General features: G+C 35.1%; 1 protein-coding gene and 1 long non-coding RNA gene across 2 annotated transcripts in view; both read right to left on the bottom strand.

The window, feature by feature from the left end:
- Window positions 1-13,830: 13,830 nt before the first annotated feature.
- On the bottom strand, window positions 13,831-83,106 carry LOC126970765 (mucin-1). Its single transcript, XM_050816838.1, has 14 exons — window positions 83,025-83,106; window positions 40,597-40,648; window positions 33,969-34,243; window positions 32,895-33,054; window positions 30,582-30,746; window positions 29,281-29,459; window positions 27,854-27,989; window positions 24,468-25,119; window positions 22,923-23,753; window positions 20,808-22,622; window positions 20,258-20,333; window positions 18,735-18,970; window positions 16,668-17,432; window positions 13,831-15,135 (listed from the first exon to the last, which is right to left on the bottom strand). Exons 2-14 carry the CDS (start codon window positions 40,627-40,629, stop codon window positions 14,924-14,926), a joined length of 5,535 nt encoding a protein of 1,844 aa, XP_050672795.1. The 5' UTR covers window positions 40,630-40,648; window positions 83,025-83,106; the 3' UTR covers window positions 13,831-14,923.
- Window positions 83,107-143,988: 60,882 nt separating this feature from the next.
- Window positions 143,989-144,179, bottom strand: part of LOC126971053 (uncharacterized) — a 6,888-nt gene continuing 6,697 nt past the window's right edge. The window contains exon 4 of the long non-coding RNA XR_007730804.1: window positions 143,989-144,179. This exon is cut by the window's right edge and continues 59 nt beyond it. This is a non-coding gene — a long non-coding RNA (uncharacterized LOC126971053).

The raw sequence follows: 144,179 nt of genomic DNA on the forward strand, positions 1-144,179 counted from the left end.
GGATGTGACACGACTATTGAAGGATATTCTTATTCTAAAGACAGAACTACGTAATGATTCAATCTCTAAACTAGAGATGGATAATTTGAAGACGAGTATTGTTACAGAAGTATGTTCTCGCATCGGGCCGTCTTCCGACACGCGAAATGTACCTGTACGATCGCGCAATAAGGTCGAGAATGCCGGAACGAAGCTACTGAACACTGATAAGACCCGTGCAATACTTACCTCACCCCTGCCGAGGCGCAAGCGCTTGGACTCACTGGACACGGTTGTATCGCCACCGTCTTATCGCGATATTGCAAATCGAACATCAATGCAACGTATAAATGTCGACCCTATGCGTACGGGCTGCAAAGCTGTGAATGAACAGGATGACGACGGATTCACAGTTTTTGTGAATAACAGAAAAAAGCGGCAGCTACGTAACAACAACAGATGTGGCACTGCAACGGATCCTAGCAAATTAAAAGTAGCACAGTTACCCGAAGCTATCTATTTGTCGAGATTGGAGACTACGTGTACTGTTGAGGACGTCAAGGAGCACATAGAATCGAAGGGAGCACAAGCTATTGACGTTCTGATGTTACCACAGAGGAAAGAATTGGATTTTAGGTCCTTCAAGATTATTGTTGCGAAACAGAATCTGGACACATTTTTAAGCACGGAGTTCTGGCCTGCAGACTAGGTTTTTAGAAAGTTTAGGGAACGTTTCTAACGTAATTAAAACTAATTAATATGAATAATACACCCATCACGATAAAAATGATTACGTTTAATTGTAAAAATGTCAAGACGTCGATGCAACACATACGGGATTTGTGTGGAGAAGCGGATCTAGTCGCCCTACAGGAGACCTGGCTCTTGCCACATGACCTTGGAATGTTGGATACCATTGATAAAGATTTTAGTTGCATGGCTAGGTCCTCGGTAGACCTCTCTGCGGGGGTCCTGAGGAGCCGGCCCTACGGCGGACTCGCGCTGCTCTGGAGAAAGTCCAAGTTTCCTCATGTTTCTATTGTGACACAGTCATTTATTGGCGCACAGTCATTTATGGTATTTAGTGTGTACTTACCAACTGATAAGCAAGACAACGTTCCCGAATTTACAGATTGTTTGGCGCAGATGAGTGCCATCATTGAGGAAAATGACATTCCACTAGTTTATATTTTAGGTGATTATAATGCCCACCCTAGTGCCAAGTTTGGATATCAATTATTGACTTTTTGTGATGAGCAAGAACTTTTATGTGCGGACATTGACGTGTTAGGTATATACTCAGACACACATACATTTGTCAGTGACGCGCACGGTTCTCGTAGGTGGTTGGACCATTGCGTGACGACTCAGGCGGCGCGTGACACTATTGTGTCTGTCAGTGTTATGTACGGTGTGTACACATCAGACCACCTACCACTGTGCGTGGAGTGTAAGATTGATTCCTTGTTTTAGTATAAAATCAGTCGAGAGCCGGGCACTGCCCGCTAATAATTATAAGATACGTTGGGGGAATAGAAATGTTAGTCAAATAGATAGTTATTACGAATATTGTAAGTGTGAACTTGAGAGGGTGAGTATGAATGAATGTGTAAATTGTATAAATGAGTGTAGTAGTTGTGTAAGTAGCAATAGCGACGACTGTTTTAAAAGTATTGACGAATATTACGATAAGATTATTAACGCTTTACAAGTAGGTGCTGTAAAATGTTCAGATGTGCGCCCTATAAATAAAAATCGGAAGCTTGTAACCGGATGGAACCTCCATGTCAAGGAAAGTCATCAAGCGGCTCGGCTTGCTTATGAATGCTGGTTAGTGACTGGCAGGCCGTCCACGGGCGACATATATGAAAGGATGGTAGATAGTAGAAAGGTAATTAAAAATAAAGTGAAATGGTGTGTTCGTAGTGAGTAAATGATTAAGATGGATATTTTGGCTATGTATAGAAGAGAAAAAAAATTCCCAATATTTTGGAATGCAACAAAAAAGTTGCAACACAAACATAGTCTACCTGTATCTGTGGATGGCTTGCAGAAGCCCAGAGAAATAGCAGAACTATTCGCCTCGAAGTTCAAAATTCACTCGATGCCAGCACAAAGCCCGGAGATGGTAACTTTCCCTGTTGTTCCTGCGAAACCTGTAGTACAGTTCACAGTCGACGATGTAGCCAAGGCAATTCGAGGAATGAAGCGGGGCAAGTCTCCAGGCCATGACGATCTTAGTATAGAGCACATTCTATATGCTGGTGAGGTCCTGTGGTCTAAGCTATGTTTGCTTTACAATTTATGTGTGAAGCATGCATACCTACCTAATCCTCTCATGAAAACAGTTGTTGTGCCAATCGTCAAGTGCAAAACAGGAGATTTGGGCTCGTCTAACAACTATAGGCCTATTTCTCTGGGCACCGTAGTGGGCAAGTTGTTTGAGCGACTGTTGCAGCCCGAACTACTGCAGAAAGTGTGTATAGATGAGGCACAGTTTGGATTCCGTCCCGGCGTCTCAACAGACTCAGCCATCGTCAGCCTCAAGCACACAGTTGACTATTATGTGAGCCGTAACACGTCTGTTTATGCTTGCTTTCTGGATCTGAGCCGCGCTTTTGATCTAGTGAATTATGAAATCCTCTGGAGCAAATTGCGCGCCTCAGGTGTTCCTGAATCAGTGGTAGAGGTGATGAGATACTGGTACGGGGGACAAACGAATTATGTGAGGTGGGGCGACACGACCTCTGATGCCTATAGGTCAGAATGCGGGGTTCGTCAGGGTGGACTAACCTCTCCGGACCTTTTTAACGTGTACGTTAACGACCTGATAGGCGGGCTGAGGAGCACTGGAGTCGGCTGCCATATCGATGGTGTTTGCTTTAACAACCTGAGCTATGCGGACGATATGGTGCTCCTTAGCCCGTCGATCAAAGGACTCAGAAAGTTATTGTCAGTCTGTGAGAGTTAAGCCAACTCTCACGGACTGAAGCACAATGTCACGAAGACGAAAACGCTTGTTTTCAAAGCGGAAAAGGGTTCGGAGAGAGTTCCCGAAGTGTATTTGAATGGAACAGAGGTTCGGGTTGCTGAGCAGTTCAAATACCTTGGACACATTGTCACTGACGATCGCAAGGACGATCTCGACATGGAGCGGGAAAGGCGGTCATTGTCGGTTCGGTGCAACATGCTCGCGCGCAGATTTGCTAAGTGCAGTGATGAAGTGAAGGGCACCCTCTTCAGGGCATACTGCCAGTGTTTCTATACCTGCCAGTTATGGTACCGATACAAGAGGGCGTCCTTCAGCACCATAAGGGTGCAATATAATGATGCATATCGCATTCTTATGAAGTTACCGCGGTACTGCAGCGCGTCGGGCATGTTTGCCGAGGCGGGAATGCCCGATTTCTTTGCTGTCATCAGAGCTCGTATATCTTCCTTCTGGGAAAGATTGCGTAGCTCGTGTAACAGCATCCTCCAGGTGGTGGGCCAGGACCTGCGTAGTCCAATGATAGCCCATTGGCTCTCGACACATCGGGCAGCAAATAGAAAATAGCTTTGGAAACAAAGCTGTTTTCTTTTTGCTTTTATCTGACTGAGATAAATAATTAATGAAAATAAATTTGTAATTGTATTGTATTGTATACTATTTTATTTGTACGACTCAATATTGTGTATGGGATTTTATGCCTGCAATAAAGAATTAAAAAAAAAATGAATTGTGTATTTACGACGAAATTCATATGGATATAAACTCTCCTCTTAAGATTTTGACTTAAGTTGACACAGTGCTGTATTTGCTTGAGGTGCTGAATAGCAGGAAAAAACGAAATGCTGGGACAGCGGTTCTTGTAAAGCAATAGCTTCGATAAAGTACGGACAAAAATTCGTTAGTGCAATAAGTAATGATTAATAGAGCAGCTAGGAGAAGAAGAAGGTGTTACGCTATTATTTACAGCCGTATTATTTTCTGCTGATGTACCTTCTAGGTGCTACCTATACGAAGACGATGTAATAATGTCGAATGATTCATCTGAAATCAGAGTATAACAATCACCACACAATATTTACTAAAAATAAAAAATAAATTAATACCTAAATTAAGACCTACATATTAACCATTATCATAAATAGTTAGACACGTCAATAATGGTGGAGTAAATCATGCTAAATTATCAACCAAAAGTTCAGAAAGAACTGGAAGTTCAATAAGGTCGGCCTAGGTTGGAAATGGAGAGTCTGAAACAAAAGAAAATCTGACTTACGACACCATTATTTTTATAGAGTCCCATGTATACTATCGTATTGCTAGTTACGATAAGAGATAAAGCAACGTAAATTATGTTAAGTTATAAATACGATTGTAAACACTCTTATGCGAACAAAGTAAAAAAGTGTAAGTATTAGATACTATAAATAACTTTTTATAGTGAACGAAGTAAAAAATTGTTTGAGTTACATACGATATAATTTTAGAAGATAAAGACAACGTACATAATCGGTAGTGATACTAACCATAGTCTTACTTGATTTGTTTGATAAGTATTACTAAAAACGGTATTTTTATTATCTATGAGTAAAAATCATAAAAAAATGAGATATGAACTGAATATTGGGAATGCCCGTTAGCAGATACAAAACTAAATACTTATTGCCGTGTGTTGCATTCGTTAAGGCAGTACCAGTCTTACCTTTGATCATGCCGGTCCCAGTACATACTTGTCTTAAATTAACCATTAACAGGGCCGGTCCGAGTAACTATTGTAACAAATATATAGTAGGGGTCCGCTTATTTACCACTATATTTATATATAATATATAAGCATTAATTATTGTAACAGTTAACAAGTGTATAGTCTTGTTTAAAATGTTAAATATATCCTTTTCATCATAAATATATCTTGTATAATATCTTATTTAAAATATAATTACCATAAAGACCCACTACATATTATGTATCTCTAAGTGCAACACTTTTCATGGTCTTTCAAGAAATAGTTCGGTTCGCGAGTGTTAATTATATATTTTTATAAATTCAAAGCAGTTACAAGTTAGTAAACAGTCGTGATTATAACAGAATTTATTCAACAGCATTTGTTAGGAGCTTATAAGGTCAGATCAACCCATCACCAACACCAAGAATGTATAAATTATTTTATAAGGGCCAAAAAAATTGGCAAATAGGAGATACGAAGTCCACCTTACTTAAAGAAGAATAACAGATATGGTCAGATTAGTTAACATTTATATAAGCACCTGATCACCTGAAAGGAAATCTGCAAACTATGTCCAGATTTCAAGCGAACCGACACTATCTCACCAATTTACATTATATTTACAAGTTGTTGAGAATGAAAACCAGTCCAGTGTTATTGTTTGAAATGCAGTGATCCTCTTCAGTTTTATGTACAACGTCACAAACATTCAAGGCATTTCAGACCGATCCACAAGCAATATCATAGGGTTTTTATGCTCGGGAATATTTTATAATATTCGACTTTCTCAATGCTAAATGCTCAATGTAAAACCAATCAATAATTATCACATCATATTAAATAAAAATTTGTGATTAGAGGATGTTCAAGTTCAACGTATTAACCGGTAAGTGATACATACATTCGATACGCAGCGCTTCACCTCATCCGCACACTCCTCCCGCGTAAAGTATAGCCAGAGTAAATACAATCAGTTACGCCGCATGGAAAAACAACATATGATAGATAATTAAAACATAAAAGCCTTATTCTTTATTATTTGATTTTGAAATTTACACAGTTTATAGTACTCATTAAATGCATTAAGAAAATACAAAAAAGTAAAAATGGCAGTTTTGTGGGATACGATTATTTACGTAGGAGGCAGGAGCCACCGATATTTGCCAATAAGAAACACATATGTTCTATTATATTCCGCATTATCCAAAGTGGTAGTACAAAATTATGTATTAATTTAAATGCTACTAAATAATGTTAAAAACACTTTATTAATTTAAACCCTTACGTATAATTAATTACGTAGGAATCTTATCAAAAATATCCTCTGTCTACATAAAACAGGTGAACCTAAATCGTTATGGTTAAAATTAAGAGTCGTACTTAAAATTTCGTATGGTTATAGTGCGGTTCAATTTTCAATACCATTTTGAAGGGCGACACCTAGGATCAGCTTATGAAACCTCATCCAAAAATTTCACGTACTATACAGTGTGTACAAGGTGCTTGTATGAATAGGTAATTTAGCAAGTCCATCACTTGCGACCAGATGTCTCTGTAACACAAATTTACATACTTTTCAGATTTCTAAATAATAAAATATCAAATAATTAAATACATAGATATACAATAATAAATTATTTAATTAATCAGCATTACTTGCATTATGTATACTTTGTCCATATTTAAAATAAATTATTATTGATTTCGCAAAATAGTAACAGATACTTACTTATGTGCATAAATAGGTATTTGGAAAGTAATAGTAGGTTTTATTAAAATTTTCGGCGGCAGATATCAGGTCAAATAACTATTCGGAACACTCCCTGTGATAAATTCGCTTGAAGACAAACAATTCATTAATTTAACCACGGCTATTAAGAGGGGACCCGGGTCAAGCGTAATTTGAAAAATAGGTATTTGAAGAAACTATTGCTATCGCGTCGCGCCCTTAATAACAATCTATGTGTGCGTGAATAGCCCGTGTTTTGTGTGAGTAATGTGTATGATGGGGTGCGCGCACGCGCACAAATCCCGTTACATTTATCAACTTACTCTGTGCTGAGTGCTCGACTGCTCGCTCATAATTAGTTTTTGACCCTGGCTATTGAAACACGGATTTTTAACGTTGCTATACTTTGACTCTGCTCGCACTCGACTTGTGAATCGGATTTTGAGTAATTATTTTCACTACCTACTGAAAAATTTATGTACCAATATATATTTTGAATCTTTATTGTCTTCAAAAATATTCATTTAAACTAAATGCTGTAAAAAGCCATGTTGATCTATATTAAATGCACAATCTATACTTATTATTATACACGCAACCACAAGTATATATGCACAATGTATATTACTGATTACTGCTGTATTGCTTAAATTCGCTTCGTAAATAAGCCTCGCTAAGAGATAGACATATACCTACCATCGTGGACGTTGGACTGCAAAGTAAAAAGTTACTGATACTGGTGATGTTAAGAATGTAACTAGGTCGGCTAGAATTAGAGCCTGATAAGTGATATGTCTCCTGTATAAGTTAAATTTATAGATAAAAAGCTGAAGAGCTTCAACACACTACAATTGATCAGAGTGATGATGAATTGTAGGCTTTAGAGAGGCGCAAGCGTATTATTGCATCAAATTTTGGAAAAGCTACGAAATAAAACCTCAATTATTGCGGAATTATTAAAGTCATTGTTATACTCCCAAATCTGTACTACTGCACTATGTATGGAACTATTGTATGTTCGTAGTAAATCTGGACTGGACATTTCTTAATCCATCCAATAAATAAGCACCAACTTTGAGGTATAGGATGTGAGGTGGTATTTCTGGTGGCTCAAGAGTGTGAAGAAACTCCATAGGATAATGCACAGCGTCATCGACCTCCAATACAGTGTCTAAAGATTCATATTTTATTTGAACTAACTAAAAAATTATTAATACTGTTGGCTGAGTCCGTTCTTTGAGAAGGAATAGCTCTTTCTCTCAGCCATACGGCGCAATTTACTCCAGATTGAACAATGTTGGGGTAGATTCTGCCCGTTAAGCTAGTCAGATCTCTCACAACGTGACCAAGATTACTGGAAATGTTTATTTTACATCCCTGCTCTAAAATGTTTCCATCACCAATGTCTAGCAACAAATTGGAGAACTCCTCTACCTTTGAATCATTTTGAAGAAAGACACCCATATTTACTTTTAAGGACAAAATATTAACTTTAGAACTGATGACTTAAGGCAAGCCTTCACTTCATCTGCACGTGTCCCTCGTGAGACAACAGGCAACGTCTGTCTGAAGTCACCAGCCAATAGTACCGTGACTCCGCCCATAAGTCGGTTACAATTCCATATATCTTGGAGAGTCCTATTTAGAGCTACAATGCCTTTCTTATGGGCCATAGTACACTCATCCCATACAATAATTTTGGCTTCTCGAAGCACGTGTTCAGGTTCAAAGGTAATTTGAAAGCAGAATGAGCCGTCTTGACTCCATCAAGCAATCTCTCTTCTAAATGACTAAGAATAACAATTTTTTTATTTAATAATTTTTCTATAGAAAGGCGTAGGCGTCGAAGGTACTTTAATTATATGGGTACCTATACAAAAATACCTCTATGGCTGAACTTCATAAGACTTTCATCCAACATTTCAAGCTCAGCCCCCTAAAGAGAGTTTTGGTAAAATATTTTCTTAGCTGAAACTTCACCCTAAAACGACCTACCAAACTTCAATTTAACAATAATTAAAACATTCTCATACAAAATTTTATCCCCTATCTAACCACCCTTAAGGGGAGATTTTCCAAAGTAACGTATAGGTAAAGATTTTCTCTTACTTCAAAAACATAGAATGTTAATACAATTCAAATTCAAAATTCAAATATTTTATTTAAAATAGGATGTGACATCACTTATTGAAGCAAAAAAAATTACCACCAAATGAATGCCTCAGGCCTGAGAAGAATGGGCGCAACAAACTCAGCGGGATTTTTTTTCATCAAAAAATATGTTAACAAAGTAATATTGTACATTTAAACTTACCATTTAATAGCCTGAGGGCGGTCGCTCCATTCCCAATCTGTGGTATAATTAAGAAAGTCATTTATGTTATAGTTACCTTTACCACACAAACGTTTTTAACAATTCTTTTGAATAGCGCAATACTTTTGTTTTGCAAATTTTCTGGGAACTTGTTGTAAAAGCATATACAAAAGACTAACTAGCTCGACTTAGCCGAGTCGTAGCATTATAAGCTTATGCCTGTTCCTGGTGTTAACATTATGGTTATGACAGTTTCTAGCAAATTCAGTAATGTGCATATGAACATACATTACATTATCAAGAATTTATTGAGAGGCAACAGTCAAGATGTTAATTTTTTTGAATTTTGCTCTCAATGGTTCTTTAGGACCATTGTAATTTGGAATCCAGAGTAATGCCAAGAAATATAGCAGATTCGACCGGTTTTATCACGTCTCCGTTTAATAAAATACTTGCATCAACATTTTTGACATTTGGTACGGTAAATTTTATATATTTCGTTTTCTTGCTATTTAACAAAAGGTTATTAGCGCTAAACCAGTACGACGACGTAACCTGAAATCGTGAATATCGTTCACTTCGTCAAACATAGTTTGGTTTCTTTTCACTTTGGAAATCAGTGAAGGGTCGTCCACAAACAATACTACCTTATGTTTTTTCTCTATAAGATTAGGAAGATCATTTTTAAAGATAAGGAAGAGGAACAGTCCGAGAATAGACCCTTGTAGTACCCCCATACTGTACCAGGAGATCTCTTACCATTCACATCGACCTTCTGAATTCTATTGTTTTGATATGAATTCAGAAGATCGAGCGCAGTTCCTTTTATGCCATAGTGACATAGCTTCCTTACCAGCGTTGAATGTTGAACAGAATCAAAAGCCTTAGATAAATCACAGAAGATGCCAAGTGCATTCTGCGTTTCCACCCAGGCATCAAAAATATTCTTAATAAGCTCAACACCTGCATCCGTTGCTGAACGTCCCATAGTAAAGCCAAATTGTTACAAATGAAGTAACTCATGAGAGTTACAGTAAGTAAGCATTTGGCTTGAAATTATTTTTTCTATAATAATAGTAAAAACTAAGGGTTGGCAAAACCGACACAGGACGATAGTTATTCGGGTCAGAAGAGCATCCCGACTTAAATATTGGTGTAATTTTACTTTGTTTCAGAAGGTCAGGAAACACGCCATTATTAATACAATTACTAAGACTATTGCAAGATAAGGTGCTATGACATTAATTATTAAACTTATAATTTAACAGAAATTCCCCATATATATAGCAGTATTTTTCATGTCTAGAGATTTAATAGTTTTAATTATTTCTAGAGGACTTACAAAACTAAAATTGAAACTTTGTTGACAATCTCTAACATGTCCCAGAAGAAGTGACTCAGCAACACTGGTGGAGGAGACAAGAGTGTTTGTGATAGAAACTGAAATCTCAGAAAAGAGAAAATTCTTAAAAGCAGTAATAACTTCCTTCTGCGATTGAATTATTGTATTGTTTATTGATAGATTGTATACAATGTTACGGTCTTTCAATCTTCCAGATTCCCAGTTAATAACATTCCAAAAAAATGCTATTAAATTCGAGTACACTGTAAATGAAAATCTTATTAATAATAATAAATCAATTTATTTCAGGCTACAAGGCCAATAAAATAAATACCTTATAATCTAACATACATATTTATATAACTTCAATCTGCGTCACATTTTCGCGGCGATGTGAGGCGCGGCCCGCGGGTTCATCGGGCGGTCGGCGACGTCCGCGACACTTGCGGAACACGACCCCCTTCGGCCACAGCTTCACGTCCAGGAAGGTCGATATATGTTTTGTCGGGACGCGAACAACAAAAGAGATATTGAACGGGTTTTATGGGTGAGAGATTTGGGCATTCACCTTGACTCCTCGTTAACCTTTATTCATCACTATAGATGTGTGACTGCAAAAGCCTATCGCCTGCTTGGTTTTGTTCTTAGAGGTAGTAAAGATTTTAAACATATTACCACCCTGATTCTTCTATTTAATGCATTTGTTCGTTCTATGCTTGAATTCGGCCCAGTTATTTGGAATCCCAATTACAAAGTCCATATTCAAGAAATAGAGCAAATTCAAACAAAATTCTTAAAGCATTTAAAATTTAGGTGTTCCGCTATCGATCAATGTGTTCCTAACTTAATCTCTCTGGGAAAACGTCGTGAGGTAAAGGATCAAACATTTCAGCTAAAATTACTTCATAATATTATTGACTCTCCATTTCTTCTTAATTGCCTTAATTTCCGATGTCCAAGACAATCTTCGCGAATTAAATCTTTATTTAATTTACATACTACACGCACTAACTATGCTCAAAATGCCTTCATTCATCGTTCTTGTTTAGTATACAACAAAGAATACTGTTCAATTGATTACTTTTCAGGGTGGTTACATAAGTTGACTGAACAAATTAAAAAATGGTTTAGTTTTAATTTATTCTCATTTTATAAAATAATATTGCATCTCTTTTTTAACTTAAAATGTATGCTATTATTATTATAACTAAAACTATCAATAATTTTCTGTAATTATTTTATTATTTTCAATTCAATATATTTAATTAATATTTATTATTTTCAATACAAACAGGTACTTTTAAATAAAACACTTTTAAAGGATTAAAACGCGTGTAATTTTCATAATCCTTTAAAAGTGTTTTATTTAAATGTGTAACTCTCGCGTTAATCAAAGAAAATACAAATAGGTACTTTTAAATTGTAATTAATTCGCTCGCATTTTTCTTTCCTTAATAAAAAAAGACGTGTGGCACTCGGAGACTGCCGCGGTAAAGCTATTGCATAGCATTTTTTACCAACTTATGCAATTATAATTATTTATTTATTCTTCTTTGATAATAATTCAAGTTTTTTCTTGGATACTAATACAAGTTACACTTTTTGAGCGAGATGACCGATAAGAAAACATTTTTTTTCTTTTATTGAACAAATGAGAAGTTACTTAACATCGTTTAAAATATTTTTATTATCATACAATACATGTAGGTTATTCAGGAATTTTTATCATTGAAACTATAGGTTTATGGTAACTGAAATAAGAAACATAAGTTTGAGACTTGATACCCTCTAAATATCTAGAAAATACCGCGTCAACCGTGGTCTCATATTTTGTTGTAGATTCTTGTAGCAGTTAGTTATTATTAATTACATTAATAAACATTCTACCTACATAGGTTTTTCGTATTTATGCATCAGTTACTGGGTGGTCTGGTCTGGCTTGGCTAGATTTCCTAGGTCTATGTGTCGAATTTAAATAGACATCTATCAGTGAATTTTACTTCATATTTAAACAGACTTAGGACTGTCTACAGTGTCTTCGCTCAAAATAGTCCCATTTAGCAGCAACACGTCGTCGTTCCGCCATAATTATAAATAAAAGCTTTTTCTACAGTTATTTGAATATCTTGAAGTTTTTGTACACTGTGATCACTAATTACTAACACTAATAAACTAGAAATAAGAATTAAATTTAATAACCAAAATGTACCTGAAAACCAAAAATCAAAAATATTTCCGAACCAATAATGTTCGACTCGACTTTTCACGGCACCGCTAAGCAAAAATTATGAAAATTAAGACTAATTGAGATATGAGGAATACTGAACACAGAAAAAAAACATTCGAATTAATTTCAGAATGTATCTACTAGAGCAAGAGCCCGTGGACCCCAGACCTACGTCATTTTATAAAAGCTGAAAGTTTGTCAGCGCACGCTCCCGAAACAGGTAAAAACGACGGTCCATTATGGAGTTTGCAGTGGCATTGTCAGGTAAACGGTACTAAAGGTGTGTAAAATACCGATCTAAATACATCGAAGAATAAAGTGCGATTTTTCGGTATTACCTTCAGAATATTATTAAAAATCACGTTATTCATTGTCAGACACTTACCATCGTGGAAACCCCTTGCCAGACACTCTTTTACTCCATCTAAGTTGAATTTAAAAATAAATACTGTTAGCTTATGCGACATCTAGTGTCACTTTTATAAACTATTTCGTATGTCCAAATCGAACGTTGAATCTATCGAATGTATTACAACATAACAGTTGCCTGATAGATGGCGCTGATCACGGAACACTGGTGGATGTTAGGTTTTATTTTCGTTACGGAATTTCTTGATTCGGGCGCCGCGCTCAAAGCCCGCGATAAAAGCTATGCAATAGCTTAATAAATAGTGTTCAATTATGCGACATCTAGAGTCACTTTCATAAACTATTTCGTATGTCCAAATCGAACGTTGAATCTATCGAGTATAACACAACATAACGGTTTCCAATAGATGGCGCTGATCACTGAAGAATGGGGGGTGTTAAGTTTTTTTTTCGTTACGGAATTTCTAGATTCGGTCTCCACACTCAAGGCCCGCGATAGAAGCTATGCAATAGCTTAAAAACATACATATAAACATCCATGGCTCGGAAACAAACGTCCATATTCATCATAATAAAAATGATTGCACCTGCCGGGAGTCGAACCAATATGACGGTCACCACATAGGTATTCATTTAATCTTTTACCCTAGAAATTTATATCTTTGAAACCATTAGCTTTCCCTCCGTTATCCTTCTAGAGCTACCTCCCTTAACGCCATAAGCCATATAGAACGACATTACTAAATTAATGCCATAAATCAACGCGATACCTAGACAATGCTTTAATTATTGCTATATACTGGCTAGAGTAAGAAATACGCAGAGCTTATGTACCCAAAAATTATTGTGTATTGAACTCCTAATCAACAGTTTGATGTCAATATCAGTTTAGTCCATATTTAAATTATTAACGATTATTCGCTTTTGTAATTTTATAAACAAGCTGTATGCAATTGTCGTCAATTGCATACAACTTCTCCTAATCATTCATAGATGGCGCTATTCGTATGGAATTATATAATATAGAAAAATTTGTTTATCATTAAGTTGGTGAACGATAACCGATTTTTTGGTATTATAACGCCGTTAACCGTCTTATTTAGCTTATTAGTGTATAAAACTTTAAACTATAATATGGGAAATAAAACACAAAACCACATTCATAGAATGTTTATTTATCTGACTCAATACGCGTTCTTATTTAAATCGTAACATTAAAAGTATTTTATGATCATTCTGTGAATTGTATACATTTTTATATAAAATAATATTATTAATATCGAAACCACATCTTGAGCCAGCTAACGTTATCAGGACTTCACGACTCTGCTTTCAATAGTAGAGATGTCATAGTAATATTATATTGTATTAAAACTACACAGCGCCTCTTGCGGTTGTTCATTGAACTAATTCTTAAATAATGTTATGGCTCAAACGAATTTGTGAAAGGTCCGATATAAAATCCAAGTTAAACGATACACACAAAACACAGAATGATTATAAATTATTGAGTAGAAGTAATTCTATCTGTTAATTACATTATAATGGCCACAGAATCTGACAATATTTACAAGAATGTATCGAAGATAATTACATAGTTTATACAGATATATCTTTCTGGTTATTTTGACTAGGGTTGCTAATTCCTTTTTATATATTTATAATTCAACTATTTCACAATCTTATGGCACATTAACCAAGGTAATGTTTACAAAAGGTTCATTGTTATTTGATATCGTTATATTATATTGTCCATAAATCGGTTTATTATAGATACACTATCGACTATACATTATTTTTTAAACTTATTGTTAAATATAAAATGCGTGAAAATACTTATTTAATACAAAGGGCAGTGTAGGGATATGTTTTGTTCAGAGATAACGTAGGTATAGCTCTATATAATTCGATTTAGTAAATTCAGAATTTGATTGGTCTTGGTGCTACGAATACGCTTACCAATTACTAAGTCTCTAAAAGTATTTCCGAATAAGTAAAATATTACATTAAACATGAAATATAACTATTATTATGTAAAACCAATTATTAGTTAAACAATAGTTATTTCATCATTATCTCTGATCATAACAATGACTCTGCTATTACAAGAATCAAGTTCAAAATATAAAATGGTAGACACATAACGTGCAATATATATATTTCTTGTTATAGTAGTAATAAACTTAAAATTCCTTGTTACAATAATTAATCCATAAGAGTATCACAATTCGACATAAACAAATGATATTTAGCATGGGTTGGTTACATTGCCGGTTTTTCTACTGGATCGGAAATGGACAGCAAATGCTGCTAATATTACGATAAGTACCGCTGAACCAAGGACACCGAAGTACAAATTGGATGTCGCATTGTATGTTACTTCAGCAGACTCATCCAGTGTTTTGCTGAGATCTCTCACTTTTCTAGTCCTTGGTTGCGTTCGTGAAGATTCGAAGCCACCTAAAATCAAATTGAATGTATTTATTTTGTGTTAGAAATATTGTATGTGGTGGCACCCCTAGGAATTCAGTATCTCGTCTGCTTACCAGCTTTTTACGTTTAGGGAAACATAATAAAATAATAGGTAAGAGTACCTACCACTATATTAGTTATTTTATATTATTTATATAATGATATATATATTAAAACCTATATGACTAAGCTTTACATAAGAACACTAGTATATTAGTTTCACCCTGTAATGTTAGTGTAAAATTGAAATTATATAAAATATCTCCCATCTGACCACCTCTTGCGTCTTTACTATTCTTATTACTCATTTTCAAACACATTCTGACATAGTTGCGGCTCTATCTCACCAATAACTCAAATAATTTGTGCTTTAAATGTTTCATTGTTTCGAGGATTATCCTTGTGTGTGCTTGATGGGCTTTAACATGGGTCATGATCCCACACTAGTCAAATCACAGTACATACTTGAAGGCCAATTCACGTAACCTAATCTGGTAATAACATGGCCAGAAAATTTATATGCAGTAATTGCTGTATGACACGTAGCCCCATTAGATGAAAACATATTTCCTCAGATTCAATATTTTCCAATTTTGGCCATGAAAAAGTTGTGATCATGTCGCGATATCTGGTACCGTTAAAGGTCATGGCTCCTCCTTCACCATTTTCGAAAAAATACGGTCCAATCACACCACCGGACCTAAAGGCACTCCTTGTGGATACGTTGGCCTCTCTTGGATAAGGCAAGCATTTGCCTCTTCCCAAATATGGCAGTTTCGTTTATTAACGTAACCACCGATCTCGAAATGTGCTTCGTGCGAAGAGATGTTTTTTTTTAATCGTCATTTTGTTACAGAATCCAATTGGTATAGTCCCGTCGCTTGGAATGATCTTGTGGCCACAGTTTTTGAGTCAATTGAACTTAGTAGTCCTTCAACGCTAAATCTTCCTGCATAATACACCATGAAGTTGACGCAGAAAGTCCCAATTGTTGGGGAACGTTGGGAAATTGACGTGTTGAGGTCAGCTGCAACACTATCACCAACGACCGGCACAAGCATCCGGACGATTTTCGAACTTGTACTTCTTCAGTTTCTTGAAAATATTACACGCACGCACAATATTACCTACTAAATTGTTGCTCAGTTGGATGATTGTGTCGACCATAAACAAAGCGTGATTTGTGAAATACATTCCTCACAGAACAACCATTTCGATAAAATATTCAATAATTATTATTATTATTCAATAATCTCAACACGTTGTACAAATGGCGAACCTAGTCAAAATAACGTATTATTATATAATAAGAGTGCGTTTCAATATTTGATGTGAAAACTCAATTTGAAACACTCTTTTTTACTTACGCATAAGGGAAATTATATCAGAGTGAATATTTCCAGTGCGCGCGCACACCCTAACGTTAGTTGATAAAAAAAAAACATTTGTATCATACTTAAATCAAATCAAATCAAAATAACTTTATTCAAAAAACAGTTATTAAAATAAATTCAACTTACCGCTGTCGGAGTCCGTATCATCATAATAGTCGAAAGTTTTTTGGGCTAGTTTACTCTTCTTAGATAACACTTCGTTTTCAGATGGGAAGGGTGGGAGGTAAGTAGATGGCGGATTTGTACTGCTAGGTGCAAATGGTTGAGGACATTTGGGATCCTTTGATCCTGGGTAACAAGAGCTTGGTGTAGACTCGGTCGGACTAGGAGACGATGGGCAACGGGGATCAGAACTACCAGGGTAACACCTAGGAGGTTCTAAAGTCGTGGGCTTGGGACAACGAGGGTCGGAGTTGCCTGGGAAACATCTAGGTGGTGCTTGTGTTGTTGGTTTTGGACAACGGGGGTCCGAGCTACCTGGATAGCACCTTGGTTGTTCTTGCGTTGTCGGTTTTGGACAGCGAGGGTCGGAGCTACCAGGATAACATCTTGGTGGGGAAGGTGTTGTTGGCTGAGGACAGCGAGAATCAGAGCTGCCTGGGAAACATCTAGGTTGTTCTTGAGTGGTTGGCTTTGGACAACGAGCGTCAGAGCTACCAGGATAACATCTTGGTGGTTCGGGAGTTGTCGATGCTTCAGTTGTAGGAGGTAAATAGGTGGCAGGAGTCAATGTTGACGGTCTTGGTGGCTGTGGACAGTCTGGATTAGGAGATCCAGGATAGCAAACTGGCTTTTGAGTTGTTGACTTAGGACAGCGCGGATCGGAACTACCTGGGTAACATCTTGGCGGGGCAGGTGTTGTTAGTTTGGGACAACGAGGATCAGAGCTACCTGGGAAGCATCTTGGTTGTTCTGGCGTTGTAGGTTTTGGACAGCGAGGGTCAGAGTTACCAGGATAACATCTTGGTGGGGAAGGTGTTGTTGGCTGAGGACAACGAAGATCGGAGCTGCCAGGGAAACATCTTGGTGGGGAAGGTGTTGTTGGCTGGGGACAAAGAGGATCAGTGCTACCTGGGTAGCATCTTGGTTGTTCCGGTGTTGTCAGTTTTGGGCAGCGAGGATCAGAGCTACCTGGGAAGCATCTTGGTTGTTCTGGCGTTGTAGGTTTTGGACAGCGAGGGTCAGAGCTACCAGGATAACATCTTGGTGGGGAAGGTGTTGTTGGCTGAGGACAACGAAGATCGGAGCTGCCAGGGAAACATCTTGGTGGGGAAGGTGTTGTTGGCTGGGGACAAAGAGGATCAGTGCTACCTGGGTAGCATCTTGGTTGTTCTGGTGTTGTCGGTTTTGGGCAGCGAGGATCGTTGCTACCAGGATAACATCTTGGTGGGAAAGGTGTTGTTGGCTGAGGACAACGAGAGTCAGAGCTGCCTGGGAAACATCTTGGCGGCGTAGGTGTTGTTGGTTTAGGACAACGAGGATCAGAGCTACCTGGATAGCATTTTGGTTGTTCTGGCGTTGTCGGTTTTGGACAGCGAGGGTCAGAGCTACCAGGATAACATCTTGGTGGGGAAGGTGTTGTTGGCTGGGGACAACGAAGATCGGAGCTGCCAGGATAACATCTTGGTGGTTCGGGTGTCGATGCTTCGGTTGTAGGAGGTAAATAGGTGGCAGGTGTCAATGTTGACGGTCTTTGTGGCTGTGGACAGTCTGGATTGGGAGATCCAGGATAGCAAACTGGCTTTTGAGTTGTTGGCTTAGGACAGCGTGGATCGGAACTACCTGGGTAGCATCTTGGTTGTTCTGGCGTTGTCGGTTTTGGACAGCGAGGGTCAGAGTTGCCTGGGAAACATTTTGGTGGGGCAGGTGTAGTTGGTTGAGGACAGCGAGGATCAGAGCTACCTGGGTAGCATCTTGGTTGTTCTGGCGTTGTCGGTTTTGGGCAGCGAGGATCATTGCTACCGGGATAACATCTTGGCGGGGAAGGTGTTGTTGGCTGGGGACAACGAGGATCGGAGCTGCCAGGATAACATCTTGGTGGTTCGGGTGTCGATGCTTCGGTTGTAGGAGGTAAATAGGTGGCAGGTGTCAATGTTGACGGTCTTTGTGGCTGTGGACAGTCTGGATTGGGAGATCCAGGATAGCAAACTGGCTTTTGAGTTGTTGGCTTAGGACAGCGTGGATCGGAACTACCTGGGTAGCATCTTGGTTGTTCTGGCGTTGTCGGTTTTGGACAGCGAGGGTCAGAGCTGCCTGGGAAACATTTTGGTGGGGCAGGTGTAGTTGGTTGAGGACAGCGAGGATCAGAGCTACCTGGGTAGCATCTTGGTTGTTCTGGCGTTGTCGGTTTTGGGCAGCGAGGATCTTTGCTACCGGGATAACATCTTGGCGGGGAAGGTGTTGTTGGCTGGGGACAACGAGGATCGGAGCTGCCAGGATAACATCTTGGTGGTGCGGGAGTAGTCGATGCTTCGGTTGTAGGAGGTAAGTAGGTGGCAGGTGTCAATGTTGACGGCCTCGGTGGCTGTGGACAGCCTGGATTGGGAGATCCAGGATAGCAAACTGGCTTTTGAGTTGTTGGCTTAGGACAGCGCGGATCGGAACTACCTGGGAAACATCTTGGTGGGGCAGGTGTAGTTGGTTGAGGACAGCGAGGATCAGAGCTACCTGGGAAGCATCTTGGTTGTTCTGGGGTTGTCGGCTTTGGGCAGCGAAGATCATTGCTACCGGGATAACATCTTGGTGGGGAAGGTGTTGTTGGCTGGGGACAGCGAGGATCAGAGCTACCTGGGTAGCATCTTGGTTGTTCTAGCGTTGTCGGTTTTGGGCAGCGAGGATCATTGCTACCGGGATAACATCTTGGCGGGGAAGGTGTTGTTGGCTGGGGACAACGAGGATCGGAGCTGCCAGGATAACATCTTGGTGGTGCGGGAGTAGTCGATGCTTCGGTTGTAGGAGGTAAGTAGGTGGCAGGTGTCAATGTTGACGGCCTCGGTGGCTGTGGACAGCCTGGATTGGGAGATCCAGGATAGCAAACTGGCTTTTGAGTTGTTGGCTTAGGACAGCGCGGATCGGAACTACCTGGGAAACATCTTGGTGGGGCAGGTGTAGTTGGTTGAGGACAGCGAGGATCAGAGCTACCTGGGAAGCATCTTGGTTGTTCTGGGGTTGTCGGCTTTGGGCAGCGAAGATCATTGCTACCGGGATAACATCTTGGTGGGGAAGGTGTTGTTGGCTGGGGACAACGAGGATCAGAGCTGCCTGGGTAGCATCTTGGTTGTTCTAGCGTTGTGGGTTTTGGGCAGCGAGGATCATTGCTACCGGGATAACATCTTGGTGGGGGAGGTGTTGTTGGCTGAGGACAACGAGGGTCAGAGCTGCCTGGGAAACATCTTGGCGGGGCAGGTGTTGTTGGTTTAGGACAACGAGGATCAGAGCTACCTGGGTAGCATCTTGGTTGTTCTGTTGTTGTCGGTTTTGGGCAACGAGGATCATTGCTACCGGGATAACATCTTGGTGGGGAAGGTGTTGTTGGCTGAGGACAACGAGGGTCAGAGCTGCCTGGGAAACATCTTGGCGGGGCAGGTGTTGTTGGTTTAGGACAACGAGGATCAGAGCTACCTGGGTAGCATCTTGGTTGTTCTGTCGTTGTCGGTTTTGGGCAGCGAGGATCATTGCTACCGGGATAACATCTTGGCGGAGAAAGTGTTGTTGACTGAGGACAACGAGGGTCAGAGCTGCCTGGGAAACATCTTGGTGGTGCGGGAGTTGTCGATGCTTCAGTTGTAGGAGGTAAGTATGTGGCAGGTGTCAATGTTGACGGCCTCGGTGGCTGTGGACAGTCTGGATTGGGAGATCCAGGATAGCAAACTGGCTTTGGAGTTGTTGACTGAGGACAACGAGGGTCAGAGCTGCCTGGGAAACATCTTGGCGGGGCAGGTGTTGTTGGTTTAGGACAACGAGGATCAGAGCTACCTGGGTAGCATCTTGGTTGTTCTGTCGTTGTCGGTTTTGGGCAGCGAGGATCATTGCTACCGGGATAACATCTTGGCGGAGAAGGTGTTGTTGACTTAGGACAACGAGGATCAGAGCTACCTGGGTAGCATTTTGGTTGTTCTAGCGTTGTCGGTTTAGGACAGCGAGGGTCAGAGCTACCAGGATAACATCTTGGTGGGGAAGGTGTTGTTGGCTGGGGACAACGAGGATCGGCGCTGCCAGGATAACATCTTGGTGGTGCGGGAGTTGTCAATGCTTCAGTTGTAGGAGGTAAATAGGTGGCAGGAGTCAATGTTGACGGTCTCGGTGGCTGTGGACAGTCTGGATTAGGAGATCCAGGATAGCACACTGGCTTTTGAGTTGTTGGCTTAGGACAGCGTGGATCGGAACTACCTGGGTAGCATCTTGGTTGTTCTGGCGTTGTCGGTTTTGGACAGCGAGGGTCAGAGCTGCCTGGGAAACATTTTGGTGGGGCAGGTGTAGTTGGTTGAGGACAGCGAGGATCAGAGCTACCAGGGTAACATCTTGGTGGGGAAGGTGTTGTTGGTTGGGGACATCGAGGGTCAGTGCTGCCGGGGAAACATCTGGGTTGTTCTGGAGTGGTCGGCTTTGGACATCGTGAGTCGGAACTACCTGGGAAACATCTTAGCGGGGCAGGTGTTGTTGGTTTGGGACAACGAGGATCAGAGCTACCTGAGTAGCATCTTGGTTCTTCTGGCGTTGTCGGTTTTGGACAGCGAGGGTCAGAGCTACCAGGATAACATCTTGGTGGGGAAGGTGTTGTTGGCTTAGGACAACGAGGATCAGAGCTGCCTGGGAAACATCTAGGTTGTTCTTGAGTGGTTGGCTTTGGACAACGAGCGTCAGAGCTACCAGGATAACATTTTGTTGGTTCGGGAGTTGTCGATGCTTCGATTACAGGAGGTAAGTAGGTGGCAGGTGTCAATGTTGTCGGCCTCGGTGGCTGTGGACAGTCTCGATTAGGAGATCCAGGATAGCAAACTGGCTTTTGAGTTGTTGGCTTAGGACAGCGCGGATCGGAACTACCTGGGTAACATCTTGGCGGGGTAGGTGTTGTTGGTTTAGGACAACGAGGATCAGAGCTACCTGGGTAGCATCTTGGTTGTTCTGTCGTTGTCGGTTTTGGGCAGCGAGGATCATTGCTACCGGGATAACATCTTGGCGGAGAAGGTGTTGTTGACTGAGGACAACGAGGGTCAGAGCTGCCTGGGAAACATCTTGGCGGGGAAGGTGTTGTTGGCTTAGGACAACGAGGATCAGAGCTACCTGGGTAGCATTTTGGTTGTTCTGGCGTTGTCGGTTTTGGACAGCGAGGGTCAGAGCTACCAGGATAACACCTTGGTGGGGAAGGTGTTGTTGGCTGGGGACAGCGAGGATCAGAGCTGCCTGGGTAGCATCTTGGTTGTTCTGGCGTTGTCGGTTTTGGACAGCGAGGGTCAGAGCTACCAGGATAACATCTTGGTGGGTAAGGTGTTGTTGGCTGGGGACAGCGAGGTTCAGAGCTGCCTGGGAAACATCTAGGTTGTTCTTGAGTGGTTGGCTTTGGACAACGAGCGTCAGAGCTACCAGGATAACATCTTGGTGGTTCGGGAGTTGTCGATGCTTCAGTTGTAGGAGGTAAATAGGTGGCAGGAGTCAATGTTGACGGTCTCGGTGGCTGTGGACAGTCTCGATTAGGAGATCCAGGATAGCAAACTGGCTTTTGAGTTGTTGGCTTAGGACAGCGCGGATCGGAACTACCTGGGTAACATCTTGGCGGGGCAGGTGTTGTTGGTTTGGGACAACGAGGATCAGAGCTACCTGGGTAGCATCTTGGTTGTTCTTGCGTTGTCGGTTTTGGACAGCGAGGGTCAGAGCTACCAGGATAACATCTTGGTGGGGAAGGTGTTGTTGGTTGAGGACAACGAGGATCGGAGCTGCCAGGGAAACATCTTGGTGGGGCAGGTGTAGTTAGTTGGGGACAACGAGGGGCGGTGCTGCCGGGGAAACATCTGGATTGTTCTGGAGTGTTCGGCTTTGGACACCGTGGATCGGAACTACCTGGGAAACATCTTGGCGGGGCAGGTGTTGTTGGTTTGGGACAACGAGAATCAGAGCTACCTGGGTAGCATCTTGGTTGTTCTGGCGTTGTCGGTTTTGGACAGCGAAGGTCAGAGCTACCAGGATAACATCTTGGTGGGGTAGGTGTTGTTGGCTGAGGACAGCGAGAATCGGAGCTGCCAGGGAAACATCTTGGTGGGGCAGGTGTAGTTGGTTGGGGACAACGAGGGTCAGTGCTGCCGGGGAAACATCTGGATTGTTCTAGAGTGGTCGGCTTTGGACACCGTGTATCGGAACTACCTGGGAAACATCTTGGTGGGGCAGGTGTTGTTGGTTTAGGACAACGAGGATCTGAGCTACCTGGGTAGCATCTTGGTTGTTCTGGCGTTGTCGGTTTTGGACAGCGAGGGTCAGAGCTACCAGGATAACATCTTGGTGGGGAAGGTGTTGTTGGCTGGGGACAGCGAGGATCAGAGCTGCCTGGGAAACATCTAGGTTGTTCTTGAGTGGTTGGCGGACAACGAGCGTCAGAGCTACCAGGATAACATCTTGGTGGTTCGGGAGTTGTCGATGCTTCAATTGTAGGAGGTAAATAGGTGGCAGGAGTCAATGTTGACGGTCTCGGTGGCTGTGGACAGTCTCGATTAGGAGATCCAGGATAGCAAACTGGCTTTTGAGTTGTTGGCTTAGGACAGCGCGGATCGGAACTACCTGGGTAACATCTTGGCGGGGCAGGTGTTGTTGGTTTGGGACAACGAGGATCAGAGCTACCTGGGAAGCATCTTGGTTGTTCTTGCGTTGTCGGTTTTGGACAGCGAGGGTCAGAGCTACCAGGATAACATCTTGGTGGGGAAGGTGTTGTTGGTTGAGGACAACGAGGATCGGAGCTGCCAGGGAAACATCTTGGTGGGGCAGGTGTAGTTAGTTGGGGACAACGAGGGTCGGTGCTGCCGGGGAAACATCTGGATTGTTCTGGAGTGGTCGGCTTTGGACACCGTGGATCGGAACTACCTGGGAAACATCTTGGCGGGGCAGGTGTTGTTGGTTTGGGACAACGAGGATCAGAGCTACCTGGGTAGCATCTTGGTTGTTCTGGCGTTGTCGGTTTTGGACAGCGAAGGTCAGAGCTACCAGGATAACATCTTGGTGGGGAAGGTGTTGTTGGCTGAGGACAGCGAGGATCAGAGCTGCCTGGGAAACATCTAGGTTGTTCTTGAGTGGTTGGCTTAGGACAACGAGCGTCAGAGCTACCAGGATAACATCTTGGTGGTTCGGGTGTTGTCGATGCTTCAGTTGTAGGAGGTAAATAGGTGGCAGGAGTTAATGTTGACGGTCTTGGTGGCTGTGGACAGTCCGGATTAGGAGATCCAGGATAGCAAACTGGGTTTTGAGTTGTAGTCTTAGGACAGCGCGGATCGGAACTTCCTGGGTAACATATTGGCGGGGCAGGTGTTGTTGGTTTGGGACAGCGAGGATCAGAGCTACCTGGGTAGCATCTTGGTTGTTCTGGCGTTGTCGGTTTTGGACAGCGAGGGTCAGAGCTACCAGGATAACATCTGGGTGGGGAAGGTGTTGTTGGTTGAGGACAACGAGGATCGGAGCTGCCAGGGAAACATCTTGGTGGGGCAGGTGTAGTTGGTTGGGGACAACGAGGGTCAGTGCTGCCGGGGAAGCATCTGGGTTGTTCTGTAGTGGTCGGCTTTGGACACCGTGGATCGGAACTACCTGGGAAACATCTTGGTGGGGAAGGTGTTGTTGGCTGAGGACAACGAGGATCAGAGCTACCTGGGTAGCATCTTGGTTGTTCTGGCGTTGTCGGTTTTGGACAGCGAGGGTCAGAACTACCAGGATAACATCTTGGAGGGGAAGGTGTTGTTGGCTGGGGACAACGAGGGTCCGAGCTGCCTGGGAAACATCTTGGTGGAGCAGGTGTAGTTGGTTGAGGACAGCGAGGATCAGAGCTGCCGGGGAAACATCTGGGTTGTTCTTGAGTGGTTGGCTTTGGACAACGAGCGTCAGAGCTACCAGGATAACATCTTGGTGATTCGGGAGTTGTCGATTCTTCGGTTGTTGGAGGTAAATAGGTAGCTGGAGTTAATGTTGACGGTCGCGGTTGCTGTGGACATTCTGGATTAAGAGATCCAGGATAGCAAACTGGCTTTGGACTTGTTGGCTGGAGACAACGAGGATCGGAGCTGCCAGGGTAACATCTTGGTGGGACAGGTGTAGTTGGTTGGGGACAACGAGGGTTAGTGCTGCCGGGGAAACATCTGGGTTTTTCTGGAGTGGTTGGCTTTGGACACCGTGGATCGGAACTACCTGGGAAACATTTTGGTGGGGTAAGTGTTGATGGTTGGGAGCAACGGGGATCGTTTGATCCGGGAATACAAATAAATTGTGGGGAAGCAGTTTGACACTGTGGTTCTGGAGAGCCTGGATAGCATTTTACTTGAGGTTTGAATGTAGTTGTTATTTCTGTTACACTTCCTCCACATCTGACATCACAGTTGTTGGTACAAAGCTGAAAGAAATGTTTTATTTTATTTCATAGCTCATTATTATTTTTAATATTTACTATTTAATAACGAAATACTTGAATATATGTATATATTTGATTCTTTCCTTTCAGATGTAACTAGCCTATTTCATAACTTAATACATTTCGACGCAACTTTCGATTCATGTCATATTTAAATGCGCCTTATTTGCAGGCTATTAAATATCAAATAAAAAGCCCGCTGAGTTTGTTGCGCCCGTTCTTCTCAGGTCTAAAGTATACCTTTTGGAATGTTTTTCAATAAGTGGTTTTGTATCCTGTTTTGAATAAAAATTTTGAATTTGGAATTGTGAATGTCTTAAAGTTAAAGTTAATCATCAGCGTGGTAGACATGTACTGTAATCTAGAGCGTACTGTAGGCTGAGATCTATAGAGTGTACTTATACTTTGCTCATACTTATGTAGAGAGTTAAGTCGAAGTCCGTATTTATAAACATCACTCTGAGTGCGAGCTTATCTTAAGCTTAAGTCCACCATAACGACGATTTAGGAAACATTCATATAAGCCGAACAAAAAGAAGATCATCAATTTCTTTCGTCACCACAATCACTGTTGTTCAATGTTATGAGAAACAAAATATCCGTTTACTGCATGCTGCCATCGGCCATAGCTGTCACGCATCTAAAAATGCGTTCCGCTTCTCTAACCGAATAACTAATCAAGTCCGCATTTCGCCTATATCATTCATTGATTTCCACTTATTTCAATATAGTTATATTAAATTATCAGATAAGTTTTGGATACTGTTATAATTTAGTATACTTTCTATTGTTAAAGATTGTTTAATAATAATCGACAATTTACTGTGTATAATGACACGCGCGCTTGACCTTTCTATTGGGCTGTCTTGGTTTAAGCTCAACATAATCTCAGCTATCAAATGACTATAATTACCAAATCAAAGGTTGCGATATGCTTGAACTCAGCTAAGTTATACATGAGTAAAGTCTGAGTACGCTGTATAGATTACATTAAAAGAAAAAAATATTTACTTCAGTTAATTTTAAAGTCATATCTCTATATTACGTATGTGTATTGCAAATAAATCGGGAGGCCAAAATTTATATCTTATATTGTTTTCTTTAAATTACTTGAGTGTTACAGATTTATTTAAATAAAAATGTGAAGAGAAGTGAGATAAATATATAATAAATACGTAGCTTGGGCAAAAATCTAATTTAAAAATAATACAGATTGACACATTGAAATGTTGATTCAGGATCGATTGAACGATCGATAAAGTCAGGATTATAAATAATCTTAAAATTAGTGTTTCGATATTGAGTGGGGTAAATGTACAGTGACATTAAATGAACGGACGGACAGAGCGTCTTAATAGTTAAGTATCATAAAAAATAAATTACAAAATAAAATACATAATTCATAATAAATCAATGGTCCATAACATCATTTCGAATAAACTGAAAGTAATGTATTAGCCGCACTAGTTTATTTACTGCACAAAACAGTAGCGTAACTCAGCCGTCTCCTTGAAATTTATATCTACGTCTGGGCCGAGCGCTAGAGTTGGTACATATAAAAAGATAGACACGCAGACGACGCAGCTAGTCTTGGGGGCGTTCGGCGTGACCCTCAATCGTATTGTCGTCTCAAGATTGCTTAGCGGCCGTGGACGTCGTGTGTATCCGAGCCTTGCTCGGATTTTTAAGAATGTACAAACTTGAATTTAAAAAAAAAACTAATAGGACATCTGGATTCGAACCGGGTCTTCTGCTTTCCGGATCACCCAATGTCCAATATGAGCTACTATAGTCTTGTATATAGTGTCGAAATTTACCTTTGCATTCTAAAGTTATTGTAGCTGTTTCTCATTAAAACGGATAAAACTACATTTTTTTAAATTGAAACCTAGCTAGATCGATTTATCGCCCCCGAAACCCCCTATATACTAAATTTTATGAAAATCGTTGGAGCCGATTCCGAGATTCCAATTATATATATATATGTATAAGAATTGCTCATTTAAAGATATAAGATATGTATCTGAAATCACCATGGCAACCATTGTTTCTTGGGCGCCGGTGAACTGGGTCCAAACAAAAAAGTGGGATACGTGAAAGGGATAGTAGATATCGTAGTGTATCTCGCTTACTCTCAATACAAATCTAATTTATGTGTCTCTTTCACATTATTATTGTTATTTTAGTGACGCATCCATTGTTCATCTTCTATCTACGTAACACCGCTTCCATATTTATGTTCTCCTGGTGTCTATGTAGTAATACGTCGTGCGCATGACGTCAGGATATATTAAGGTATCATAAGAGAATCTCTTCTTCAACTATGATTCATCATCTATGATTACCTGGTACCAAAACACTGTATAATATTGTCTTACGAATTTTCGATCAGGACACGTGTCATGACGCGAGTTTTACATTTTATACCCATCCCAAGAAAAATGCTCAACGCTCCTAAAGAAGTTTCCTCTTCAAAAATATACTAAGACACTTTTTGGATGGGTGAAGTTGAAATTAATAACTTAATTGTTTTCAAGCATTATGAAATTTCAAATTGTAATACAAAAATTTCTACGTTTTCTATTCTTTAAGCAGTTTCTACAACTGCCAATTTTTTTAATAAAGTAAAATAGCCTCTAGCCGTGTATTCATTTAATGTCGTCACTGTGTGACGGTGGCGCCACTCTGTTTATATAAATATATAAATAAAACAAACCTCAACGTTGCACGTCAAGTAAACTTGATCTGTTTCTGGGAAACGGAAAGCGCTAACTTTATTATATGTAATGAGGGTTGCTCCACTCTTTCCTGTATTCGTTGATCTTTGCCAGAAATCAATTAGCTTCTTCTTTCTGAAAACAAATGAAGCAATAAGTCACAAATTATACTTGTTAATATTTATATAAAGTCCTCATTCAATTGTAGATTTATAATAATCTATTTTGTATATGTATATATATAAATTACGTGACACGTTGTTTGTCCGCGATGGACTCCTAAACTAATGAACGGATTTAAATGGGGATTACTTCATGGACTGCAGTTAGCTCCAACTTGAGAGATAGGATACTTTCTGTTTCGATTTGGGACCCATAATTATTTTTATTTTCAATATTTATTTTGTATGGACATATTTTCTGTGAGAGAATTTATTGACGCACGGTTTGACAGTTCTGCTGTGAAACAATTTCATTATTACAACAGGGAGTATTTTATACGAAATATTTCTTGATATTTTAAAATATTATTGGCAAATTCCTATAAACAGTAATTTTTTATTATCTACAGAACAACGTCTGTCATGTCAACTAGTATGTATGTATGTATCTTGCGCACCGCGGTTAGATCGTCGTGGAGGTGGCTACTAAATGAACGTTGAAAGTAAGTGTAAGAGCATACAGTTATGAGTTTTGATATTTCGATTTTCTTTGCATATTTCTCTGGTAAATGGGAACATTTTCCCTAATAAACAAAAATCAGAATCGTTAACCGATCCTTATAAACATTGGTCTCCAGAAAAATATTTGAACACTATGAAGAATGTTTAAATAAAACACTAATATACAAATGAATTGAGTTTTCTTTAGTGTTAATTCCGCCAATATTTTGTCTTTAAATAATTCGACACGTGTTTCGCCTCTACACGAGGCATCCTCAGGACGTGTTGTGTGTGTCTTTTCAGATTTAGGCGAGACATTTTTTTTAGATTTGTATAATTATGGATTTCCGCAAAGTAACGCGTACTTCAATAAATTTTCTTAAAACACTTTTTAAAAGATTAAAACCAGTGTAATTGTAACTGTGTTTTTACATTAGATTTTGCGTAAAAGGTAAATTTCTATAAATATTCTCTATGTTCTTATTTTAAATGGCGCTTAACTTCATAATGACACCGCAGTCCCCCTGAAAAGGTCACGAAACGTCGGGTTAGCTAAAATAATAATAAATAAATGTAACTTTTAAATTAAAACAAATGTAAAAACATAGTTATAATCACACGCGTTTTAATATTTTAAAAGGTGTTATATTCAAATGTGTAACACTCGCGTTAGACAAACAAACTACCACAGATAATGAATTTTTCTGTATCCCTAGCTGGTAGGACAATGGCGACGAGTTCGTTTATCAGTTCTGATTACTTACTGAGGACATCCTTGTTTGTCAGTCAACTGAAGTTTGCTGGTCTTTGGACTGTCATAATCTTCATTATCGTAGGCCCAACAATCGTGTACTTTCAGACTGAATTGATTTCTGACATCTTTCAAATAAATAAGTATGGTTAAATACTCTCCAATCTTTATTGAGTTCTCTAGTGGATAAGTCTGGAAAAATTGAGGTATGATTAACAATAAACCATTTAAATTGGCATTATGTGTGTGTGTGTATAATGAACCATTAACAATATTTATTACATAATATAATAAGTGTTTATTATATTACAAATAGGTTAGAATATTCTTTGAGAAATATTAACAAGAAAATAAAGAAATTCACCTGCTGGGAGGAGATACGCCCTGACCATTACAAATTATAATGTGGTCAAACTCAAAATCAAATAAATTTTCAATATTTTAGGCTTAAACTATGCTCTTTAGAATCGTTATTTAAATTATTTAAGCTTTTCGCACGACACGCCACAAATTAGAAATCATCCCCACCATCTGGATGTGTGGCGGTCCTCCACAGTGCAGTTTTCAAGGAACTTCCGTCCACATACGTACAACAAAGCTGTGGAATGAACTTCCTAGTGCAGTGTTTCCGGGACGATACGATACTTCCATCAAGTCTGTCAACCTAGCCCAGGTCCTCTGGTGTTACAGGAGAGTGTGGTCTGCAGTGATCACTTAACAGGTTACTCATACGCGCGTTCCTCCTTCTCTTCCATAAAAAAGCAGAAGTGTAGAAACCTCTTCAGGTCCTCGCATCGTTCTGGAAGATCATAATCTGCAGGCTCTTAGATTCCAGAATTGCGAGAAAGACAGTTTCTTCGTATGATATAATATGACAGATATACTGCAAGCATTTTGTTTATTTATCAACTAGCACTGTCAATACAAAATAACTGAGATAACTTACAGAGGGTTGTGTTCACAATAGTATTTACCAGGCCGTTAGTGCGTTGTTGGGGCACGTTTGGCCAATGTTCACTTGAAATTCATTTATAAAATTAATAAATATATGAATATTAATAAACTACCATATTTATTCAAACAAAACAAATCTTATAACAATATTTACAATACTATGAAAGCATTAAATTAATACTATCATTAAGGGGAAGCGTACCAAGAATACTGGCAGCATTTATGCAATTAAGATCTAAATAAGTTTAACTTCTTACATGCGTTTATGAGAACATATATTATTATATATTCATATTGGTTATTAATGAAAGTAGCTTAGGTGACGTTACGTCGGAAGTAACAAATAATAAAGTAACATACGTTGGGGAAGACTCCCTTCTGGATGTCCATCCAGCACTCGACGCCACCAGCCGGTCCTTCCACAGCCACTACGTCCAGCATATCAACCATGAACGGTTTCAGTTTGAGCACATGGGACTGTTCTGATTTTCCGCCTGCTTCCAGGGCTGTACCGGCGCATGAAACCTGGAAAAACAAAATTAATTACTTTATAAAACTGTAATTTTGGTTTCTTTTGCCCATTTATGCAGAGATACATTTGGAACTCGTAGGATGGCTTCGATGAATCGCGATTAGATTGAATATAAGATAAGAAATGTTCTTTTTTATGAAAATAAGGGACGAGACGAGCAGGATGTTCAGCTGAAGATAATTCATACGCCCTACCCATTACAATGTAGTGCCGCTCATGATTCTTGAGAAACCCAAAAATTCTGAGCGGCACTACAATTGCGCTCGTCACCTTGAGACATAAGATATTAAGTATTATCCCATTTGCCCAGTAATTTCACTCGCTGCGGCGCCCTTCAGACCAAAACACAGTAATCTTTATACATTACTGCTTCACGGCAGAAAAAGGTGCCGTTGTGGTACCCATAATCTAGCCGGCATCCTGTGCAAAGCCTCCCACCGGTTGGAATGTTGGTTTTGTAAATCACACAATAATAAGCGAGGTTCTTATCTGGGTGAATTATTAGACGTGCTACCACTTGGTTCTAACTTCTAAATTCATTTCATAATTCAAAATTTTGTGACGTCAGTTGTTAGGTGTATAATAGTTGGAGGTAATTTATAAAAACTTACGAGAGGGGCATAAGAGACGATGTCCTACCGACATTGTGTATCTAGCTCTACCGAACTCAATTGCGATCCAGTGAACTACCAGATCAGATCTATAGCCAAGGTTCTCACTGAGAGACGCCTCAATTCTTCTTCTTGTAATAAAATGTCAATGTCAATTTCTATCGTGAATTTTCGAATCGAGCTGTTTAATAATGTGATATTACATGTCGTCGATGTTAATACAATAAATAATGACAACAATTATTTAATTCTAAATAACATTATTTTCTGTTCTTTATTTATTTAGTTAGTCATAAGGTTATTATAAGCTTAAGCGTAGGTATAACTTATAGTTTATAGCGGGTTGTTCTCCGCAACTCGATGTATTAAGTGCGCTTATTTTGCGTGATGGGTTGACGGTGTTACTCCTGCCCACCCAACTCTACCAGGAAGCCCAGAAGACGTGCCCCTACATTCTGTGTGTAATACTGTATTATGGGTTCCTTCCTAATGGTGTATATACGTGTTTGTTTAGGTCCTCTGAGAATACCCGAGAGCCAATACCTGTCCTGGTCTTGGATCCATCTGAAAATCTGAAAATTCTTAACTCTTTCGGGTTCAGTTCTTCCTAGGCTTCCTCGCACAACGAACACGAACTGCGTGACAGCTCATTATCATTCAATTCAAAGTGCTCAGTATTTCAAGGAGTTTTCACTTGAAATATCTTGAGATTATACAGAATGCTCTCATGTAATTGAATCCACCATTTCTATTAGGGCCAAGAGAAGGTTTGCCAGACGTACCGAGAACATGACGTGTTGGATCTGTTTATATCCTCATGTTCCAGCATCATTACCCGACCAACTACTTCTATAACGTTACTTGTAATAATGGCTGGCGTGTAAGGTATGATCAAAGCTTCAAGGTCCCTAAGCCACGATTTCACCGATGACATTTCAAACTGAGTTTAATAAAACTCAGTTTTGCGTGAATGAGTTAAAATAGCAGTCTTGAACACCAAGCGATTTCACCAATACCTTTTGAGCGTGTTGACATAAGATGAGTTTACATGTCATAAACAATATAATGTATCAAATACCTGTTAAAACTGTCATCGATAAGTAAGAACAAAATCTAAATTATTAAATGTCAATGTTTCCATTTCGATAATGACACTGAAAGGTCTTGAACGCGTTCAAATATGTTGAACGTCCAAAGTTCAGCGGTCAGCATTTAACTTCGTTTAGTTTGTGTTGGTGAAATGTGTGTCTAATCGCGTTCTACTTCAATGGTGAAATCGGCCCAAGTCATATCGGTTCAGGAGAACTGTGACCGGTAACTGATTCCACAAAGTGGCAGTGCGAGTCATCAGTAGAAGTTTCTTCCTTTGAGACGTCATCATGATGTTGTGGAATTTCACATTTTGTCGTTATTTGTGGAGGAATCTAGCTGCTGGTATCGACTGGTTTTTTGATGCGTCTCATCAGATGATGGCATTTTATTTAAAATTGGCAGTCCACTCTTTTCATAAATAATTCCCAAATATCTTACCTTTCTGGCAAAGTCGTTCGGTCCCTGAACAAATTCATCACCCTGGAATATGAGGACATTGTCTATGGTTCCACACGCATTGCACAAAGGTCTGGAGCCGCAGCCGTTCAGCGGAACTCGGAATGAGTAACGCGACTGGCTGCCTCCAACTGATATGTACCTGCGAACAATACATTTAGATCAGTCACCTGATATTCTTAAACATAAATTATTAAGCCTTCATCTCGAACCAACGTAGGTCAAAGAGCTCCTTTAACGAGAATGTGCTTGGAGTTTCATTATAATAATAGTGGAATAAGGATATTTAATACAAGTAGGGACTGTTTTAAATATGAACTAACTTACTAACATAGGATTTATTCAAATCAAATCAAAATATTTTATTGCAAGTCACATTTTACAGTAGGGTGGTACATTAATGGGTAGATAATATATGACGCCCTGCAAGGGCACAGCAATGCTATACATAAAATAAATAAGACTTATATATACATTTTATACATCCTTATACTATATTGTAACTAATTCTCACACTTAGTGTAATTAAAAAATTCGGGTAAATCGTAGAAGCATTTTGAAACTAAAAAAATTTTAAGATGTCTTTTAAATAGAGAAGGCTTCTGTTTATGTTTAATATCGTTTGGGATGTGATTATAAATTTTTATTGCCATGTGGTGAGGGCTCGATGACACTAATGACATACTTGTTTGGGGAATTTTTAATTTGTTTAAATTTCTATTCGCTTGTTATTTGGTTGTGTTGAGTATAAGTCCGAATGTTTTTTAACAAATTTACATGCTTCTAGGATGTAAATTGAAGTAAGAGTTAAAATTTTGTGTTTAATAAATATGATGTACATGAATCTATCTGCTATTTAATTTGTACCTATGGTTTATCTATTGTATTTTGTCCACATATTATTGTTTTCTTGTAGATATTTTAATTATATGAATTAGTTTAATCATTGTTCATTTTTACACGCGTCATTAGTTTAACATTTATCTGTTAGTTATATTTAGGTATACTTAATAATTTTATTAAATAAATGGACCCGCCCCCCCTCTGGATACTCACTTGCATCTGGGATCATTCAAGAATCCCTTGCTGTACACAACTCCGTCGAAGACATCTGCAAACTCGACTGTAACATCGATGTATTCTGCCGAACATTGCACGTTTATATCAGGCGACAGAGGAGAGTCTGCCGCTCTCGACCCTCGAATGAAGTTCACTCCGCTCTCATCACTGGATTCGAAAGAGTAGAAGGGAGATAACTCATCTCCGGCCAATTGAAGGTTTAGTTCAGCCGCTGTGAGTGTGTTTCCTGAAACAGCTGTAGCGAGCGACAGCTGAAAACAAATAATGATTTTCATTAATATTATGGTCAGTATAATATATCTTAATATATAATTAAATCGTAATTCTTTAAGTCCGTGTATGTTAATCAACTCGATTTGAACAAGCTCGCCGCGACGTTCGGTTCTCCAAATAAATTGAAAGATTACCGCTGAAGTTAGCCATAATTTTTATGATTTGATTTAATCGAAATATTCCAGTTTGTTTTACAACTGTAAGTATTAGTAATCAGTCAAAGATTCTTTATCATGATTGTCAGAAGCAATGCAGAAGATATTGAAGAATACTCATCACTTGAATGAATAAACAAAATACATAAAAAAACCGACTCCACAATGTAGGTCCTTAATTGTTATTTTTAATTGTCTTGTTATTATAATATACATGGGGCACACTAAAAGTTTTGCACTTCTAGCTAATCGGAACTATTTGAATTTCGAATGTTGTATTTTTTGAAACGTTGCAACGTTCTTAGTAATAAAAAAAAACAATTGCCGTGAAATCATTTGTCGATTGTTGTTTATCATCAAAGTTCTACATACGCAACGAAAATGGAATTAAGTCGGAATGATTTTAGAGCGTTGATTTCTTATGATTTTAAAAGTTCTCTCTCTCCGTAAGACTGTGCCGCTCGTCTTCAAAATGCTTTTGGGAGAGAAGCACCTTGCTTACGCACCGATGGTTTGCTGAATTTGAGGGAGGTCGGGTTTCTTTACATTACAAATTTCGTGAAGGGCGGCCTTCAACTGCCGTCAACGAAAATAATGTGGCTACTGTTAAGCGGCTAATTGAAGAAAACCCGCGGATTACCTATAAGACAATTCTAGGACTATTGGGGATTGGTATGAAACAAATTCAGAAAATTTTACACGAAGAATTGAAAGTTCAGAAACTTTTTTGTCGTTGGATCCCTCATGAATTGACAGCGGAGCAGAAGCGGTCTCGCGTGAATTAACACATCAGAATGCATGCAATGTTTTGTATAAATTTAAATATATATACACAAGTCTGGAAAACTAAGTATTACACTTTAAAATTGTAATAATTTTTAAGCACACAAGTTATACTTGCGAATACAAAAGGACTCGAAAAAGAGTTTAACTACATCAGAACTTCATAGTCGGTAACCTACTTTACAATAATTTGAAAACAAAAACAAAAAAGAAAGAAATTAAATGGTAAAATGGTTTGAATAACAACATACATAACACATATTGAGAATTATGTTTATTTGTATATTTTCAAGAATCAAAAAGTCCCACTCAATACTTCTTCTCATATCTCATATCAATTTTTCTCATACAAATTTAATTTATAACCAACATTTATGAACAACGCGGGACTCGAACACGCGACCTCTCGGTTCCGTCCGAGCGTTCTTTCCAACTGAGCCAACCGTTCGAGTGAAGACTCATTTTGGTTACAAATTTATTTAGTACTAGCTGACCCGACAGACGTTGTTCTGTATATAATAAATAAAGTAATGTTTTTATATGAATTTGTCAATAATATATCATAACATAAAAAATTACTTCGTAAAATATGCACCCTGCTGTCGTAATGAAATTGTTTCACAGTAGAACTGTCAAATCGTGCGTCAATAAAGTTTTTCTCATAGAAATTTTGTATGGACACATCAAAGGAAAAACAAATTTGTTGCATTTTCCTATTTATTCACCTTTTAAACCTTCTCTCGACTTCCACAAATAATTCAAGACCAAAATTAGCCAAATCGGTCCAGCCGTTCTAGAGTTTTAGCGAGATTAACGAACAGCAATTCATTTTTATATATATAGATAATTGATGTCATTGCGGGTTATCACTTATTATTAAAATGTGAGAAGTGCTCAGTCACAAATGAATTAATTCTTACAAAATATTGTCTGAGCAGTTTACGTTTCAATTGAGATGAATCGCCAGGTGTACGACCATATCGATATCATTGTTAGACTAAAACAATGTCTAAACATTTTCTCACGGAAATTTTTGTTTCAAATAATACTTGGGAACTTTGGCTCTGTGTTGTCATTACTTATGATTTTTGTGATTTATAGTTTTAACAGTTGAAATGGTATTTAAAAAGCCATTGTAAAATTTGCGATACTGGTAAATATTATAATAAATACACAATAGCTTATTTAAAAATACGATTTTCACGCAGCTGTACTAACGGACAACTACAACAAGGGCCATAAGGTGTCAATTACGGATTATTACTTGCGGTGGTGTCGTGGGAAGGGTCGTTCCCTTTCCTAAAGTTTGGGAAAGTTTAAACGCGCACTGCTTGTGATTCCTGGACCGTGTCGTCGTGAATCCTGCTTTTTTTTGTTAAATTTTATTTTTTTTTTCACTGAGGTTGTTGCACAGCTTGCATATATTTATTTTGAGATAATTTGTAAAACGATTAATCTGTTCATGCTGTTTCAAAAGAGGGGCAAAGATTTTCTTGCCTTCTGAAGGCTTCTTCTCCTCAAGGCTGTTAAAGACTAAATAACAATTATGTATGTAATACAGATAGTAATTTAATATAATGTAATTCATTTAAATTGTGAATCACTTTCAACTTATGACATAATTGTGATTTTTTTTTTAATATAGGTACTTCTTTGCTTTTTAATTATGAATGTTATTGGCGTCTATAATTGAAATAGCACTCAGCTTGTATTATTGTGAATATTATTTTGTTAGTATTAGTGTATCCTATGGGACATTCAATAAGTAAAGGCTAAACGCTTCCGAAGTGGACCAAAATGTCTTACTTTGACATTATAATGACTCTCATAAAAAATCAATATCTATCTAATATAATCTCTATCCATACAGCCTAGCAGTCGGTCCCAGGGTCGAGCCTCCTTCCGGTACGCCCCGCGCCTGTACGATACAACTTTTACATCCACACCCCGCCCTGCTTCGCTGGAAAAGATTTCGAGCTACCAGCGTACAGGAGGTTTTTATTCCGTAGGAGTCGAGCCCGTCATATGGCCCGTTTCAGAGCCTAAATACGTAAATGTTTTTCGACTGTTGTATCTCAATATACCTTGAAAATGTCTCGTATGTTCAAAAGCACATTAACGAATTTGGTAGAAACTGTGTCAATCATAATGTTAACACGAGGAACAAATATAAACTACACGGTTAAGTTCAGTTAATAAGTCTTTTATTGGCCGATGATATGATTTTACAACATAATCCCAGATAATGTACAATTCAATTGTATTACAACATTCAAAAGAATTGATAAAAAAGTTTGGTAAAGATTATCTATACATATAAATCAAATTGGAGTGTCTGTTTGTAATATTGAAGTAACCGTTTATTACTACACTAGCTGACCCGACAGACGTTGTTCTGTGCATAATAAGAAAAATACTGTTTTTTATGTATTTGTCAATAATCTGTATATATGAGAGATTTCCACGTATATAGTCACTCATCACGATATCTCTGGAACCATTAGAGCTAAAGACTTGAAATTTGGTAGGACTATTCTTTTCACTGAGTAGAGGTCAGCTAAGAACGGGGTTTCCAAAATTCCATCCGCAAGCGTTTTTTTTTTATTATGAACAGAACAACGTCTGTCGGGTCATCTAGTATTTCATAACACCAAGAATTATTTTGTAAAATATGGTCCCTGTCAATGACTTTCTATATTATGTATAGAACGTCATTGCTCCCTGTTGTTAACTATAATGTAGGTAATTGTTTCAAAGCAGAAATGTCAAATCGTGCGTCAATAAGTTCTCCCATAGAAAATATGTCCATACAAAACAAATATTGAAAATAAAAATAGTTATGCGTCTCAAATCGAAATAAAAACTATCCTATCTCTCACGTGGGACTAAACTGCATTCCATGAAGTAATCCCCATTAAAATCCGTTCATTAGTTTAGGAGGCCATCGCGGACAAACAACGTGTCACGTAATCTTTATATATATAATTCTTGTATGCGTGTGTATGTCACTGAACTCCTCCTAGACGGCTGGAGCGATTTTATTGAAACTTTATGTCTTCAGGTGGATTCGAGAATGGTTTAGATTCACAATTGAACTACCTCCTGAACGGCTGGACCGATTTTGATGAGATTTTTGTGTGTTCCAGTGAATTTGAGATTGATGTGTGTCTTCGGGTGGATTCAAGAATGGTTTACATTCACAATTGAACTACCTCCAAAACGGCTAGACCGATTTTGATGATATTTTTGTGTGTTCCAGTGTATTTGAGATTGGTTTAGATTCTCAATTCCGTCCATATAGTGTATTTTAGTGGACTCCTCCTAACGGCTGGACCGATTTTTCATATTTAAGACGTGTGTCCGAAATTTCCGACAGGACAACGTCTGTTGGGTCCACTAGTTTATATATATAATAGCTGACCCAGCAAACGTTGTATTGCCGATATTAAAATCGCGATACAAAAGTAACTGTTGATCGTAGATGGGTGAAAATTTGAACTTGTATGTATTTTTAATGCTGACTCATAATCAAACAAATTTAAAACAAAATGTCAAAAAAATTAAAAAAACAAAATTCGTGTGGACCACCCCCAACATTCATGAGAATCGGTCAAGCCGTTTCGGAGGAGTTCGGTCCCGCACACCGTGACACGAGAATTTTATATATTAGATGTATATGAATATAATATATACGGTACATACACCAATATAACATATTTTACTATTTTTGTCTGTCTGTCTGTTTGTTCCGGCTAATCTCTGGAATGGCTGGCCTGATTTTGACGAGACTTTTATTGGCAGTTAGCTAATGTAATAAGGAGTAACTCAGACTACGTCTTTTTAGAATAATTATTTAATTTTAGAAAAATAAAGTGATGATGCCATGTACAAGAAACGGTCTAACTCTAAAAATAATTTATATGGCAAAACAACGTTTGCCGGGTCAGCTAGTAATATAATGATTTTCTTATTGTTACTACATACTGGGAATGGAGTAAAAATCCTCAGACTATTTAAGTATAAATGTTTATTGTACGATATAACATGATATTTTATTGTAACAAAATATACAAAATAAGCCCGCTGAGTTTCTTGCGCCCGTTCTTCTCAGGTCTTTTTTTTTTTATGAAAATAAGGGACAAGACGAGCAGGACGTTCAGCTGATGGTAATTGATGCGCCCTGCCCATTACAATGCAGTGCCGCTTAGGATTCTTGAAACCCCCAAAAATTCTGAGCGGCACTACAACTGCGCCTGTCACCTTGAGACAAGATATTAAGTCTCATTTGCCTAGTAATTTCACTAGCTACGGCGCACTTCAGACCGAAACACAGTAATGCTTACACATTACTGCTTCACGGCAGAAATAGGCGCCGTTGTGGTACTCATAATCTAGCCGGCATCCTGTGCAAAGGAGCCTCCCACTGGTAAAAAAAGGTCTGTGGCATACTATTTTGACTGGTTGCTAGTTTTTTGAAGTTCAATAAGTGATTTTAAATCGTATTTCAAAAAAATATTTGAATTTGAATTTTGGAGTTCGACTTTCAGTCGACGTTTCTCTCTTGAATTAAAAAACTCAATTGACATTAACGCTTCGGTTTTCCAGAGAACTGCCCTCTTGAAGTGTTTAAATTATAAATATTATGTTGACAGTAATCATATTTCATACATAATGACGCGCATTCTCACATCACCAAAGAGTTATTCGTCAGTTATAGTATATTAAATTTATGAACATCTTATATGGCGTTCGAACGTGTATTCTTAAACAATATAGTTACACCATATTCCAATTGAATGACCTTTGACACAGATATTGTGATGAAACCTGTACGAATACAGCTATGCCCTTTTACGGTATATTAATGAGCTTCATTTAAAGCTTATAACGACATTCTAGTCTAGAGTTGGAATCTAGGATGATAATTGATATCAATTTAAAATTTTTTTTTAAATAATTAATTGTTGATTATATTATCAAAATTATACATTGAAGATTTTAAAAGGATGGTGTTAATACAACAATAAGATATCGTCAAAAGTTAAATTCAATAATGTGTCTGCACCCCTTTTTATTTATAATATCAATGCCTTAACTTAATTCATCATACCATATCTAATATTATGTAGTTTCGTTAAGTACAAAAAACTGCTTCCATTCCGTTCCGCGGTGATATAAATTAAAATTTATACTAATGATTATTTATTTCTATAGTAAATTGATATGTTATAACTTGGAACTGTTTAAAGTTTTAATACATTTAGATTTTGTTGAATAAACCGGTTTAGAACGTTTACCGCATGTTATTCTAATATGTTATGTTATTATCACTCTCTATGGTAAATAAATATATTTGTAATGCCTTATGGCTTATAAAATAAATCAGATATTACCTGCACGAGTGCAATCAGTGTCGCAAAGCGCATGACAGCCGCTTCATGGAACCTGAAACAAGAAGTAGTAAATACATTATCGGCTTTGTCAAAGTTACCAATACAATAAATACTATGTATGTTGTTAATAATGATGACAACTGTGATTTAATAATAGCAATGTGCAAACTTCACTTACATACTAATACTTATGTGTTTGATAATACATTAATGTGAAATACGTAATATTAATCATATTATGCCATGAGAGAATTTTCTAGAAACTGTAATAATCATTATGTTAGCACTAGGATCCAACATAAGCTTGATATGCCTACTACTTGGTTAAGTCGAGTTATTAAGTCATTTGTTGGGTGATGCTTGTAAAATCTTCTAAACAAATATGTTAGTAAATACAAGAGAATTGTTATAAAAGCTAACGTGGTAAAGGCTAGACCAATATATAAATAAAATTTATAATCATGACACTATGGGAATGGAGCGAAAAATATTGTAATGAAAATCTATTTACAAAAAGAAGACCACCGAATTTCTTACGCTCATCTCAATACTAAGTCCTATATATTTGAAAGGGTGGTTTGACGTTTAATAATAGACTAAAAAACTTCTTTGAAAAGAAATAATTAAATTGCAATTTGAGTACCTAGTGTACTATATTGCTGTATCTCGAACCACGAGAAACGAACAAAAATGTTGTTATATTAAAAAAAATACTAATACTATAAAATAAATTATGTAATGGAATATAGAATCTTGAAACTAGGAATCTTTAAACTAATAAGAATCTTGTGTTAAACTATTACATTGCTTTTTGTGATCAAAATGGATTATAACGTTGTTATAGTTGTAAGATTTACTAACAAATAAATAAATATTTATGGTGTTAACGTTATTTACTAGAAGTTACAAGGTATTAATGAAAAGTTAATTTGTGATAATTCTGCTGTTTTCCAGTAACATAGTTAACTAGTGACTAATATATTTTTGATTATTAAAAACTTTGAGTCAACAGAATGGTCTGTATAATATTATAATATGTCTGTTCATACGAAACTAAATTATAAATCTGTTTTGTCCTGTTTTACTTTGACCCAACACTGGCATGTGTTTAGGAAATAAAGATAAATAAAATAATACTCTGAGATCCGATATTTTCTTTAAATATATAATTCTTAATTGTACAGGAATTAGTTTGTCTTTATAATGTATCAATCTTTTAAATGTCTACTCACGAACATATAATTATTATGTTTGCAACATATTCGTGAGGTCAAACTGTTGATCTTCCAATAGTTTCCGTGTCTCACACTCGCTACAAACTTAGCTAAAACACTCTTCCTTTTTGTTTATTTTTTTGCAACTCATATGCCAGTGGTTGGGAACCATGCCTTCTAAGCTAGGTCGTGGGTTCGAATCCCGGTAGGCGCAAACATAATATATAATATGATGAATATTTTTGTTTCTGAGTCATAGATGTTTATTTGTATTTTTAAGTAAGTATATTGTTTTTTTTTATGGAATAGAAGGACAAACGAGCGTACGGGTCACCTGTTGTTAAGTGATCACCGCCGCCCACAATCTCTTGCAACACCAGAGGAATCACAGGAGCATTGCCGGCCTTTAAGGAAGGTGTACGCGCTTTTTTTGAAGGTACCCATGTCGTATCGTCCCTGAAACACCGCACAAGGAAGCTCATTCCACAGCTTTGTAGTACGTGGAAGAAAGCTCCTTGAAAACCGCACTGTGGAGGACCACCACACATCCAGATGGTGAGGATGATATCCTAACTTGTGGCGTGTCGTGTGAAGGTGGAATTGGGCGGCAGGAATCAGGTTAAACAGCTCTTCGGAACACTCCCCGTGATAAATGCGGTAGAAGACACACAATGAAGCGACCTCTCTACGCAACGCCAAGTGATCCAGCCGTTCACAGAGCACTGAGCATTGTATTAAATATATCGTTGTCTTGTACTCATAGTACGGGCTATGCCTAGTTTGGAGCAAGATAATTTGTGTAAAAGTTGTCAATATTAAAAAAATAAAAGTGTGCGTCTCAGGACACCCGACAGAAGTGATAACTTAAAAAACATAAGTTGAACTATTTAATATAGAAATTGTTTTTTGACGTTGACGTGCCACACATTGTTCTGAGTCTGGCCCGAGTACGCCCACTTAGGCGTAGTATTAGTTGCCGTACTTTGCGACTACGCCTGCGGTATCTAGTTGGAGTGCAGCAGAGACCAATCCTTAATCTTAGGTGACATATATACGGTTGTATACCGTTTGGAACTAGAAAGTTAAAAGCGATGTCTTAAACCATAAACATATTAATTAGTATACAAGCCGTTATGTTTCCAAAGGTCGTGATGCAATCGACTCATCCATTAAGTCATATATTTACAAAAGTTCAAGGGACCATTAAGTTTTCTTATTCAGACCGCACTCAAAATAATATGTTTATATTATTCGGTAATTTTAGTTTATAATAATTCATAAACTTGAGTGCGTAATAAGTCTTTCGTCATATTCTTGGATGAAGTAATGCTAAACGGCTTATTTGGTGGCTATTATAAGTTAAATTTATTAGCAATTTCTGTAATGTCGAATGGCCTTAAGTATGTGTTGCAAATATTATATATAGGTAAGTATTTAAGATAATCCTTTTTTTGTTTCAAGTACTTCAATACAAACTATGGTACCTTAGTCAACTCTAAACCTTATTGTATATTGTGCCAAAACTAACGGTGCGCTTGGACAGACGACTTCATGCTCCACTAACTTTAACTAAGAAGTTTGAGGCTTTCATCAAACCAAGCGATAAATATTACGAAACTCCAAAATACCATGATCAAAATATCTCTTTTAAAAAGAAATAGAGTTACTCCTTTAAAACGCCTTATCCGCATCATTTACATCATATTATGTCGCTCTATACAGCGTGCACTTCAATGGTCATACTAAATGAATACAGGTGTACAACTACTTAAACGTAATCAAGAAATTACAATTTCAAAAGTAAATAATACACAATTCACCAAAATAAATCAATTTATAATAACATCTTTTCGAACCACCCTGTAAGTAATCTAGTAGCCGCGGGCTAACGTAGGCAACGTAAGGGTGATTAAAATGTTGTTTCTTAAATATATAATTTGTTTTGTTTGAAAATTTGAAAATTTTAATTATTTTCTTTAATTGTTGATATTGTTTTATGTTTACTGTTGAGTAGCTCTGTCTGTGTGTGTTCATTAAACATCGTCATTGTAAGGCCACACTTTATATTGAGACAGCTCTATTAGTAAATACACCGTAAGTTCACGATTATATTTTAGTACGCCATTAGTCTCATCTGCTCAACTGTTTTGGTGTATGAGATTATGAGATACAACCCGCTGACAGACAGTAGGACGGCTAAACAAACAGACAGACAGCCCTGTGCTTCCACGGGGCATAAAAATGTAGAAGTCCCAGGCCCGCCGGTAAGAGGCGAGTAAGGTCGTATACCTGTGGAAGGCTCCTTTTCACAGGATGCCGGCTAGATTATGAGTACCACGACTAACACAAACACACACACACAACTGAATGTAATAGTCCTGTTGTTATGTATCAATTAATATAGTGTGACGACTGTCTTAATGAGAAATAAAGTTCTTTTTTTTAAATTTAAAACAAAGTGCGACACGAACCGAAAAAATCTATTTGGAATTTTTTCGTTTTGAACAGAAAAACAGACAAACTAACAAAAATTCTATAAAGTACTTTTTTGAAGTTGGCATAGTTTTTAAAATATACAGCAAATATCCTTAAAAAAAATCATTGTACAGATTACATTTGTTACGATTTTATTATATAATTTATACGCTCTTGTGATTCCTCTGGTGTTGCAAGAGTATACGGGCGGCGGTGATCACTTAACACCAGGTGACCCGTACGATCGTTTGTCCTCCTATTTCATAAAAAAAAATAACTAGCTGTCCCAGCAAACGTTGTATTGACAGTTAAAGTTATAAAAAAATTGTATAATTATAATTTTTGGAGTATAAAAGATAGATGACGACCGATTCTCAGACCTACAAAATATATCGTTCATATAATTTATCGTAGGTACTACAATTATTATTATATTCGATTGCCATCATACAACCCTATTGCGGATCTGTGGATAGAACAGAATAATATAAAAATCACGATTAAAAAAACAAGGGTTGATCGTAGACGGATGAAAATTTGTTGTTATAAGTATTCTAGTGCTTAATTATAACAAAATAAAATTAAAAAAATTGTCAAAAAAATTAAAATAAATATTTAAGTACGGGTCACCTTTTTAGTAGGGGTATAAAAAATAAATGTTGGCCTATTCTCAAAGCTACTCGATATTGTATTAATTGACTTCCGTAAGTTAACCATTGGGTATTAAGAAGTCTTATTTATTACACAATAATATCGCTCATAAAATTTACGAAATGCAGGTGTCAAAAAACTTGGCTGACATTGACATAGCCAAAAACAGTAATACCTTAGTAATATAGTGTCCAATGAAAACGAAAATGCAGTAGTAATGGCGTTGTATAAAGTGTGCCACGGCCGAAGTGTCATCACACCAGTAATACTCTTCATTTGACTACACTTTCTTATTATGTTTGTCCACGAATATAAACAATTATTTTGTCTTATATTTGATAAAGGGACGGTACGCCATCTTGATAAGGGCACAGTGTTAGTGACGTCATATCGACAGACACTTCATAATTAACATTCAAAACTACCGCTTGCAAATGTAGTGAATAACTTTGCCGCATTATATCGCATTAGTCTCGATGTAACAAAAAGAATGTTTGTGCACGCAACAAGTTATTCTTTTTTAGCGTAATTAAACAAAAATTCTGATTTTTTTAACTCCTCCTTATTAAAGAAAAATCATTAGTATACACAAATAAAATTTGAAAACAAACATTTTATGAACGATGCGGGACTCGAACCCACGACTTCTGGCGTTCCGTACCAGTTCTCTACTAACTGAGCCAACCGTTCGAGTGACGTATCGTCATAAAATCTTGTATACTTTGTTTAAGTCTTAGGTTGTGGCTTCAAACAATATTAGAATAAGGAAGGTATAAAATACAACCAATGAAATTATGTGAGGTGAGTAGATCAACTAGTGAGGAGTATATATATACATATAACTGTCTGCTGTGACACAGAGAACATTAAGATTGTACATATGATATACAAGATAAAGTGTTTGGGCAAATATAAAAGAAATAATCAAAACAAAATTAGACGAAAACACAGTCATAAAATATATTAATGAGGTTTTTAAATGTCTTTATGATAGTGATCAATTGAGATAATATCATTCTCAGCAACATATAAAAAAAAACATTTTTTTTATATGTTTAAAATTTAATTTCCACAAAAATCATGGTCACTCCGAGACACATTGCAGACCGGTTCAGCAGGTCCCGGGGTATCCTCCCAATAACAGAAGCTGAGCCTTATATAATACAAGATTCACCGGCGAACTTTTAACCTTACATCTGGCAGTGACCAAATTACCATAAACTTCTAATGACATAACTATCAATTCCACAAATATTGAGAATTCTGAATTAATTCACACCCTAGTTATAGTTATAGTTTAAATATGTAAAGATATACATTACATTCGAGTTTTTTTTTTGAATTTTTATGATTATTATGTCAGAATACAGACGCACCCTGACGTTAGCTGGTCAACTATACCGTTTTGTATTATACTTCAGCTATCAAGCCTCTTGTAACTTAAATGTCTACTGAACTACAACCAATGAACGAGAATTAAATAGATTTCAATATATATAAAATAAATTATTCTTTCTGTTAATGTTAATTCTTTGAATTTATTAATGGGGATTACTTCATGGAGTGTAGTTTAGTCCAACTTACGAGATAGGATAGTTTTTATTTCGATTTGGGACCCAAAATTATTTTTTATTTCCAATGTATGTTTTGTATAGACATAATATTTTCTATGCGAGAATTTATTGACGAACGGTTTGACAGTTCTGCTGTTAAATTTCATTATAACAACAGGGAGTTTCTTATATATACTTCTCACGGGCTCTACTTTTTCCGAAGATTACCAAAATTTACTGAATTTACCACGACTCATTAAGTAAAATTAATATTTATAATGACGTGGAAATAATAAAGCGCTTAATTTAATCTTATTTGAACAAAATTTATTTGACTTTGACTTAATGAGGGATGTTAGATCCCTCATTAAGTCAACATCAAAATTGGCTAGAGAAATAATCGAAATACTGTACAACGCAAGATCGTATTATTACAATATTACACATATTATTTATACAAAATACTTTAATATATTTAAAGGTAACGTGTCTGATATAATGAACAATTACGGTGTCCAAAATATTGATTAATAATAAGTAACACTAATACTAAATCAATTTTAATGTTAAAATAACTAATATCAATGACATTGAGTTAATTTTCATAAAGTCATGAAACACGTACAACTTGATATAACTATTTATTATATTATACGGTTATTACGGTAATATACGGTGACTGTAAGCATAGATTTGATCTACAGGGCGGGGTATAGAAAACTTTGGATAATTTAGCTCTTGAATCCTCGTAACGGATCATGCAATACGACTTAGGAGGTACTATTATATATAATATACAGCAGAAATACTGTAACTTAAAAGGCATAGTCGTCGCTACAATTCTCTTATATTAACCCACTTATCACGAGATACATTACATCATTAACATATTAAAAACAAAATAATATAGTAAGGGTCGGTTATGCAACATACGTACTTTAAGTTCAAGTATCTTCAACCATAGATACCTCACGTAGGCAGATTAGAAGAGAAAAATAATTGCTTTCATAACTAGTGGTCGTAGACAAGTTTTTTTTTTAAGTGGAGGACAAACGAGTGTACCTATACCTGGTGGGAAGTGAAGAAGTCAAAGTCAAATTAACTTTATTCAATTAGGCTCAAACGAAGGGCTTCTGAATCGTCACTATAATTATTCTCTTAAATTACTAAATTTACTATATGTTCGTAAAAAGTTGAGCTCGTGAGAAGAATATATAAAAAATTCAACGGCCACTCTTTTCAATCAAATAGAGTATTTGACAATGGCTGTAATATACTTAACAATTAGTTTGTAAGGTGCTGCATCCAATATATTATGAGTCGTGTTTAAAAGTAATAAGGAATTAAATGTATCAATATAAATAATCGTATATTGGATGCATCAACCTTTAGAGCTTCAACTCATTGTTCAGTTGTCACAGACATAAGCTTATAATGCCTACTACTCGGCTAAGTCGAGTTAGTAAGTCTTTTGTGGGGCGATGTATATGCTTTTACAACAGGATCCCAGAAAACATTCAAAACAAAAGTATTACGTTATTCAAAAGGATTGTTAAAAACTTTTGTTTGGTAAAGGTTACTATAACATAAATTACCTTCTTAATGATACCACAGATTGGGAATGGAGCGACCGCCCTCAGGCTATTAAATAATAAGTTTATTTGTACAATGTTACTTTGTAAATGTAACTTTAATTGTAAAACAAATTTTTGATGAAAAAAAAAAGCCCGCTGTGTTTGTTGCGCCCATTCTTCTCAGGCCTGAGGCATTCATTTTGGAATGGGTGGTAGTTTTTTGACTAATATTTGAATTTGAAATTGTTTAAGGATGCTTCGTGAACATGATGGTCGTGATTACTGTCACGTCGGTCGTGATAACAGTTTGACCTGGCACCAAGAAAGAAAATAAGAAGAGAAATAAGTAATCTAGTAGCCGCTGTAGGCACTGTCACCTAATGCGTGGTGTCTTATGTGACCACGTAAGGGTGATTAAAATTATGTTTCCCAAATATACATACAATTTGTTTGTTTAAAAATTTCAAAACTTCCATTACTTCCTTTAAGTTTTAGATTTTATTTACGATTTAAGTTAGATAGCTTTACCCGTGTGTTCATTAAATGTCGTCATTATAGCGAGTTGTAAGTTCAATTCATGTAAGTTAATAATTCAGAAGTAAACATTTTGTTAACAAAATATTTGAGTTTCATAAACCCAAAACTATATATTACATCAATTCTCACGTGAGTAACCCTGAATCATTTCAATTGCCAGCGAAGCACCGCAATGAAAAGGTTAATACAAATGTTTCAACAATTCACATGTTCTCAAATGAATTGATGTATGTTTGTGATTTAAATTAGAATAATACTTATTTTTACGTGTCTGATTTATTATCTGTGCAACATTGATCGTGTGAATGTTAATTGTAACGTGCAATAGATATTGTTCAATGCTTCAAACTGGGTTAATATTTGGATATGCGTATGTTCTTTGAAAAAGTATTATTTTTGTGTGAAGTGAATACCGGAGGTCGATTTATATTACATAAATATTCGGTGTTAAAGTACCTAGGTACCTAGGTTTCACAAGAGCTTTACCGATCTCATAAAGCATCGAAAAAACGTCACGGCACGGTCTCTGTAACCATATGCATGTAAAAAGACACTAATGCTTGTACAGTACTGTTTAACAATACAAGCTTCCCACTGGTAACGAACAAAAAAGTTACTTAAAATTTACGTGAGTAGAGTCGCGGGCTCACTCTCCTAGTAATTATAACCAAGGTAATATTAAGTGGAAAAATTAACTCATCATTTAATATAGCGGAAACAGGTTTGTGTTTATTCGACATACATTTTAATTTGTTTCATATTGTGCTTCTAACTTCGAAGTGTTTTTAACCAATAATAATAAATTAGCTGTTACGAAACATCAAGGAAGTTATTTTATAATAACATTAGGTCAAATTAACTGTTATAACCATAGTTCTGATAGCCACGTTACGCGTAACCAATTTTTATTTGTCAATGTGTGCTTTAGTTAGTGGTTACATTTAAAATAGTAAGGCTGACATCTATAGAGCCTATTTAGACTTAGGTCATAATTTACTAACGTAAAACTTAGCTGAGTATGATAAAACGCGAACTTTTTGCATTGGGATGTCTGAGTTCAGCATAATATATAAAATACTATAAAAACAAAATCAAATATTATACTAAGCTTACACTCAACTTAGTTTTACGTAAGTAAAGTCTGAGCAAAGTTTAAGTAGACTCTATAGGTCTCAGCCTTAGAAGCTAATTTTAACGTGGCTGACTTTTTACGACTTGTCAATCTGTTACAGGAACTATTCGCTTGTCTATCTTACTGTACTCTCGAACGCTTTGTTCGTGTATACACTAGTATATTGTAAGTTTATGTCTAAACCAATAATAAAGTTCCCGGGAAATCAATTTATTTGGTGCGGACATATTAGTGTTAATAATGTAATGACCAATGTAACTGATGGACAAAGGCCAAACATACAATGATTTATTCGTCAAGGTATGTTATATTCATTAAATAGTTATATTATGGAGATGGTAATTTTATGAATATATAGCATATATAATACAGATAAGGAGGACAACCACGTACGGGGCGGGGACCTGATGATTACTGATCGCCTTAAAAACAATATTCATAAAAATTAAAAAAATAACCCAAATAATATACTAAAATATCTTCTTAATCTTACTGTATTATCCTATAATAAAAAAACCAAGTCAACCCAAATGTATTAAATCCTCCTCCTAAAGGAATCCTTCAACTTAGTTAACGTCCGCTCAAATACTTACCAATATTATGTATAATTCATTGAATATGTTATTTGTATAAACACTCGTTGAACTGTTAAAAATTGTTTTAAGAAATTTTATTGAAGTAGGCGTTACTTTGCGGAAATCCATAATTATCCAAATGATTTGAGTTCTCTTTAGTGTTAATTCCGCCAATATTTGTCTTTAAACAATTATAGACAAGAGACTAAGTCTCGTGCCAGATATTGGCGACTCAACATGTCCTGTGGATGCCTCGTGTAGAGGCGAAACACTTGTCAAATTGTTTACAGACAAATATTGGCGGAAATAACACTAAAGAAAACTCAAATCATTTGGATAAAAATTATTTTCATAAGTTTAATTGTTTTATTAACTTTTATGTACCTACTGAAGTAACAGTAAAAAACAAGGAGGTAACTAGTATTAAAATACAGGCCCGGCCTAGATTATTAATGCTAGTGACAACTAAAATAATATAAATTATTTTTATTAATTATTATAAGCACTATTTATATAAAAGTTTAATTAGTTTCGTTTAAAATGTTAATTACTTAATGTCAAACATTCTGAATGTATCTCCTTCGCAGCTGGATGTATTGTGTAATATTTTTTTCAGTTTTTTGAATTAAATTTGTATTTTTTATTGATAGATAAGATTAATTAATTAATTATTAATGTAAGATCAATAGTGTGTCTAATATTACTTAAATAAATAAATAAAAAAAAACTACTCACCGCCGCCCATTAGCAATAGCAGAGTATTACACGAGTGTTTTGATGGCCCTTTGAGAAGGTTAGACGCGTTTTGTAGGAAAGTACAATGTTATATTAATGTTCTAATAATAAAAAATTAAGACTTTATCATTTGATAGTTATAAGGCCCACCCAAAACAGTACCTTTTTGCAGGACTCTTGAAAATAAAGTCTGAACTCAACATTCACAATCTAGGTTTCTACTGAAGCAAAAAATACAAATTTTAAGAAACAAATTCAGTATAACACTCCAAATATCTGCTTTTTGGCACAATTTTACCTGAACTTTGGCCGTTCATAATGTGCTCATTAATTGTAAAAGTAAAGATAACATCGCGCACGTAATGTAGATCGTGGGGGAGTTTGAAGGATATCGTAGTCAGTGACATTACCGGGCTAATGACAATTAACATAATGTCTCAATGTGACGAGCGCAAACACGATGTCGCTCACAATTATGACTTCATTAGGCAGGATTCCCTAGCTGCACTGTAATGTAATGGGCAGGACGTTTCACTTACTATGAGGTCACTCTTGCTTATCTTGTCGCTATTTCTCATAAAAAGCAAAACAATTTCGCAATGTCCATTACAGCTTCATAAATCCTGCACACATTAACGAAATCACGAAAATGACATGAAACATACAGATATTGTGTAGTGTCGTGCGAGTTGCGACACCAGGCCTACAGCCGCGGCGGTCGCTAACATCTTTGACATTTGACATGACGTTATTATTTCATTGAAAATGATTTTCAACTCGCAAACTCGATGATTTTAGATTCAGAATTACACGAGATGCTACATTATTATTCCGTAATTGTTTGCGAATACAACAGTTGCGCAATTTGTGATTGCAATATTCTGCGTACGTAATTATTTTGCTAATTTATTAAGTATATTAAACAGTATAATAAATATAATACTGTTTATTATTTTATTTTAAATATATTAACAGCAAATAAAATAAGTTTTATAATATATATAGGTTCAAATTATATTCTAGAAGTCAGTCTTTGTCCTTTCGAATTAAAAAAAATAGGCGAAAACAGAACAATATATTTTGTCAAAAAATTAAGAAAGGATAAAAAACCTATCAATGTTGGTGTATTTTTTATTCAATTGTCTTTATCCTAATAACGTACTCAAACTTATGCGTTTTAAATATATTCGATTTTCAACCAATTTCAAACAAAATACCAAAATGGCGCAAAGACCATTTCAAGGCCACCGTTCAAAGAGTAAGCATAAAACAATAGATGTGGCAATATCTCAAAATGCCCAAGAGATCAGAAACGACATGGCTAAACAATGGAGCTTAGTTTCTCATACGTAATGTATTAATTAATGGAATCATTAATTGTTTGGCTGGGTTTTAAATCCACTGAAATATTTTTTGTTTCATCTACTGGTAAATGAAACAAAATTGATACCCTAGTCTGACTTTACACTTTAATTTGTCCTCAGAAATAATAATATATAATAATAAATAAAGATTATCCTCACAAAACAAATATACTAACTTTATAATTCTTATATTAAACGTTTTTAATAATAAAATATGTAAAATTTTATAAAAGAATTATCATCAAAGATCATATTTATAATGTAATAGATATATCAAAGTTAACATTTATATAAAAATATGTTTAAAAATTGATGAGCTCAAATTTAGTCTTAATTCAAATTAAGTTGACTTAAGAAAAATATATTTAGATGTTAACCTTGACATATAGCATATTAAATAGTTTTGAGAAACACTTAACAGGATGCAATGTCAGTGGCTTCAATTTGGCATTTAAGTATAAACAATGATATATATTAGTTTAAAATTAGTTAATTTAGTTATTTATATTTTGATAAACATGTTAGCATTCCTATCCGTTGGACAGTGCGGTTTTCTGACAAAGGTTATTCGAAAAATAGGGGTTTCCTACAACTTGTATTAACTGAAATGCTAAGTAAATTAATGTTGAATTTAAATATGTTTTTATGTCACTTATCGAGTGACGAGCGCTAGGTTCTCTCAACGATGGTTACATTATAGTTATGCTCCGCTGATCGAGATTTTTTTCTAAAAAGTCGTGTTTAAATAGCGATTTTGCAAACGAAAATACCACATTAAATTTTCGTCGGTGGATTTCTCATTATCATTTGTATGTCACATTAGAAAGGTTGCTCTCGGTGGGACATATCTGAACCTAAGAATTCAGAATATCGAGGAGGAATTAGTAATGTAATCCCGGTGGTCGGCAGGCAACTCAGGCAGAGCCAAGCTTCGTAAGATGAGCAACGACGAGCATAATGAAAGCATTTGCAGCATATAGCAGTGCTATATTTGGTGTTAAAAATGCACAAATGTAAATATTTTCCTTCAGAAAATTTAAATTAGCGGTTATTAAGCGGAAATCCATAATAATCCAAACGTTTTGAGCCTTCTTGAGTGTAAAATCCGTTCAGATTCGTGTTCAATCAATTCGACACGTGTGTCGCCTCTATACGAGGCAACCGCAGGAGATATTGACTTTCCAAATTCGAGACTCAATCTGCCAGAGTCTCATATCTCCCGAGGACGCCTGGTGTAGAAGCGCAACACGTGTCGAATTGATTGAACTCGAATCTAAACGGAATTTACACTCAAGAAGACAACATTTGGATTATAATATTATGTTCTTGAGCCGAGCTCAGACGTTAGTTATCACAAATAAAATAACTATCGCCTTATTATTTAACGATAAACAAATGACACTTATGAATGTCACAAATTATACTTTCTACATATACCACCACTTACTAACAGGTTCAGCTTTAAGAGTAAATTGACAAGAAACTCATTGCCACTATTTTAAACCAGCGTTTTCAGGTTCATCGTTTCATAAATTATTTTAATGACAATCAGTTTAATGATACAACAAAAATACTCACACATAATATAATAAACAATGACTTGCAGTGGTAAGTTGAAAAAAAAATGTTAATGGATATAAACACAAGAGTTATTGAGTACAGCAGATGTATCAAACTATACATGCTGTACAAATAAAGGTATTGCGTATATGCGAGCATTTAATTAGCGATTATAAAAATATATATAAATCTATAACTTTATTATTGACTTTAATAAATAACTTTAATTTTAAAACCATGAAGCAGTTTACGATGACAGGATCAAAAAATCATGTTCTCGAGGTGAAAGCTGACGACAGGTTAACCCAGACACCACAAGAAGCGCCCGATGATGACCTTAATATGAACCCAAAAAATTCGCACGATATTGCTTGTAAATTGTATATTTGTCCCTATAAAGTGCATGCCATTAATCAAAGCTAGCCAACTGAATATTTGTCATCAAAAATAATATAAAACAAAAACCTTCTACGACTTCTAAAATATCTAATAGAACAAGTTTACGAAGGCAACAATATTATTATACAGATCGCAACAGGATAAATTAATTAACATTTAGAAGAAGTTAAAAAAATAAAGGTTTCAGATGATAGTCAAACGGATAATAACAAGTTTTGTAAAGAACATTTATATTAGTTTATTGCTTACCTGTATTATTATACTATAGTGAAGTGTTTATATTAAGTTTTATACAGCGTAGTGCTCCAATGACGACATTAAATGAGCACACAGAACACACAAAACTATTCAACCGTAATCATAAAAATAAATCCAAAACGTAATACGGAACTCATCTAAATAAATCAATTCTCAAAAATATCATTTTGAACAATTCTGTAATCTACTACTTCGTGGTTATCACGTCACCACTCAAGGGTGATTAAAATGTTGTTTCCTAAATATATAATTTGTTTTGTTTGAAAATTTGAAAATTTTAATTATTTACTTTAATTGTTGGATTTATTTACTTATGACCTGTGTGTTTATTAACTCGCCGTTGTAAGGGGACACTGTAAATGTGCTGCTAATCTCCAAACAGTGATCTACGAGTACTCAAGCAGATAATTTGTATAGCTTAGTCTGGTCAAGTGAAACCTGCAGCGAGGACAGCTTTCTGTGACGTGTTTTCTCTTTAGACGTTTTTGATAGCTGCGCGTGGTAAGAATTGCCGCAAAAATCCTTTGGATGATATTTCTTATTATTAAATATCCTCTTTTATAGTCGTTCATTAAGGTGTTGCTTGGATTTCGGAGTTTGTACAAAACCTGAGCTATTGTTCTTCATATTTCTTTCTGTAACCTTTCTAATATGTTTGAATTTCTTGCAACGCCCCAAAGCTGAATGCCAAGTTGGTTTTAAGACTAATGGACTTCTATTTTTTTTCTTTTTTCTTCTTCTTCCCTAGGCAGCTGTGATGCCTAAACTCTTTGGTAGTAATCGAGGAATCATTGAAACATTCCTTTTTTTAAGGAAAGCTTGTCATTAATACATAGAAACGCTAGAGTAGAGTGTATTATTCCACGTAAAGTTATGCGAGGAAGCGTAATATGTAATTATAGGAAATCATAATATGAAATGACAAAAATAATAAATGTTTTTACGGCAATGTCAAATGAAGTGTTGAGCACCCATGTTATGAGGAAATTCATAATATCAAATACACCACTTCTTCCGGAAAGACAAACAGTGCAGGGGTCACCTGATGGTATATGATCTCTTCCGCAACACTTTAAAAAATCACACAAATTACAAATTTCTTTATTTACTACAAAATTATTACAAAAGTGCTTATAATCTACTTAGGAATTCTCTGGAAACCTGGCTATTTCCGAATGGCTGCTACTTACTTTATACAAAAAAATAAATATAAATAATTAAACATACATTTAGTGATATTAATATAACAGGATATAGGATAGCAACGGGAAGTAGGGAAACGTCTTTGAACACGGGTTGGCTACGCTTTGGTTACAGTGGTCAGACCGAACAAACAGAATTACCCTTTCGGTAGTGAGATTATAAATAAGATTTCATCAAATGAAGAAGTAGCATCGCTAACTAGAGCTAATCTGACATCTCTAACTCATCTCAGTTAGGTAATTCAAGTTATGTTATGTTAGTTATTGTGTCATGGACATCGAATGTAAAGTTCGTAAGCAAATTGTGATTATTATGTTAAAGCTAACTGCGACGGTACACAAATTATTTCTGCTTTATTGAGCAAAAATATTAAGTGAACACGCGCCAGGCACTTTATTTTGTGGGTATGAAATGGAGTAAACAACATCTGGAAGAAAATAGGTATTGGTATCAAAACTAGGACTAGATTGAAACGAGCACTGGTTTTCCCTATCTTCCTGTTCTTCCCGTATTGAGTAAAAACGTGGACAATCTTGGGCCGAGAAAGGCAAAGTATTGATGCATTCGAGATGTGGTATTGGAGGCGAATATTAATAATACCTTGGACGGGGAAACACACCAAGGCATTGATCCTGAACCAGCTCCGAATACAAAGTTCTCTACCTTATGCAGACAATGCATTCCTTCATATTTTGGCCACACAATGCGCAGTGCCGACAAAAGTTTGGAATACTAATAATGGTTGGAAATTCCGAAGGCTAAAGATCTCACAGTCATTCTACAACATTCGCTGGACAGAAACCGGTGGAGGCAGATCATCCGCCCAGATGCAACGATCCTTTGACATGAGGGACCGACCCCAGAGAGAAAGAGAGAGAGAGAGATTGAACTGAGCCGTCACTTTCAACTGACTTCACTAATATGTACATGTTCCATTTCGATATAACTCAGATAATTTATATATTATATATATTATTACTTTTTTGAATATTGAACAAAAAATAGTTGCATTTCGTATTAGTCGTAACTCTGTTTTATGGCTACATTAAATAATACACCAATTTTACAAAACGGGAAATGGCTCATCGGCTGGATAGTGACAATTGTCCATTGAAAGCCGAAAGAACAAAGTTTCCTGCAAAACGTGCGTTTATGGAAGGCGATGGCAGGACCATACGTCATGATCCTGAACGGTCGCTACTTGTGGTGGTAGGATTATCCTGTTCATGTTGTGATATGATGTGATGATCCATCACTGTAAATGTTAATTTAAAATAGTGGAAATAAGTTTCATGCCATTTCTTTTCATTTAAGCTCAACCTTTTCCTAGTAAATAGTTAAAATAGAAAAAATTACATAAGTCATAAGATATTTGTTCGTAGATGCGATGTCGCCATCCTGTCTCTGCGTGAATCAATGTTAGTAGCGAATTTGTTCTACTTACTCGTGGCTGCGCACTCTTTGTACTGAGCGTTTGACGTTTGACGTGTAATAGTATCGTGTATAAAATAAATTTAGTTGTTATTAATATCATGTATAATATAAGTTTTTGATTGACTTAAGTTAATCGTTTGTCAACAAGCTTGAGGGATTATAAATAAACGAGTTATTATTGTCTATGTTTCCAGTTAGCTATGCCAATAAATCTATATAACTTTACTTAGATATTATTATTGCTATTATCTGCCTACACATGAAGCCAAAATATATTATCAGAACTTCAAAATTAATGATTCCATTGTCACCTTTAATTTGTCAATGTTACGTAACCCGATCCGAATGACATAACCTGTGTCTTCTTGTATCAATGGACGTGCGATTTTGTAATAAATCTATTGTAACTAAAAGTTAATTTATGTGCGGGGTTTTTTTGTGATTAATATGAGGCAGATGGTTGATATATAGAAAGGTTTTATACCATTCTTTAACTGGGAGATTGATGACCTGTCGCATAGGCTAGGAGATAGATACTGTTTCTTATAGACCCTCTACCTGGTAGAATATTAAAACATAAACCTTCTTTTTTCTATAATTTTTTTTTTACTGTTACATCTTATTTCTACATATTTTATTTAATTGCGGAAAATAGCCAGAACTGATGAACGGAAAAACAATGCGACAAACCCGCTCGTAAACCAGAAAATTCTTAGGATTCGGAGATGTTTCTAACTTTGTCTTCTGACTGACAAAATGTTGGTCCACAATTTTATATTACTTTATTGTTGTTATATCTACTTTTAACTTTGAACATCTCTTTTGAAGTCAAAACGACGCCAGAATAATTTGATATTCGATAGCTGAAAAATTTGATAAAATAAAAACCTCTTTTTGAAATCTGACTTGAACTCATATTATTTTATTAAAACGTTACTCCTGGTGTCTTTTAGATTAACAAATCAGTCTCTCCAACTTAAATAAAATCCGAATGAATATCGTCTGTATACAACATTTGAAACACAGTTAATAATCAAAGAGCATCAATGAAACTCATTCACTAGAATGCAACCAGTGTTATAACGTAGGTATTACATAAATACGACACTCAATAATATTGCCACTTGCCAGACAGTCCAACAATAAGTATTCAAGATGCGCTTTCTCTTGTGATCAACTGATCGGAGCTTTGATTGTAGACATTCGTGATGACACGACGAATGATTTCCGGAATAATTGTTGCTTCGGGGTCGATTCTAGGGTATTAGACAATAATAATAGGTATGATCAGCTTGTGTTGACGTAGTATTATTATACAAGAGCCATTCTGATTTCAAAATATGATTTATATGAAGATTCCCGCTAGAACTTTTTCACGTATCATCAAAAAAGACCCTGAAGCTAGTTGCTTATAGTCGATAAATCAATCGCTACAGTAAAGATGGTGACTCGATCAAAATGCTTGCTGTCCCAATACGCAAGTGAAAAGTCCAGAAATATATTTTAAGTCATAATAACTATTCACAGTTCATAGCAACTCGTAGCTTCAAAGAAGCTTCATAAGTGGTTGGAAAAATGAAACGTTGTCATCATTCTGCGTCAGTCTGTGGGGGGTGTCGTATGAAGTAGTTAAGACTTCTGTATGAAGATACTGTTTTAGATCACCTTGTTACTAGCACCAACTACCCGAGTTAAGCTGGAAGTAAACGTTCTGGACTGAATACATACCCAGATCTGTACCCCTTGGTCTACAAATAACAGTAAGTTTTAGAAGTTACTGTTGTTGTGATATTGAGTTGTATAACAAGTCTCAAGAACAAGCAGTGGCTTAGTTTCTCATAGAGACAGTGCGAAAATCAATAGATTCATTTAAGTCAAAGGACTACATTTGAATAGAATTCTTTGTGGATAATTGCTGAGACTTTAGTTAACAAATACATATAATTTTTATTGGAATTACATTATTTCATAGAAAATAAATGCATTTTTATTTATAAGTGTAATATTGCCTATTACACATTTCATGTGAAGATTATTTAATTACTATCAAAATGTAAAACAAATATTGATTTTAACTGGTGATTATCAAAAATATTTATAAACATAATACATAGAGTAAATTCTATTGATTCGAATAAAAGGTGATGGAAGAGGAGATAACTCTTTAAACTCGAAGGCAACACGCGCCATGTTTCCTCCTTTAAACAATAGTAAAACCGTAATTATAACATTTCAAACCATAAGATTTTATCAAGCTTTTAAAGGTTCAAGTGCAGCTTTTGTTCACTTGTTAAGAGGATGTATGAATTAAAAACTAATTGAGGTCAATTATTTAATTGTAATTAATACATCATAATTTAATTGAATTGACTCATGATCAATCAGTTTTTACAACGACCTCTCGGCCTTCATTTTATGAGTAATGTTATCTGTTAATTATTGAAATAAAAATTTATTTCTTTCGATGTTAGAATTTATTTAAATACATTTAACCTAACTCCGAATTAAATCAAGAATAACATTTAATGAATTTTGTTCTGCTGATTATAAGGTTAATAAAATGAAATATGTAAATGGACAAATTTAAATGATTTATTTAAATTATGGAGGAGACAATGTTAAAAGGTAAAATATTATTATAATAAGAATGCATGAGTAAAACATTTTCATTTTAATATATGAGATTTCCTTAAAACTACAATATCAGTAGTGACTTTACGAACACAATTAAACGTTAATATTTGTTAAAATTATAAATTTAAAATATAGCATTGACCTTGCAGGGGATTTATTTTATTCGCGCATCTTAAATATTTTCGTCTGACTCTTTTGGGTCACGGCTATATTTTAATATTGCCCGCCCTCACTTTGATTCAGGACGTCATTATTTTTATGAGGACAGAGGAGCGCACGGGTTTATATACGTATATTACGTACTTTTTATATTACAGGAGGTAAATGCTAAAAAGCTCACCCTATGGAATGTAATAGAAAGTCAGAATACCAGCTGGCCATATTCTCAATACCAGAGTCCCTAACTTGACTTAGGGGCTTAGTCCAAAAAAATTAGTACTTAGTTCCAAAAAAAATTGAAAATAATTTCGCAATTTGCGTGACGTCCGGTAGTAACGTGAACAACTTGTATGAGCACTCCCCGTGATATATACAGTTGGAGATGCACATAGACTCCACATCTCTGATCCACATCTCTGAGCATTGCAAAATAATGAAGGCAATCGGAGATGACTTGATCTTCAATGATTCGAGCTGCTCTTCTTTGAATGCAAATGGAAAAGGTTGATATCATTTGTATCTTTTTATTCAATATTAGCGGACTATTATTATTAGCGGACTTTTTTTTAAATTTACATTTCTTTTAAGCAGCACGGCCGGCGTAAGCCTACAAAAAACCCAAATCAATTTGCAAAAACTGTGAAATCGTTATAAATAGATTATAAACAGACATAATAGGCAGTGAAATTATTTTTAATTATTTTTAATTGTTACAAACATACTAGCTTTAAAACATTTGAATAGATAATAATCTTGTATGGAATGGAATTCCAGAGGTCACGATGTTCATGATGTAGTGGACAATAATTTATAATAACTTTGACAAGATTAAAAACATTTTTTACCGCAAATTCATTTGATAATAAATTTGTAGATGTTGGAAAAACTTGTTGGTATTTTAGAATTACTTATTGTTGATTGATATTATAACTTAAATAACTTATTATTATACTTGTCACCGAAGCACTTGCTAAGTTATGATGCTATAATTCATCACATCGTTACAACAGTTTTTAGTTGAGGATCCGGGTTCTAAAAATGTCGTTAGTTTCAATGTTTTTTTTCTTATTGTATAAAGCTATGCCAAATTAAATCTCCAATTTAGTCTAAAATTATTACCAAAAATTTTTACGTTTAAGCTAACGACTTTAATCTTGTGACTTTTTTTATCGAAGAGAAGGACAAAGAGCATAGGACAGGTGATGTTAAGTGATCACCTCTCTTCACATCATTCTAATGGGTTATACATAACTAAACAAGCACCTTTTTACAATCGGCGTAACGGCCAGGCCTAAGTGCTGAGAATGCTTAGCCGAGGACGAAACGGTCACTCACGTAATCCTGGAATGTGCGGGGGTGGCCGACCAACCGCCAAAATCCTTAACCAATACGAGGTCGCTCCAGGAAGTCTGCGAACACCCCAGGAATGTTCTGAACTTCTGGAAGGAGCTGGGCTGGTTGGAGTACTGCACGCAAAATGGAGCCATACTAATGGTTTAATTGAAAAATTGAAACAGGAGCATATACCATACCATACCATACCTCTCTTCACATTCTCCAGCAACACCAAAAGATTCACTAAAGCATTGTCGGCCTTTAATAAAGGCTTACGTGCTTCTTTTTTTCATAAAAATATGATTATAATGTAATATCGTACAATTAAGGATATACAACGCCCCACAAAAGACTTACGAACTCGACTTAGCCGAGTAGTAGTCATTATAAGTTTATGTTTGTTCCTGGTGTTAACATTATCGTTAAGACAGTTTGTATCAAATTCACTTATGTGCCGGCGTACATATATTACATCACTATATTAAGAATATAAGAATCAGGCTAAAAGCTATTCGGACCACTCCCCGTGAAAATGCAGTAGAAAACAAATCATATTGAAGGGACGTCTACTACGACGAAAGGACTCTACGCAACGCCAAGTGATTGGGTATTTACAGAAAGTCAGATAAACTTACAGTCAGAATTTTCGTAGATATTTTATATGATGTATTATGACGATATGTGCACAACCTGGAATAAATGCGGTCATTCGCGACAGGAATAAGAAAAACCAGCCCGTTGGGACGTATTAGTTATATATACACATATATATATATTTTAGAAAGAATTAAATTTTATACATAATATAATATAAGTATGATATAACAATTAATATATGCAAAAACAATTAGAGAGATTTAATAGATATGATAATTTGGTGGGTACTGGCAGTGGAAAATAATTTGAATCGTAAATTAGACTCATAATTTCTTGTATAGCTCATACTTAGAGAGAAATTGCTCTCTTAATTAATAACTGCAGAATACCGTTTGAATTAAAGACGCTAGTAAGTTGGAAATATTAGTAGAATGAGTTACACAATAATATTATATTCCTTTTCCGTACTTATGTTATAAAGAGGTAAAGTTTGTGAGACTGTAGGGGGTCTCGGGATTTACTGAAGCGATTTTGAAAATTTCACATTATTTGTGAGTGTCGTGAGCTATATGTTAATCTGAAAAAATAAACTTCGACGTATTGGTGATAGTCGGACTTGCAAAATACCTATGTCTGAAAAAAAACGGTTGAACGTAAATGTGTCTCCTTAACGACGAACGCTGCCTTAACAATGAGAGATATATTATGATTGTTTTATATATGGGTATATGACAGTATTAGAATATCAATTAATATGGTTACACTGGTAAATACGAACGAAGTCGCGAATAACAACTATTATTTAAGTACAATACAGAGAGTCCCTTGTCTTCTATTTTAAAGGTTGCTTCATACTTTGTATAATATGAACTCTAGCTGGTTTCAATTTTCGGTCAAAATTGTTAATAATGAAACAAATTTATAAATGAATTTTCTCGAATTTTTTTGCCCGGCAAACCACTTTACAATTCGATATTCATACAATATTCTTAGATGTAGTATATATATAAAAATCTTGTATAATTCTACTCTTCCAAAGAAATACCTTTATAATATATTTACAATTTTAATGATATCAAAATAGAATAAAAGTGTTTGTGTACTAACTAATGTCTTCTTTGGGTTAATATTACAAAAATCCTATTAATCGTGTTATTTTATGTTTGTAGAAAAAACAACAATGTAATACAGAATTTTCTAACAAATAAAAGGTTCTTGAAAAATGTTCTCAAAAGTGAAAATTTTAAGAATTTTTTTACTGAAGATAAGTAGTGGTGTAGATTGTTCTATTAATAAAATATAATCCCTTTCCGGCTCAAAATCGGAAGTCAAGACCGGAATAGGCCAGTGATAAATCAGGTTTGTAAGGTCGTGTACAATATTGAATAACAGCAAGTACGTAAGAGTCACGTCGAATGTAAACAAAGAGATTAGTCTCGCACGTGAAAAGCGAAAGTGACAACTTGTAACAACGTATTGACGGAAATATATTTGTGGACATATATTACTACATATTAGTATAATAGTAACAATTATTTATTATTACACTAGTAGATGCTGAAAATAAGTAAATAAAAAGCTGCAAGTAAGCAAATAAATAAAAAAGTTGCAACTAGAAATGTAATAAGTAATTATTAGTAGTGGTAAGTAATGTTTCGTCAATGGTAGAATGTAGGCGATGCCTACGAGGGTGCACTTTGTAAGAATGAGGCCGAGCTGAGGGACATGTTGTAACTAAAAAATAATTAATTGACGTTGGAATATTCAGTGTAAAACTTTTAATATTAATAATCTAATATATAAAATTCTCGTGTCACGGTGTGCGGGACCGAACTCCTCCGTAACGTTACTTGGTTGAGTGCATATTGAGTAGGTCTGAGAATCGGACAACATCTATTTTTCATCCCCCTAAATGTTAAGGGTGGTCCACACGAATTTTTTTTTAATGTTTTTTTAAATTGGTTTGTTTATTAGTCAGCATTAAAAATACATACAACTTCAAATTCTCACCCATCTACGATCAACAGTTACTTTTGTATCGCGATTTTAATATCGGCAATATAACGTTTGCTGGGTCAGCTAGTAATAATATAATAAGGTAAATATTACTCTAAATAACACAATTGTTGTTTCCAAATATGCAAATATGGGTTCTTTTAATTTTTTCGTCACAAATTTTTATTGATTATTAATTATTTTAATCTTGAAATACGACTCGTACACCCCGATCTCCCGCCCTCGCCCAATGACCAAGGTCACTGGCATGCATTGACGCCTTAAACCTGACTTAAATTTTCGGCATAATAATTTAAAAATTTATTACTTAACCACTTCTAACATTCATAAAGTAACATATCAACCTTGAAACTTACGTTAAGAAAACACATAGCTCATGTCAGGGGTCATCAATAATATGCTAAGATCTTCTCAAGTCTCGAGCGGCAAATAAAAGTCAAGGCCGTTAGGGCAGAGGTTGCAAACCTTACCAAATTAATATCACTTAACTTATAATATTGCATTTGATTTATCATGCAATCAATTATAAACTACAACTGATGTTATGATAGTATTAGTTTGCCATTCTTTGTTCATTATTAAACAATATGAATAGTTCCTTGCTTAATGACATTGAATCTAAGGACCGAATCGTGATTAAAAATTAAAGCTTATATCTATAAAAAAAATATAAGGTATAGAAGCTGAGTATATCAACACCCTGGAAATTAAATGCCTGTTCCTCTGTGAGGTACTCGTGAATTAAATATTATGTTATCGTAGTGTCAAGGATCAAGTCGTATCGTATACAGATTGATACGACTCAGATGGTCAATATCAATAAAATACATTAACAGAATAATTTTAAAATATGGATTTTAAAATTATTCTGTTAATGTATTTTATTTATGGTAATGAAATATTGTTTTACAGAAATACAGACACTAAGTAAATGTTACAGCTTAAACCTCAAAATGAAGATTATTTCGTCTCTCAATGAAACTAACATCATTATGCAGATTTTTCAATACTATTTAGCGGAGCCAAAAATTCCATTAAGAAATATATTTTTTAAATAAACAGGCTACAATTTACTACAACTTCTCATTCAATTTATAAATACTTACAGTATGTTAACGTAAATCCAAATCAATTTATACGCATCGCAAGTCAAGGGTCAAGTCGTAACGTAATTAGATTGTTCCGGCTGTCACGGAGAGTCGTTCTCAATAAAAATAACATTATCATTATAATTATCTCGACGTTGTAATGAAGCCTCGCCGGCGTCTTTTAACAATTTGAATGAGCTTGTGAAATAAAGCTGTGCAACTTTTCATGCGAATGTCAAAGTAATTTGTAATGTGTTTTGTGAAATAGTCCAAATGGTTATTGTTTTTATTTTGTGCATAATGTAAGTAGAATTATCAGTTTGTGAAAATAGGTATTAAAGTTGCTTCATTTTGTTCCATTCGTTGAGCATTATCATACAACAATACGTGTATTATTTATATGACTGAGAGAGTATCGCGATATATCAGCCAATAACTTCCCACTACTAACTAATGACTTAAATTACTTCGTTATGACGTTTGAAAGAACGCCGAGCTATCGGGAGACTGATAATCTGCGAATCATAGTGAGTATTCAAATACTATTTCTTATTCGTGTTTGAAACTATATACTGACTTCTTTTGCTTTTAAACTTGGTTTAAACCAATACACTATCATGTAATTAGCTTGCAATATTTGTATCTTTGTTCGGGGCGAATCTTGCTGCTGATATTTGATTGACCCTTAACCGTTATAGATTACACCGTTATTATTAACATTTTGTCTCTCTTACTATTTATTGTGATTTATTTGAAAAAGCTCTACATAATGGAGCTTTTTAGAAGTCAACTTATATTCCTAAGAAGCTTAGTCTACTTAACTACGGAAGCTTGTTTTATTTTCCATGATTATTCCCAGTCCGCAGGTGTGGCCGTGATTTATGCACTTGAATGCCTTCATTTTTAACGTTTACAGTACCGCTTCACTGTATCATATTATGTTGCATTGATTGCTTATGAGACGCCCCTCCAAATAGTATAGGACAATCTATATTTTCATTTGGATTTTTGACTAATATATGCTGACAAATTATAAATATATATACACTAATATTTTACATTTCCTATCCGACTATATATATCGAAGAATCCGACGAGAACGGGCGTTATATAAAGGAAAGATCGTTGCTTCTCCAAGTCAAAAGTGATTCAAAATTATGCGAGACAACGAAATATTCATAAATCACAATCTACTTCTCGTATCAATTTCTTTGATTCTCCTTGAGTGCGGCGGGTGGACTTTCTTTGATGATTAACTTTCGAGTGGTGAATGAATGAATAAGATTTATATTCGTAAACTTAAAAAGTATTTGTATAAAATCATAAAGTGCGTAATAGCGTCAAAAATAAATCACGTAAGTAATTAAAAATAGTTATAGTTAGTAGTGAATGGTACGGGGTCGTAGAGACTCGCGATATACAAGGAACCGACGTGCCGATCGCCAGCTGTGTTATTAATAAACGCGAAGTAAAGTTATTCCAAATTTAAAGAAAAATTGTCTTTATCTTACCTTTGTCACTACAGAATTACATTACAGGTAGAAGTTATTTTAAACTTGGAGTAACATTAGGTTTATGAATGAGACAGCAGAGGTATAATTAAACATCGGTTGTTGTTGATAGATAGGTAGCTACAACTAAACGGTGTACCAATTTTGGTATCGTTACTTTTCTTGATTATCTCCCATTATTGAAAATTTAAAGATATAAGTTCGAAAATTCGCAAAAGCTTATCGTGCAGAAAAATAAGGGACATTTTGTTACAATTTTTGTTTTTTAATTTTTAGTTTAATTTGTTTCTGACTGTTATTTTAAACTGGGCATATTAATATGTGTTTCTTAATCCCTAGCCTTAATATAATACGTTGTAAAAACAAACAAGCTAAAGCCCGGCAACACTCGCTCGTTGTATTATCAACTATTGTTGTAAACATTTCTCACGGAAGATACTGTGACCTACTTACACAGTTTGACACGATCTACGATACTATAGCAATACTGTACGTTATATATTTAATTGTTTTGTTTTATGTAGTGTAGAATATTAGAACTACAATTTGATGGAAATTTTGCTAGTTCTTTAGTTATATATTATTATAAATAAGGGACGCGATGCAGTGCGGCTCAGAATTATTGAAAAACCCTAAAGTTCTTAGCGGAACTACAAATGCGCTCGACACGTTGAGACAAGTGATGTTAAGTCTTATTTGTCAGTAATTTCAATAGCTACGGCGCCCTTCAGACCGAGACAATCATTATTAAAAACTTTTAACATTACTGCTTCACGACAGAAATTATGCGCCATTGTGGTTCCCATAATATAGCCGGCATCCTGTGCAAAGGAGCGTCCCACTAGTAAATATATGGGGAGTATGAATCTACATTGACGGCGTAAATTTAATACAGCGAATTGACGGTTGTATTGGAAAATATTGATATAAGCCAACGACGTCCTATTCACACATAAGGTCATATAATTTACAGTCTAAAAGCGGAACGGAAAAAGTGTGCTTAAAGACAACGTAAGCACACCTTTCTACTTACGGCCGTTCCCAATATTCAGTCTCTCTCTTACTTGAGATAAAAAAGTAACTATAATTGACTTTTCTGTCCCAATAAACTTATCGACGGTAACTCACCTTGTATGTACACGCTGTCTGTCAATGCGAATGTCGAGCAACGTATAGCTTACCAGCGATAAAAGTTTGTATGGAAATTTCAATTCACGCGTACCAATATAAGGCGATAAGAATGACTTATCGGGTATATTGGGACAGCTTCAGATTATTTGACAGCTAATTACTGACAGTAGAAGGTAGTAATTTGTCTCTATCTGTAGATAGTATATTGGGAAGGGCCGTTAGTCGTCTCTCAACTGTCATTGTCTGAAACAAATCTGAACTGAATAAATGTTTTACATATTTTAAACAACTGGAGTAAATGCGGCATTGTAGAGATATAGCAGTCGAAGCTTATTACGGTGAAATTTGTGATCGATATGTATAGAATGTCATTGATAAATATTAGATTAAGCATATATTTCATGCTCTAAGCATATACCATGATCTCATTAGAAAATGTTCTTTCTTACAAGCGGCCAGGTAAGGAGTACTGACAAAAAGAGATCTGAAGAATGGTGAAAAAGGCAAAAGTTTGCAAATTATAATAGCAAAATATAAGAAATTATTAGAATAAATTTTAAAATGAGATTCCATGTGTCCGGCCCTCTAGAATCATTGTAATATTTTCGTTGTGTTGCGATTTTTCTGATTTCAAATTCAATCGGTGAATATGTTACAACTATATTATGATACAAGAGAGTATGTCCAGTGATTCAATTATAACGACTTGCAGGCTCTTAAGCAGCCATTACGCAAAATACAAATTTAATTTGTAACAATTTTTGACTTGAACCCGCGCGTCTCTCACCGTACAAATTAAATTTATATATTAAAACCCAGAAGTGAGGGATATCACTTTGAAATAACAAATTGTTTAGATTTGAACGAGCGACATACAAGTCAATTTACTAATATGTAATTGTTGAGGTTTTCAACTGCCACAACCCGAGAGTTGAACAAGACACACCAAGATTTACGATCGATGTGTCACTCGGACGTTGACTCAGTTGGGAAGACCGCATCGGAAGGAACCCGAGTGGTCGCTGGTTCGAATCCTGAGGGATATCACTTAAAAATAACAAACTATTACGACAGTAATTTAGAATTGACACTGATGCAATGTTTAAAGAAGTTCAATGAGACATGATTTCAATAGCGTTAATATAGTTAGCACTGTATGTTCAAGATATGTTTGCAGACTGGTTGTTAAACAAATTTAGCAGAACATTGCAATTTTTATTTTGCTTTGCATAATCGGTTTTTTCCTTAAAACCATTATCATGATCTTTTTTACTTTTGTATAATGTGACACTTTATAGGATGAAATAACCGAATATAGTTTTTTTTGTTTAAGTGTCAAATTAATTTTTTTTCAAATTTAAATATTTTTATTCAAAATAGGATGTGACATCGCTTATTGAAATAAAAAAAAAACTACCACCCACTCCAAAATGAATGCCTTAGACCTGAGAAGAATGGGCGCAACAAACTCAGCGGCCTTTTTTTGTCATCAAAAAATATGTTTACAAAGTAATATTGTACAATTAAATATATATATATATATATATATATATATATATATATATATAGCCTGAGGGCGGTCGTTCCATTCCCAATATGTGGTATCATTACGATAGTCATTTATGTTATAGTAACCACACAAACGATTTTTAGCGATTCTTTTGAATAACGTAATACTTTTGTTTGAAAATTTTCTGGGATCTTGTTGTAAAGTAATATACATCGCTCCACAAAAGACTTACTATCCTCAATCAATTCAAATTTGACGGGTCATACGTCGCCACTTTGAAAAAAAACAAAATGGCCGTCATTATGATGCCAAACTTTATAAACCATTTACATTGATATGAAATTATTATTGTAAAGTAAATTATATTTATGAATAAACCGCTAGAAATCCATTATTCACAAAACTGTCGAAACCGCAATATTAACGCGAGGTTAACAAACTCACGCAGATGAATCTTTACCCACTGACCCGTCTATTTCTTTGTAATCAATGTAACTACGACGTTTACGTAACCGACACGTAACAACGCTTTCGCTCTGAACCGACCCCTGACATTCGTAAGTACACATACATACATACATACACGACAGATGCAATATCGTTTTGATTTATTAGTACGTACCGGAGAGCGGTCATTTGTAACCGTTTCGGATAATGATACCTTTGATGTCACAAACATTCAATACAATGCGGCAAGTTTATGCTTGCAATTAAATGGCTTCCAGTGCTATAACTTGAATTTTTTATAGAAAAATGAACGGCTGGATCACTTGGCATTGCGTAGAGACGTCGCTTCATTGTGTGTCTTCTACTGCATTTATCACGGGAGTGTTCCGAAGAGCTATTTTACCTGATTCCTAACGTAGAATTCCATCTCCGCATGACACGCCACAAATTACTATATCAACCCACAAACTGTGCACCTCAAAGTGCCCCTAGAAGCCAACGTCCATTTTTTGCACTAATGAAAGTAAATACAAACTTGGGTAATAATTCTCCAATCAAGCGAATGGCAAGAGAGTATAATGAGTACCTAAATAAAATACCAGACTTGGACATTGGTGCAGATGGGTTTACAACATTTATAACATTTAAAATTTATAAGAAGTAAATGCTGACTTAATTTTAATATAATATTTAGATAAACTGTAATTTTACTAACATAATATTTAACTAATCCAAGTTGTATAGTATGGTGGGGAAGGTAACAGATAGTGAAAGATGTGTAACCCTGTGAGTTATCTGTACACTTAGATAATTTTATTTTTATTTTTGTATGTAATTGATGTATTAGTGTGTGATTGTTGGGTTTCTGAATAAATAAATAAAAATGGATGTATGGCACCCTCCACAGTGCTGTTATCAAGGAACACGGAACAAGGATAATATTTATTCCACGTACAACAGAGCTGTGGAATGAGCTTCCTTGTGCGATGTTTCCACGACAATACGACACGGGTACTTTCGAAAAAGCTCGTACACTTTTTAAAAGGCCTTCAACACTCCTGTGATTCCTGACACGTATGCTCGTTTGTCCTCCTCTACCATTAAAAAAGTTCAGAACACTCCATGGACGTTTGCAGACTTCTCGTAGTGACTCAGCGGTAAGGTCAGACAATAACGTACAAGCGTTTCTGTAGCTGGTGAAATAACTGGGATAGTAAGAGTTAACATGTTATGTCTCAAAGTGATGAGCCAACCAAGGGTTTGTCAAGAATCCTGAGCGGCACTGCGTCGTAATGGCAGGGCGTTTCACTTACATCAGGTAAACGACTTGCTCATCTCATTTTTTTTTGTAAAATTTTAAAATCAAATTCAAATAAAATGCTTTCCACATTTTAATATCACAACAACTATTACAAGTATGTTTGTAACATATTATACTCGTAAGTATATGGTTGTAATTTAACGTAACATATGATGTAATAACTCCATTTACTATCTATCAACATTCAGTATAAACAATATTTAACTTAAAATTATTTCCCCTAACCTTTGGAAATAAATATATGCTTTAATAATCCTTTAATATTTTTATCTGAGGACGATGCAGTAATCCTTATATCATTTATACGCCTAGATAGTCTGTGACAGCTGTTAAACCTCGAAAAAAATTGAGGTTGACAGTTATCCTCTATTTTGAGCAATACAACAACACAATAAAGTGTCATACAAAGCGCGAGTGTAAGAAGCAGCTTGTAATGCACACTAAAGTGATAAACCTGGCCTGTTTTCATCTGTTTCCTGGCAGCGAGAGGCTCTATCTAGACGTATAAATGATATAAGCTGTAATCAAGGTAATAATAAGCGCAGGTCCGGCCACACATGGAGTATTGCTGTGATCTCTGGTCTGGCGCACCCCAGTATCAGCTCGATCCATTTGACCGCGTGCAACGCCGAGCAGCTCGAATTGTCGGGGACCTAGCGCTCTGTGAACGGCTGGATCACTTGGCGTTGCGTAGAGACGTCGCTTTATTGTGTGTCTTCTACCGCATTTATCACGGGGAGTGTTCTGAAGAGCTGTTCAACCTGATTCCTGCCGCCGAATTTCACCATCGCACGACACGCCACAAGTTACGATATCATCCCCACCATCTGGATGTGTGGCGGTCCTCCACAGTGCGGTTTGAGCGGAATGAGCTTCCTTGTGCGGTGTTTCCGGGACGATACGACATGGGTACCTTCAAAAAAAGCGCGTACACCTTCCTTAAAGGCCGGCAACGCTCTTGTGATTCCTCTGGTGTTGCAAGAGAGTGTGGGCGGCGGTGATCACTTAACACCAGGTGACCCGTACGCTCGTTTGTCCTCCTATTCCATAAAAAAAAATCAAACCTGCACCGACACAGTCAATAATACGTGTGCTCATAACCCGACAGGTGTACTGTTTGTGTATCCATCGAAAATAAAATTAACGACGCTTGTGTGACTATTAAGTAAATTAGCGCTGGAGTAATAAAGTTCCTCGGAAATGGATCTTCTGGAGCCGTCCGATACTCTTTATATACACTCCCTACAGAGCACACTAAGTGGAGTCTTAAGGTACAATAAATCAAATCAAAATAAGTTTATTCACGTAGGTCACGGAAATGACACTTATGAATGTCAAAAAGAAAAATATTTTTCTTAATAGTCGACTAATATAATACATGCTATCTCATCCAACATCATGTGAGAAAGTGATACATACACTAATCTATGAAATATCCAGTGAAATAGACGATTATTTTGACTGTAACCGTAATATTGATTGACATCTCGTAAACTGTCAGACAGCACCTTAGTATTTTGTATATTATTCCCTATTACAGGTTCGTCGCACATTAACACATCAATCTTGGTCACACATTATCGGGCTGTCAGGTGGTCAATACGCTAGTCTATTGTAAGTATAAGGTGATAATGTTTTTTTTTTAATTTTCCAACATTAACATAATTCTTAATCACAAGAACTATAGACATTGATTATAAAGTATAAAGAAGCACATATTTTATAATTTCTTGATATTTACGAAACACCAATAAGCATTTTGTATATTAAGCAGAATAATGTTGAATAATTAATTTACAATTATAATAATAAAGCGATTTGTCTTTTCAACATCGTATTTTAGTAATTTATTTTACAAATAAACAAAGTGATTCAAAGTCAAGTTGGTTCATAAAATTAATTCAATGAATCACTAGACTTTGTTTCATTGAGATGCTTTGAAAATAATATTATGTTTGGTTTAACGTAATCAATGTAATAACATGTCCTCATTGCATGTTGTTAAGGTTTAATACTAGTAATAAATTAAATAATTATAAACGGTACTTTAAGTTAGATAATAAAAACTAAGGGCTTGGTATAGCGATAGTGGCTGGGACACGGGGAAGGTAATATATTTTTATTATGTAGAACACGACTTGCGTCAAACTCAGCTTCCTTCTCATGTTAAAATTGGAGCTGAAGACGGAATACGACACAAATATGGCACAAGAATACACGAGAAATCCATCAGTTATTATTTTTATTTCTTATTAAATTAGGGTAGTAGTATAGTAACCGAATGTTTAGCGACCTTACCTACTGAGCTTGAGGTCCCGGGTTCGAATCTCGGTAGGTGCAATCATTTATACGGTGAATATGAATGTTAGTTTCTGATTCATGGATGTTTATATGTAATAATGTATGTTTAAGTAAGTATATTATATTTAATACATCGTTGTCTTGCAAACCATAGCACAGGCTATGCCTAATTTGGGGCAAGATAATTTGTGTAAAAGTGTGTCAATATTATTATTATTAAATATTACCCAGTTACGTATTATGTCTGGACCTGAAGGCGATGACGTCACATCGTCGCTTTGTTACGGTGTACAAAATAAGGATCACTAAAGAATATACTCATATCATTATTAACTAGCAATGCCCCACGGTTTCACTCGCGTAGATACCGATCACCACTTTCGTGGTAGTGTAAAGTCAACTTAGTAAGTCGGACTATATATTTATTTTTGTTCACATAAAAGTTTTATTTCACTTAGTTTTCTAAGTTTTAAATTACTTCATTTCAGATGGGGCTTCATGATCCAGCGAGGTCCACAAATAATATGGCCGTGTAGTTAATATATTTAATATATTTTTATATAAATCTTATCAGTTTTATCTAGCTTCCCTTAGTTTTATTAATATTTTAAATATAATATATTTCTGTCTATCCCGCTGTGTACACACCTTAGTGTAGGTTCAGTCTGTCTTTTACTAAGCTTTTGGTTTTCTTCTTCGTTTTTGTTGTACCTCGAATGTGTGTACCAATTAAAGTAAAGTAAATAATTTACAAACTATAAAAGTAACCAAACTTTTTATTACTCTCATATAATAAAATAATAAATAAGTCTATCTTGTGAATGAATAGGCAATCTGTTGTTGATCATAAGGCATAACTTCATCAAGTTATAAAATATATGAGTGATGAGACAATATCTTGTATTGGGCAATACTTAAACGTGTTAAGTAATACGGCAGTTTATAGCTGACGTAAATTAGCTGTATTTTTTAATTATATTTTATTGTTTATTGCTTAAAAGTTATAACAATCAATCACTGTCAAAGGATTTGCATTATTACAACATTTCATTTTCTCTGGGTTCCAAACCCTAACATAAGACATCACCTTATACTTAAAGCTACAATGGCGGCTAAATATAAAATACTTGTTTGCAATAAAAAAAAATGGCAGCTGACAGATGTTGTAATAGCTACACTAGTGTATCACAGTTACTTTCATATACCATATGTCCGAGATATATTGTGGGGTCGGGCCGCAGATAGACAAGGGCAATTCAAACAGTCTATAAGATGTATTCTAAGCTTGTTTTAAACTTAGATAATTTATATATCTAGGTGGAACCTCTTGTTGTGAGGAAACACATAAGAACAGTCTTTAATGCGCATGAGAGCTACAACTTACACTCGCGATACGTCAGTTTGAGTGTGCGTGCGTTTTTCTGAATTTAGAACAACTATCAGTTCACCGCTATTTTTTTGTATAACGTAACCATTTTACGAATTACCAATTAAAATATGACTGTTAATAGTCTAGTTTAGTACTCATAGCATTGATTATTAATGGATTTCCGCAATTTGAATTTGATTTGACCTTTGCCACCTGTATGTAAACGAACCGTATTGAGACATATCTTACGAGTAGACCGCATTAACAAGATGGCTGAATTTTCAAAAGTGCGTGTATTGCTGCCTTAACAATGTGTTTTCAACAATTTTTTCCTATCATCATATGCAAGGCCAACTCGCCTTAAATCGGTTCAATTAAGTTTTGAATTTTTTATGAGAAAAAGAACGAGATGATTAAGACGTTCACCTGAGCATAAGTGATACGCCCTGCCCATTACAATGCAGAGCCGCTCACTATTCTTAAAGAACCCAAAACTTTGAGCGGCGTCATAATCGCGCTTATCACTTTGAGACGATGTTATACAGTACACTCTCTGTATTCCTTCAACCCAAAACACAATAAAACTTGCACACTTTAGTAATTTACACGTGTAGATAGAGCCTCCTGCAGCTAGACAACAGATGACAACAGGCCAGGCTTATATCCAGGTCTTACACTCGCGATACGTATGTCACTTTGTTTTATATTTTCGACGTGTCAAAATCTATCAAGACGTATAAATTTTCTAAGCTTGCATATTACTGCTTGAGGGCAGAAAAAATTTGCCTGGCACCTTGTACCAAGCCTCCCACTGGCAAAACAAAAGAGATTTAAAATTCTAATATCTAATAATAACAAGAGACAGAACGAAAGAAAGGAATTAAGTGTTTCACTTACATACATACATTGTAATACAAATGATGCATAAAACAATGCATTTGTAAGTTTTTACAAAAAGAGTGCCAATGAGTTTCTTCTCACTAAAGCTCAACCTTTTCCGAAGTGGTTATAAATGTAAAAAGAAAAGAAAACATTTGAAATTCATAAGTGACTTGTTCTTGACTAACACGAATAAAGTGACTTTGACTTCATTTGATTTTAAATTATAAAGTTGGAATTTATAATGACGCAAATTCATATTTTTTATTTTTTTATTTTGAGAAACTATTTACAATAGGTAACTTTAAAAGATAATACAATGTTAAAACCATTAATTAGCATATATTTATTACTGTTTTATATTTAAGATTAGGATCACTGCTAATATAATATGTTATTTGTGGCTCAGAATATAGTGTTATTTAGCCCCGCGGTGCTATAATAAAATAAAGCACAAATAAACGATGTCTTAATATTTGACCTTTGCCTGTTTTGTTTTGTGACCAATATATATTCAAATTCAAATATTTTTATTCAAAATAGGATGTGACACCACTTCTTGAAACTCAAAAAAAACTACCATCCATTCAACAAACTCAGCGGGCTTAGTTTTTTATAAAATAAGGTTATAAAGTAAGTTCGAATAATAAAATTATTTTTTTAATAGCCTGTGGGCGGTCGCTCCATTCTATGGTATCATTAAGAAAGTCATTTATGTTATAGTATCCTTTACCACACAATCGTTTTTTAATAATTCGTTTGAATTTCGTATTAAGTACATTTCTTTTGAACATTATCTGGGATCTTGTTGTAAAAGCATATACAACGCTCTAGAAAAGATTTACTACGCGACTTAGTCGAGTAGTAGTTATAAGTTTGTTCCTGGTGTTAACATTATGGTTATGTGCCTATGTACAGACAACATTATCAATATTATATGGAGAAGCAACAGTCAAAATGGAAATTTCTTTTAATTTAGCTCTCAATGATTATTTAGGACCTAGGTTATAAATAGCGCGAATAACCCTCTTCTGTAGCACAAATATTGTATTATTATCGGCAGCACTGCCCCACAGCAACATACAATAGGACATAATACTATGGAAGTAACTAAAGTATACAAGTCGCGCCGTATATATGTCAGTTAATTGTCTAATCTTTTAAACCGCGTATGCTGCAGAACTAAGTCTGTTCACCAATCCTTCAATATGGGGGCCCCATTGTAATTTGGAATCCAGAGTAATACCAAGAAATATAGCAGATTCCACCAGTTTTATAACCTCTTTAACAAAACACTCGCAAACATTTACATACATTAACATTTGGTACAGTAAATTTTATATAATTCGTGGTGTTCCTTGTGGTGTCCCCCCGCCCATACTGAGAGGAGTCCCAGGATATCTCCTGCCAGTAACGTCAACCTTCTGAATTATATTGTTTAAATAGTTGAAATTAAACTTTTAAACTCTAACGGCCTTACAAATAAACTTGGTATTTTTAAGTTGATGATAAACAAAGAAAATGCAAAATGTTTACAATATTGTTGACATCACCGTCACTACAATGATAATTCTGAAGTTTTCCGAATGACAAGCTGCCTTGCAAATAAACGCGGGAAACGTTATACGTCCGACCAATCCATTCGTAAGTAAAATGTCTATTTGTAAACATTTTACATATTCTTGGCTTATGCTTAGTTATAACTTTATGCCAAGTTTATTTGTAAGGCCGTAAATTTGCTACAATGTTCATATCAATTTATAGTTAATGATATACTTTGTGTATATCAACATAAATGAGCCTTTTATTCAGACTATTAATATGCTAAGCGACATAAAAATTAATTTTAACTTTAAATGAAATAGATTTAAAAAAAAATTTGCCTGAAATTGTCTAGTTGTCTGATCATTCTGAATTATAAAGTTGTGACACATATAACACAGCGAAGGAATCAGTTAACCTACAATGATAATATCGGTTCCGTGTCTTTTTGGCTCATAACTAGAAAAAAATATTTGACTTCTTGCCAATACCTGTACAAAGGTTGGCACTTTATAACCATAGACAATGATGTTATTGTAGAAGTTGCTTAAGACGTAATTCAATATTTTACTCAGCCTAACTAACGATTATATATTTGATATTGTTTATTTATAATAGTGTTCTCATCCTCTACATAATATTATTACGTTACCATAATAAATACACTATATTATGCTCAAGCAAGGCCTATAGCGAACCGGATCTTAATGATGTTGTTAAAGTATCATATTTAAATTAACTTTGTGACAAAACAATTTAAATTTGATTTCCTATAATTTAAGAATTTTAATTATCTTACACGTGATAAAATATATAAAATACTAAGCATTAATTTAGCTCTGATACTATTGATTTAGCGTTAAAATTAATTTTGATTTTAGGTTGGTTTTGAAATTATAAGCCCTATTTTGTATTAATTGACTTGAACTAAATTACTGATATTCAGACAATGTATTATTTTACATTTTGGCCACATGAAGCGACACACAGTATAAATAAATTGTGGTTGTAAATACCGAAGCGAACAGATCGCGGCCGTGCTCTAACAAGATGGACTGACCAAATTAAAGACTCATCATCCAAATTGTGCACATTGGACAGAACAAAAGAGAGACGTGCTGGACAGAATCTGGTGGAGGCAGATCGTCCGCTCAAGATGCAACCATAATTATGACTTCGATCCTCAGACACGAGGGACCGACCCCAGAGAGATCTCTCTGGGGTCTTTTATAGATATAAAATTAATTATAACATTGATGCACTCTTACACAATTAATTATATTGTAAAACAACATATTGTCTGTACGATGGGTGCAAGACAACGATATATTAAATACAAAATACATACTTACACATACATAAATACATATAAACATCCATAACTCGGAAACAAACATCCATGTTCATCATATAAATATTTACACCTACCGGAATTACAACCCCGGACCTTTATCTCAGTAGGCAGGGTTACTAACCACTGAGCTATATAGATGATCATTGATAAATATAATCCGAGTGTAATGAAGTAATTCGACATATTGAACACTTGACATTACATTTCAATACTCTGACCTGAAATCGAAACTGCAAATATTAACATATTACAAGACTTACGCTTCTGTTTATCAAATGCAAATATCTTTGGTCTCTGTACAAACAACGGTTAAACTTTGCCACTGAACGAAAATCAAGCAATTTTATGACAGCAACGAACATGCTTCAATTCCTAATAGATATAGAAATATATTTATTAACCTTAGGTCTTAGTGACATTAACATAACATAATATTGCAACAACACTTGCAACAATTCAGGAACATATATCAGTTCGGAATGGGGCATTTGACACGAGGAGAAGAACTGATAAGAAACTCCCAGTCCATCTTTTAAATCATGTAACAACTTAGCCTACATAATAATGCTTGCCCATTTATATATCACGGCTGAAAAAGACACCGCTGCCAGTACCTACTTGTGACTATATAGTAATAATATGACTATATAGATTACTCGATATTAGTATTTCATATCACGTTATTTGACGATGAACTTCTAAGGTACTGAACCTATTTTAATTAAATTGTGCAGACTGCAGTTTCACCATAGGATAGTTTTTATTTCGATTCGTGACCCTACTAATTATTTTATAGGAAAAGGAAACAACCAAATAATTGTAGTAAAGATTGAATTTCTAGAAATTTCGAAATTCACAAAAAAGGTATTTTAATTTTGACATGAAATTTTGTAGATATGCATTTATTCAGGTGACGTGAAGCGCACCGGTCACCAGCTAGTAAATTTAACTAATGACATCAAAAGTATTTTATATTATTGAAAGTATATTGTTTTTTTTTATTAAAGAGCGCAAAAAATAATGCTGGCAGAGTTTCTTGCCCGCATCTTCTCTCTCAGAACACCATTTGTTTTCAAAGCGGTGAAGTGTTCGAAATGACATCAAAATTAATTCTACAGGAATCAATTTTGAGAAAATAGATACCTTTTATGCCTTTTATAATTTTTATCAAATGATACCATTGAATGTATGCAAAACACTTAACAAAAATCTTTAAAGTTAAACATTAAACAACCTAATGACTGTATCATCTTAAATGATCGTTAGCTGCATAAGCTAAGGTATTTAGTTAAAGCCTTCATGCAAAGGGCACACAGGCCACGGATTGGTTTATCTTAAACTAATCGTGATTCAAGCTTCACTAATATTGAAATTTCTTACATTCAAAATTATTTTATGGCCCACATTAACCTTTATCCCAAAATTTGCCCTTCAATGTTAGAGTTAAGGTTAATGGCTAACTACTTATATGATTGATTACTCTGTTTTGCCTGTGACTTTGTCTGCTTTAAATTTCGTACAACACTTAGTATCTTGAGACGGTAATTCATGCCAATGACCTTGGTTATAGGGCGAGAGTGTACCATTCGTATGTAAAAGTTAAAATAATTATTAATTAATCATAATTGACAAATAAAAAACATTATAACAACCACATCATGTAATTTTCTTTTCTGTATATTTGGAAACAAACATCTATGTTATTTGGAGTAATATTAACCGATCGTTTAGTTTAAACCTAAATATTCCGAGATCAATTTAAGATTGTTTTTATTATCAAATCAGACCTGAAAATTTAGGGAAAAATTATACCCCTTATCAATTTCTGTAGCCTTTGAGAATGTTTGAGCAATTTTATGATACTCGGTTCAGTTAATAAGACGTAAGACTAAAATAAAGTAAAGTTAAAACATTTGCGTTTTAATATTGTTATAATTATTATTAACATTAAAATAATTGTTCTATTTTTAAATACTTGGATTAACTGTCCCATATCTACTACCTATTGATTTACTTTCATATTAACCTTAGTATATTAAGCATTTCTGCTATGATAATCACTTGTTTGAAGTTTTACTATATATTCATTATTTTAACAATAAAGCTTATTTTTTTTTTGTTTTAATGTTCTTCTAAGTAAGTAAGTGACAGAACGGTGAAATCAACAATCTCAATGTGATAAACATTGTCAATATGATCAAAGTCATAACGCAACACAAAATGGCTAAAAGCGGAGCGTAATGCGATACGTTCCCTATTACATCTCACTGCATCCATCATCCTACGATTTAGGAAGGAATCTTCATATTTGCCTATAATTACAACCTCCAATTTTTCACAGAACATTCCTCGTGCACCTCGTTCACCGGGACAATACATAAACAACATACATTAATGAATATTTCAAAATCAATTTCTTTGTTTATCAGGGCAGTACATGAACACTTCAAATCCGATTTTTATGCTCATCTGGGGCAGTAAATGAATATTTCTTAATACATTTCTATGTTCATCTGGGCAGTATATGAACACTTCCAAATCTATGTCTATGTTCATCTGGGGCAGTACATAAACAATCAAAAACAGTTTTAGTAGTAAAAATTATAGAAAATAGTATACGATAAAGTAAAAGTAGGTATATAAGATTATTTCAGTCAGAAAATATCGTCATTTATTTGTAATTTTTGACATGACGCGCTGAGTCCAATGACAACTACTTGTTTGAGAGTCACTTAACATACGATAATGATCACGACGAAATTTGTTAACCTGCCTACGACAGTGATGTGAGATGTGCTACATTACTGTAGCATTTTCACCAGGACATAGATAATTTATACGTCTAGATAGATCTAGAGCCTCTTGCTGCTAGAGAACCAATAAAAATAGGCCAGGCTTATTATTTTAGTGTGCGTGATAAGCTACGTCTTACACTCGCGATTTGTGTGTGATATTGCTCAAAATAGAGGTTAACCGTCAAATTTTTTTTTCGACGCTTTCACAGGTGTCACAGTCTCAATGATAAAAATGTCTAAGGTCACTATATTTTATTCTGATCCCTATGAACACATCAGATCAGTATTTCAATAAATATATTATACACAATTCAAAGTCGTATAAAAGCTTATAAAAGTATTTGTAATAAATAATCTAATATAACGACCTAACATCGTGCTATTTCAATAAATGCGGTTAAAACAGATGCGCGGTTGACCTTTGCTTGCCGACGAGTAAATACATCGCAAGTTGAATATTATATGAGCTTCGAGATTACATATTAAACTTCAGATTACGCACTGGTAATATACACGTATAGATATTATGAAATAGTATTTATTATTAAAAGTAATTTAATTAATTATAATGATAAATGTATGGGTATTGAGTAGTACCATAATTTTCAAACTTCTTATTAGTATTACTGTAAACTTAGTGAGATTTTTTGATAGAAAAATGGAAATCATAATTGGACGTAGTTCCTGAAAAACGTTCCAAGCCACAAAAATCTCGTATTAAGGAATTCGTGTTTAAATTTTATTAAATATTAGTATATTCCATACATGTGGGTTGGGTTACTAAGTCATGATGTCATTTAAAGAGTGACAGTAGGGCTGCCATTTTTTGTCAGTCCTTTAATATGGATCACGTAACCAGTTTTGTGTTCTTAACTCAATTTTGATATAATCATCATGGTTTTGAACGTTTTTCTGGGATTACGTCCAATTGTATTACGATTTTTGACAATTAACGTTTTTGATTTCTTTACGATATCAGTCTTCAGCGATCATAATAAAACCAAAAATTTCAGACACGAACTACATAAACCATTTGTATTAAATTCCTTTATATAATTTAACGTTATTTAAAAAAGATATTTAAATTTGTATCATATATATATATATTTAAGTACTTTTCCCCTTATTAATATATCTTAATAACTTACAGCTCTATTAAATTATGCCCTAGATATATTGATGCTTATAAAATAATATTAACTTATCAATATTTATTAAATTAAAGATAATATTTTTAACATCTTAAATTTAATCATCACGTCATTTTATTGTTATTGTTTAATATCCAAGCGGTTCCTACAAATGTGTAAAGAAATTTAAAAGTTTTTCGTTTTATTTTTATAGTCTGTTTGAAATTTTATAAATTTAAAAATATATTAATTAAAACTGTTATAGTAAATATTCTATGCAGAAAATGAATATATATATATATATTATTTGTATAAAGTAGATATCAAGATTATTAGAAGAAACACCAATACAAACGCGTTGATGTCTTATGTATGAAAATTTTTGTCGTCATACCGCTGGCGATAGAGACTCCTTACTATATTATGTTTTAATATAATATATTTCAATTAAAGTGAAATGAATCGATGTTTTTCTTGCCCCAGAGATAACGAAGCTTTAATTTAGTAAAATATCTTTACATTAGAAAAAATACAGGTTTAAATATTTCTTTATTACAAATAAAAAGTCCCTGAAAAATTTAACCTACTTTGAAGTCCAAAAAGATTTCAGAGGAGTTTCTTCAAAATTTTTGTAGAATAACTCACCTAGTAGTAAAATAAACACGACAGCGAACTGTCACACACACTAACACACAACGCGGCTCGATGGGTCGGAGTGCGTTCAGCGTACACACGAGACTCGCGAGACCTCTCAGTGAAAGTGTTTATATAGCCTCTGGGATGCAATCTCGACTCATCTGCCAACATATATCGTGAACGATCGATACTGCAAGAGAATAGTTTTTTCGCACATAAGTGTCATGTCAATGTCAAGCCTCCTAAATCGACGACCTGACGATGTGACCGATGTCATCCTACCTACTGAGCTAACGGTCCCGGGTTCAAATCCCGCTAGGTACAAACATTTATATGATGAATATGGATGTTTGTTTCCGAGTCATAGATGTTTGTAAGCATTTATGTATGTTTAAGTAGGTATATTATAATAAAAAAAAAATTGTATCAAATAATATCGTTCTCTTGAACCCATAGTACAGATTATGCCTAGTTTGGGGAAAGAAAATTTGTGTAAAAGTGAGTCAATTTTATTATTATTAATTTATATATATATAGTCTGGCCCTGAATACTGTTACGATTAAAAATTATCAAAATATAACATTTGAATTTGGAATCTGTAATTTTTATATGATTGTTCATAGAGTTTTCTTATGATGGCGCCAATACATTGTACAATATTTTGCTATATTAAAATAGAGTGGGGTGATAAAGAGAACCGAATCGCTGTGATGTCATTACACAAAGTAGGTATGGAGCCAAATGTAATTTTTAAAACTCTCCATACGCTTGGTATTAGTATAATGTTTGTATACCGGGCTATTAATATGTACAATGAGACCTCCTCTGTTTGTGACATAAAAAGATCTAACCGTCCACGTAGTGTTCGTACGAAAAAGGTGGTCAAAGCAGTAAATCTCGGGAGATGAAGATAGCACCTAGAAACATGTCGCGTATTTTAAAAGATAACTTAGGACTTGCAGGCTATAAGAGACGTACTATTTCTTAAGTGATAATTTAAAAAAGAATGAAATGGTAAAATTGAAACAACTATTGAAGCGGTACGCAAAGGGGGGTCACAGAAATTTTTTGTTTACGGGTGGGAAAATTGTTACAACTGAGCAACATTTTAACAAACAAAGTTACCGTTATTATGCTCAAAGGTCTAAGGAAGCTTCCTAAATAGTCGACAGAGTGCAACGTGGGCTCGTTCCGACTTCAATGATGGTTTTGGTTGGGTATTAGCTATGAAGGAGTGACTGAGCCATGATACTTTTAAAAAAAGGTTTCAAAACAGCGGCACAAGTGTATCAAGATACCATTACTGAGAAAGTAGTGAAGCCCCTTAACAACATCATGTTCAATAACCAAGAATGGTCCTTCCAGCAAGACTCGGCGCCGGGTCATAAAGCTCGGTCTTCGTTGGAAACAAATGTTTCGGACTTCATCAGAGCTGAAGACTGGCTGTCGTCTAGTCCCGATCTTAATCCGCTGGATTATGAGTTGTGGTCAGATTTAGAGAGTACGGCTTGCTCTAAGATATACGATGATAATTTGGAGTCCCTAAAACAATCCTGGCCTCAACATTTAAAGGATTCTATTGCCGCCAATGGAGACCACTTCGAATAAACTTTTCATATTTTAAATTGTTTTATATTTATGTATTAAAGTAACACACTATAAAAGTAATAAATGTTATATCAAATAGATTTTTTTTTATTTGTTTCAGTATTTATGTCAAGACTAGGTACGAACGAAGTCGCCGTTAACAACTAGTAGTTTTATATTATTAAAAGAGGATACGGATTAAACCGAGATTATTTAATAGTAGTGATTTTAAGGCCGTTTCAATTATAGCATGAAGCAAACTAAGGTCTGACTAACTGAGTCATGTCATAAAATATGTGTTACGCATGCTTCAGTTAAGTTCATTGTTTAGTTAATCGCCTCTAAACTCTATCTGTGTTATTCATAAACGCGAACTAAAGATATTCCAAGCTTAAAACATTTTGTCTTTATCTTACTTTGGTCACTACAGAATTACTTGACAGGGAGAAGTAATTTAAACTTTGAGTAACTTTACATTGCGTTTTTTTAGTAAGACAGTAAGTGTAGTAACTTGTAGTAACTAGGAGTGTGATTTTATTGTCGAGGGTGGTGATGGCTGGTCTACGCGTCATATTCATAAACGGGCGCTACTTGTGGTGGCTGGTTTACCCTTGTCATTGGACGTCATTGGATTTCTGACTCTGACATATATATTTCGTTAATATTTAAATAATGTTACCTTCATTAACGTACAGTTTATGTGGATTGATGCAACTACTATAAATAACGTTAAGTATTTGTGTTGCATCAATTGTAATTATTGAAATTTATAATGAGATGAAGCTGTAAATATTGACTCAAAGGAGTAGCAATGAGCTTTTTGTAACTTATTACATTAATGTCAACCTTCTCGTTTTTTATTTATTATTATTTTACAAATTTTAAAATTCACAAGTGTAATTTTTTTACCTTTGACCTTGATTTAATATCATAAAAAATAACTGAATATTGACTTTTACTTACTTACAGAATATCTAAATTACTTGATAACAATATTATATGAATTGTTTTTTTAAAAGAGAAAAGAGACAAGTGGGAGTGTTTCTTGTGCCGTTGTCTCTCAGAAAGTAATTAGTCTCTTTAAAAATTCAAATTCAAAAATTTGTTTTGGATTAAATATATATGAAATGTGCGTGGACGTCTTCCGGCTGATGATGACGATGATGATATATGAAGTACATATAATCTGCTTAATCATAGCAATTACATTTCAGCCTTAGAGGCCATCCATAAATGAAGGCATTCGTTAAGGAGGGAGGAAGGGGCCTAACTAAATGTCACAAGCGACAGGGAGCTTAAAAACTTTGTGACGTCAAATTTTAAAATCTCAAAAATTAGAACTCTCAATTTTTTTGCGATTTAGTTTGTTTCGCATTGCCAGACATGAACGTGGGTTAAATTACAAATAATGACCTGATGACCATGTTCTGGAGAGTGCGTGATTGTGTTATCCTGAAAAAGATCTCCGAACTATGTAAATAAGTTTCAACTTTAATTCTTTGAATTAGATGAAACAAAGTATTTATGATTACGTTCACGACATTATATAACCATATGGAATTAAATAGTATTACGTTATTTTATCAATATTTAATGGCGGAACCATATACTATTTTACTAGATTGCATTATTTTTAAATAAGTACATTGTCTGAGACCCGAGAGTTGAACAAAGACATGTCAAGATTTATCAACTTTACGTCACTCGAGCGGTTGTGAGGTCACGGGTTTGAATCCCGCATCGTTCATAAATTTTATTAGAAATAATCTAATTTAAAAAAAGTGAAAAAAAAAGAGCCTCTTCCTACGACCATTTTCATTTTACCCCGCCCACACCCCACCATTTCATTCATGTTACCTGCGATAGACGCGCGGGTGACGGGCAGGGGGCGACAATCGACGAAAATTTTGTATTTTAAATACTTAATTCATTATCATATCCACTTGCTCGGCGTTCTAAAACCGCAGGTTCTGCTCGACGTGACCGCCACAAACTCCAATACATTTTGTGCAACGTTTCATGGTATTATTGTAACACCACCGAGTCAACTATCGTACAGGTTTTTTTTAACACAGTTTATATTTTTATGCATAAACTATTGTGACATTTGACTGTTTTTAAATTGTAATTTTAGTGATTGACGTAGGTCAGTATCCGTATTTAATTTTATATCAAAAAAGTATTTTTGACATTGAAATTGGAAAGCTCAATTGCTTTAACAGTCAGGGGCTTTTTTGGACAGGATAGCGTCTAGATAGCTGATGAGACTTAACATCTTATGTCTCAAAGTGCCTTGGGTTCAATCAAGAATCCTGAGCGGCACTGGATTGTAATGGGTAGGGCCATGTCTGAAGTGAATGTTTTCCTCGTCTCGTCACTTTTTCTTATTAAGAAACCTGATGAAAAATATCCCGCTCATGATATCTGCAACACCAAACCATGCAATTCATGCATGATCGTATAGTATATAATAAAGAAGTAGGTCGAAATTCACTTGAACATATATTAGAAACACATTGTCATACTATCTCTGGACCTCGATGGAACGTGACCCCCCTGTTCCCCTTTCACCTCCTCGCGCTCGTCCTGTTGCGTTAGTACGGCTTCCAATTTCATTACCGTTAAGTACATGTCGTGATATATTTGTGCTACTGTTTTCTTTTTGAAATTTTCATTGTTACTGTTTGACTTCTAGTGTTAATAGTTCTGTTGTTTTGTGTCACTATAATAGAACTTCCAGAAAAATAAATACTCTTTATATTGATATTTCATCAATATAATAATAATCAAAGTCACAACACTACACATTACATCAATCTATAATAGAGAAAAAATAAATCTTTGTTTATTTATTAATAATAATATTAGGATATTATTTAGTGATGCTTGTTATGCACACCGTAAGAAAGTGACGATGTGACGTCATCGACGTCAGAGATAGGTTAACCGGGTAGTAACATTAACAAGTAACTGTTTTTATGATTTTAAAGAAATTATCAGCAAGTGAGTCATGAATCAATTTTATCGATCATACAAACTTGACATAATATTTAAGTAAAATATGAACTCAAAAGTGAAAACTATGAGGTCAAACATGTAAAATAAGTAATTTATTTCTGGGACATCTCTCGTACCGACCTGCACATAAACCACCCGATGAGCCTTGTATGATCGCCCGCATAATTGTATTGCTTGTTAATTTCGTAAGTTTTATAATAAATTCGGAAAAGCGCGAACTGAATCGGCACACGAATGGTTCCGTACCATCGTTCGTACGGTGATGACGTAGTTTCCACGGCCCTCAGCGTGACTAGGAACTTCTCTGCAAAGTTCTGAGTAAGAGTCATCATTTTTAGGATCCCGTACCTTCAAAAGAAAAAAAAGGAAACCCTTGTAGTATCTTTTTATTGTAATAATGTTGTGAAAAAATCAAACCTCCAATTTAACGTAAAAAATCGTATGAAAAAGGTATCGTATGAAAAAGCTTCATCGGCAAAAGCATATACAATTTATAATTATTTTTATAATCTATATATAGTTTTCAATTTATGACGAAGAAAATACCAATAATATGTACGGAACCCTCGGTGGGAGTCCGATTTGCACTTGTCCGGTTTATGTACCATAGATTAAAGAAGAGAGTAAGAAAAATGAGATGAAAAAATACAATATTTCGATTGAGTATCATATCCAACTGTAAATGAAAATGTAAATAAAATGTCTTGACTTCATTCATTCATTAACTGTTTTATTTCTTACTATATCATACATATGTATCAAATGTAAGATTCGACATTGATTCACTATCGGCACAAAATATGTCCGAGTCTGGTATTTTATTTATGTTCACTTATTATATGTATATTCATCTTTTGACATTCGCTCGGCTGGAGAATTTGTACCGAGGCAGGTATATATTAACTTTAGTGCAAAAAATGGACGTGGGCTTCGAGAGGTACGTCGAGATACATTAAAACAAAGTGTCACGAACAAGTCTGGGCTATCAATTAAATTGCGCAAGAACTTTAAGTCTAACAAATTGCGACTGTCTTCTCTTTCAAACTCTGCACTTTACAGAACTAGATTATAATAAAGTTTATAATATTAGGATAAAGTTTATGCGTTCGTATTATTTTCATTTGAAAAGGCTTCTCTAGTAATAACAGCAGCTACCTTCGTCTGACCTGTAACTGTCAGTGATTTTATTATAGTTAGTTACGTTCTGGTCTCCTAGTGTTATTTGTTGCTTCACGCCAGCTTGTATTATCTCTTTTATCCACCGATGTCAATTTTAAATCACAATCCTAAATTGTCGTTGAATTATTTCTATAACCACATCAATGTGTCGAGTGATAGTCCAGAGGGAACCGTTAACACCTGGTTATCAGTGAATACTTAAACCAATTATCTCAATTTATTAAATAACTAGAATTAGAGAGAGACCTAGAGTCTGAAAACAAACTGTAAATTATTTTATGGAAGCAAATACACTTATAAGATAATAATATACGTATTATATTAGGTTCGTCTGTATTTGTCTGTGTGTATGTAACTAACGTTATCTTTGAACGTGATTCTCTTGCTTCAACAAACTTGTGATGAAATTACAAAAACACCAAACATATTGTATTACAGCGCTCCTTTGAAAATCACATGCGAAGTTAACAATAATGAAGTTAAACAATGATAGGTTAACTTAACTATTACTTGCCCAGTCGTTAAGTTATGATTTATTTACAATTGCATCTTTGGTCAAAAACATTGTCACAACTCGCCAGTAAACTTATCGCGTAAGCTAAAGAATAACTTGACAATAATAAAACGCATTTTGATGATATTTCAACAGCTAGTACTCAGTTGCATGTCATATTTTTTAAACTCTAAGTTCTGAGCGGTAAGCATTGTAATTGCACTCGTTTCTTTGGTGATATTATAATTTTTATTAAAAAAAGCAACCAACATCACTTAATATTACTATAATTAACTTAGTTTCAACCCGTGGTAGGGATTATAATCCGTGCCCAGTAATATCACTAGCTACGGCGCCCTTTGCAGCCCTTGCAAAGAAGCCTTCCAAAGAATTTATTATAACTGAAATTTATTTTGATAAGTTGTGTTTAATGAACATAAGGTGACGTTTGTGATATATTTTTTATACGCGCGGTGGAAATCCTTCCAACGAAATTAGACTTAAATTGATTCTTACTTTAAGTGAATTTTATCTTTTAACCATTCGCAATTCAATCCCTGTAAGATTCAGTTCCGTTGATTTCCAAGCGATTTGTGGAATTCCAGTGAAATTTTGAAAATTTATATTTGTAGATAAAGCGACGCGCACCAGAAACCATCTAGTGTAGTTATAACATTGTACCGGCGGGTTAAAAAAGGTGCATCATAGCCGTTATATTTGTTCTCTGTGGTTTAAATATTTAGTCGCTTCCGTTATCAGGTGCAACTTACGCCAGTGAAATATTTCATTGATGATTCACCCCACATGTGGTCAGCCGTGACATGAATTATGTTGAATACATACGCGAATATTTATCTGATATAATAGAGATCGCTTTTACCTCTTGTGAAACTGTTTCGCCCAAGGTTACCACAGATTTTTTTTATTTTAAAAATAGGTTGAGTTCATATGGTTAAATTTTCAGAAAGTTGTTTACGACAAGGTTTGTGAATTTGATGAAGATTACTGTTAAGTTACGTGTTTATATAATAGACTGGTAAAAGATTTTCATTGCTTTAAATATGAAGAAGACATTTTATCAAAGTTTATTTAGAAGATTTTTTTTTTATTTAAAACGGAAATCATTTTAAGTACACGTAAATACAAATTACTTAAAATATTTTATGAAAGATACAAATAATAAACAACAAAAAAAAACCTGTCATATGAATACTACACGTTACAAAAAATGATCTCAATTCAGTGTGCAGCATAATCATCAGCCGGAAGACGTCCACTGCTGGACGAAGGCCTCTCCCAAAGATCTCGACGATCGGTCCAGCGCTGCCCTCATTTAATGTATTTCGGCGAACTTGATCTGATCGTCGCGGTCGGTCCATCTGGTGAGGGTCCGTCTAACACTGCGTCTTCCGGTACGTGGAACTATTCTTCGAACTATGTGCCCTGCTTGCTAACTGCCACTTCACTGTCGCAATCATTTGGTGTCTACTGAGACTGTTTGCTGAAACCAGCGCTGGTTTCCCGGTGGGCCATTTACCATTTTTCCAGAAATATTAAGACTTCTGCACAGCGTTTTTATTGTTATTGATCCTCTCTTGATGATAACCTGACGCTGCGTAGAGATCTCTGTAGAGACCGAAACAGGTGGACATCAAGGTGAGGTTATGGCGTATGCATTAACACCTCCCGGGCAATCTTTCTTAATTTTTGCTGAGCAGCAACTACCTTGCTTAAAGTTAGCCGGGGCTTAAAAGATGCCCCTGATATTCATAATGTGCTGATTCGATTGTATACACCTGACAATTATAGTCGTAGCAGAAATCACCGTCTCCTGGCGGTAACCGCGTGTCACACGGTAACACGCACTGCGGCGCCCGTGCCGCGAGTCTTAAAATTACTTAGTCGCCCCGTAGACTGTGATCTTACTAACAGACTTGAAGTGTTGGTGCAGTTGCTGCTCCAACTTTGTTGTAGTCCTTGCATAATAGCGACTAGCAATAGCAATGTACTTCATTAAAGAAATTGGTATTGTAACCGTTTTAATCAAAATAAACAAATAAAAATATAAGGCCAAAGAAATAAACATATATCTGTTTAAGAAGACAGCAAAACTTCAAGTGGTAAATATATCGAAGGCTTGCATGATGATATGATGCATGGTTCTTATCTGGATCTGCGCAGACCATCTAAAATTGTATGATATAATATTAAATAGGCTAAGTTATTATATTATTTAAAAGATGCGCTGGAAGTTTCTTATCAGTCCTTCTCCACATGTCAAGGCCCCTTTACGAACTGATGTATTTTCATGACGTTTTTCATGAGTTGTTGTAATCTATTGTGTTATTGTCACTATCTATGGTGAAATGAACAAGCATTATTGTGTTTCAGTTTGAAGGGTATCGTACCTGTTAAATTACTGAGTAAATAAAAATACTAAGATCAAAGTCTTGCAAGTCTCGTCACATTTTCTCATTAAAAAATGCCGATACATATACGATTATATAATATTTATGTTAGCGAACCAACCAAGCTTATATTCGATGATATTTAAATGAGGAAAGAAACAATAGTGATTAGCACACACGACTAGGGCGTGGCCACGAACCTGCTTAAAAGTATCAACATTTATATACGTTTACATAAGTGTCTACTATTAGATATACAATGTGGACCTTCAATGGCGACCGTAAATGAACGCACGAGCAGAGTTACTTAAATGTAATTATCATAAAAATTCGTTATTCACCTAAAGAAATCAATTTTCCATAATATTCTTTTCGTGCTACGCTACGCTAGCGCGACTACTAGAATACTTCCTGTAAGTAATCTAGTAGCCGCGCTAGCGTAGGCAGCGCTACTTGTTCAGAACTCGTTGGTGAGTACCGCCCACATGGGGCTGATTAAAATATTGTTTTTTTTTTTTTTAAATATATAACTTGTTTGTTTGAAAATTTCTGAATTTTAATAATTAACTTTGATGTTATTTTTGTTGATTGTATGATTTTTTGTTTTTTTATGGAATTGGAGGACAAACGAGAGTACGGGTCACCTGTTGTTAAGTGATCACCGCCGCCCACAATCTCAACCAGAGGAATTACAGGAGCGTTGCCGGCCTTTAAGGAAGGTGTACGCGCTGTTTTTGAAGGAACCGATGTCGTATCGTCCCTGAAACACCGCACAAGGAACCTCATTCCACAGCTTTGTAGTTATGATTACGGATAATGTTTCAGCCGTGTTTTATTTAATATCACCATTGTTCCACCATGTTGTAACTGTTAGTTAGTAATACAAATAATACAGTCAATCACATTTCATTACATAATATGAGAATTGATACAATGAGCGGGCGCGGGTTATTTAATTAATATGGAAAAACAATATTTGCGAGATGTTTTTATAATTATAATGTTATCATAATACACTTATGTCATTAATTGAGAAACAGTTATGTGACATTGAAAAGCCTGATTGATGTATTAATTAATATGAACGTGAATCTATATCACGTGTTAATTTGTATATATTATAATATATAAAGAGTTCGTTTGCTCTTGAGAATTTGATAACGAGGTCACTAAGGATTTAACGAAGTATATAAACACAACAATAATGATAATATAAAATAACACATTGATTACACAGATATAATTAGTATAAATATTTATGATCCGTTCCGTTGGAGCGTTTTTACCATTGATTATTTTATGTTTATTTTATTTTATTTTCATAGGGTGGCTAACAGCCGTCAATACAAAAACATATATCTACATGTTTATATATAGGCCAATTAAAAGCCTCCACAAATAGGTATTAAATGTAAATAAATAGTATTTTTTTTACGTTTTTACAAATGCTTAAACTAATTAAAGGCATTACTATGTACTAGTTAACTACGCTTTTTTGCAATTTAAATTGACTTAAAGTATACATATATTATGTTGTCGTTGTATTACTTTTCTGTGACTTGCAAATAATCTTGTATAATATGTTTCTTAACACTACCTAAACTGGAACAAAAAAGATCTATTTCGGATGATTTTAGTTTGTTAAAATTATACGAAGTACGTGGTATAAAGGCGTGTGATCTATAGTTTGTGCGCATGAGTGGAATATGGAGGAGATTCTTTTTTCTAGAATGTTGGTACGGTATATTGAGGTTTATTTTAGATAACAAGGTTGGACTGTCAATCTTACCCTGAGCAATTTTCATAATAGTCGTAATATCAGCCATGGATCTACGGAGTGTTAATGGTAGGAGATGAAATCGAGTACACCGAGTCTTGTAATCTGTTTTGGGAATTCTGAACTTATAATTTAAAAATCTCGTAAATTTTTTCTGTATTTGTTCAATTTTATCTTTTTTATTAATGTAATGATATCGTTAATATTTGTATAACAAATAATTGCGAGTTGAGACTGCCCATTACAATGCATTTCCCCTCAGAATTGTTGCAACACTCGATAGATGTCAATCGTCCTGTTGATTGACATATGACACTGGTTGGTGGCCTAAGCACGTAGAACGGCACTGGTCTCTTATCCAAGATAATTCAGTTCGAGTTGTTCCTACGCTACAATGTACGCACACTAAAGTATTAAACCTGGCCTGTTTTTGTCGGTTGTCTAACAGCAAGAGAATCAAAATACTTAATCACGACATCGTGTCCTACAAAAAATATCAATATGTCGTTTGACCGCGTAACATTTCTCATACAGTTCAAATAACAATTCAATTCAACAAAAGAACTAGACGTAGTAATGAATGTAAAGATACATCGAGTTGATAGCGAAAGTATTGTGTAAGCTTTTGTAAGCGATACGATCGCAATGATCAAATACTCACAATTATCGTCCACTCGCTAATACTTCAAGCTGTGTTGCCATCGCTGTTAGATGTTCGATTAAGTTTCAATTGTTTTATATTTCATTCTTAAAGTAACAAATATAAAGTCTCACTTCAAATTCTTTCGATTAAATGTTTCTGTCAACTTTAAGTCAAAGAAAAATCCAAATTTCTATATTTGATATTAATGTAGATATACAAAATTACTTATAATCTACTTATTAAAGCAATTAACAATTAAGCCTTATATATGTAGGTATCAGAAAAACTTATTTGTACAACCCTATCTACGTGTTGAGGGATAAAACTTTATTATGCTTAAAAAACTAATACATGTGGTTTGTGGGGGAAAATCCAGGAAACTAGGAAAACCTGGCTATTTGCTATCACTTAACCTAACTTAAGACTAATGACTAGAACTTAAAACTAACTTAAAACTAAGGTAAATAAATACATAGATATGTATACATAGATATATAATATATAAATATAAGAGGGGTGTGGGGTGAGGGGGGGGATCTTGGAAAAAGAAAGGAGGGTCAACCTTTAGTCATCCCGCCGCCTGTTCTCTCGTTGCGACTAAAGTGAAAACCCAATTATAATGTGTAAACTCAATCTGTCTTATTGAACGCAATGTTAAGTTACTCCAAGTTTTAATCTGGAACACGCAATATATAATTAACGTGAGAAAAGCACGGATTTTCTAAATCTAAGCAACAAATTGTCATTGTTAGACCTTGTGACTTATTTATTAGTTATAGCAACTACAGATCGGATTGGAAATTGGAAACATTTGAATGGTATTGGCGAATCTGATGGAATCATTGAGATCCGTGCTAGAAGTACAACTTCACCTTGAAATTTTCTACTCAAATAGTGGCCTCAAAAAATGTATCCATTATATTTTTATGAGTGGTGAGTTATTTCACAATTTCGGAGTATTCAAATTTTTAAGCAAAATTATAGGTGAACCAATCTTAAGTATGGGGTGGCATTCCAGGTTAATCCAGTGAATTTAAAAACTCAACAGGATAGTTGACAACTTCATCTGGATCAACGCAATCTGGCAATGATTGTTGTATTATAAAATCTCGCTCATGTGCCCATGTATGGTTAGTTTATCTATGTCGAAAATCTGGAAAGATACTTATTATTAACTTATCTTTTCAAAACCTTAATAACATCTTAATGTAAAGTTTCAATTAGTACCAATGTGATTTATTTCAACACAATAATATTTTTCTGAACCTGATCGCAGCTCGTACTATCGGAACATGCTGAAATTAAAATTGAATGTTTTTGAATACTCGACAATGCGATCGCAGCGCTTTCTGCCGAATCCAATCTGCAACATCCAAGAAAAACAATTTAGAAACAAAAAATAACTCATATATGCTCAGATCTGCCTTATCCTTGAATAAAATTTGTATGAATAATAAGAATTTTTACCTTTTTTTGCATCACTGCCACTACCATCCGTAAAACACTGGTAAACGAATTCTTTAACACTTATAAAATAATAATTCCTTAACCTTGTTAAGAAGCTCGTTTGCCATTATTTGAATTAGCTTTTTTTACCGCTCATTATATAGCTTTTGTATTTATTTATTTTTTGCAATTTTTTCCCCCTGTATTCCTTATTACTTATCTTTCTCCCAGTTGACTGTTTTTTTTTCTTTTTCATCTGTAAATTCTATCCGTGGAAACTTGTAATTAGCTTATATTCTTCTTCTGTATTTACTGACTAATTTATTTAAATTAAGCTGTAAGTTTTCTTTTAGAAACAAAATAAATCTTGCTTTTAAAATTCATTGGAAAACGCAAAATAATTTTATCTAAATTTTAGCCGTTTAGGTTGAGTTTACTAACATATAAAAAACAAAAGTGGATTGTGTTATATTTTATAATAAACTCCCAAATGAAATTAAAATATTACCTATTAAAAAATTTAAATGTATCGTAAAAAATAAATTAACATCCCTACATCCCAGGCCTATTATAATGTGAAAGATTATTTGAATGATAAAGATAGTTGGAATTAATGTTCTAAATTTTGTTAATGAATGTTGTTATACTCATTTGAATGCTATTGTAACTTTTGTACGTCATCCTGACTTGCACTAAATAACTAATAAAGTTTTACAGTGAATAAAGATTTTTTTGACTTTGACTTAGACTATACATGGACAGAAGAGTCGTAATATACGGACTGAATTGTGAATGTAAGCCATTCTCGAATTAACTGGAACATACAAAAAATTCATCCAAATTGGTCAACCCGTTTATGAGGTAGGTAGTTCAAGTGTGAACCTAAACCATTCTCGAATCCACCTGAAGACACACAGAACATTTCACTTAAATCGGTTCAGCCCTTTAGGAGGTGTTCAGTGACAAACACACGCACAGTAGAAATATTGTATATAAAGATTACTAAATATATGTAATTAGTTTTATTACTATATTCAATCTATTTAAAATAAAATCCGGAAAATCTAGAATGCCGGGTAAAAAGTGGACTAGAGACTAAAAGTCCGGAGATGTCCGGATTAATCCGGATGGATGATAACATTATATAAGGCTCACATCACAGAACTGCCTTCAAGAACCGATCGCAAGAACACTATTCAAAAAAACTTTCGAGTAATTTGTAGAAGCCGTTTTATTTCTGACCAATACTTGGTCTCACTCTATAATTACTAAAGTTAACCCTGAAAAGTTCACGGCAAAGGGAGGGGAAGTAATTACCCAAGGACACGAGGTATGAGAAAAGTTAGTTGTCTCATGGAATGGGGCATCAGAAGACCATTTAGACCCTTTTAAATTATGTAAAATCGGGACGGTGATTTTGAGTCATTTATTTTCAAAATGAGTTTTTCTAATGTTTTAACGGAATTGCTTTTTTGCATGAATAATGAAGAAAAATCCAATAGTTTTTGAATTTTTCAATTTTGTCAATGTGACACTGATAGTGATGGCCCAAACTATAGCACAGTTTTTTACTAAACTTATTAGAGAATACCAAGCAAGAATATATTTTGAAAAATTTAAAAATATATATTTCATTAACATAATAGTACAAATATAGAAGTGGACGTGACTAAGTAAGGAACACTTGTGACAGAAGGCCACGCTCTTCCATACCAATAAATATAAATAGTAATTAGATGTTATTCTAAAAAAAATCAATTTGGCAAAATAAACGCAAAAATTTTATAAGATCTCTTGATGATAATGTTATTGAGGGCAATAAATGATTATTTAGTTTCTAAGATAACAAATAACACCAGAATCTGGCGAGTTTCTTCTAGATTTAAATGATCAATTTAATAACTGTTTTTTTGTGAATTTATGGGTTTGCATTTTTGTGAGTTGTCTTGTGATCGCGCTGAGTTCAGTATTCTTAATATTGTATTTATATATTATTGACAACGTTATTACTCCACCAATCCCAGAGTTCAGAAATTAAATCAATCAATCGCATATATAAACCCGCATCTTCATGAGTGCTTTTGCGGAATTCAGTGCCGGAGTTGAGTAAGATTTTTCTGACAAACAAATTATTTATCTTTTGTTTGAACTATACAATAGAACTATTATGTAAATACAATTCTTATTTACATAATTATCATGTAACTTATTTGTATTGCGTGATTTTAAAACGGAATTGAAATGTTCGGAAAGTCCGTTGCCCGTATGTCTGCTTGTTAAGGAACGCGACGGTTAGCGGGTTCGATAGCCGTTGGGAACATTTCATGGTTCTCCAGGACTGGGTCATCTTCGGTGCGATGTTTAATAAGTTAATTACGACACCGTAATGAACCACCGTTCTCACATTAACGTAGGAAAAAAACAGCTCTGGATTTATTTATCCAAACGATTTGATGAGTTTTCCTTAGTGTTAATTCGCCAATATTTGTCTTTAAACAATTTGACACGTGTTTCGCCTCTACACGACGCATCCTCAGGACGTGTTGACTCGCAAAAATCTCGAGTCTCGTGCCAGAATTAACACTAAGGAAAACTCAAATCATTTGGATAATTATGGATTTCCGTAAAGTTACTTCAATAAATTTTCTGTATTTATATTGGTGTGAAAGGCCACCGACCTAACAACACATAGAATACGCTTAATGAAGGGCAACGCTATCCGATACCATCTTAGGAAATTAGATCTTATAATATTAATTAATTATTGAAGAACATAAGCGACTTTTTAAGAAACTCTTTTAAACATAATATTAGCACTAGGAACCAACTTAAACTTGTAATGCCTACTACTCGAATAAGTTGAGTTGATCCCAGAAAATGAATAAAACAAAATATATGTTACGAAATTAAAGATTACTATAACATAAATGACTTCCAATGAATCACACATTGGGAATGGAGCGACCGGGTTCACGCTATTTAAATAATAACTTTTATTTAAACAATTTTTTGTAAAAAAAAGAAGCTCGTTTAGTTTCTTGCGCCAATTTTTCTCAGGCCTGATGCATTAATATTTTAATGGGTTTTTGACAGTCAATTAAAGATCGTTTTTTTAATTAATTATTTGAATTGGCAATCGCTCGGACTTAGATAATTTATACGTCTAGATAGGGCCTCTTGTTGTTTGACAACGGTTATAACAGGCCACGTTTATTACTACGTGTGCACGACAGCTTCTTCTTGCGTGTTCGTGTGCGTGCGTTGCTACAAATAGAGGCTATCAGTTCGCTGCTATGTTTAAATTATCTAAGCGCTTGGGATTTTGAGACCCAGTAATCCGATACTAGGCGAGTCATTAAGGGAAGTGTTGTCAAAAAGTAAATGAGATTTTTTGAACCTTGGATCTTTTGGAGGTTAAATTGGACAAGTTTTTTTTTACCCGATTCTTTCAGATAAAAATGTTTTTCGGTACCTGTCCGCGATTTACCTAGGCAGACCTGCATGGCCAGATTGCACGGCATTTCCAGTACTGTCATCTGCATAGCAATGGATGTTATAGAGATGCAGAAGGAGCAGTGTAGGAGACAGCACACAACCTTGGGGAGCACCTGCGTTCACGGGTCTAGAGTCTGAACACAAACCGTTACCAACATCCTGCAGGATGCAGGCGGCAGAAGCTAAAACCTTATAGGGTTCCAATTATTAACGAACAAACATAAAAATTAAAAAATAAAACTTGCCTTAATTCGCTCTATTTTCCTTGAGAACTTGTGGTCTTTATGACCTCTTCAAAAGTCTAACAATAACACAAATTATTTTTTAATGCTGAAATTTAACCTTAACGTTAATAGTGTTATATCAAATCCAATACTCATAAATATTATAATAAATCCAAGATAGTCGTTTTGCTAATTTATACATAGAGGTACGCTAACATTGATTTTAATTGGCAAAGAACACCCGTATTACACTAAGTAATGTTTTATGGTTTTACTTGTCATTATGATATGAGAATAAAATAAATAAAAGTAAATATTCGAATTCAAATATTTCTGTTCAAAATAGGATTTAAAGTCACTTATTAAATGTCAAAAACAGTATACCCCAGACCTGAGAAGAACGAGCGCAAGAAACTCAGCGGGCTTTTTTTTATTTCGTTACAATATTTTATATAATATGATACAAAAAATATTATTAAGTAGCCTGAGGGAGTTCGATCCATTGTCAGTGTTTGGTATCCATTATATATAAGAAAGCTATTTATGTTATAGTAACGTTTACCACACAATCGTTTTTAACAATCTTTTGAATTTCGTAACACATTTGTTTTGTACATTTTCTGTGATGTGTGGTAAACGTGATACCTCGGTATCACGTTTACCACACATCACATCTTGCCATAAATACTGAAAGAAAGAAAAACATTTCTATTGCAAATACCATTAATTACTTTTACAGTGTGGTAGTTTAAAAAAAATAAAAATTATCATGGCGTTTAGGGCAATCCGTACTCTGACCATAAATCATTATCCAGCGGATTAAGATCGGGACTAGATGACGACCAGTCTTCAGCTCTGATGAAGTCCAAAACGTTCGTTTCCAACCAAGACTGCGTAGAGCGAGCTTTATGACCCGGCGCAGAGTTTTGCTCGAAGGACAATTCTTGGTTATTGAACATGGTGTTGTTAAGGGGCTTCACTAGCTTCTCAAGTTTGGTATCTTGATACACTTGTGCCGATTTTTTGATACCGTTTTCAATAAAGTATGGCTCAGTCACTCCTTCATAGCTAATACCCCATTAAACCATTACTGAAGTCGGATAGTGCCCACGTTGCACTCTGTCGACTAATTGAGAACGTAAACGAAATTTTTCGGTGATCTCCCTTTGCGTACCGCTTCAGTAGTTGTTTCGATGTTATCACCCTATTTTTTTAAATTATCAGTTAAGAAATGACCAGTACGTATCTTATAGGCTGCAAGTCCTAAGTCATCTTTTAAAATGCGCGACATGGTTCTAGGTGCTATCTTCATCTCCCAAGATAAAATCTTTTGCTTTCGGACAGGATTTCTTCGAATTCTTTCCCTTACTAATTTATTCACCCTTTTCGTACGAGCACTACGTGGACGGCCAGATATTTTTCTGTCACAAACAGAGGAGATCTCATTGTATCTATTAATAGCCTGGTACACAAACATTTTGCTAATATCAAGCGTATGGAGAGTTTTAATTTATTTGGTAAACGTCTTGAAGCTACCTCAGTTCGTAAAGGGGCCTTGACATGGGGAGAAGAACTGATAAGAAACTCCCAGCCCGTCTTTTAAATCATATAACAAGTTAGCGTACTTAATTTAATATCATATAATTTTGTTGGCCTGCGCAGAACCAGACAAGAATCATGCATAATTATCCTATATATTATAATCTACTATATTATTGTAAGCCTTCTTTGTCAATGAAGCTTCAATATCTTTATTGAATTTTTGCTCAGTGAGTCCTAGTATTTATACTGTCTGGTATTTTATTGTACAATTGAATGCCAAGACATAAAAGCCCTTAACTCTAGTTAACTTATTACAAGTCTTACATATCAAATACAGGAAATATTCAAATACTAATTCCATCATATTAGCCAATTACCTCTACATCATTTGTAGTGGTAGACTTTATTATATGATCAATGACATACAAACGGAACATACTACTAGATCTAATATAGATGGTGTTATGATACACTAACGATTGATTTTAATATTAATAGGCAGGTATCAGATTCCGTATTACAACATCGGGCGATCCTCAATGATACAGGTTACAATCTGTGCTGCATACAATCTCTATGTCAATTTTAATCTTTTTTATTTCATAGATAACTAATTTAGTAACGAGTTATAGTTGCTCACATAGTTATTGTCTCACATTATGTTTTGTTTCTCGTGGGATTGAGGTTTTATTATTATTAGGGGTTAAAGTATGAAATTGCCGATTTGTACTGAAAAATTTAAATTTTTCATTTTTATTGTACATATTTATTTAATCAAAGTAATTACCACGATTATCTATACATTACTGCCATCTAATAGGAAGGTTTTTTAGGCCTTTGCAATAGAACTGTGCTGATCTAGATTCGACGAACTGTGTGAAAGCATTTTGTACTGCCTCCTGAAAAGAAAATATTTTATTACGTTGGAAATTGCCTCAATCACGAAAAGATCTGGCGAATACGGATGTGTGAGATCTCGCGTTATCATGGAGCAATAATGGTGAAGATCGATTCATGAGTCGGGACCGTGTCACTGTTAGTTTTGCTTCACTGTTCGGTATCGGCACAGTAGACATCTGCCGTTATTGCTTGACCAGATCGGAGAAAGCTATAATGAATAACACCATGGTGAGACCACCAAACAGTTAACATTACCTTTTTATTGGTAAGCTTTGCTTTAGGACACTGTTGCAGCGTATGACCTGGGGTTAGCCATTGCATTTTTCGCTTACGGTTATCGTAAAGAATCCACTTTTCATCGCAAGTCACAATTCACAAGAACTGTTATAATCTATTGATATCTATTACCTCAAACAGTCATAATCTAGTATTCAGTTACACTTTATAAGACTACTAACAGGGTAGCTGCTATAAACCCGATGAGTTATTGTTCGTCCTGTAATACACATGCATACACATATAACAGTATCAACAGACACCATATTATTAAGACATTGTAAATATACACACACAAACACTCACATACACATACAAAACAAACTCAGCTAAATTTACGTAAGTAAAGTCTGAGCAAAGTCTAATTATGCTCTCGTTAACCAAATTAAGATTACATTACCGAGCGTGATAGTTCACTTTCATTCAATATACACAAAAAAACTCCACGTTATTAAAGGCAGATAAACATTAGGTTTAAAGTCACATGAGAACACAATCTCTACTAATAAATGGAGAGTCGTTGTTTTCCTTCAATTATATCTACTGCGAAATTATTATTATTACTGAAATGATCAGAGTACTTAATGGAACAGGAACCTTTTTTAAGGAATTTATATTTGTTGCCTTATTTTTAACCGACTTAAAAAAGGAGGAGGTTATCAATTCGATCGGTATTTTTATTTATGTATGTACACCGATTACTCTGAGATTTATGATCCGATTTACGTAATTATTTTGTTTGATGCGAAATAGAAGCGACTTAGTCCCATAAAAATTTAACATAGCTTGGCCCAGCAGATTTCATTTTCTGAACATTTATATGAAAATTTTCGTCTGCCTGGATGACATAATTGTTTTCTGTGTACGGATTTTTTGGGAGTTTTCATTCAAGTTGATTATATATTATTATTAACTGACACTAAAACGTAAAAAATTAAAAAATAGTACGGTTAAAAAAACCGACTTCAAAAACAGAAAAGTGTCAAATAACTAAAATTTAATTTGATACACCTCTTACGCAAACCTTTACCTTTAATATTAATAAAATACTATTATTTGTATGTGCTACATATTGATAGCTTTGAAGTCGGTGCCAAGCCCAAAAAATGAGGTAGTAGTACATAACTACTTAAAACCCAGTATTTTAAAAATATATAATTGCCTTTTCACAAAATTGCTATTGTTTAAATGCACTAACATTGATCAATTATTTCAAATATGTTTTATTAATAATCTAAAACAATATGATTTCTTAAATTGAAAAAATATACTATATTAAATACCAAAAAATGGTAGGAACCCCATTCCCATACGGCCTTGTTGTGAGATTAACACAGAACTGGAAATATTTTGAATATCTTGATCGGCATTGTATTAATTGTGTATTCATTCCATAATGAGTTCACGTCGATGCAATACATAATTGATATACAACAATGAAACTATTATCATTCAAAAATACGTTCCATTCTGTTACCATTTAGAAGCACGTAGAATACGTGGGAGTATGGTAACAACAGTTTTGCTAAAATGATGAAAAATCACTTGTAATTATTGTAATTATTACTTATAAATCAATTAATATTAAACTTATAAATTAATTAAGTAGCTCTTGACCGACAACTAAATGACTGTTCAAAATGATTCCAAACTAATATTTTATTATTATTTACCTCAGATCATTATTTATCCGTTTAGTGTGACTGTGACAGCTGTGAACACGTCGAAAAAAATAGCAGCAAACTGTTACTTCTATTTTCAGCAACGCACGCACACCAAAACAAAGCGATATACATATCGCGAGTGTAAGACGTAAATTTTCATGGACACTAAAGTAATAGACCTGGGATGTTTTCATAGGTTGCCTAGTAGGCAAAAGCCTCTGTCTAGATGTATAAATTATCTAAGATATTTACATTAAAGGTGTTGAAAGGTTCCTTAGGTAATTAAAACTTCAAGGGAGATATCAAAGTTTACAGAAAAAAATGTATTACAAATAACATTTAAAAAAATACAAATTATTAATTAGATTTCACTCGTTAGCTGTACCATGTTGCCATATAATATTAACAAAGAACAGAAGAGTGGAAACTAACTAAACTGGGATGAAATTAGCAATGTACTGCTATCTATATCTATACCAAACTGTGAGTCGAAGTTCATCGGTGGTGACATGAACGGTCACGTTGGTTGGTTGGTTGGAGAAAACTAACACTAACCAGAGAATAAATGGCAACTTCGGATATGGTAACATCAACCCAGACGGAGAGAGCATTCTTCAAATGGCACTGGCACACAACCTTACAATTTTTAACACTTTCTTCACCTGTACAACATCTAGTACTCGTAATTTATAATAGTGGTGGAACATGCACTCATGATAGACTACATTCTAACTGATAGAAAACAACTAAAGACATGCAAAGACTGTAAAGTTGTTCCCGGAGAACCTCTCACCTCACAGCATAGAATACTAGTGACAGAGTTCAAAATTCCAAAAACATACAAAGTCAAAAAGCACAAAATTGTAAGAACACGGTGCCATAAGTTGGAGGATGAGAAACGTCTCAGATTATGTAAAGATATCACACAATACCTTCCGGAGCAGTAGTATGATACAGCCGATGCAATGTGGACATATTTTCAATTATAATGCAATGAAAAAGCAAAAGAATATTTGGGAGTTTCAAGGTACCATCAATAATAATAAGGACTAGTATCCTTCCTGGTGGAATAAAGAAGTGAGAGAAAAATTGGAAACTAAGAAGTCGCTTTTTATGCATCAGAGCTGTGGCAACAGACGAAAGACGATGCTGACCACCAGGCTTATAAAATTGCTAAGAAAATTGCAAAACGTGCCGTCCCACAAGCCAACACAATTGCCAGGGATGATTTCTATGCTTAACTTGAAACAGCCTCAAACGATAAATAAATCTTTAAGTTAGCAAAATGCAAATTCCAAAGTAGTAGGGATACTGCAACAAATAAATTTATCAAAAATGAACAAGGAAAACTACTGACAAACTACGAAGACATAAGAGACCGCTGGAAAGAATACTACACAGAACTACTAAATGAGGTATACCCTAGTGAGGCACCATAAGATATCCCTGCTACAGAAGGCCCTATCCCGTGTATAAGTTCTGAAAATATAACCCTGGCAATCAAGCAAATGGCAAATAGTAATGCCATTAGCCCTGACGATATCCCTCATGAATTATGAAAGAGAATAGGAGATACGAAACTTTTCAAAAAGTTTCTGGGTGATGGAATTCCAGACCAAAAGAGCTTTCTCATCCCAATCTATAAAAATATAGGTGATATAAGACTCTGTGAAAACTACAGAGCTATAAATCTAATCACACATTCCTTCAAAATATGGGAAAGAGTCATCAACAAAAGGCAATTAACTGAAATAACTAGCGCAACTGGAAACCAATGCGGATTCGTCACAACTGATGCCATACATTCGGTCAGAAAACTGATGGAAAAGTACAGAGACAACAAGCAAGACTTGCTCATGAGATTTATCGACCTAGAAATGGACAAATCTGGTGGACAAACCATTAGATTGCCTGCAAAGCAGAGGTGCATTGGCGGAGATCCAGTACTCTATGAATAGTTCTACCGCTTGGCATTGCGAAAAAATGTCGCATTTTACACTTCAACTAAACCCATAAATATCCTATATTTGTGGCCAAAAAACTTCACAAATTGCCTCTTGTATCCTTTGACCACGTAGACGTTGCTGGGCTGCTTAAAAATTTAGTGCTACTTTTAAACGAGTTAAGGCTATAAAGTGTAGCTACGCAATAGTTGCACAACTACAAGAAATAAAAAGTGAACTACATCGTTGCAAATATGAGTCAATTGTGGGGATAGATGACTTCAACTCCAATGTACATACACTTCAACGGGGCCCATTTTGTACGGATAGCGGACCAATCGGTTGTCACCTGAAATAAACAGCATCAAGGACCAAACACAGACACAACACGGAAGTGACACACCTCAAGTGCTCTCTCTGTCACGCCTGCGCGGGAACCATAGCGAAGTAAGCGAGACCGATACAGGTGAGCGGAAAACGAAGGTGCACTGTGTCCTGTGCCGAGCCTGTGCAATGTGTTGTGACAGATAAATTATTACAATCAGTTGAGAAGCTACATACAATGGTGTCGCTGTCGCTGAAAAACCATAAACTGTGGCCGAAATCGTAAAAGAAGGCGATGATTTTAGGACGAATAAGCTCGAGCCTGCTTCAAAGAAATGCATTTAAATTATATGTATCCAAATCTAGAATTCCTTTGCACAGGATGCCGGCTAGATTATGGGTACCACAATGGCGCCTATATCTGCCGTGAAGCATTAATGTGAAAACATTACTGTGTTTCAGTTTGAAGAGCGCCAGCTAGTGAAATTACTGGGCAAATGAGACTTAACACTTTATGTCTCAATGTGACGAGCGCAATTGTAGTGCTCCTCAGATTTTTGGGTTTTTTAAGAATCCTGAGACGTAGTGCATTGTAATGGGTAGGGCATCATCAGCTGAACGTCTTACTCGTCTCGTCCCTTGTTATGTAGATAATAATTTGTGGTTTATGATCACCCATCATCTCCGTATTGTGACGAGCTATTTCGGATTTTGTGTAGACAATCACTGGATTTGTGCTGACATAGTTAAGCTTGGTAGGTCGTCAGACACACATACATTCTATAGTGATGCACACCATTACCAAATAACTAGCATCAATGTTGACTATGGAGTATATTGGTCGGATCACTTGCTTTTCATTGTTAAATGTAATCTTAACATTGTACGATCGAACCATTTTTTAAAACAGTTTTCTGCGTGCTGATTGAACGCTATCACTGCCTCTTCGGAATTGGTAAAAGTGAAACCTCTCATCAAATCTTTGATTTTGGGGAAAATACAGAAAGGTCGGGGCTATGTGCAGGATGGGTGACGAGTTGTACTTTTTCGGAAGCTGAAAATGACTTAGTTTTGTTGGCCGTGTCTCAAGAAGCGTTGTCATGATGTAGGAGATCGCAGCTTTTTGTCGTCTTTCGCGAACTTTTTTTAACACCCTGGTTAAAAAAGTGGTAGATTACCACTCGGCACTTCAAAAAATATAGCATTCAAAATTCAAATAATTCTGATTTGCTAGAAGTACAAAACTTTTAGTGTGCCCCATGTATTTATAATGATTGGATTTCTACTGACATTCTGTGGGGTTATAGAGATAGTAACGGAGTAGGTAGTTATTTTGACATATGTAATAGTTAACTTAAAGACATTGACTTCCGTAAGCAATGTCGTTCTATACATTTGGACATTCGCAGTCTGATAGTGGAACGGCAAAAGTGTGCTTTAAGACAATGTAAGCACACTTTTCTTCTTAGTCTTGTGTCAACTGTTTGTCAATCACCAAGTCTAAGTGTGCTATAAAAAGTGCTGAAATAATACGTTCACTACGCAAAAAGAAAAGATGGTGTGACTTATCACCGTTACGTTTATTTCATTGGTGTAAGATGGGTTGGCTAAAAGCGTAAATAATTAAGTAAAACGAATATTTTTTCATTAAATCTGGTACAATTATTGACAAGTATTCACATCCCTTTCTCTCCCGCTTGTCAGAATGAGACAGATGGAAGGACGCGACAAAACACAGTCAGAAATGAAAACTAAAGAGTCGCTCTTACTAATGTTTATTTTTTTAGGCCCAGTGAACAATGATTAGCAATATTGTATGTTGTGTACGGAAATTTATTTACGATGGAGTCGCTTTTTTTTGAAGCCTTTAGAATAATATTTTATTTTGTGCACAGAATGTTATTGCCAGTGAATATGAACGGCTTACAAGAACGTGAACAATTACTAACTAGTGCCATTCATACGGTATCACAGACGAATCATAGTGATAATTGATACTTATTTACACCACAAATTTCGGCACTCTAGATGCAAACTCTCTCTTGTGAAAGAGAATTGTCACCAGTTGGTAGCAAGAGAGAGATGTAAAGAATTTGATTATCCAAGTAAATCGAGTGGCATTTTCTGGAATCATTTCCTCGAGGTTGATTTATATATCACCACTAATTTAAGCGTTTTAAAATTCATGCCCATAAAGTATGATAAAACTCTTTAACTTTAAAAGATTTTATTGAAATCTCTTTTGAAAGTCAATATATTTTGCCAATTTAGTGAAATGGACGCACATACAATAGTCCAATTAGCCATATTTATAATTTGACAAAAGCTGTCATACCTATATATGTTGTTGTCCGCTTACACTACAACTGCTAAAAAGATACCCTGGAAAAGATGTTTATGTCTCAAAGACAATTTAACCAATTAAATTAAGTTCAGGGATCTTGATATTTTTATAACCAGTTTCCCGAAGTATTTTATGTAAATAAAAATATTATATTTGAGTGTTTGTCTCTCTCATTATAGGTTACCTTAACTTATTAGATTCAAATACATTTAGAGCGTGTAGGAGTAACAAAAATACACACAAACCAATAAATAAACATACACACTTTAGCTATTATAATATGAGTGTGATTTTTGATTAAAGACTTAAAAAAACTTCCGACTGAACAGATCTTGATCAGAAAAAAGAGGGTTAGACTGACAAACGTACAACTTATACCAACCCTTGTTTTCGTCTGGGCTTAAAAAATATCTAACTGCTTCTCCACTGATGCCACTGTCCAAATCGGGTTCTAATTTCAAAATACGCAGCTTAAACTGAAAAAATCTTTACATTGCTTCCTATTGAATTGACCAATAATATCTTAAAAAACTGGAGAAAATGCAGAAATGTATAGACATAGCTAGCGAAGGTTATTATTGTGTCATTTGAGGCCTAATAGCAAATAAGTTAGCTTTATCTTTATTAGTTTTTAGCTTATCTTAAGGCTCTATATATGACTACCCTCACTAACAATCATAGGCAAACCGACCTTACCGTTCACCCTCTTAGCACCTCTCCAGAAAGCTTGAAATTTTTTATTTCGTAATTGTGAGTATAATTCATCCATTTTAAGTAGGTCCTATTGGTTTTGACAGCACTTCAGTTTAGATTTAAATATTTTCCGAGTGAGATACAGAACATGTATCTCATACTGTCAGGTTTACCGTACCTTACATAAGATTGATAGTCAAAGTCAAAAATATTTTACTGATATAAAATTAAAACATTGCTCGTCAACGTCAGTCACTAAAAATACAATCTAGATACATGTCAATTACACAAGTTTAAATATATACATATTTTTAAAATAATATTATCCACTAAAACAATACAAGGCTGAACCATAAATATGTCTGCCTAGCCTGTCTATGTGCTTCTCCCACGTGCTTGTTCCACCTTACCATCTTTAAATCCTTTTTTAACTGTCTCACCTTACTTTGTACTGGTGCTTGACACAAAATGGTAAGAATGTCATTGTATAAATTGCCAATTATATTTCTATGTTTAAAATTACTAAACATGTTATCACCACAAATACATAATTCCTTCCATAAACAATGCACGTCATGCAAAATCAAAGCCGAAATATGGCACATATCACAAATTACACCATATTAAGCTTCAACTGCCATATCTAAAAAAATTCTGCGTTTACTCCATTTGCTTAAAATATTATTGGTCAAGAGGCAGCAACTTAAACATTTTTTTAGTTTAAGCCGCATATTTTAAATTTAGAAACTGATTTGGACAGTGACATCAGTGGAGTAGCAGTTAGGTATTTTTTTAAATCCTGACGACAAAGGGGGTCTGTCCCTATTTTCTGATCAAAATCTGCTCATTCGGCGGTTTTTTTTTTAATCAAAAATCACACTCATATTATAAAGGAGAAAGTTTGTATGTTTATTCATTCGTTTGTGTTTATATTTATTACTCCTTGACGCTTTAAATGGATTTGTTTAATTGGAAAGTTTCTACACAAGTGCCCTGTGAAACAACTACTCGCAGCGGGCCTACACAGTAGTGTAGGAGTAAGAGTGAGAGTACTCAGTGTCCAATATAATAACCCCTTCAGTGTTCTGTTGCGGCTGCCTCAAGCTTGCAGTGACTCAGGTGACAGGAGGGTGGATGACTTTTTCGCTATAATGAAGAAGTCGGCCTGGCACGTGGACGTGGCACCTGTACCTGAAACTGTGGGAATACTCATTAGGCTGCATATTATTTTAATTTAATTCAATATTTATTTATTTTTAACTTTAAGCCTATGTAAATCTCGATCTTAGGGAAAGGATTTCACTGATAAATGTTAAGCTGAGTTTATATATTGTAGACAATAGTGATAAAATGTTACAAGTAGCTATCAAAACAGACATCGAAAAGTATGAAGCAAATCAAAAACGTTTAGCAGAAACGTTTTTATATTGACAATGTTTCAAAACTGACTATCACAGGTTTTGAACGCGATCAGATACCAATATTAAACGGCCATAACTTGGCGGTCAGCATATGAACGCGGTTAGGGTAACTGTAAAGTCGGACCATTCGGAGGTCCTTCATCAGAGTGAGTATGGTTTGCGACTACGGCCCGTCTCACACTGCGGACTTGTGCTCGTAGTGCGCGGCTGGACAGGGAGGGGGACGCGAGGTGCGCCGATGGATAGATTATTTGTGTAAAAGTGTGTCAATATATTATAATAATGACAATGTAAAAGCTCTTTTTTTATGATAAATAAGTGACGAGTCAAGCAATTCATCTGATGGTGACTGACACGCCCTGCCTATTACGTCGCAGTGCCCATCAATCAGGATTCGTGAAAACCTAAAACCTGAATGGCAGTGCGATGAAACATAACTTGTTAAGTGTCATTAGCCCTATAATGTCACAAACTACGGCCGCGGCGCCTTCAAAACCGGAACTTAATAATGCCCAAACTGCTTAGGTGCTAGACAACTTGTGAGTGGATTATAATTATTTAAGTATATTTACTTGCTTCTAAGATTATTGGCATGTCTGCCTTATCTTAAAACAGCTCGTGATTCACGCGTTATGTTTTTGTTTTCAATTATCAGACAAATTAATATAATTTCCGCGTCGTGTATTGGTTTAAACCTAGTTTTTGTTAAACTTCATGAAAACGAAACGTAATCAATGTGGTTTGATGAAGCTATTGAGGCGTTTTTGTTAATTCAATTAATGATAATATCCGGCGTAAAATACGCAATGACCGTTTGGGTGGCGGAACAAAATGGATTATCTATTTTGTTATTCACATTCTTGTCCAAAGTTATAATGTAAGTAACTATCATAAATGTAGTTTATAATTATTATTAAATTGTGCTAATATTTATCAATTGACTGTTAGTCTACATGACGGTCCCAATTTTGGGTTTCAAATTCAAATTGAAATATTTTTATTTAAAATTGGATGTGACATCACTTATTTAAAGTCAAAAACTACCACCCATTCCAAAACGAATGCCTTAGGCCTAGAATGGGCGCAACAAACTTAGCGGGCTTATTTTTTTTCATCAAAAAAATATGTTTACAAAGTAATATTGTAATCATTCGCAATCTATGGTATCATTAAAAATCATTTATTTTATAGTAAGCTTTACCACACAAACGTTGTTAACAATTCTTTTGAATAACGTAATACTTTTGTTTTGAGCATTTTCTGGGATCTTGTTGTAAAAGAATATAAAAAAAAGCATATCCCCCCACAAAAGACTTACTAGCTCGACTAGTAGGGCTTATATGCTTATGTCTGGTCCTGGTGTTAATATTATGGTTATGACAGTTTCAGGCAATTCCACTCATGTGCCTATGAACATACATTACATTATCAAGAATATATTGAGAAGCAGCAGTCAAGATGTTAATTTCTTTGAATTTTGCTCTCGATGATTATTTAGGGCCTATGTTATAAATAGCGCGAATAGCCCTCAACTGCCAAACAAATATTGTATTAATATCGGCAGCGTTGCCCCATAGCAATACACCATAGGACATAATACTATGGAAATAACTAAAGTATACTAGTCGCGCAGTATCTATGTCAGTCAACTGTCTAATTTTTTAGCCGCGTATGCTGCAGAACTAAGTCTGTTCGCCATTCCTTCAATATAGGGCCCTATTGTAATATATCAACAATCCTGCGCGGTCTTGCATTATAATGGGCAGGACGTATAACTTATTATTTATAAAAATAATAGCTCTGCAGTTTTTATTCCAATAAAATTGCTTTAAAATAAAATCTATAAATTGAAAAACCCGCACTCCACTTTCAAGATAGAGAGTCATAGAGAGAGGGTATAGACTATAGAGTAATCTTTAGACAAACGTTTCAATTCTCATGAATTTTTCATTAGTCATGTGTTTCGTACATTTTCTGGAATCCTCTTGCAAAAGCAAATATATCGCCCAATAAAAATAACTCGATCTAATTGATAAGTAGTAGGTATTATGCTTGTTCCTGTTGTTAACGTTATGAAAATCAATGTTTCTAGAAAATTACCACTATCAAAATATACTTGAGGCAACTATGAATATCTTGATTTCTCTTAATGATTCTCTATCCTGTCCTTCTTGTGCAGCACAAAGATGGTGTTAATTAATATCGGTTGCAATGCTCCGTAGCAATATACACAATCGATGACGTTCCACATGACGTCACTGTACCTTGCCTCGTCTAGTATCGGAATACTAGGCTTCAAAATCCCAACTGTTCGCCAATTCCGCCGTCTTGTGGAACCCCAAATTATCTTCTAAGAAGCGGGCCGTTATAAATAGAGCACGGCAATATTTTAAGCCGGCCTCATTTAAGTATCTACTCTACAAAGCGTGTTTGTGCTAATAACTGTCGGCGAATTCCACTTTCGCGTGACATGCCGATTAGGCAAAAAGAAGTGCATATATATTTTTAAAAAGTCCGCAACGCTCCTGTTACTCCTCTGGTGTTACAAGAGAACGTGGGCGGCGGTGATCATTTAACATTAGGTGACCCTAAAGCTCGTTTGTCCCTCTCGACCTCAAAAAAGAACAGATCTCAAAGTATATTAAATTGAAGTGTGGTTTAAATACCAACCTGACCTCATCGAAGTGCATCGCTTCATAGATAATACATTTACATTTTAATTTAAACACATTGCCTGTCATAGAACATCAACATAACAGAACAAATTAATTTACTTTACATATTAATGAATCGATCATGTCTTTAGGTCACAAGTTACGAAATCGTTCGCTTTGGCAAATTATAGACCACGTGTTGATAATAATAGGTTTCATATTTTGAACATTAAATGTTACTGCTAACAGCTTGCTTGTAATTATTTAAATTATTTATAGCTTAATGTGATGCCATAGAGGAGATTATATTTCAGTATACTAATTTTTTTTTGACAATAAGGGACGAGAGCAAGACGTTCAGCTCATGGTAATTGATATACCCTGTCCAATATAATGCAGTGCCGCTCAGGATTCTTAAAAAACCCAATAATTTTGAGCGTCACTATAAGAATTGCGCTCGTTACCTTGAGACATAAGATGTTAAGTGTCATTTGTCCAGTAATTTCACTAGCTACGGCGCCCTTCAAACCGAAACGCAATAATGCAGTTATATATTACTACTTCAAGGCAGAAATAGGCCGGCAACCTGTGCAAAGGAGCCCCCCACTGGTATATATACATACGGGTACATGTTAACAGTTTGTAATTTTTAACACATTATTGGGATTAAGTTTATAAATTTCATTTGTATCAAAATTTACCATCGCTCAACCAACTAAGCGAACAACATGCGGACGGTTGGCTTTTTAACACAGCCGGCACCCTGACTATTGCCCGGAATAGCGCGGGAACTATCTCCTACTTATAAACTTCGTATAAGCCGACGTCCTTGTACACGGGATGGTCGGTGGAGGGAGCACCCTTTCCGTCTACCAACGAACACCCCTAGTGTGGCATGAGGTGCAGGGAGCCGGCGGGTGCACCGAAGGCAAATACGGTCCGAGAGGTCATCTTACCCTGGGTCCTTCTGTGTGATGACGTCCTCGCAGAAAGACGCGACCTAGTTAAAATAATAATTATAATAATGTATCTAAACACCCTAAACTACGCATAGCCTGTGCTATGGGTTATAGACGACCATATATTATTAAATAAGATATCCTTTCTAAAACATACGTAAATACATATAAAAATCAATGACTCGGAAAAAAACACCCATTAATGTATTCATAAAAAGCATATTCATCAATAATTATATGATAATAATATTATATACAGGGTGGACCAAAAGTCCGTTTGTAATTAGAATGATGATTAAAAAAAAACTAATTACAGTAGATCAAAATTGTTTATGTTTTCGATAGTAAACAAAAGGGGAATTTATTTCTTAAAAATCACATCATCCATATGCAATCCTTCATTATTCTGGCATTGCTGCAATCTAGAGCGGAAATTTTCGATATCAGCTTTACATGTTTCTGTTGAGATGTTTTGGATTTCTGTGCGAATACGATCCTTTAATTCGTCAAGAGTTACTGGGTGGGTTGGCTGGAATACAGGGGTTTTTGATCACCATGACATGACATAGGCAATTATCATAGGCAGGCAACATCTGATCTCTAAAATTGACTGGGATGTACTGCCTAGACCTCGTATCAATGATGTTTTAATCCCTTTTAGTAGTAATGTCAAAAATCTAGGCTTACATATAGATTCAAATTTTTCTTGGCAGACGCAACTGAATGAATTAAGTAAAAAAGTTTTCTCCGCACATGGATCCCTGCGCCGGTTACGTAATCTTCTCCCAGTACCTAGTAAAATATGTCTTGCGCAGACTTGCCTGCTCTCCATTCTTGATTATGCAGACATTTGCTATCCCGACCTTACCGAGGCTCAGCTGGATAAACTCGAACGCCTACAAAATTTATGTATTCGCTTCATTTTTAACCTACGTAAATACGATCATGTCTCCTCCTACCGAAAAAAACTCAACTGGCTTCCTATACGTCTACGTCGCAATTCCCACATTCTACACCTTCTTTACTCCATAATTTTTCACCAAAACACTCCTCTTTACCTTAAAGACAGATTTGTGCTACTAGGGTCTCAGCATGAGCTTTCGTTGCGCTCTGCTGCGAAACAAATACTAAATGTTCCTTTCCATAAATCTGATAGCTATCACTCTTCTTTCACCATTAATGCCATCACTCTTTGGAATCAACTGCCGCTTACTATCCGACAAGCACAATCATTAGCATCCTTTAAAAATCAACTAAAAAAACATTATCTGTCCTCTATTTGATAGAATCTATCTGTATGTATATTTTAGTATAGTATATATTATGCGTGTCTATATTTTTGACACTTCTTACCGTTTTAATGTACTGCCGTTCTCTTTTATTGTATTACAAATGGTTGCCTGGAAGAGATCACTATATAGTGATAAGGCCGCCATTTGCACCATATCATGTAATTATGTATGTTAGTAATTAAGTTATATTTTGTTAATGTGGTGTCAAAAAAGTGTAATAAATAAATAAAAACATTGATCTTAGTAAGATATAAAGTTTAAAATTATTATTGTTGCTAAATATGTGTTACCTTAGTTTCTAAAGATAGAACGTTATCCAATCTCCAACTTATAGTGTTATCCCACAAATATTTTAAATAAAACTTGCACTAAAACTGCTTAAGTCCGAACACCTTTTTTCTAACTTAGCGTAGTGTTGTATGGATTAACAAGTGCCACATTTAATAAAAGAAGTGACTATAATCAAACAAGTTTCACTATTATAACTTCGCGGGACTATCATTTGCGATGTTCAATAATTAACTAACTATCAAGTGTCGTGGATTTGTGCGCAAATACATATAAAGTGTCTATGATCTGTGCAGGGTGTAATGATGAAATAAGACGTACTAAACCGTGCGTAAAATGCCCCAAGTGTAAAAACTGCTTCCATCAAACCTGCGTGAACTATAATAGTAACAAAACCTTGCCACAGTCGAGAATTGCAGACGGATGGTTATGCCCAGATTGCTCTGCTAAAGCCAAGCGCGGTGGTGATAATTCAAGTACACCCATTAAGATAGCGCAAGATAGTGGCAGTCCGTCGTTTATTAGTGAAACTAATAATGAAGCCGTCGTATTATCACAATTTATTTCCGATGCTCAATTGACCACACTTAAAAATGAAATAGTCCAAGCTATGAAGAAGGAACTACCACAGATGATTTTAGCTCAAATGACAACAGTAATATCGCCTTTGGAAGGGCGGCTGAAAGAACTTCAAAGCTCTGTTACATTTCTGAGTGAAAAGTATGATGATTTCAGCATCAAAGTGGAAAAGTTAGTGCTTGACAGTCAACGTCATGATGAGCTTATTAAGAAAAATATTGCGGAAATCAGTAGACTAAATGAGACAGTAAGATTTTTAGAACAGCAGTTGAGGGAATGTAATATTGAGATCCAAATCTGAGAATTTGGTAAGCATAATAAAGCAGATTGCAATCACTGTATCATTAAAGCTTGAAGATTACGATGTTACGAAAGTTACCAGAGTTGCCAAAATTAATAAAGACAACAAGAAACCGCGAACAATCGTCGCTAAATTGACGAGCCCTAGGCGCCGTGATGAATTTCTCTCTACCGTGTCTCGGTATAATAAATCGAATCCCTCTAATAAACTCAACACAAACGTCGTGGGCATTGGTGGAGATAGATCGCCTATATATGTTGCTGAACATCTGTCACCTGCGAACAAGTCTCTCCACGCTGCTGCTCGGCTGAAGGCAAAGGAGAGTAAATATAAGTTTGTGTGGATTCGCGATGGTCACATCTATGTAAGAAAGGACGAAAATTCCCACTATATCTTCATTAAATCTTCCCAATCTTTAGATAAAATAGTTTAAGAATATTAGTTTATTTTTTATGTCAAGGTTCTCCGTATAAATAGTTTTATTATTAATCTTTGCGTGGTTTACATACCTGCATATATTCCAATTGCTGTATTTAAACAAATGTGCTCAAATAGTTTCATCATCACCTACTATTAAAACTATCATCATGGGTGATTTCAATATACCCGATACTATATGGCAAAGTTATCATACGAACATTGCTCTCAAGAACAACGATAGGTTACATTTCCTCAATGATTTTATGAACAAAACTAACTTAATGCAATATAATAAAATTACAAATTGCTGTAATAATGTTCTTGAATTAATACTTACAGATCTGAATGTAATTAATGTGTCTCGCACTGTTCCTATAAGCAGACCAGAAGATAAATTTCATCCACCAATTGATTTTACTATAGATTTATCCAAGCACTTAAGAGAGAACACACTATTTCCTATGTTAAATTTTAGAAAAACTGACTACGCGAAATGTATCACAGAAATAGGTGACATTGATTGGTTCAGTGCTGATTCATTACAATGCAATGATTTCGTAGATTTTTTCTATAACAATCTCTGGGATATAATTAATAAGAATACGCCTTCTGGATCACGTAAAAGTACTCGACATCCTACATGGTTTTCCAAACCACTAATTAAGACATTAAAAGAGCAAAGTAAATATCATCATCGATTTAAAGCCTACAACAACCCTCGCGACTATGATCAGTATGCTCTGCTAAGGACTCGCTCAAAATTATTGATGAACCAATGTTTCCGGTCTTATATATGTAATATAGAGTGCAGTCTTTAAAATAATGTGAAAGCATTTTGGCGATATACCAAATCTAAGCGTATTACCAATGATCTGCCTAAGTCAATTAGATATTTGAATAAAACTGCTAGCTCTGGAAATGATATATCGAATCTTTTTGCTGAATACTTCTCATCTGTTTACAAATCTAATAACTCAACTACAGCGTATAATCCAGATTTTCCAAGTTCCAGTTACTCAATATCTTCAATTAAATTTTCTGAATATGAAGTATATAAGCACATCAACAAAATCGACATTAACAAAGGTAGTGGACCAGATATGATACCACCAATATTTATTAAGATGTGTGCGTCGTCTCTGAAAGTACCTTTGACAATTATTATAAACAAATCACTAAGTGAAGGGGTTTTTCCTGAGCTATGGAAAATTGCTAAAATCACTCCCATACATAAAGCAGGTGACAAAACTGACGCAACAAACTACCGGCCTATGAGTATATTAAATTGTTTTGCCAAAATATTTGAGAGTATAGTTTATAATTCACTCTATAATCATTTCAAGCATAGACTCAATCCGGTTCAACATGGCTTTGTCAGTGGTAAGTCTACTGCATCCAATCTGTTAACATATTCAAATTACTTGTCAATCTTTTAATAGTAAATCCCAAGTGGATTCAGTGTATATTGATTTTTCTAAAGCTTTTGATCGGGTCAATCATTTTATTCTCTTAAACAAGCTAGAACACTTAGGTTTTAATGGTAATCTTCATCGTTGGTTACATAGTTATCTCATGAATCGTTCCCAGATAGTTGCATTGTATGGTTTTGAATCTATTCCTTTTGAAACCCACTTCCGGGCTCAAATTTAGGACCCCTGCTATTTTTGATCTTCATCAATGACCTTCTTGATAAAATGACATGTAAATGTTTAGCTTATGCTGATGATATTAAATTATACACCCAGATATCAAGAATTGAAGATTGCTATTTACTTCAGGATAACGTTAATACTTTATATGAATGGTGTAAAACATGTCAGTAAATATAAAAAAATGACAATTTATTAGCTTCACAAAAAAAAGGAATACAATAAATTTTAACTATTCCATAGATGGTACCAATTTAGTCAGGGTTGGTGTTCTACGTGATTTAGGTGTGTGGTTCGATTCATCATTAAGTTTTAAACATCATTATGAAACCATAGTGAAAAAAGCAAGTAGGATGCTAGGATTTATGATGCGCACATCAAAACCATTCAAGCACATAGATTCGCTAAAGATACTTTACACCTCACTAGTAAGATAGCAACTTGAGTACTGTTCCTCAGTCTGGGCACCCATTTACAAAGCTGACAAAGATAGTATAGAAACAGTTCAAAAGTGATTCATTAGAAAATTATGTATAAGAATGGGATTGAGACAAGCCATACCTGAGTATGAGGACCGCTTGGTATATTTTAAATTTCAAACTCTTAAATGCAGGCGAGAAATTGCTGACATGGCTATCCTACACAGGATTGTGCATGGGACTTTTAGCAATGATTTATTAACAGATGTTCACTTTATTACTCGCAAGCAAGCCACTCGTATGCCTACAATTTTTGCAATACCGCACTGTTACAACAATGTCGCATATAATAATCCACTTCATCGTATGTGCCAATTATATAACGAGTTAAATAGTATTAAAAATTGTGAAATTGACATATTTAATCAAAGTTTATATAATTTTAAATTAACAATTAAGAAGCACTGTACCATAGAACTCAAATATTAGTTGTACTTACATATTTTCAATGTGATTGTAAATAATATAACGCTGTGTACAATAGTTAGATTAACAATTTTATAGTGATAAGATCTTTATTTTTATTTTATATTACACATGTTTTACTTTGTAATCGTTTTTGTACCTAAATTGAATAAATAAATAAATAGTGTCACTCCAATAACGACAATTTTGTCTATTAACATGCCCATTTAGGTGGAAGTGTGCCTTGTTGAGAAAAAAAATGTTTGTAAAACTGGTGAATCGCTCTACCATTTCGTTCGCAAACTGCAACCTAGTGGCATGGTCCTGAGGCCTTAATTCCTGCACCATATGGATTTTATAGGAATGTAGACTTAAATCTTTCTTGAGAATGCGGTTTAATACATCATTATCTTGGCACGTTAAGGACAGCAGACCGCTTTCGAGTTGATAGTCCAGGTTGGTCACGAACAGACGATTTTACTCGCTCCACGTTTTCGGGGTCCCTCGACGTTCTAGGCCGGCCAGATCGAGGTAAATCCATTGTTGAACCCGTCTTCTCAAACTTGAGCACCCATTTTTTAATTAACACACCTGATGGAGCTTGATTTTTGTGTCGTATCTTGTAATGATTGCAAAACTTTCGTTGAGCTAAGGTCGCAGAATCGTTGTTTCGATAGTACTCGCGTACACAAAATGCACGTTGACTACCGCTAAACGACGCCATGGTACTAAATTCACATTAGCCGCTCTTGCAATGCGTAACCCCTCCACTCCCCTCCGCCGCCGCTGCTAGACGCGGCAACCGATTCAAATGTAAACGGACTTTTGGTCCACCCTGTATAAGTAAAAACGATGATAGCTGCAAAACTATAAACTGCAGTGCAGCTAATAACGACCTTCTTCGGATACAATAAGGAATGATGTTCCATGAACAAAGATCTAAATAAACAGAGTTAGGTAAATTGATAACAAGAAATTAAAAAATAGTACAGGGCATGTTATTTCAGATGTTTATAATTATTAATATGTTTAGTTTTGGGTGATGTGATAGTGATATGTATATAGTGATCGTGTGTGGTTTTCTTAGGTGTGTGAGAGAGTGATGAATATTTTATTTTATTTATTATTTTAACCATTTTCGCTTTACATTTCCTCATGGTCAGTGGGTCATCTACCCTAAGTTGTTATTTATTTTGTTATTAATTTTAGAGCTTATATGTTTGTAATGGCAACTTACCTCTGTGGTTCTACGTGAATCAGTATTACAAACCGTATTTGAGCGGTGTGTGGTACAGCATTTACGATCAAAGGTAAGTTCGGTGTGTTGGCGAAGAGTAGTTTGAAGGATAAATACTGTCTGACTGAGAGAACCTTGCAAAGGGTATAGAGATCAGGTGTCAGATATTGGGTTGGTTTCCTTACCAGCACATTCAGGACTGCTCTCTGCGCACGTTCAACCCTTAGCATGGCTGTTTTACCGGCACCACCCGATACCGTTAGGCAATACCCCAGAACAGACTGGGCAAGCGCAAAGTAGACCGTTATTAAACACCTGAAATAAGCAGCGGCTCTGAGCTTTTTAAATAAATATTTGGGTTTTCTCACACGAGCTACAGCTAAAGCAATATGTTGCTTCCATTTCAGATTGCCATCAAGAGTGCTATTGCTATCACAGTTTCCGTGTAAGATTGGACAGGTGTGCGCACGAAATTCAATCGGTGTAGAAGGCTGGCTAGATTTTGTAGTAGAAAAAGTGATAAATTTGGTTTTATTGACGTTTATAGTAAGGAGATTTTTGGTCAGCAACCTCATAACCGTGATCAGGACATACTTCGAGTTGAGGTAAGTATCAGTCCACTCCCGACCATGAAGAATTAGAGCTGTGTCATCGGCAAAATCCATAATTTTGCAGTTGGGTAGGGATAACTGACACAGCTCATTCATGTATATGATGATATGATCCAAGACACAGCCCTGTGGAATACCAAGAGTGAGAGTTACCTGGCTGAGGTAACTTTCAAACTTTGTAATTTGTTTACGACCTGTAAGATAACTCATGAAGAGACTGGGCCATTCCACGATTACCAAGATGTTCTAGCTTTGATAGAAGGATGGAAATGGAAACAGTGTCAAAGGCTTTGGATAGGTCTAAAAAGATGGCAAGTATTTTATATTTATGTTGGCTGATAAAGTGGATTTTCCACTCCAAAATCCATACTGATTATTAAAAAGATTCTGAAATTTATTTAGGTATTCGGTGAGTCTATGGATTATTTCGTTTTGGCTAATAATAAAGATAATTAGCGACATTGTCCTTGTGTCCTGACTTAAAGATAGGGTTTATAGATAGGGTAGGATAGCTGCAGTTTTGAAAACATCATGAAAAATTCCTCTTAAAAAGTCAGATGATGTTTTCCAGCTCAGCTCTATCCACGTTGTGAAGAGCCATTGATTGAGGTGGGTATGACGTGGATGTACCCAGTATCTCAAATTAGAATCGATTCTCGGAGAGATATTTGTAAAGGATCGATTGTTTGATATTAGCCACCAAAAGTCCACCAACATTCGCAAAGTAAGTGTAGATTTAATTTACAGCCTGCGACGGTTGAGCACTACAGCTTAGCAGGTCAGGGGCCGTGTCTCTGCTTTTGCTTTAGCTTGCTACCTTGGAGTGTTCCTTGCCTGTTTGAATTCCGAACTTTCATATTGACGTTTCACTTTTTTAAGAGATTGTTGCAGAAGGTTAGATAGCGACAGAAGATCAGTTTGCATGTCTCATCTTCTGGGTTTTTTATACATTTCCGGTGCAACTTATCCCTGTGACGTATCCACCTCAGCAGGCCAGGAGTAATCGATGCCTTAATGATGCGCTTTCTATTATGAATTTGAGAAACATGTGAGTGCGATTTAATGGCTGAGGATATAATGGAAATAAGTGATTCTGAAAGATTGAGGAAAACTGTGTGCAATTAATTTGGTCAACAATATGAGGTTAATCAATTTATGTTTGGTGGGGTGGGGAGTATTGGTTATTACGTTCAAGCTGCAGAAGGAAAAATGGCAGAATGTTCAGTGATGGAAAAATCAATTATAAGAGAAGTATCTGAGCTTTGTGTACGGAGTATCACATGGTCAGTGCAGTTTCACAGTCTGGTAGGTAGAGTGTACTCTGGCAACATAGCATGCGAGGCTGTAAGATTGAGGTATTCATCAGCATTTAGGTCGGTCCTCCCAAGAGTAATTTTTAGATTAATGTCACCAATAATGGCTACGGTTTTAAATTGAGTTAAGCTACCGAGTAAACTATCTAGGCTGCGATGAAATTAGTCAAATCTCTATATCTTCATACATTTATGAAGGAGGACGATACATTGAGGACAAACGAGCGTACGGGTCACCTGGTGTCACATGGAGCACAGGAGCGTTGCCTGATAAGTACAGTCTGACGTAATTATATTGTTATGTAAAGTGAAGTGAGTTTATGAAAATAAGACCATGTAATCTTTGCCTTCAGTATTATTGTAGGCGGTAAGTTAGGTTCACACTCCAATAAACTCCAAATAACATTTTTTCCTTTACGTATGGCCTCAAATGTAGGTCAATGAGAGTATTCCCTGTTTGGTTTTTATTGACTGTGTGTGAAATATAAGGCTTAAATGGCCATATCGTTAGATTTAGAAGCTTACAGCTTTACGGAATAGGCATATAACGACCCGTATCAGTTAACACATCACAACACATTAGTACAGTGAGCAAAAAAACATTAAATCACATTTCTTCTTAAAAAACGTATAGATTTTTAAATGCACAGATAAAAGTAAATAATCAGCTTAAAAATAAAATCATAAGTTTCTCTTAATTAGTAGTGAAACTCAAATTTTTTTTATCAAACCCATATTATCTATGGATAGGTCTTCAAAAATCATTTTTTTATAAACTGAATAGTTTGCGCGAGAGACACTTACAAAGTGGTAAAACTAAAACAAATATATAATGTTCATTACCATGCAAACTTCAACCAAAAATTGATTTGATTTTTTGCCTTTTCCATTTAAATAATTTAATATCATTTTCTTTTCTAAATGATTTTTTAACTTTATGTTACTTACTGCTACGGAACCCTTCATGGGCGAGGCCGATTCGCACTTGGCAGCTTTTTAATTTTGTCTAGATGTAGCAGAGAAATGAAAGCTTTGCGTATTGTTTGGAGTTAACTTAAGAGACAGATAAATCAAATCAAAAACCTTTTATTCATGTAGGCCAAGGAAATGACACTTTTGACTGTCAAAAGTTTCCTTTTTACATTTACCATCACTTTGGAAAAGGTTGAGCTTCAATGACAAGAAGTGGCAAGTAACTCATTGCCACTCTTTTGAATTTTTAATAACATTGTAAATAAAGTGTAAATTGATAGGTAAAAACACAAGAGTTATTGAGTACAGTAGATTCATCAATCAAGTATAATAAGAAAGATTTTTTTTAAATCTTTCTTCTTATCCACGATGTAACTACCTTAATTACCGAGACCAAAAAAAACTTTTTTAGAAATTATTAAGGAACCACCAACACTGCCTTCTTACATATCTGTCACTCTGATTATAATTTAATAATGAATAATGAAAATATTTTTCATTTAAATATGTTATATAAAGTAACCGTACACTCTGTTTTATCTTTAAAATCCACCCTGGATTATCCTGGCGTACGAATTGTCATATTATGTTCCATTTTAGTTTTTTGAAAATAGCGTGGGAAGAAAAAAGTATATTTATTCATACATATTGCCCACACCTTGTAACCTCTCACACACAAAGGGCAGATGTGAAGGCTATATGACCGCATCCGTGTGGTTATAGTGATGTGCCGTTCGTTATCGATAACATCGACATATTGTCACGCTTTTGACTTATGACTTTTTGCAGTTTTGAAATGATAGAAATGGTCGATACTGACAATCTTCATTTGATATTATATATAAATTATTGTGGACTGTCATTCATGACAATTTATAAAAAATGCTACGCCCGGCCCGGTAAGGACATTGCGCAAGTCAACCAAATATGATGAGCAAATATAGTTATCTCTTATTGTTGATATCATTATCTATCTGATATGTTATTTACTTCTAAATTACAGTGTTAAATTAATTTTTCATATTATTTAATTAATATAATCATATTTGTTATTTGATTGGGTTGGTGTAACTAGATAATGGGCTGGTAGAATTCATAGCAATTTGTTTTGGATTTAATCCTATTAATTATTATACATAATTAAGTATTTATACGATCATATGTATTTTCATAGGTTTTTACACGGCTTGAAGGATACGATTGTTTCAAAGATTTCAATACATATGAAAAAAGTCAGTTTGAAGCTGTTTATTGGTAATTTGGGCCCGAAATATCGTACCAATCCTAGAACAGTGTTCCCCAGTAACAGCTGCTTCCACGTTAGCTCATATGAGCGTATTTTCACGTTGTATGAAGTTGATGGATGATAATTTTACTTTCGTTTGTTTCTTTTTGTATGATGTCTTTTTCGGTGTATTTTTTGATTGTATTGTATTGGCGAGATGTATTCTGTCTGCATATTCAGCAATAAGAAACACCGGCTGCTGAATTTCGCCACAACGTTTTGCAATAAAATTTTTGCTTCACAAAGTCACTTTGTGAAATCATATTCCAGCTTTTAATTACGACTACCATATAGACCTTTAGTTTTTATTATCTGTGACGGCTACACAGCTCTTGTCCCATAGCATTGCAATTGTCCATGGCCGGCTGATTTTCGTATTCCACTTAGTAAACTACTTGGTCGTTTACCTATTTTTATTTTTTAATGTCGTATAATATGCTTGTATTATATTCTATACGGAGCATAAAGTATGGAACATAACATATTTTATGGATCAATGTACAACTGTCAAAGATTTATATAATAAGTGAAATAGTTGCTGTAAACACTATAATCAATTACCATTATTTGCTATCTATCGATATTTTAAAGAACATCACTTATTTATGGTGAAATAATAATACTTCCATTTTGTACGGGCACATAATTTGATTTATAACAAGATTGAAATGAATCTTAAAACAATAATATTATTGTCATAGAAATATAATTAATTATGTATTCATAAAAAAACACAATTTGACGGAATGGTAAGAATAAAATTCGTATTTATATTGCGAATACTACCGTTAAGAGGTGAAACCGTCCGTCAAATTGTTCATACAAGCGCTCATACGTGGTTATGGCATTTTAACGCATTTTGTATAAAAAAAAAACTAATTAGTATAAATTAGGGATGAAAAATAATATATATAATAAATACCCTCTTTTAATCATCATATAGATACAATCGTGCTTTCCGTAACTTAGGTTTTATAAACAGAATCTCTGAACCATTTAAAAAACCTCGAACACTACCAATACTTTATTTTTCGTTTGTAAGATCACTTCTGGAGTTTGGTTGTAGTGTATGGAATCCTAACTATAAGTGACATGTAAATATCATGACTGTTCATTCTCAGTACATTTATGAAAATTTAATATACGTTCACAAAAATCGTCACCTTTTTGCTCTTAATAGTGATTTTCATTATTATAACACTAGAAATAAGGGATTGCTTGTAACTAATTCTAGTAGGCTCCATAAGATACATAATAGCTTTAAGGGTAAATGTATACACTTCTATAATAAAGTCCCAGCCACTGTTCAGGCATTATCTATAAATAAATTTAAATGTTTTATAAAAAAATGACTCTGTCGTAAATCCTATTACTCCACTGCGGAATATCTAAATGATCGGACAGCCTGGATTGTGATTATTTTATAGAGATAGAAATGACTATACAATATTGTAAATTTTTATTGAAAAGAGCGCAAAAAAAGAATGCTGGGAGAGTTTCTCGCGCCGCTTCTTCTCTTTCAGAGCGCCATTTGTTTCCGAAGTGGTAGTAGTATCTAGTAGTTATTAGAAATGACATCAAAAAGAATTTTAAACGAATCAATTTGAGAAAATAAATGCCTTTTATGCCTTTTCATGCAAATAGAATAGAAAAAGTGCAAAAGAAAATTACAAACACTTTAAACTATCACTCCAATAATACAACTCCTTCTTATGCAGACTCACTTCAAAAATACAATATTCTTAGCTTAGTTTCGTCGTCTCCTGTCGTCTCCTGTCGTATATTAAATATATTTGTTCCACCACGCTCCACAAAAAATATACTTTGAATAGTTTTATACCACGAGAACTTAATTCCTTTAATAAAGATTTTTCTGATATGGATGTTTTTGGGGTACCTTATAAAGAATTTAGAAAGAAATTAATTCTCAAACTTATGTAATGTTGTTACGAATGGGTAATAATATATTTAAAGTTATTGTATTGTACACGTTTGTTAAGAGTTAAGAGTAAGGAGAAAACATGCAAACTAGATGTTTTATGCAAGTTTTATGGTGAAAATATAGCATTTGGAGCTATGAACACTAATTTATTTTGTTAGATATACCCTTAAGTCTTATTCTTATGTTGCTTGCAATGCTTGTTCTAGTTAATACTCCGAACTAATTTTATTACCATTTTTATTTCTTGTAAAACACGCTGTTTTTTGGTATGACGCCTTTGCTTACTACGATAATCAGATGGGTTATTCTTAGAGCTTGTAATTTCATTGTGAAAATACATTTATTTGGATTAGTAATCAATAACAAAGATTGTAAGCATATAACTGTTTGCGCCTTACTTTTTGACAAAAGTTAAGTAGGAGAGTATTCGCTCACAAAATATGATCAGGCGTTACATTTTTCATTCCAGGAAATGCGTGATAGCATTCAGTAAGTACATAATTACTACCTATTTATATAAACATAATATTAAAATTGGCATTATGATCTAAGTATAATGATTTTAAAATCAAGAACATCAAATATATTCGGCAAGCCTGTATGTTTATATTGATATAATCATGCTATTTTCGTTTGATAAGATCACCAAATAACAAAATAGGTGTAAACTATACATTGCAGCGTAGGAAGGAAAGTTCGAATTAGAATTCAAAAAATACTTGAGAGCTGATATTGGCATAGTAATAGGTACATATAGCTCTACGTACGCAAGTAGTATGACCATGAGAACTTATGTTTAATATAAAATATATCTTTTATTTCAATGAATTAATTTTTAGGGGTATACCAAATACCATAGATTCTTGCGAAGACAATGCAGACACGTGGTGAGTATTGAAACATAATTAATTAACAATTTTATCACATTATATAATTATACAGTCCGTATTAGAAAAAAAATACGGGTTGCACTGCGGGAGTGCCGGCAGAAGTAAGAACTTGACCATTAACGTTGTGGATTTTTATTAAGTATTTTGAAATGGTTAGGGAATGATTTCAACTAATTCCTAATTCTAATAATATCATTATTTATCAGTATACAAGTACTAGCATTTATGTGGTTAAATACAATATTCATCGATTGCGCAATCGCACACAAAAATGAAAATTTAATTAGGTACATAAAAATATCAACACTTCAGAACTATTACAATTATTTGCCATTAAAAAGTCTATCTTTTAGAAAAATCAACTTTCGTCCATAATTTCAACGATTTTTTTAAATTAAATGAATTATTGAAGTAAATAGTAAATAGCTACATAAAAAGCATGACCATTATGTGCAAATACTCGTATATAATGTTTTACTTATGCACAACTAGTTAGGTATTAATGATTCGTGTTATATTACTTTCGCCCATGCGTCCATCCCTTATTTAGCGCCCGTGTCTACACTTACCTATTGTAGCGCTGGTTGGACACAACAAGGGAAAAATTCACCGAATATTGAAAATGAAGACATGATGAAGACTTCCTAATCTTATAGAGAAAAAACATAAGGTAGTATTGTTTGCGGACGACACTTCACTGATTTTCAAAGTGAAAAGAAACCAAGCTATGTATGACGAAGTGAACGATATTCTATCTGACATCGTATAATGGTTTAGAAGAAAAAGAAAACTAAATACATTAAATTTACCGTACCAAATGTCAAAAATGTAAATACAAATGTTTTATTAAACGGAGAGGTGATAGAACCGGTGGAATCTGCTATATTTCTTGGCATAACTCTAGATTCCAAATTACAATGGGGCCCCCATATTGAAGGATTGTCGTACAGAATTAGTTCTGCAGCATACGCGGTTAAAAAGATTAGACAATTAACTGACATAGATACGGCGCGTCTAGTATACTTTAGTTATTTCCATAGTATTATGTCCTATTGTATATTGTTATGGGACAACGCTGCCGATATTTATACAATATTTGTGCTGCAGAAAAGTGCTATTCGCGCTATTTATAACCTAGGTCCTAAAGAATCATTGAGAGCAAAATTCAAAGAAATTAACATCTTGACTGTTGCTTCTCAATAAATTCTTGATAATGTAATGTATGTTCATAGGCACATAAGTGAATTTGCCAGAAACTGTCATAACCATAATGTTAACACCAGGAACAGACATAAACATATGATGCGTACTACTCTGCTAAGTCGAGTTAGTATGCCTTTTGTGGGGCGATGTATATGCTTTTACTACAAGATCCCCGAAAATGTTCAAAACAAAAGTATTACGTTATTCAAAAGAATTGTTAAAAAACGTTTGTGTGGTAAAGGTTGCTATAACATAAATGACTTTCTTAATGATACCACAGATTGGGAATGGAGTGACCGCCCTCAGGCTAATAAATAATATGTTTAATTGTACAATATTACTTTGTCAACATATTTATTCGATGAAAAAAAAAAGCCCGTTGCGCCCTTTCTTCTCAGGTCTGTGGCATTCATTTTGGAATGGGTGGTAGTTTTTGACTTTCAATAAGTGATGTCACATCCTATTTTGAATAAAAATATTTGAATTTGAATTGTTGACAAGTAAATTAATTACGCGAGTGATGTCGAACCAGAATAGCTCCACCCCATCTCCTTTCGTGGGTGTCGTAAGAGGCGACTAAGGGATTCAAACAACAGAGGATGGGCAGCAGCATCCTTCCGAGAAGCATCAACATTTACTACGATCGCCAACCCGACTGCCAAGCATGGCGAATATGGCAAAAAGCCTCCCAGAGGAAAAAAACACATGACACACACTGTAAGGCCCCGGTTCTATTCCCCGGCGGCCCCGCTCGTGTTAGCCACGGTAGCAGTCACAAAAGCGACGGGTGGAGTGCTAAAAATCCTCGGGTTCGGCAACGCTACCACCAACAAATACCATTGGTTTGGCAACACAATATAATGTCAAGACACCGCGGACCGACGAGAAGTTGGAGGAACTGGAGGAAGTTTTGAGCAGACTACGATGGGATATCGTGGGGTATAATATCGGGTGGTGACAAGATAATCAGACAGACAGGGCGTGGACTCGATAATCCTAAATTCCGGACACCTGCTCTACTTCCGGGAGGGCGACCAACTATACAAGGGTGGTGTCGGGTTCCTCGATCACAAGTTTCTCGTCAGCAACGTAACTGAGGTGTCGAGCTTGGCGAATAGGGTAGCGTACCTAATACTCAGAATTACCGAACGGTATTCGCTGAAAGTCATCCACGTTTACGCTCCGACTGCGACACACTCAGATGAGGAAGTGGAGGACCCCATGGTGCCACCAAAAATGAGATATACTTCATTATGTCCACCAAAAGACATAATATTCAATGATGTCTCTGTGATCAACTCAGTGAAAACTGGGAGTGATCATCGCATTGTATGAGGCACATTGAATATCAATCCAAACCTGGAGCGGTCTTGACTGGTGAAGTCTACGCTCCGACTTGCATCCATCCAGATCCGAAACCCGGAAAACTTTCAACTTGAATTGCAAAACCGCTTCGAATGCCTCGGTGACTGCGTTGACGTGGACGAGTAGAATAACTGATTCGTGGCAGCTGTTCAAACGGCAGGGTCTAAGTTCTTTAAGGCTAGCCGTTCAAAAAGAACCGGAAAAAATCTACACTCAAATTGATGGATGTAAGACGCCAAATGGCTTTTCAGGCCCCGGATGATGCTTCCCAGTATAGGCAGCTAAATAGACAGATCTCCGAATCATTGACTGGCGATATACACCGCCATAACACAGATTGTGTGAAGGCGGCCATAGAGCGTAATAAAGGTCCCAAAGTATTCGCACGAGATTTACCTATTGGGCAGAGCCAACTGAAGAAGCTGACGGCAGGGTTTTCGTCTAAGCCCGAACTTTTGAGGGAGGTCGAAAAGTTCTACGGACAGTTGTACAAGACCGCACGGGAACCTGTAACCAACTAGGCTGAAGACCCGAGAGCCAAATCAACCCGACACTGTACCGAAGATAGCCCTGTACGAGATTAGTATGGCTCTAAAACAGGGTGATGATGGGATTACAGCTGAGCTTATGGGAGCTGGTGGTACTCCTATACTTAGGTTGTTTGGACTTTCAGCCTCCCAAACAAGCCGGATTCCGAAAAGGCTTAAACACCATAGACCACATACACACGCTGTGGTAGGTGTGGAGTATAACCAGCCATTATGCTTGGTGTTCGTGGACTATGACCTTTGATTCGATCGAGTCCATGTCATAGACACTACTACTGCTCTGAAAGAGAAGAAACGGCGCAAGAAACTCTCCCAGCGCTCTTTTTAATGAAACATACAATATTGTACTGTAATTTTTTTCTACTTACTTGTGTAAGCCATTTAATTTTAGACGTTTGAATGTTTTTGTTGCATCATGTTGCCTAATATATTGTAATTGAAATGATTTGTAAATTACATTAAAAATAAGAAGTTGAACCACCTAATCTGTTTTGAATCTTAGAGTCTCTTGCTCGTTCTTTTCTAAAGAATTCTGCCTTCCAAATGGGCTGGACCAGTGGTTGAATTCCATCTTTCGTATTAATTTTTTCAATTTTACTTTTCATTTTAGTTCCACAAAGGAATCATAATTTATTAGGCAACCAGGAGTAATACCGAAAAAAACTCTTAAAGTTGTCCTCGAATCCAGGCCAGTTTACTACGAACATACAGTAGTACCGTACTATGATTTTAATAATTCCGCAATAATTGAGGTTTTTTCGTAGCTTACAGACTTTGTCAAAATTTTGCGCAGTAATACGCTTGCGCTTTTTAACTATAAATTTAACTTCTACAGAGCATAGATATCACTTATCAGGCTCTTATTTTAGCCGACCTAGTTACATTCTTATCATCACCAGTATCAGTAACTTTTGACTTTGCAGTCCAACAATGCAGCACCGGGCGCTCAGCTACATACACTTTTATATGATCATTTTGCCCAAGAACCATCTGCAATTACTGCTATCACAGGACAGCAATCTTTATCCACTTCACTGTTAAAAATGGCAAGCCTTTTTTCTTCTACACCTTCTGCGATCAAAGAAGTGAGATAGTGCCTCTTCTTTGATTACATATTGGTCATAATTAGCATTCCTACTACAAATTTGACTTAACAGCTGTGCATATCCATTTCCTGAACACAAACCTACCCCAAATTCCTTCCACAAACGTCTTATATATATTTAGTTTCAAATTTAGGTTTTCATTATACACTATTTCAATATTTATATATATTTTACATTCGTGATTGAATGTAAACTGTATCATCATCCCAACAAAGTTGATTCCCGCTGTCTGTCCCTATGTATGCATCTATACAGATCTTTAAATAATAGCGGTTAGTAATAGATAGAAGATGTAGTGTTGGTAGGCCTCCACAAGATGGTTGGGAACAGATTGGATGAGGGCAGAGAAGAACCGATCATCATGGCGATCTTTGGGGGAAGTAATTTGTCCATTGGTGGACGTCTTCCGGCTGAATGATAATGATGATGATGATGATAGTAACACTGATAACTTTAAAGTTTTCTTATGTGGTGTCGTAAATAAACACAACTTTTTGCGCATAGGTACATTGCAAACGCTGGCTGAACCGTACTAGATAGATCGAAATGTGCCAGTACAACATTGTTGTTCGACGAAAAAGTGCGCAATGGTAGGTGTATACTCGTATATGTCTCTTAGGGATAACCCATAATAACTATTTTATATCCTTTAGTATTTACGAGAAATAATGGGTTATTTACGAAGCGAATTTAAGCAATACAGCATTAATCCTTATAAAATTAAGTATTCATTGTCCATTAAATATAGATTAACATGGCCTTTTACAGCATTTAATTTAAATGAATATTTTCGAAGATATTAAAGATTTAAAATATAATATATATTGGTATGGTATTGCAAGCAGTGGGATGAAATATAACTAGAATTTAAATTAGTCTAACAGATTTCATAATTAATAGTAGTTTACAGCTTAAATAAATTTATCTATTTTTCTATCGAAGCAGAAAATACAAATGTATTAAAACTCAAAATATCGAAGAGATATTGTAGCTCTTATCTGCGATATACCATTATTAAAAAGCGTTTATTAACGACGTCCTAAACTTCCAAAACGTCATTATGAATATTATAACAAAATGTTCATCCAACATTAACAATATTCTATAATTGAAACTATCATAAGGTATGCTTTAACTTTTAGTTTAAACTAATAGTCTATGGTTTTCGTTCACGGTAATATCAAATCAATATGATATTATGAATCAGAAAGTTGTATAGTGACTGCTTCATAAGAACAAAAGAACACAGTACAAATTGAACGTAAATCAGTAATGACATATAATATCTAGCATTTATAAATTGTTACCGAAACAACAGGGTCATTGGGTCAGCACTTTGTACGAAGAGAGTGATCAAACGTGTCGAACGCCATTGATAAATTATCACGAAGCCATTCTAATGTGTTGCGACATAGGTGTCAAGTAATTCTTTTTGTGCGCCTGTCAAGTCCTTCTTTAATTTGATACATTGCGGTTTTGTTGTGTTGTTGATGATTTGATTTTGTGATATTTAGAAGTATTTATCGTTATAACAACAAGAACAAGAAAAAAATTTTTAACAACAAAACAACCGACTACAAAAACACTATTCCAAAACAATAGATATAATATAGACCTAAAAGTATAAAAATAATTCCGTATTTTTATACAATCTAATTAATTAATCTAATTATAGTTACGATTATTGTTATTTTTGGAGTCAGTGTCATCCAAGATAGGTATGTTACTATAATCACACACATATAACTATGTATGTAGTTACAAACCAATCTTGATGACACCGACTCTAAAAATTACAATAATCTTACGATTTCTAGTTACCTAGAATTACATTAATTAATTTGATTGTATAAAAGTACGCAATTATTTTTATACTTTTTAGTGCATATTATATACATAATACTATTTTGAAATAGTGTTTTTGAAGTCGGCGCTTTCATAGTAATAATTTATTTGAGGTATTCATTTCGAAAGAGTAAGAAGAATCCCTTGACCTTGAACGAACTGGAAGTGCTAAATTGGTTGTGTGTGATATAAAATGTAACTATGCTATATTTGGACAAAATGACTACTGAAATATATTTAACGATAGTTTTTCAAGTAAAGTAAACATATTTCAAAATAAATTAATAATTAAAAACTAAGGAAACAACGCTTCAAAGTCCTTATTACATTTGAATCAATGACGTTCTATCGGTATGTTTTTTAATGTTTGTTACCTCAGTACTTTTGACTGGGTAAATCGATTTTGATAGTTATTTTTTTATTTGAAAGCTGGTGCTTCCCAATTAGGTCCAGATGTGTCAGTGGCAACCACGAGCAAAACCATAAAAGTCTTAAATTTGCTAAAAATATGTGCGCAACAAATTTACACGCCAACCGATTTCGATAATTGTTTTTTTAGACTGGTAAGGTTCTGCTTATGGGATCCATAACAAAGTTACGGAAGTCTTCAATTCTTAGGAGCAAATCAATGATACTAGGCTGAATCTTTTTTATGCTGTCTTTTATCTTTTTTGTAGCAGCAAGACGGATATTTGAGTCATCTACCATAACGTCGTTATGGGCAAGTAGTTATCGTAGTCAAATATGATGATGATCAATGGAACTTCTTAACGGCTTACGGTAAGGGTGCGAACTGTGGCATTATTTCTGTCTGTAATAAAATTGCAATGCGCTTAGGTTTGTGCGTTACTTAAGTGATAATTGATACTTATTTACATCGCAAATATGTAAAAGCTTTTAGTTTTTCAGCTTTCCCGTACACGAGATAATGAAAGAGAATTTGCGCCAGTTGATAGCAAGAGAGAGATGTGAAGAAATTTACAAACCAAATAAGCAAATGTATGTTTCACCAATACAGGATTTAAGTTTGGATTTAACCATATTCAAAATTTGATAAAAGCTGTCATACAAATATGTGTTGATGTCCGCTTACACTTCATATACCAAAAAGATACCTTGGAATATCTAAGTCTAAGAGATAAATTTTATTTAATTCAAGGAACTTAACATTTAGATAACCAGTTTAACTAATTATTTTATGTAAATAAAAATATTATATTTGAGTATTAGTTTCTCTCATTAAAGGTTACCTTAACTTATAAAATTCAAATCCCTTTAGAACGTAAAGAAGTAACAAATATAAACATAAGCTAATAAATAAATATACAAACTTTCCCTTTCATAATATGAGTGTGATTTTTGATTAAAAACTTGAAAAACCTCCGAGTACACAGATCTTGATCGGAAAATAGGGACAGACGGACGAACGTAAAACTTATAGCAACCCTCTTTTTCGTCTGGGCTTAAAAAATACTTGACTGCTACTCCATAGATGTCTCTGTCCAAATCGGGCTCTAAATTCAAAATTCGCAGCTGAAACTGAAATAGTGTATACATTGCTGCCTTTTGACCTATAATATATTATATTATATAATATAATAGAATTAAAAAAAACTGGAGTATACGCAGAAATGTATAGACATAGCAGTCGAAGCTTATTATAATGTCATTCGTGCCATATTTCGGCTTTGATTTTGGATGAGGTGCATTGTCTGTATATATTTCTATATATACAGACGTCATTGATTTGAATGGTATATTTTCAAGTTGAATTTATAACAAAAAAACTATATTTCATAGTGTTGTAATTATTCTTGTCTTTGAAGTATAGTCTAGAATCGGGATGTATTACAAAAATAGCATCTTACCAAATATTGAGTAAAAGTTAGAAAAAAACAAAAATTATGCGCACTTCACGCACACACAAAGTGACTTACAAATTGTGAGTGTAAGACGTAATTTATCACGCACACTGAAGTAGTAAACCTGGCCTGTTTTCTTCGGTTTTCTAGCAGCAAGATGCTCTATCTAGAGGTATAAATTAACAAACACTGTACGTATATAATTATTGTCTATTGATACTTCATAGACTGACATGTAAAAATATTTGAAATTAATTAATTAGGGGTCCGTATAAGGAACTTCCAAACAGCTTAAAAAGAATCTTCGTTCTCAAATGGCATTATTATACTAATATGGATTATTTCGATAGCTATTGCAAAAATAAAACGCATTAAAAAGTTAAATTCGTTCTCGCGTTCAATCAAATACTTTCAAAAGTTGAGCAGTCTTAATGAATTCCATTAACTCATAATACTTATCTTGCCTATTAATTCTTATTCTTGATTGCTTTGCCAAGAGGATATTGAACAAAAGAATATTGAAAGAAACAATTAAAATCACAATGGACTTTATGGAGTCCAGACAAAATTTATATACATGGTGTACAAGGTAAATTAATAGATACTACAGCATAATTTAGCAAAGATATTACTATGAAATTTGGTTTTGATAAATGTAGAACACTTTACATAAAACGAGGCAAGATACGGATGGATATTATGCATTATGCAGTAAATGATAACGATATAATTACAGCCAGGGAACAAACCGAACTATATAAATTCTTAGGATATAAAAACTTAGAGGATTAGATCACACAGAAATCAAAAACACTTTAACAATAGAATTTAAAAAACGAATTAATGCTCTTTGTAAAACTCAATTAACAAGCAAACACCTCATTAAGTCCCTAAACACACATGCTATCCCAACTCTAACATACTCATTTGGTATCATAAAATGGACAAAAACAGACATAGAACAAATAGAGCGGACGATTTGCAACACACTAACTAAGCACAATAATCTACACCCAAAATCTGCAATAGAAAGACTTACTATCAAAAGAGAATATGGAGGAAGGGGCCTCATTGATTTGAATCACCTATGTCAAAAACAAGTCGGCAATGATTTTTTCCACTTAAAATCACAGACCAGCGAAATACATAAAGCCATTGTTTAAAATGATATTAACTTTACTCAACTTAATTTACATACATACAAGACATAAGCTCTCAAAACACCCGAAGTAACGATCCCCAAATACAAAAATTAGACAGCTGGAAGCGAAAAGTGTTACACGGCCGCCAACCCCAAATAAACACTGCCGCCTCAAACAAATGGCTTAAAATAGGAAACCTATTCCCAGAGACCGAAGGATTTATAATAGCGATACAGGAACAAATAGTCAACACCAAAAACTACATAAAATTCATAATCAAAGAACCCTCAATGCCAAACGATAAATGCTGCAAATGCCACGTTCAACCAGAGACCATCCAACATATTACCGGAGCATGTATAACACTCACACAAACAGATTACACGCATAGACATAACCAAGTAGTCAACATCATTCACCAAAAGTTAGCACTCAAACACAAACTCATACAAAACACAAACACACCTTATTACAAATTTAAACCACAAACAGTTTTAGAAAACGATACATATAAACTTTATTTTGATCGCGCAATACTTACAGACAGAACCATTCACTACAATAGACCGGATATAACGCTGAATGATAAATTAAATAAATTAAACCTACTTGATAGACATTGCTGTTCCAAACACTCACAACTTACAAAAAACAATTTCTAAAAAAATTAACAAACATACTGAACTGAATGATGGAGTGGCTAGAATCTGGAATCAAAATAAAGTATACGTAATTCCAATAGTCCTTTCCACCACAGGTGTTATCCCAAAACACCTGTTACATAGTCTCAAACTAATAGAATTAAAGGAAACTCTTTACATCACCTTACAAAAAGCCGCCATCTTAAATACAATCGTTAGAAAGTTCTTGCAAATTGATGAACACGACATTCCACCAGACACATAAATTTAATACACCACGCTGCATTTACTTGATTTAGACCCGTAAATGCAGGCAAACCAGCGAAAGGCTGAGAAAAATTATAAAAAAAAGTATAATTATTCTTTATTTACATAATGAATAATAATAATAATGCTTGATAATGCCGGCACTTATTTTATATAGTACTAGCTGATGCCCACGACTTCGACCGGGTAGATAAATGGTTTTTAAAAATAATACCCAAGTTTTGATTTGAAGTTTACCTACTCCAGTTCCGGTTCCCGTTTTCGCTCCCGTTCCCAACACAATATATAAATCTTTTTTCGACGAAGACTGCTGCTTGCATCGACGTGAATTTTAGGTTTTCACAAATACCGCAGGAACCATTGATTTTTTCGGGTTAAAGTTAAAGGTAGCCTATGTCCTTTCCTAAACTCTAGTCTATCGCTATACAAAATTTCATCAAAATCAGTTTAGTAGCTCCGGCGTAAAAGCGTAACAAACAAACTTACATTCACATTTATGTAGGGATGGTGAAATTTGAATAAATGAACTCGCTACGAAGTTTACATAAGAATCTTCCCTTATAAATGATATCTCATAAATTGTTTATATCTCATTAAATTTCACGCGCTATTTGTCTCTATACCGTGAATATATTAGCAAAAACTTTATTTTCCGTTTTTCATAACTTTCAGCGTTATCTTGTCTCACTTTTTCTCTTTACTTTCACATTTATCCGATCCTATTAACTATCTACGGAGTAAAAATAATTCGATTTTTTGCAAATACCTAGGTAACACTGAAAATGTAAAAAAATGAAAAACGGCTTAATGTAGAAAGTTGCCTATGCTTTTATTATTTTTCGAAGTAGTCTCCGTTCCTCTCTGCACATCGTCGCATTCGATGGAACCACTGAGAAAAGCAGCGGGCCCATTCTTCCTTAGGGGTCTCTTCTATGGCATTTTCGTACGCATTCACCGCATCTTGAGGGCTCGTAAAGCGAATATCTCAAATTTTATCTTTAGTTCTTTGGAAAAAATAAAAGTCGCAGGGCGCCAGGTCAGTACTGTATGGTGGATGACTTTTATCTCTACACCTGCCATACTCAAATATTCAACAGTCCGTTTTACAGAGTGCGCTAAAGCATTTTCGTGGTGAAGGAGGATCCTGCTTCGAAGGCGCTGCTGTTGAATTTTTCCAAGACAACAGGCAAACAGCGATTGACATATCAGTCTGTAGTAACTGTCCTTCCATCTTCTATTACAACTGTCGCGAAATGATCTTTCTGACCAAAGAATGAGGCAATCATCTTTTTTCCTTGACTTCTTCCTTTCTTTACCTAATTGGCCTGATCCTCGAAAGAATACACCCACTGAGCTGATTGCCTTTTGGTTTCGGGTTCGTAGGAATATATCCAGCTTTGATCACCTGTGACGATGTCAAATACAGCATTCGAGTCAACGCGCCGTTCGTTCGTCTGGTGCTTCCTGACGCCTAAATGTTCGTGTAATAATAATATATTTTATATAATAACAATATTTTTTGAACTTGACTCATACCAATGCCTAGGCTTGCCCGTATCTGCTGATAGGTCACTCTCTTATATTCCTCTATAATGCGTCGCACGGCACTGATGTTATCTTCAGTACTCGCTGTTTAAGGACGTCCCTCACGCAGATCATCATTGAGATTGCTAAGTCCACTCTTAAACTCGTTAAACCAATTGTAAATAGTAGCACGAGATGGGGCTTCATTAAGAAATGCTAATCGCAGCCTATCATAGCTTTGTTGTTGAGTAAGCCCACAACGAAAGTCATAATAAATCATTGACCGAAAATTTTCTCGCGTTAGGTTCATTTTCACGTGTAACAAGAATTTTAGATTTGCCGCCAATTCACAAAAACAAATGACAAATGTATGCAATATGATTGAAATTCAAAAAAGTTTTCATCAGCAATGTTTTTAACTGGCCAGTTCTAAACATTTTCGTGTTACCCACGTACATGGGGCACACTAAAAGTTTTGCACTTCTAGCTAGCTAATCAAACTATTTAAATTTCGAATGTTATATTTTTTTAAATGTTGCAACCTTCTTAGTAATAAATAAAAACAATTGGCTAGAAATCATTTGTCAATTGTTTTTTTATCACACATCAAAGTTCTACGTACGTAACGGAAATGGAATTTAGTCGAAAAGATTTTAGAGCGATGGTTTTTTATGATTTTAAAAGTTCTCTCTCTCCGCAATACTGTGCCGCTTGTCTTCAAAATGCTATTGAGAGAGAAGCACCGTGCTTGAGTACCGTAAGGCGATGTTTGATGAATTTGAGAGAGGTCTGGTTTCTTTATATGACGAATTTCGTGAAGGGCGACCGTAAGCTGCCATCAAAGAAAATAATGTGGCTACTGTTAAGCGGCTAATTGAAAAAAACCCTGCGGATTACCTATGCGACAATTCGAGGACTATTGGGGATTTGTATGAGCCAAATTCAGAAAATTTTACACGAATATATGAAAAGTTCAGAAACTTAGTTGTCGTTGGATCCCTCATGATGCTCACAGATGCTAATGAAGTACGACCACGGACATTCTTATGCTGTTTACGGCATAGTCACAGGAGACGAAACGTGGATTTATTATTTTGAACCCAAAAAAATAAACTAAGTCATTTTTATCTTCCGAAAAAGTACAATTCGTCACCAATTCTGCACATAGCCACGACCTATCACCCTGTGATTTCTGGATTTTCCCCAAAATCAAAGATTTGAGGAGACGTTTCAGTTTTACCCATTCCAAAGAGGCAGTTATAGAGTTCAATCAGCACGTAGGAAACATGCCTTCAGATCTGTGGTCTTCCTGTTTTAAAAAATGGCTCGATCGCTTGAAAAAAATCGTGTTGTTTTTTTAAGTTACGCAAATTTTTTAGTATGACCTCTTATTCTTGATCTAAAAATCTGACTTTTTTAGACACTAATTAATTTAATTTATATTATACCTTCTAAAAACGAAGAAGAAACGCTATGAAAAGAAGAAAATTAGGTTCTTCTTAGATTTTTTTTTTTTAATTTTTGGTATTGAAACAACATCAAACGACATTTTCAATCATAAAAGGCTCGATTTAAGATATTCTAATTAAGTTGGTTTAGTGGATTCATGTGCAAACAGTCAAGTAGTTATAATATAGGATAAGTACAAGTGCTGACCTGGCAAACGTTGTTATGCCGTATAAATGTATCCCGGGTCATTGTGTGAAGTGTATATATTTATATATGTAATGAAATATCACTTACTGAATTATTTGTATTGCGTATATATAGGTATTTCTAAGTCTAAAAAATATAGCTAGGGATAAGTAATCACCTTAAATTATATGTAATAATAAATGATATTATTCCGATTGGTTCAGTATTTTTGCAGTATAAACGAAGGAAAAACAAGTCTCTATTATTAAGTATAGCCATTTTATTATCCCGATGTTCCTGGTTAGGACTTTTATCTAATGGCCTTAGAATAGTGGCCTCTAACAAATTAGTGAAAATATGGTATTGACATTCGTGTGCAAATTTTCAAGTAAATAATTGACGTCTTTGGAATTAGTAAAATTGGGTCTAAAGATTCCAATACAGCGTAGAGCTACAATGGCCACATTAAATGAACACAAGGGTAGAGCTACTTAACCTTTCTATACTCGTGCCAATTTTTATAACACCACACGGTGTCCCAGACTATATAATAAAGGAAGGCTAACCGAAATCATAAAAAATACATAATTCTCCTAAATAAATCAATTCGAAAGTAATCTAGTAGCCACGCCTAGCGGAGGCGCTGACACCTACTACGTCACTACGTAGTAGGCGCTGATACCTAATACGCAACGCCGTAGTATCGCTGACACCAACTACGCCACGCCGTAGTAGGCGCTAACACTTAACACGCCACGCCGTAGTATCGCTGACACCAAATACGCCACGCCATAGTAGGCGCTAACACTTAACACGCCACGCCGTAGTATCACTGACGCCTACTAAGTTACGCCATAGTAGGCGCTGACACCTATTCCGCCACGCCGTAGTATCACTGAAATCTACGACGCCACGCCGTAGGAGACGCTGACACCTTTTACGCCGCACCACAGCCGTTCAGAAGGTAGGTGAATAAGTAGTAGTACTAGCTCACATAAGGATGATTTAAATTTGATTTTTTAAATATTAAAATTTTAAATATTGTTTGTTTAAAAATTTGAATTATCTACTTAAATTTTTAGATTTATTCTTTAATGATTACCATTAAGTAGCTTCTACCTGTGTGTTCATTTAACATGTCTTCTGTCTAGTTTAAAATGACGTTATCTTGTTTCAATCTAACTAATATTATCCCTTAAATTAATTTTAAAGCAATTAGGTAATGGGGATTTTATAGAAATTTGGCGTCATCATGAATGAGTAAATGAAATTCATTAAGAAGAGAATTTGACTGAACGCAAAAACGAATTAAACTTTGTAATTACTTTAACTTTTGCGGTGGATATAATAGAAATATTCTTGAGAGAGACTAATTTTATGAAGAGGGAGAGGTTCATTTAGTAACGGTAGTTTTATACAAATGATTTAAGTTTTCTTTAGTTTCACCACCACCTCATTCACCTCATTCCACCTTCGCACGACACGCCACAAGTTAGGATTTCATCCCCACCATCTGGATGTGTGGCGGTCCTCCACAGTGCGGTTTTCAAGGAGCTTTCTTCCTCGTACCACGAAGCTGTGGAATGAGCTTCCGTGTGCGGTGTTTCCGGGACGATACGACATGGGTACCTTCAAGAAAAGCGCGTACACCTTCCTTAAAGGCCGGCAACGCTCTTGTGATTCCTCTGGTGTTGCAGGAGAGTGTGGGCGGCGGTGATCACTTAACACCAGGTGACCCGTACGGTCGTTTGTCCTCCTATTCCATAAAAAAAAAAAGTGTTAATTCCGTAAATATTTGTTTTTAAAACAATTCGACACGTGTTTCGCCTCTACACGAGGCATCCTCAGGACTTGTTGTCTCGCCAAAATCTGGCACGAGACTGAGTAGTTTTGACTGAACGGTAGTTTTGACTTATGCATCACGTGTTAATACTAGTAAATTTTTTTGTCTAGACTAAGCCAGTGATAATATATAATAGATGTGTGTGGCAATCTACTATACATCATTATCATTTCAGCCAAAGATCTCCATGACTATCCTGCGTTGCCCTCATCCAACCTATTCTAGCGATCTTGACCAGATCGTCGGTCCATCTTGTGTCGGTCCAGGTTGGGGGCCTACCAACACTAAGTCTACCAGTACGTGGTCGCCATTCGAAGACTTTACGGCCACAACTGCCATCTGTCCGTCTTACTATGTGCCCTGCCCACTGCCACTTCAGCCATCATTTGTGCTATGTCAGTGACTTTGGTTCTCCTACGGATCTCCTCATTTCTGATTCAATCTCGTAGGGAAACTACGAAATAAAAATATACATACATATTTACGCTTAATTTTTTTTTAAAGATATATTTAAGACCTACAGAAACTACAACATACATTGCACTATAATTATAACATACTTAAAAAAAATTATAATTGCGTTTATACTTACAGGCAATGAGATATGCATGAAAAATAATTTTGTGACTTTTTTTTTTTAATTTGAATTAAATGATAATTTAAAAAAATACGCAATACCAAATCTTTTTACTAAAAATGTTAATATCTTTTAGATTATAATAGTAATAACGAGTACACCTTTTAAATTCCTTACTCAAGTTCAATTTACCGTTAGTTATAAATCATCTAAGGGAAATAATTGCATTTTAAATTCAAATATTTTATTTTATTCAAAATTGTATGGCTACAGACCTTTTATTATTGCTTATTTCACCTATTCAAAGGAAACTCAGCAGACTTCTTTTTTTAAATAAAATTTCTTATACTAAAATTTATAATTTAAATAGCCTGATTGCAGGTTGCTCTATTCCTAATCTGTTGTCATCATGAAAGTCATTTATATTATAGTAGGTAATTCTTCCGGAATAAAACTATTTTAACAATTCCTTTTAAATTCGTACCACATATTTTGTTTTGTATTTACTGGCATCATATTGTAAAGGCATATACATCGCCTAAATACACACAGATAAAATGTTTCAATTCTTTCAATTTTGCTCTTAATTGAATAATTCCTTAGGACCTAGGTTATAAATAGCGCAAATAACGTTCTTCTGTTTTCCCCAAAATAATAACAGGGGTTTAAATATATAATTGCATATGATATAGTAATATGTACTTCGAATTGACATAGAACCATCACGGTTTGAGATTTTTGAGTGAAACTTTTTGTAATCACTTGTATTTTTTATTCAGTTCATTAAAGTAAGTAAAATGAGACATATTTAATTTTAACATAAATTCAAAATAAAGCAATGAAAGATATTTTATTTGCAAACACCATGACAGTTAAACTCTAATAAGCGATACCCATTTCATTGCTGTGAATAGTAAGCCATTTAATGTCGCGATGTTGTCTCTCAAGTTGT

Source organism: Leptidea sinapis, chromosome 22 (assembly GCF_905404315.1).
Source record: "Leptidea sinapis chromosome 22, ilLepSina1.1, whole genome shotgun sequence".
NCBI lineage: Eukaryota > Metazoa > Arthropoda > Insecta > Lepidoptera > Pieridae > Leptidea > Leptidea sinapis.

Excerpts from the sequence above, each read along its gene's own strand:
- LOC126970765 (XM_050816838.1), bottom strand. The coding sequence starts at position 40,629 with ATGCGCTTTGCGACACTGATTGCACTCGTGCAG. Across the intron at positions 23,754-24,467 it reads TTGTCCCCAGCCAACAACAC|CTTCCCCACCAAGATGTTAT; the intron begins CTTCCCCTCCAA and ends AGCCAACAACAC. Across the intron at positions 15,136-16,667 it reads TGATACGGACTCCGACAGCG|GTGGCTTCGAATCTTCACGA; the intron begins GTAAGTTGAATT and ends ATTTGATTTTAG.